Source organism: Podarcis tiliguerta (genome assembly GCF_965153285.1).
Source record: "Podarcis tiliguerta genome assembly, chromosome: 10".
NCBI classification, from domain to species: domain Eukaryota; kingdom Metazoa; phylum Chordata; class Lepidosauria; order Squamata; family Lacertidae; genus Podarcis; species Podarcis tiliguerta.
Window position 1 is genome coordinate 18,445,187 of NC_139543.1, and position 144,179 is coordinate 18,589,365.

A 144,179-nucleotide genomic window follows, 5' to 3' on the forward strand; every position below is an offset into this window, starting at 1 on the left:
TCTTTAAAACCCAAGTAATCAACTTGAATTGCTATGTGGATCACGGCCAAAACAAAAAGCAAAAGGGAAAAAACCACTCTGTTCCCTTTTGCCTCATTGTCCAGAGCACTTGCGTTCTACAGTGATCAGAGTAAATTGGGCACAACAAGCCATTGCCTGTTATGAAGTCAGAAGCTGAAACAAAAGACGTACTTGTTCAGAGAAGTTGACTTTTGGAGGAAGAGAAAGAAAATGGAGCAACAACTTACCAAGAGGTGCTTCCCTCTTGTCCTAGTTTGCCTCTACCACGCCTCTCCCTTGACACATAAACCAACCTCCTATTTAATCTCTCTTCCTAGGTGGTGGAGACTTCCCTCAAAGAAAGCCAAGGCAGAAGGACCTGCTCTTGGTTTACTACTCGGTGAAGCTCTTTTCATCACAGAACAAGCTCCCTTGGACATTTCATAAACCTTCCTCTTGGATCTAGCTCCAGATTGGGTTGACTCCTTTGCTGGTAAGTTTCTGAACTCTCTCCCCTGCCCTGTGTGGCTTCAGTAATCTGAATCCCAATGGCTTTCCTATCTACGGTCTTTTATGAGCTAGGAAAGGTAGTTTGCTTTGCATTTTATAGTCTCTTTATCTGAAATATCGATTTTCTGCAAAATAGTTATAAGCGGCCGAGTAAGAGCCAAGAAAGTTGTTCCAACTTCCAAGTGTTTCTGTTCAACATTGCAATCTTAACCCTGCTTACACAGAAGTCATGCGGCTTACTCCCAGGTAAGGGGAATTAGGATTGCAACTCCAGGCTAAGGGAGCTGGGCATGTTTAGCCTGGAGAAGAGGAGGTTAAGGGGTGATATGATAGCCATGTTCAAATATATAAAAGGATGTCATATAGAGGAGGGAGAAAGGTTGTTTTCTGCTGCTCCAGAGAAGCGGACATGGAGCAATGGATCCAAACTACAAGAAAGAAGATTCCACCTAAACATTAGGAAGAACTTCCTGACAGTAAGAGCTGTTCGACAGTGGAATTTGCTGCCAAGGAGTGTGGTGGAGTCTCCTTCTTTGGAGGTCTTTAAGCAGAGGCTTGACAACCATATGTCAGGAGTGCTCTGATGGTGTTTCCTGCTTGGCAGGGGGTTGGACTCGATGGCCCTTGTGGTCTCTTCCAACTCTATGGTTCTATGGTTCTATGATTCTATGATTCTATGATTCTATGGTTCTATGATTCTATGGTTCTATGATTCTAAAACTCAAGATCTCTAAGGGAAGCATCTTTTAAGATCAATGGTCATTCAGCTTGAGCGCAAAGAGGATGCATGTGCTTGGAAAAGAACAAAAGAACCCTGTTTTCCTTAACGAATGGTGCTTAACTCTGCAAGAGTTGCTTCTGAAACAGGCTGAAGGATTCATAAAGATTTGTTGTGAACAGGGTGAAGCCGAAGCACTGCCTCATATCTTAAAAGCTGCTCCAAACTGGAAATGGCTGCATTCCAGAATGCACACCCTGCAAGAGTCCCGGAAAAAGCGGGACATCCTGTTTCCCCCTGCAAGAGCATGGTGGCCATTTTGCGCTGAGAACTTGCCCCAGAAAAAGCACTATTTGGGGGGCCACGAACTTGTGTGGCACCCCAAAACAGGCATTTCAGGGGCCCTGAAAAAAGTGCATCTTTGGGGCTCCATCATTTTGTGTGTGTCATGTGACTTCTGCAGACAGGAAGATGCATGCCCCAGTTTTGGAACTCAACATGTTGGAGGGTATGAGATTGTCCATTTATAATTGAGAAAGAGTGAGCAGAAACTGTCGACAGAGGTTATAAATCTTTGCCCACTACCTCTAAAACAGGGGTAGAGCCCTTTTCAAACTCATAGATCAGAGTGGTGAGCATTTTGTGTGAGAGTTCCTTTCCTGACCCCACCCTGTTCCACCCCACACTGTGATGCGTTTAGTGACATTTTCAGGTTACCTCAGGGTTGGAGCCGTGTGCGATTGCAGGTCATTCAGACACACATTAACTGGTCATTGTCTATATTGCAATGGAGGAAGCCACACAGCAGCGGTGTCCGAACTAAAGGCCTGGACCCTCAGGCCATGCCCTCACCAGGCCATACTCCTTCCCTCAGGTCACAACATTCTTCACCCCTGATCTGTACCTTCCTTTAATGCTTTCTTCCTTGAATGTTAAAATGTGTCCTTGAAATATTGTAACACCTGTTCCTTTCCTGGATGAAAGTGGAGGGGTGTTTGTAGCTGTAGAAATCTCTGGTATGCAGCCTGTCATACAAAAGTAAGAGCCATATCCATTGCTGCACCCACTTTTGTCTGTGGTCAAACCCCTCATCCCACAATTGCCTCAGGCCCCGGCTACAATGGGCCTGCAATCCCCTGAGAGTTCAGTTTAGTCTGTGGCTGAAAAAAGTCTCCCACCCAGAGCAATCTAAAGATAATTCCAAAGATGTATGTCTTTTTATGCACATAGATCCATAATTGAACTAAGGGCTAAAGGAGAGCATGATAATTTATATTCAATGTTAGATAAAGGTAAAAGGAAAAGGACACATGGATGGTTAAGTTCAATCAAAGGCGACTATGGGGGTTGCGGTGCTCATCTGGCTTTCAGGCCGAGGGAGCCGGCGTTTGTCCACAGACAGCTTTCCGGGTCATGTGGCCAGCATGACTAAACCGCTTCTGGAGCAACAGAACACCATGGCGGAAACCAGAGCACATGAAAATGCTGTTAACCTTCCCGCTGCAGTGGTACCTATTTATCTACTTGCACTGATGTGCTTTCAAACTGTAGGTTGGCAGGAACTGGGACACAGCAACGGGAGCTCACCTCATCATGCAGATTCGAACCGCCAACCTTCCAGTCCCCAAGCCCAAGAGGTTCAGTGGTTTAGACCACAGTGCCACCCACGTGCCTATGTTAACACTACTCAGAAGAGATGGATGGATAGAAACTTAATTTGCACTAGCCAGTTGCCATAACACAAAGATAAAATATAGTGGGGATAGAGCTAAATAGTTAGCTACTCAGAGTAGACCCAGTGACATTAATTGACATGATTAACTTACGCCCATGAATTTCAACGGACCCACTCTGATTAATGAAGAAGTTCTCTCTGCCACCTTTGGAAAATGTCCACATAATTATTACTCTGGAATTAGCTTCCATGGAACGACTGGGCTGGCAAGCTGCAGGGTGGATTACATTTTCAAGTACCGCATCAGTGTAATCATTATGAGGCACACACACTTACATGGCAATTTCATTGCAATCTGCCAGAAACCCTCCAGCTCAAGGCAAGAACAACCTTTCCTTATCACCCATATTCCTTAACAACATGTTTGCTAAAAAAAACAAACCAGGAAACGGATGCTGAAAGGCAATTAAAATTTGGCTGAGCATATGCCTACATTGGATCTGACAGTTCAAAGCTGAGGATTCAGGAAGAAGTTCCGAAAGAGAAAACCACAAGGCCTGAAATCATTTTGATATAGATGTGTCTTTGGCAAACCCAGCGCTGTTTTTCTAGAAAAAGAGGTGCCAGAACTTGCCATGAACGCCTCCCTTGTTCTCTTATAATAGCAAAGGAGCCCACCTGAGAGGCGCTGGAACTAAATTCTGGTGAGTTCCAACGGAAAATAATACCTGGGGAAGCCCATGACTAAGATGAAGGGGAGATGGGACTAAATAAGCCTTAAGTCAGAGATTACTGTGAGAATGGTGAACGGTGGCTATTGAGGAACAAATGCACCTGATAACAGCTCTCTCTTTTTTTTTGTAAAATTAGTGGTTAGGTTAGGGAACCTTGGGCCTTCCAGGTATGTCGGGTTCCTGTTCCTATCATTTCATTAAAAAATAATAATAGATACATTTCTATACTGTTCCTTTTTATTTTAAGAAAAAAATTCCAAAGAGGTTTACAATCTACATCAAAACATCAAATCAAACAATCTGAAATTTTTTAAAAATACAGAAGAAAATCAGATACAGAGCATAAATTCAAAGCCACATAATTAACAGGAAACTAAAATGTTATCTTAAAGATTTCAAAATAAGACGTAACAAAGGAAGTCCAGCATAGAATACACATTTAACACAGCGAAGTTAACACAACTAACTTTTTAAATGTTTGATGTTTTACTATGTTTTTTTTAAACAATGGGAGAGTGCACATTTCGGGGTGAAGAAAAATTGTTGAAAAGTTGCAGCGCCATTTGTGGCTGTAGAGACCGGGGTCAAGTACAGAATATGCATTAAATGCAACATAGTTCACCCAAAAAACTTAACAAAGATTTCAAAATGAAACATTACGAAAGGAAGTCAGCTATAAAATACACATTTTAAACAGCATAATTAACAGAATAACAGATTATCTTAAACACAGAACATATCTGCTGCTGCTGCTGCCAGTGGTGGTTCGTGGTGGGCAGTGGCTGTGGAAGTTCGGGCTCAAGGACCTGGGTTTACACTAAGAGACCTGGTACTTGGCAGAGTAGCAGAGGGAATTCAGGGTGATGCTAAGACCTCCACGTGGCATGTCACTATTTGCTTGCTTGCTTGTTGTCTATCTGACTAGGTTGCCCCAGCCACCCTGGGTGGTTTTCAACAAATCAAAACACCCAACACAGTACAACATTGACCATTAAGGGCTTCCTTATACAGAGCTGCCTTCATATGTCTTCTAAAAGTTGTATGGTTCTTTGACATCTGATGGGAGGGTGTTCCACAGGGCAGGCACGACTACCAAGAAGTCTCTCTGCCTGGTTCCCCTTAACGTCACTTCTTGCAATGAGGGAACTGCCAGAAGGAGGAGGACCTTAGTGTCTGGGCTGAGCGCTGGGGGTGGAGATGCTCCTTTGGGCATACAGGGATACCTTTCACAGATACATCTCCTATTTCAACAACTCTGTACATTTCCCCTCCCTTCGCAACCATAGGACATACCACTAGCATGTCCATTGCTCCACGCACTTGTTCCCCTGGCCCCCCACCCATCCCTGCCACGCAGCCCCCAAACGGTTACACAGAAGGGCTGAAAAAGGTTCTCCCGCTCTGATACGACTATAACCACGCAGCGTATCCAAAAGCCGCCACTAGAAATACAGGAGCAAAATAATTCAACGGGGAAAAGCCAGCTCAATAAAAGATGAAAGGGTGGCTTTAGCAACAGTACTCATGTAACCCTCCGAGCTAAATAATAAGCAAGGCTACCGCTTTCCGACATCAATGACCCATCGTGTCACAAACCCTTCCTTTCTTTTAAATCTATTTTTCATTGAGGAGTAAGCGTTCTCTTCTCCAGCATTAGAGGTTTAGAGTGAACAGCTCCTAGTTCCCCTTTTACTGTAGTTACACAGTTAATAAGTTGGAGGGCAGCTTTAAAGCTTAGCATGCCTTGGCAGTTAAATGCTTTGGCCATGAAAGTGATATTGAATTTGTACGATTCTGGTAGGACTGAGACTTCTGAGTTCTTCAGTACAGAAGCTGACAAAGGGAAGGAGTGGAAACCAACTGGGGAGAGGGTCAAAGTGGTGTCCATTTTTTTGGAAATGCATCCTTTTCAAATAACTCATAGGAAAAGCTTTGAATTGAAGTACATTAGGGCTTCCCAAACTTGGCTCTCCAGCTGTTTTGGGACTACAGTTCCCATCATCACTGACCACTGGTTCTACTAGCTAGGGAAGATGGGAGTTGTAGTCTGACAACAGCTGGAGACCCAGGTTCGGGGAAACCCTGAAAGACAATGTTAGTTAAAATACAATGGACTGGATTTAATAGTATTGATAATGTAATGAATGGCTCTTTAGTTATAGATGAAATCCTTTAGCGGAAAACCCCCTTCGGGTTATGAAATACTGTAATCCCTCCTCTTACTGTGATGGCCTGGGATTCAGATTCAGATGCTGAACCTGAGGAATTCCAGCCTGCACAGGATTCCCCACCTCCAGAACCAGCTGAGCCGGGGCTGGGGCATGAGACTGAAGGGTCCTCACCTGTGCTGGGTCCTCAGGTGCAGACACCAGCTGAGTCTGCTCTGACTCCTGAGGTGACATGAAGAGGTAACATGGTTTAGTTAGCTGGGAGAGTTTGTGGCAGAGAGCAGTCTAGAATCAGAGGCAAAAGCTGAAGCAGGAGGTAGGTTGGAGGGAAGTAAAGAGGCAGAGTTGAGTCAGGCTGGTGAAGAGTCACGGATGTCTCCTCATCTTGCTGCAACAAGCTCCTTTCCCCCCTGACTCCCAGAATCAGGAGAGGCATGAAATGGGAGGCACAAAGACAAGCACATGGGTGTGTGTGTGTGTGTGTGTGTGTACATGTTGAAAATATTATTTAAATTAAAGCAAATATTAAAAATAGCATTTAGGAAAATCATGATTTACTGGGAGGAAGACAACAAAGAGACAGGACGATGCTTCTTGCCTAACTTGGGGTACCATTTGGTCTGGGGATGGTGCTGATTACTGGGCTACAGTTGCACATCTGTGCTAGTGATCTTGCTCATATCCCTGTTAGACCTTTGGTTCCAATAGCTCAGGAGTGTCCAAGCTGGTGCGTTCCAGATCGTTTGGACTACAGGCCCTATCAGCCCTGCTTGGCGAAACCTGCAATAGCTGGTGTAAATAAATAAAGAGTTTTGATAACCCCCCACAGCAACAGAATAAATTGGGGTCAAATACAATGCCACCTTTTGTATATCCACATTTTTGTGGCTACCTCCAACTCTTGGAACGAAAGCTGAGGTAATTCGAACCTTGTTGATGGAAGTGAGAGTGCTGCCAAGATACAAGTTCAATCTTCTATGCTACCTTATTAGATTACGGAAAGAAGTTGCAAATAATTACTATGCTTCCTAGAAGGGAAGAAAGGGAAGAAAGAGGAGAAAAATTATTGTGATACAGTGGTACCTCTGGTTAAGAACTTAATTCATTCCGGAGGTCCGTTCTTAACCTGAAACTGTTCTTAACCTGAGGTACCACTTTAGCTAATGGGGCCTCCTGCTGCCGCCACGCTTCCATAGCGTGATTTCTGTTCTCATCCTGAGGTAAAGTTCTTAACCCGAGGTATTACTTCTGGGTTAGCAGAGTCTGTAACCTGAAGCGTTTGTAACCCGAGGTATCACTGTACTTTAAATATCAAGAGGTTGCAAAAGCTCTTGCTTCTCTTTTCATGAAGTTCAGGCCATCTGTCAGTGTCCAAGTAAGCTATAAATGTGGTTTGATGAGATGTCTGGTGCAGTCCACAGATGATTCAGACAGATGAACGAGAAAAGCAATTTGGTTCTTAGCGATGTGAAGCTGAGGCTGCGTATAGACGGAAGAATTGGAAGATAACATTGAACTGGCATCGCGAGCAGCCAGAATCAGAAAGCAGGGAAGGAAATCACCCACCAGTGTAAATCTGTGATGGGAGAAATTGCACCAGTCCAAGTTACACCACCATTAAAGGTGAAGGTGCCTTGCTTTGAATTCAACAAATCTGTTTAAAGAATGTGCCAGAAAATCCAATGTATTAAAGGAAGCACAAAAAGAGTCAAAGGAGATTTTGAACAGTGTTCCGAGTTCTGGGAAAATGCAAAGTCATCTGAATACTGCACAGGGAAAGTCCCATTACTGGTTTGCCATTCTGGTGTGATCAAATGTACCAATGCGGCTCCATGGTAGAGCATATTCCTTGCACACAAAGATTCCTCAGTTTGACTCCTGGCATATCCAGGTATGGCTGAGGTAGACCCCCCCCCCTTGAAACCCTGGAGAACTGTTGCCAGTCTGGATGTAAATAATACTGAACCAACAGTTTGACTCCATGTCTCCAGGTCATGAGTTCAAGCCCGATGTTGGGCAAAAAAATTCCTGCACTGCAGGGGGTTGGACTAAATGACCCTCACAATCGATCCCAACCCCTCAATTTTAGAATTATAGGATTCTAAGGCTGCGTCCTTAGAGTTTCTGCATTTCACAATTCAAGAAGTCAGGAAACATTTTCATGTATGTGACAACAGCAGCATGGATGCTATTAGCCCAGAGATGGAAATAAGAGAAAGTCTCTACCAGAGAGGAATGGCAAATTAAGCTGTTAGACTACACCGAAATGGCAAAACTGACTGGAAAGCTCAGGGACCAAAAATACAAAAATTTCAAGAAAGAATGAGGAAAATTAAATTATTACTGTAAGCAGATGAAAACATTAGCAGGACATTAGACCCAGTGTAAGCAGATGAAAACATTAGCAGGATTTTAATCTCACTTGTAATGTTACAAATACTATGAACAATATGGATAGATACAAAATATAGGCATAATATGCAGTTGAAAACGTTGACATTAGAACCCATGGAGGGGATGGGGGAAGTCTCGAGAAATATATTTATATGGATATGTATTTGGTTTTGTTATAAATTTATATTTGTAAAATCAAATAAAAATGATTTTTTAAAAAGAAGACAGGAAATAGACAGTGCAGGATACCCAGGTCGTTGGAGAGATTGGGTGCCAAAGACAGCCTTGTTTCTTTTCCCTGTTGTGGAAAAGATGCCTTCTTCTGAAGATTGTTGTCGTTGTTTAAGTAAAGGTAAAGGTACCCCTGCCCGTACGGGCCAGTCTTGACAGACTCTAGGGTTGTGCGCTCATCTCACTCTAGAGGCCGGGAGCCAGCGCTGTCCGCAGACACTTCCGGGTCACGTGGCCAGCGTGACAAGCTGCATCTGGCGAGCCAGCGCAGCACACAGAACGCCGTTTACCTTCCCGCTAGTAAGCGGTCCCTATTTATCTACTTGCACCCAAGGGTGCTTTCGAACTGCTAGGTTGGCAGGCACTGGGACCGAGCGACGGAGTGCACCCTGCCACGGGGATTCAAACCGCTGACCTTTCGATCGGCAAGTCCTAGGCGCTGAGGCTTTAAACCACAGCGCCACCCGCGTCCCTATGTTGTTGTTTAGTTGTGTCCAACTCTTCGTGACCCCATGAAGGTTAGCTCAACCATAGATACATTCCTGAAGAGGTAGCACCATGTACTTCTAGATGGCTTAGAAACTGTTGGTCTGAAATCAAAGCATCAGGAACAGTATGGGAACATAATGAGACACAGTTACAACAATGGGTAGAAATAGCTTATTCACTGAGCTTTGTAGTACAAATTAATCCATCTAAGATAAGGTGGGAATGCACAAGAATTCAGATGCTTGCTCAAAGTGAAGGAGCCTTTGAGTGCTTTCCAGGTGAAAAGTAGTGAAGGCTTCAAAGGCATTCCAAAGGTGGGGACTTTGACCACAATCTGAGTTGCCTACCTCTGCCACCGCCTTCCGCTTTCAGTACCCAAACTTATCCTGAGGGATTGGGAGGAAGCACGAGAAGTAGCAGAAGAGGAGGCCAATCCGTGAATCTGGGATCATCTAAGGAAGCTGAATGGTGGGAGACTCAAGGCAGATGCAAAGGAAGAGCTTCTTCATAAAACACATAATTAAACTATAACATTTCTTACCTCAAGGTGTAGCGATGGCCACCATCTTGGAGAACTTTAAATGATTAGTCAAATTCATGGAGGATAAAGCTTTCAATGGCGGCATATTACCTCCAGCGTGTCTCTGAATATAACTTGCTTGGGTACGTGATCGGGAGAATGCTGTCAAGCTCCTGTCTTGCTTGTGGGTTTCGGATAGGCCTCCATTTGGCCACTGGGGGAACAGAACACTTTCCTAGATGGACTTTAGGTCTGATCTAGCAGGTTTCCTCTTATGAAATCACTTTCAGATGTTTTATAGGAAGCAATTCATAAATGGAGCCATAATAATAATAATAATAATAATAATAATAATAATAATAATAATAATCTCTTATCTTTTTCTCACTGGGCCTTTTTTTGCCTGGAAGAAGAGGTAAGGCATAGTCTCAGGCCTCAATGGAGCACCTTTGTCTACCAGAGGTTGAGATTAGGACTACTGCTTGCTCCACCCATCATTTATGCCAGGAAGAAAGCCCTGGAGGAAATGATGCACATAAATTTTCTACCAGGAATTTTATAACTGGTTGTCCTAGTCCAAATCTCTGGTTGAGCCCTGAGACTGTACACTACTTCATCTTCCCCTCTGTGCTCCTAAGTAAGGTTCTGTCAAGGACTGGTTGAATGACGAAGAGCGGTGGGAGACGCCAGCCCAAGACCCCCCCCCCCCCAGGGATGACACAGAGGAAGAAGACTTAGACCCAGGACAGTGGTGGTGGGACACTGAGGACCGGTCTGCGGAAGGGACAAGCTGGGAGGTGATAGAAGCAGGAAGTTTCAGAAGAAGAAAGCCATTCCAGGACAGGGTTGGGTGCTGAGGGTCACAGTATGAGCACAGACTCCGACAAGGAAGAGTCAAATGCTGCTTCAGTTGCTCAGCAGCTGCACAGCTCCTCTTCAGCTAACTCTCCTCCTTGACTGACACCCAGATCATAAAGAACCTTGCACATTGCTGAGCCAGACAGACCCTGAGTGGGATCCCTTCCCCTCACCAGAGTTTTTGGCTGCTTGTGAGGAGTCCCGAGGGAGAGGGATAGACAGGGAGGGAAGGAAGGAAGGAAGGAAGGAAGGAAGGACCAGATGCCAGTCCCAGAAACATCTTCAACTAGGGCAGATTTTGTGAATAAAAGCTGATTGCACTTCACGTCTTGAGTCCTCTTCCTGACCTGTGGATGAACGTGTTCAGAGGAGGGCAACCAAAATGGTCAAAGGCCTGGAAATGATGCCTTATGAGGAACGGCTAAGAGAGCTGGGCATGTTTAGCCTGGAGAAGAGGAGGTTAAGGGGTGATATGATAGCCATGTTCAAATATATAAAAGGATGTCACATAGAGGAGGGAGAAAGGTTGTTTTCTGCTGCTCCAGAGAAGCGGACACGGAGCAATGGATCCAAACTACAAGAAAGAAGATTCCACCTAAACATTAGGAAGAACTTCCTGACAGTAAGAGTTGTTCGACAGTGGAATTTGCTGCCAAGGAGTGTGGTGGAGTCTCCTTCTTTGGAGGTCTTTAAGCAGAGGCTTGACAACCATATGTCAGGAGTGCTCTGATGGTGTTTCCTACTTGGCAGGGGGTTGGACTCGATGGCCCTTGTGGTCTCTTCCAACTCTATGATTCTATGAACCTTCATTCCTGACAGCCCCTTGATAGGATGCAACAGCAGTTTGTGAGCAGGACGGCATTGTGCTTGCTCTTGCCCACAAGTATTTGAGCAGGGGCGACCAACATATGTGAGGATGCTCCCGCCTGAATATTCACAACCCCTGTAAGATAAGTATGCCTGTTCCCACACCACTGTAATGGTCCCTGCAGTACCACAACAATGTTTTGGGGCACCCCTGCCCCACAGCCCTCCATGATCCTTACTTCTAAGTAATGCATTTAGAATCAAACGTGTTTCATATCTCCTTTGGCTATGATGCCGCTGGTTCTTTGCCACACATGGCAAAACACTTGCTATTGACTTTAGCAAACACCTGCTCCTCTCCCTTATGCAAGATCAGGTGGCAGAACAGCAGTCCACTGGAAGCTGAAGCATAAACAGTTATGTTAATATTTCTGGCTCCTTCACCCTCCCTTTCCTCTTTTTGATGATCTAAGAGCTTAGAGTGGCCTAAGAGCTTAAGAGTCTGTCGCTCCAAAGTCACCAGGGGACACAGAGCAGGCGGGAGAGCTGCCTAAGTACCCTTTATACTCCCTTCACACAGGGATAAAGCTGCTTGGTTGCTTGGGAAATAAAGGTCAAAAAGTTTAAGTTGTGTTATTTCAGACATTTCCATGGCAACAGGCTCGAACAGACGGGGCCTGAATGCAAAACTGAGGCATTATTTTAAACACAATATTAATGGTCCACCCCCCCCCCATTTGCAGTGTAATGACGTCCTTCTTTCAAGAATGTGCTCATTGTTGCAGCATTTGGGTTCCAGAGCTGGGCTTCAGTCTTAAATCCTGCAGCCCATGGGTCCAGCGTCAGTCCCAGATTTACAGAAGCCATCCCGGTTTCAGATTTGATCCCGGAATGTCCAGCTTTTCCTTAGGACACCCCTATTTTCATTGAAGAAATGGTGGGGGTATGCAATACGACATTCCCAGGGCTTTATTCCAGCCAGAACTCACTGGAACTCAGTTCTGGCACCTCTCAGGTGGGCACCATTGCCATTATAAGAGAACAAGGGAAGATTTCATGGTGAGTTCCAGCCCCTCTTTTTCTAGAAAAATTGCACTGAACATCCCTATTTTCTGGAGAAATGTTGGAGGGTATGGAATAGGATGTCCCTATTTTCATCCGAGAAATGTTGGAGGGTTTGGCCAAAACCAACTTTTTTCCTGTAAGATAGCTTTCCCCAATCTGGGGTCCTCCAGACTACAAAACTCCTATCGTCCTTCGCCAGTGGCCATGCTAGGTGGAGCTGCTTTGGAGTTCTGTTCCTAAACATATGGAAGGCACCAGGTTGTGGAAGCTCATTGGATGGGACAATCACTATCGAGGAGAATGTAGCACTGTGTTGGTGAGGAGTTACTAGTTTATTGACATTTCTGTTGAAATAAGCTGTGCCCAGCCTAGACAGCAAGCTCAGAATCTGAGATCTTGACCAAACAATATGAAAGGCTAGCAGAACTTCTCCACCCTTCAAGCTCTGATTTGCACCCAATCCAGCCTTCTGAATGGTGAAGGTGTGGCATAATAGACCGTCCTAGGTTGGGTCAGCTTTAGCCCCGAACATGCTGCCTGCAACTTTTTGTAACTTACTCCTCCAGACCTGTTTTTCCTCCAACGTCTTTGCCTATCTTCCCCCGTATTTTTGTTTGTTTTCACTTTTAACATAAATCACTTATTGATCCTACTTCAGCCATTGTCACCTGGAAATAATCTAATCTCTACAATGGCAGAGAAGAAGCATGACAAAACTGAGATGGCCGTGGATGGGGAGTTACAACTTGTTAGCCAATCTCTTGACATAACACCTTGTGGAAACAACTTTTACACTATTTCTACTACTGCTGCAATTAAAAGACGCCTGCTTCTTGGGAGAAAGGCGATGACAAACCTAGACAGCATCTTAAAAAGCAGAGACATCACCTTGCCAACAAAGGTCCGTATAGTTAAAGCCATGGTTTCCCCAGTAGTGATGTATGGAAGTGAGAGCTGGACCATAAAGAAGGCTGATTGCCGAAGAATTGGTGCTTTTGAATTATGGTGCTGGAGGAGACTCTTGAGAGTCCCATGGACTGCAAGAAGATCAAACCTCTCCATTCTGAAGGAAATCAGCCCTGAGTGCTCACTGGAAGGACAGATCCTGAAGCTGAGGCTCCAATACTTTGGCCACCTTATGAGAAGAGAAGACTCCCTGGAAAAGACCCTGATGTTGGAAAAGATGGAGGGCACAAGGAGAAGGGGATGACAGAGGACGAGATGGTTGGATAGTGTTCTCAAAGATACAATAATGAGTCTGACCAAACTGCAGGAGGCAGTGGAAGACAGGAGTGCCTGGCGTGCTCTGGTCCATGGGGTCACAAAGAGTTGGACACAACTAAACGACTAAACAACAACAACAATGCTGCTGCTGTTCCTGTTTCCTTTCTTTCAGTTTTCTTCTCTCTCTTACATTAGTTAAATTTAGAAAAACTGCACTAACTGAATATATCTAAGTAAATGAGTAATGGCAATCGATTTTCATTTTCTCCTTGACATCCTTGGTGACTGAGATGGGCAGATAGCACAACAATGTTCTCAAAATGTGCAGACATGCCAAAAAGTGAGCAGTTAGGTCTTCTCCATTCTGATTCTCCTTCTTAGCCCCCCCCCCCAACTACTGTGTGAATTAGTCAATTTAAGCCGTAGCGATAACTTGAGTGGGAATAGATTATGGCAGCTTTCAGCAACCTGGGACTATCCAAATCTGTGGTTCCCACAGGGGGCAATTAGATTTTAATGGGGGCAATTCGAGAATGAGTTATTAACAGTTAATGGCCTTTTAGGCTTCCTCCATTTTGAATAATAAGAATTATATGTCACGGGGGGCGGGTGTCAGGATTTTAGAGATGCTTAGGTGGGGCATGGTCGAAAAAAGGTTGGGAACTACGGGTCCAAATGTTTCAGTCTGCAATTAGTCACCTCTTTCTGGGCTGTACTACTTCAGAATTTAGGTGGGGTCTGCATGATTAAGTATTTTTCTTAATAGTTTAAGAAAATTATTCCCTGAACTCAGAACCATAGCTATCAACCGTCCCTTATTTGGCGGGAAAGTCCCTTATCACAGTGGCTGTGTCCTGCTGCTGTCCCTTATTGATGATGTCCCTTAAATTTCCTGGGTTTCAAAGGAAGCAGCTCCTCTCCCTCCTTCCCTGCTGGCCAGGGAGGAGGGAGGCTCCAACTGTGTTGCTTGGCTGTGTTGCTCACCCAATAAGGAGTCTTAGAACGACTGGGGGTGGAGCTTGCATGCCTTATGTCGATCAAATCAGCTGCGTTGCCTGGGGACTCACCTTTGCTCAGTGCTTCCCAGCGGAGAGGTGACGGTGGTTTTCCTTGCTGCATCCCCTTTGCCGGGTTGCTGCGCTGTGGGAACCACCGCTTGAGGCTTCGTTTGGCTGCTGGCTGGGCTTTTTGCCTTTGGCTCGGAGGGGCTCAGAAGTTGAACATACCTGTGCTGGGAAAATCCCTTATTTTGGCTGCTGATCCCTTATTTTCGAGGCTGCTGGCCCCTTATTTTCAAATCTGTAAGTTGACAGCTATGCCCAGAACACTTGATAAAAGGGAAAGGGTTCCAATCTGTTTTTTAATATGCGGGGATTGTTTTTTTGCCCTTGGGTGAGCTTTCTATCATGAGAACCTTCAACTGCAGTCAAAGGTGGTGTGTTCCAGATAGAGCTTCACTATAACATCTGCTGTTTCTGAGCTCTAAATCCAATGGAAAGTTGGTCCTTCTCTAGCCCATACAGGAAAGTTCACATATTTTTGTTTTCTGTGTGGGCAACATACAGAGCATTTATCATGCTACTCACATCTTATGTAGGAATGAAATGGTACAACCATCTTGGGTTTTGTTTTTAGTAGAAAAATCATTGTTTTCTGTTGTTGTCGGGAGGTTCAAAAGGTCAGCCAAGGAAGACTTAAGGGGTGGTGTAAAAGCATGCCTATTATGGGGAACTTAGACTTAGAAAAACTCTTATTGCCCATGTGGTAGGCTGAGAGGTTGGTGTGTGTGTGTGTGTAAAAAAAGTGTATATAAGTGAAACTAGCAAGCAGAGACGGTTTCCTGGGAATTCAAGAAAGCATTTTAAAATCCCAAGAAGAAGCCAGGACAGAGAGCGTTAGAGAGGCACCAGACGCCAGGGATAAAAGAGGTTGAGGTGGAAGCTGCACTGCTATTAGACTAGGATGAGCTAAAATTGTGTTATTGGCTTAAGCAGGAAAGTGCCTAGATAGAAAAAAGGATTTTTCTATGCTACTTTCATATCCAAATTGCTCATTAGAGTTAACTGTATGGAAAGTACCTTCTAATCTTATGTTTCTTTCCTTCTGTTCCCTTTCTCTTGCTTTCTCTTTCTTCTCTTTCCTTTCCTTGTCTTTTCTTCCTTCTGGCTTTGTTCCATCTTAGAGGCAGAGGGCCTCCTCGGTAGTGGCGCCTGCCCTGTGGAACGCCCTCCCAGCAGATGTCAAGGCAATAAGCAACTATTTTACTTTTAAAAGACAAGTGAAGGCAGCCCTGTTTAAGGAGGTTTTTAATGTTTGGTACGGGATTGGTTTTAATATTCTGTTGGAAGCCATCCAGAGTGGCTGGGGAAACCCAGCCAGATGGGCGGGGTATAAATAATAAATTATTATTATTATTATTATTATTATTATTATTATTATTATTATTATTATTATTAAAGTAGCTATTTTTTCTCAGTATATTATAAAAAAGATCCTTTGTAATGGGAATGTGTTTTTGTACATCTTTGAATCAGTATCGATAAATACATTTTTTTTAAAAAAAGAAAAGAAAGTGCCTTCCAATCAAAGTAGAGGAATTGCAGATTTCTGTGAGAGGGAATTGATTGGCAAAGTCATTGTCCCGAGATATTGTGATCAGCAATTATCTTTAAAAAGAATGATTACCAAACTGCATGGATGATATGGTCTTTGCTGGCTTCTGGTTACAGCAGCCAGGAAGTGCAACCTCTATATGATACCTTTTTACCTGGCATCGGCAGTAGATATCTCCATCATAAAACCTGTATGTCAACTTCCCATTTTGACATTTTGCTGACCACTGTCAGTCGACGTAATTAAGCTGAGCTACCAGGAACATTGATCTAACCCAATATGGCAGCTGACATGTCCCCAGCTATAATCCAGCTCTGAAACAAAAAAAACGTTTTGGCTCAGACTCTCCCCAACAGCAGATCCAATTAAACTAAGGGCTGAAAAATGTTCCATCAAGTTTATACCTTTTCTGAATTTTGCTCTGATTAAGGGAACATTGTTCTGTTTCCTGTTTATTCATCCTTCTTTATTACCTTTTCCCTCATGAACTCCTGATTACTCAACACCTAAAGCCTCTAATATGCTTGTGTTGTTTATTCCCTTTAATTTGTTAAATGCTTCACTGCTTTTCAGGCAATGGATGTGAAAACTCAGTCAAAGCCACCCAAGGACTGCTGCGTGTTGCTTCTTTCCCAGCAGAGACTGGATGGCTGGCCAGATCACAGAATCTTAGAGTTGGAAGGGATCCCAATGATCATTTAGTCCAACCCCCTGCAATGCAGGAATACGCAGCTGCTCCGCACGGGGATCGAACCTGCAACCTGCATTATCAGAGCCACGTTCTAACCAACTGAGCTATCCAGGCTGACATGCATCAGCTAGCTTTCTATCAGGTTTCATATTGTCGCTCTTCCACATTTATGGAACTAGGTGCTATTAAAGCCATACCAAAGGCTGCCACTGAAAATGACACAAACAGCCTTCATGTGTTTTTCACATTTTGTGTCCTTTCCCCCCTCATTCAGCAGCAGTAGTACAGAAAAAACCATTTCAACTTTCCCTGTGATTTTATTATTTCCCAATTGCCCTCTGCGCATCAAGATGGGCCGTATCAAAACATCCCTCGTAGCTCATGTTTTGTTTCATTTTCCTAGCTTAAGGCATTCCTCATACGATACGGTTCAGTGTACTATATCAGATAATGAATGAAACAGGGAGTGAAAGAGCATTTTATCTGGAAAGATCGCAAACATTGTTCAAATGCGTGGAACATTTCTCTTGACCCATGAGAAAAAGGAGGCTGTGCAAATTGTCGTTGTCAGGGAACTGCCATCGGCAGGACAGGAGGTGCCAAGGCTCTCTGAGGTAGAGAGAGACTTGACACCTGAAGAGGGAACCAGTAGGGGGCGAACAGGAACGTCAAGGGAAGGGGAGTCGGAGGAATGGCTCAGAGATGCTTCCAGTGAAAACAGTGGGGAAGTCTCAGGGCCCCCTATAGGAACACCCGTTCCTCGGCGGAAACTGTCACGCAGAGAGTCCAGAAGACGTGTTTCCGTTAAGGAGCTTTTATGTTGGAAACGTTTCCGAAAGCAGCCACTTTCGGATACTGCTAGCGACTGACGCAGCCATGCTGGAGGGGCTCCGTCACAGGCAGAGGTTTGAGAAGCTGTTCAAACTCTGAGGGATTGCAATTTACACACAAGCAGCTCTTCATCCCATCACAGCAATCCGAAAGTCATCGACAGCTAGCTTGTGCCAGGGAGAGGCATCATGAGCGAACCAGCAGGAACCGGAGGGGCAGCTGGAGGTCCAAGCCTGGAGGAAAGGTATAGGACGTTGGAAATCCAGCTTGCCTTGCAGACGGCGAGGCTGGAAGAAAGGAGGGCTCAGGATGCAGAGAGGGGGAGGGAGAAAGCCACCCCACTCAACAGAAAGATGCCAGGATTGGTGCAGAAATTTGGGGGGGACCCCAGGAACTACCATGCCTTTAGGACAGAGATGCAATATGCTCTCAATCTGCAATTCGATGACTTCCCTGATGAGGAATCGCGAGTGGCTTTTGTAATTAGCCACCTCGAATCAGGGGCGAAGGACTGGGTTAGACCCTTGATGGCAGCAAATAATGAGATCCTAAAGGACGCGATGAAGTTTTTTCGTGCCATGGACCTGATGTTTTCCAGTGACATTGAGCAGGGAGGGGTGCGAAGGCAGTTAATGGCTTGCAAACAGGGAAACCGGACTGTCCGTGAGTACTGGACTGAGTTCACTATGTTGATTCATCGATTGGGGTGGGACTTGGCTTCTGAGCCCATTCAAATGCTTTTCGAAGAGGGTCTGTCTTCGTCCTTGAAAGATGAACTTTCCCGGAACCCCAGAGCAGAGTCTATGGACCAGCTGACTAAAGCCGCGCTAGCCATTGGAGCGCGCCAGGAAGCGAGGGCTTTGGAGAAGCGGGAGGGGAAAGGAGAACGTTGGAGGGAGCTCCGCATTCCAGACATTCCAGAGCAGCCTTTCCCGCCGGCAGAGCCGATGGAAGTGGGAACAGCGCGTGCGCGCACAGTTTCAAACATCGGTGAAGGGCGGAAGAAAGAGGGAAAGGGCGGGAAAAAATGCTATCTCTGCCAACAGCCAGGACACTTTGCCAGAGTCTGTCCACGGAGAAAGGAATGGCAAGGCATGGCAGGAGCTGTTGGGGGAGAGGAGGAGGAAAGCACAGAGCAAGTAAAAGCCAACGCCTGGCTGCCGTCGGGGCACAGCAGCCAGGCTCAAAAGCAGTGAGAGTGCCCGCACCAGAACCTCCCAGGCCTGCTCTAGTGATAGAGGTGTTGCTAGAGCTGCCAAATGGACACCCCCTACAGATCAAAGCCCTGCTGGATTCAGGCAGCTCCTGTAATTTCATGAGTAAGGAGTTCGCAGCTGAGCACCAGATACAAACCCTCCCCTTAAGTAAACCCCTGCAGGTAACCACGATTGACGGCAGAGAGCTGTTGGGAGGAGAAGTGAACCAACAGACTGTTCCCATGATAATGAGGGTGGCAAGACACACCGAGAGGATAGCGTTTAATGTGGCCACATTGGGAGGAGCTCCCATTATTTTGGGGATGAGCTGGCTGGCACTTCACGATCCTCTAGTGGGATGGCACCAGAGGGTGGTCTCCTTTGGGTCGGCGCATTGCCTGGAACACTGCAAGCAGGGGAAGGATCCAGGGGGAGCCAAGATCACCTTAGCTGGGATGGAGGTAATGAAGCAAGGGGAGGTGCCTCCGCAATATGCAGATCTGAGCAACGTATTCAGCGAAAGAGAAGCGGACAAACTGCCGCCGCATAGACCCTTTGACTGTCAAATCAACCTACTCCCGGGGGCTCAACTCCCAGTGGGCAAGCTGTACGCCATGTCAGACAGGGAGATGCAGGAGCTGAGGGAGTTCATTGACAAAAACCTGAAGAGGGGTTTCATCAGAGAGTCCCGAGCGGTGGGGGGCAGCCCAGTGTTTTTTGTGGACAAAAAAAACACAGATAAGCCGAGACTTGTAGTGGATTTCAGGGCCCTGAACGCCGTGTCGGAACCCCTGGCCTTTCCTATGCCCAGAATTGATGACATTCTGACCAGGGTGAGAAAGGGGAAGATTTTTACAAAACTGGACCTGCGGGGGGCGTATAATCTGATACGAATAAGGAAGGGGGATGAATGGAAGACCACCATGTTCACCCCTTTGGGAGCATTTGAATACCTCGTAATGCCCTTCGGTCTCCAAGCCGGCTCCGCATGTTTTCAAGCTTTCATCAACCACGTCCTGGGGCCGTTGCTCTACAAGAATTGTGTGGCCTTTTTGGATGACGTGTTGGTGTATTCGGAAAATGAAGAGCAGCATGTGAGGGACGTGAGAGAAGTGTTGGGCCGGCTGCAAGCCAATCAGCTGTGGGTGAAACTGGAGAAGTGCCAGTTTCATGCCAAGGAGGTGGAATTCCTGGGGTACCGCCTGTCAGACCAAGGATTGGCCATGGATCCAGGCAAGGTCCAGGCGGTGCTGGAATGGAAGACACCGAAAACCAAGAAGGATGTGCAAAGATTCCTGGGGTTTGGGAACTTTTATCGGAAGTTCATCAAGAATTTTGCACACTTGACGGCGCCCATCACCGACTGCCTCAGTAGCAAGAAGAAATTTGTTTGGACGGCGGAGGCGGAGAGAGCTTTTGAAGAACTGAAAAGGGCTTTCGCTTCGGAAGAACAACTTCTGCATGTGGACCTACAGAAGCCCATGAGGGTGGAGACAGACGCGTCAGACAGAGCGGTGGGGGCTGTGCTTCTTCAGCCGGGAAGAAATACGTCAGGGTGGAGACCGTGTGCCTTTTTCTCGAGGAAGCTGAATAAGTCCGAGCGGAACTACACGGTGTATGACAGGGAACTACTTGCCATTCACGAAGCGTTCCGGAGGTGGAGACATTTATTGATTGGGGCACAACACAAGGTGCAAGTGTGCACCGACCACAAGAATTTGGAGTATTGGAGAACAGCTCGAGTACTCAACCAACGGCAAGTGAGATGGGCACAGGAATTTTCCAAATTCCACTTTGAGATTTGTTATGTACCAGGCCCAGAGAACGTCAGGGCGGACGCTCTCTCACGCAAACCAGAGTACTTGGAAGGGGAGGGGGCAAGCGAAGAAAGACATGTCATTCCTGAGGACCGCTGGGTGTGTGGGGCGGCGCTGGTGGGGAGACGAGAGCTGGTAGAAGAAACGGAAACTGACGAATATGCCCAAAATAAGCTCAGAGGCCTCAGGGGAGAGGGTGAGAGCCCGGAGGGTTTTGAAGAAAGAAATGGGGCATTGTATTACAAAGGGGCACTGTATATACCAGAAGGTGAATTGAGAGGGAGGGTACTCAAGCAGTTGCATGATAGTCCCACGGCGGGACATTTTGGACAACACAAGACCATGTGGATGGTCACCAGGGAGTTTTGGTGGCCCAAGGTGAGGGAAGATGTAAAGGAGTATGTAAGAGGGTGTGACCAATGCCAGAGGGCCAAGGGGGAAAGAAGGGCACCGGCAGGGTTATTGGAACCACTACCCACGCCAGAACGGCCTTGGGAGGCGGTATCAATAGATTTTATGACGGATCTGCCCAAATCCAAAGGGAAGACGGCCATCATGGTAGTAGTGGACCTGTTAACTAAGATGTGCCACTTTGTAGCATGTTCACATGCAGTCACAGCGGAAGAAACAGCGAAGTTGTTTGTAGAACACGTCTTCCGGCTGCATGGCGCCCCCTTGAGGGTTGTCTCGGACCGCGGGAAACAATTTACTTCCAGGTTCTGGAGGAAGCTCATGAGCTTGCTGCACGTGGAAGTCAATTTTTCGACGGCCCGGCATCCTGAAACCAATGGGCAGGCGGAAAGAGCAAATGGCATCCTCCAACAATATCTGAGGTGCTATGTCAATGACAGAGGGAATGATTGGGTCGAAAAGCTGGCGCTGGCAGAATTTGCCTACAACAATGCGGAGCATGTGTCCACAGGGATGAGCCCCTTTTTGGCCAATTACGGGTGTCACCCCAGGGCATTCCCGGGGGAGGGGGGCGAGAGATGGAGCGTCCCAGCGGCCGAACAGTTTGTAGAAGAGATGGAAGCGATCCATCGTCAGCTTCAGCTCAACTTAGAAAGGGCCAAGGCTCAATATAAGAAGCAGGCAGACAAGAGCAGGAGGGAAGGTGAAACCATAAGGGTGGGGGATCAGGTGTGGTTGTCCACCCAAGGGTTGCCGTTCAAAGGGGGTTGTAAGAAATTAAGACCCAAGAGATTGGGACCCTTTGAGGTCATTCAGCAGGTCAACCCAGTGGCTTTCAAACTCCGGTTACCCAACCACATGAAATTGCATCCAGTGTTCCACAGGTCATTACTGTCACCGTACAAGGGGGGAGGTGAAGAGGAGCACACCAGGGGACCGGTCTTGGAAGAGAGGGAAAGCAGTAACCATGTAGCGGAAATCCTCGATTCCAGGTGGAAGGGCAATCAGGTGGAGTATTTAGTGGCGTGGGAAGGGGAACCGGAGTCAGAAAACACCTGGGTGACTGCAGAGGAGGTCAATGACGAGGTTTTAACAGAAACGTTCCACCAAAGATTCCCGCGGAAACCACAGCCGGTAGCAAGGTTTAGAAGGGAGTATTTCGGCACCACAGACGAGGAAGAGGAACTGGAAGGATTCGCGGAGTCGGAGTTGGAAGAAGGAACGGACTCAGATGACGAGGAGTACCGAGAGACTAGGAACCACAACGAGTGGAGAAAGGTGTTCGAAACTTCAGACGATGAGGAAGGTTCTTTCCGGGGTTTTACCTCCTCACAACCCGTAGGGGAGGAGACGGGAGGGGGTGAAGGGGGCCCTGGAGGGGAGGTGGATGTCAGGGAACTGCCATCGGCAGGACAGGAGGTGCCAAGGCTCTCTGAGGTAGAGAGAGACTTGACACCTGAAGAGGGAACCAGTAGGGGGCGAACAGGAACGTCAAGGGAAGGGGAGTCGGAGGAATGGCTCAGAGATGCTTCCAGTGAAAACAGTGGGGAAGTCTCAGGGCCCCCTATAGGAACACCCGTTCCTCGGCGGAAACTGTCACGCAGAGAGTCCAGAAGACGTGTTTCCGTTAAGGAGCTTTTATGTTGGAAACGTTTCCGAAAGCAGCCACTTTCGGATACTGCTAGCGACTGACGCAGCCATGCTGGAGGGGCTCCGTCACAGGCAGAGGTTTGAGAAGCTGTTCAAACTCTGAGGGATTGCAATTTACACACAAGCAGCTCTTCATCCCATCACAGTCGTTGATTTAGCTCTGGCAGCCGCAAATCTATCCCCCCCCCCTTTGGTCTGTTTAGTACTGAAATGGACTTGGATGGTGGCTGTTGAGTGAAATATGTAGACAATTTCCTTATATATCATCAGGCTAATTTTTCAAGAATTGTTTTTTAGCTGTACTTTTAGATTGGCCACCTGCATGGATTCATATATAATTTTTGTCGGGCCTCGGAGACAGGCCACACCAAAAACCTGATTCCAACACAGGTTGAAAGAGAACCAAGCCTGATCAGCAGCATCTCCTGAAGAGATTGAGGGGAGTAGCAAACTTAGATGGTTGGGTTTTATAGGGCAAGGTTTGCCAGTACCTCCAACAGTACCCACAAAAGAAAAGATCCCCTCAAAACTCCACAAGAGCCTGCTTTCTCTTCCTGCTCAGTTTCTGTTTGACCAGACTCAGCCTCTCCTACATTGAATTATGACCCTTAAAACATGGCAGATGATGCCCCCCTCTTTGATGGAGGAGGTGGGAGGAATGCCCACACTATTTTGTGGTCCTGTCTCTTTCCCTGCTGTGGCAGCCATTCCCCCAATGTGGCAGCCATTTTGTGTTATGCAACACACACTCCATGGCAGCCATTTTGTGACTGGCACCCACAGGGGTGCCAACTTGAATATAAATTGGGGGGGGCAGATAAATGTTGCCCTGCATAATGTGGCATGCACACACCTATTGAATGGCAATGGCCATCAACTGGGGGGAGGGGGAACTGTTATGTATTGAAGTGCTCACCCTGGACACCAGGGGTATTGTGTATATAGTTTTCACTCAGGTTCACGTCAGTTAATTTAGGCGGGAAACCCTGGGGTGTTGTTGTTACAATGTTGACAGCCGGCTGCCTATAAAAGCAGGCTGGCTGAGCTGTTCAGTTCAGTTCAGTTCCAGCTTACTTATAAAGAACTACTTGGAGAAATCTCTGTGTCGTCTGCTTTGTCAACCCACTACTTGATAGGAGCCCTCTCAAATATTTTATTGGGGTGGACGGACAAAGGGTCCTCGGCCCCTAGGAGTTGGCTCCTATGGGTGCCCATGGTGATTTTCTTCAAAATTCCAGCTGTGCCAACTGGTCCCAAATGGTTGGCGACCCCCGTAGGTAGATTCAGGTTGGTCTTGATTAGTCCATGGGCTGATCTGCCAGTATGCAGGCTGAGGTATTATTGGCTGTATTCTGCTTTGGCGTCACCTTTGCACTGCAGCACTTAAGCAGCATTTATGCTGTGAAACAGAGCAGCTATTTCACAACCCTCCCCTCACCCCCAGTAAGTCTATTGCATTTTCATTCCTGGGAAGATGTGGTTTGACTGTTGGAGCAGGCATTGTCAGGGGAGGCTGTCTGGTGTGTTGGGTGTTAAAAAGTAATTTGACCACTGCCAGAGGCGGCTCTTTGGCCGTAAAGCTTGTTTAAAGTTCATCTAAGTGTGGCAAACATTCCTCTCTGCACTTTCATGGGTTTTGGAGAAGAAGGGGACCTGCAGTAATAAAATAGAAAACAAGATGTAAAGTCTAGCTTCTGCAGCATAGCATTTTGTGAGCAAACAAGTCCTGGAATAAACAGGATGCGTTAACATCTCTCGCAGATTTTTTTTGTCCCTGTTGCCGAGCGTTTGTTTTCTTCAAAATTCAAATCACACTTTGGGCAGGGACACTTTTGCCATGTGGAAGCTTAAAACTTTTACATCTCCATTTGATGCACATCTGTTGCGAAAATTGCAGGCGAGGACTCGGGAATGAGAAATGCAGAACGATTTTGGCCGTTTGTAAAAGTCGAAAACCAACTGGATTTATTGTTTGGCCTCTGCATTGCTACACCTGGGAAACATCTAGTGTAGGAACGTGTGCCATTCTGGAAATGGGTGACAAGCTGATCAGTGCTATATCTCACTTTAAGACCTTGCAGAACAAAACAGCCTAATTGTGATGGCCATCTGAAAAACAAACAGTCAGCTCTTCTGCCTTTTTGCTACCCTCTGATAAGGTCCAGCTTGCCTACCAACCTCTCTCTGCTAAACGAATATTACAGGAAAGCAGATCAGGGCAGGTCTGTCTGGAGAATTCCTCAAGACCAGCACTCACTACATAAGTTGACAATCTGAAATTTTGCACACTCTAAGTGTCCTGATTTTCCAAGGACAGTCCCGGAATTACGCAAGCCATTCCAGCTTCTGATTGATCCCAGAATGTCCTTATTTCCCCTGCCAGTGCCACTCCTGCCACAATTAGAGAAGACAATGAGCCGGTGCTTATTCTGAACGGTGGCGGTGAGGGAGCATCCTGTTGCCTCTGCATGGTTGCTGCTGCTGCCTCCCCACAACCTTGGGCAGTTCATGGCAGCCTCTGGAGAGGCAAGAAGAGTTTGGATTTGATATCCAGCTTTATCACTACCCAAAGGAGTCGCAAAGCGGCTAACATTCTCCTTTCCCTTCCTGCCCCACAACAAACACTCTGTGAGGTGAGTGAGGCTGAGAGACTTTGAGAAGTGTGACTAGCCCAAGGTCACCCAGCAGCTGCATGTGGAGGAGCAGGGAAGCGAACCCGGTTCACCAGATTACGAGACTACCGCTCTTAACCACTACACCACACAGGCAAGGAGGAGACAAGGCTGCTGCCACAACCCCATGTGATGCACCAGCTCTGAGGGGCAGGCAGAGGGCAGGGTCACTCTGGCCGGGGACAAAGGGGGAGCAGAATGGAGCATGAGGAGTCTTGATAATTTATTTTAAAAATGTTTGGTGAGTCCATGTCTAATCTTGCCCCTTTCTAAAATATATTCATTGGTGTGCATTTTTCTTTTTATAATTTAACCAAACCTGTCCTTAAAGACCTACATTGGCTCCCAGTACGTTTCCGAGCACAATTCAAAGTGTTGGTGCCTACCTTTAGAACCCTAAGTGGCCTCAGCCCAGTATACCTGAAGGAGCGTCTCCACACCCATCGTTCAGCCCCAGACACCGGGGTCCAGATCCGAGGGCCTTCTGGTGGTTTCCTCACTGCGAGATGTGAGGTTACAGGGAACCAGGCAGAGGGCCTTCTCGGTAGTGGTGTCTGCCCTGTGGAACGCCCTTCTGTCAGATATCAAGGAAACAAACAACTATTTGCCTTTAGAAGACATATGAAGGCAGCTTTTAATGTTTGAAGTTTTATTCTGTGTTTAGTGCTCTTTTGGGAGCCGCCCAGATCGTAACTGTCAACCTTTCCCTTTTCTTGTGAGGAATCCTATTTGGAATAAAGGAATTTCCCTTAAAAAAAGGGAAACGTTGACAGCTGAAATATACTCAGAGTCGCAAAGTGATTTCATGCTCTTTATTCAGCTCATAGTGGTGAGGAGGAATGAATGAAAGTCCCCTCAAAGTATCTGCTTTATATACATTATTTACACAGTGGGCTGCACATGATTGGCTAATTCTACTGTAAGCCAATCAGGTTGTGGATTCACTTATATCTGGAGCATGATTGGGTGGTTCCTGCCAACTATATCATACTGCTGCATTGTTCTAGGACCAATCAGACTGCTGCATTCTGAATCCTATTGTTCTAGGACCAATCAGACTGCTGCAGTTTGGATCCTATTCAACTCAGTACATAACACAGCTATGCCCAGATGGGCAGGGTATACATAATAAAAAATATATTATTAAAATATAATCAGGATTATGAGGTTTTCTCAGAAGAGTGGAGGGTGCTGTGTCCCTGACAGGGAATGTTCTGCAGGAGGTGGGGGGGGGCAGTAAATGCAGGGTTGAGAAGGTCAGTTGGGGAGGGCAGAAATGTCCCTATTTTTAACTTTGGAATGTTGGAGGGTGTGAAATTTGTCGATGAAAGAGCATGCAAATATATTCACAAATAGTTCCAAAGGTTAGTCTTGCTAAGCAAAGCTCCCTCTCAGATGTGCACGTATCTTTTGACATTGATCTTTTCAGAGAGATGTTGGCAAGATACGCTTGCTCTCACTTCCTGGATCTGTGAAATCTTGCCATTCCTACTGCAGATGCAGTCCTTAATGTAAAACCCATTTCCGGGGGAAATATATATATTAAGGTTGCTGGCGATTCCCAGCAATGAATCATGCTGAGAGTTCCTTGAGGTGCAGTTATCTTTATTGTTATGGAATAGAGGAGGACACACGTGGATTATTTTGGCCACTAAGGCCCCTTTTAATGGCTATATATATCTGCCAGGGCCATTAGCACATCACACTGTAGTCTCTCTAGCTTTATTAGAATTAACGAAGTGATCCTATGGAGGGGTGAAGATTGCATGGTGGAGAAACTGCCAGTTCATAAGCCCTGCCAGCTCACACCAGCCAAAGTTTTTAAAGCATTGATTTAAGCCAAGCACATGAATGTGAAAAGATAGTTTCTCCCAGTTTCTCATTTTGTTCTAGCCTTACATTAAGGTCCTCACATTTCTGCATCAGTCTTGGGGAGGGGAAATTTACATTCTCATGGAAATCTGCCAGATTTTAGTGCACATTTTCCCCAATATACATGTTACTTGTTGTTTTTTAAATACATTTTTATTAAATTTTCACCTTAAACAACAAACAATAAATTTCCATATTCATCTACACAGCTCATTTTCCACAGGTCTGCTGAGCAATGACTTCCCTCCCTCCTGGCCACAGACTTTATATTTCAATCTACACCTCACAGTTTCCTCTCCTTTCCACAAATCCACGTCGTAAGATTTATTTCAGTCCTGCTAATGTCTTCAAACTCCTACAGTTATTACTTATGTAGTCAATAAATTTACTCCAATCTCTTTGGAATTTTGATTCTTCCTGGTTTCAGATCTTGCAGGTCAGTTTTGCCAGTTCCGCATAATCCATCATCTTTGTATGCCACTCCTCCAACGATGGTAACTCCTGTAATTTCCACTTTTGGGCTAATAAATTTCTTGTCGCAGTCGTTGCATACATAAATAGGCTTTGATCTGCCTTTTGCAATTTGCAGTGGGGGTGGGCCAATATACACGTTATTTAATGCAATTTTGCCTGGTGTACACATTTTTGCAAGTACAGTGGTACCTCGCAAGACGAATGCCTCGGAAGACGAAAAACTCGCAAGACGAAAGAGTTTTTCGTTTTCTGAGTTGCTTCGCAAGACGGATTTCCCTATGGGCTTGCTTCGCAAGACGAAACGTCTTGCGCCTTTTTTTTTAAACCGCCAATGCATTCCTATGGGAAACTGTCAATACACATTGGTGCTTCGCAAGACGAAAAAACTCGTAGAATGAAAAAATTCGCAGAACGAATTAATTTCGTCTTGCGAGGCACCACTGTAATTTCCCTAGCACAATGCATTTTAGGTGCTATTTTTCATGGCTATATGCATTTGATTGGGTTGGAGAACTGCAAACACCAAATTCAGAAGAGTGCAAATTTCAAAGAATAGCGGTGCTTCATCTTGCACATTACTTCTGAAAGTGAGAATAAGGTAGGTTCATGTTAAAATATGAATGGAACCATATATCTCCCCCATCCATATCATAGGTGCATCTAATGAAGTTGGAGGGCCATCTGCCATAGATGGGTTAGCTGAGATTCCTGCATTGCAGTGGGTTGGACTAGATGACTTTTGGGTCCCTTCCAACTCTACGATTCTATGATTCAATAATAATAATAATAATAATAATAATAATAACAATAATAATAATAATAATGAATTTTATTTGACTTTTATTTGTTGCCCACCCTCCCCGGCCAAAGCCAGGCTCAGGGTGGCTAACACCAAATATATAATACAGTGGTACCTCAGGTTAAGTACTTAATTCGTTCCAGAGGTCTGTTCTTAACCTGAAACTGTTCTTAACCTGAAGCACCACCTTAGCTAATGGGGCCTCCTGCTGCTGCCATGCCGCCGGAGCACGATTTCTGTTCTCATCCTGAAGCAAAGTTCTTAACCTGAGGTAATTTTTCTGGGTTAGCGGAGTCTGTAACCTGAAGCGTATGTAACCCGAGGTACCACTGTACATTAAAAACACAAAATCAAACAACAGGTTAAAATACAGTTCTAAATCACATTTAAAATCAGAATAAAATTAAGTGGGAGTCCACAAATCACAATCGTAGGGGTAAGGAAATGTTCACCAGGAAATGAATAACTTACCCTCAGAGTCCATGCTCAGCTCATTCTTTCTCATGGCCTGATTTGATTGGGAAACTAGGAAAGCAAGGCACAAACTGGCAACAAGTCCCTGCAGCAACTTTGTCCTCACATCTCCCCAAACGGAACCAGACTGGATAACTTCAGCCATACCATCAAGACTCACTCAGTTCCACATCTGTCAGTGTGATACTCCATCATCTGTCAGAAATACCCGTCTACTCTGTCTATGTTGATCAACAGGACAGGCTTTATGCAAGATCCTAATATGAATGCACACAGGCCAGACATTTTTTAAAAAAGATAATATTCAGAAAACTGTGACATGGCATTTTGCTGCTGGCCTTGACATCACCTTCATTCAACAACAGCATCTGAAAGGAGAGCTCCGGCATGAAGCCACAGAATTGGCATTCATTAGCACTTTAGATATGAGGGAACTGGGGTTCAGAAGAGACTATGGCCACATTCTCAACAAACACTTAAAGTGCTATGATACCACTTTAAACAGTTATGGTTCTCCACCCCAATAATTCTGTGAGTTCTGGTTTGCTTGTACATCTCACTAATTTTATACATTTCATTAATTTTACAATCATTTTGACATTTCAAAACTTGACTTCCTCCTCTTTCTGAGGTTCCTTAAATTTATATTTAATATCTTCTGCATATCCAAATTAAGCTAATTTGCTCATTTATTCATCTTCTTAAAATATATACTCTTATGAAACTGCAGGCTATTACAATAATCCTGCCAATGTTTTTATCTGTTTACAGTTTATCTGCAAATATTCAATAAACCATTTCCATTCTTTTATAAAAAGTTTGCTATCTTGATTTCTGATTCTTCTGGTAAGTTTTGCCATTTCTTCATATTCCATAAGTTTTTGTATCCATACTTCCTTTGCTGGGACTTCTGTTTCTTTCCATTTTGGGGCAAGTAACATTCTTGCTGCTGTAGTAGCATACATGAATAAGTTTCCATACAATTTAGGTAGCTCTGTCCCTATAATTCCCAAAAGAAATTGAGAATTACAGAGCTACAATTTCCAGTTTAACAATCAATACCTCTGCCTGAGGAACAAGGGGGGACTGTCACCCTGTGAGTGGACTAGTGGGGTCTCCGAACGACTCTCAGCACCTTTAACAAACTACAGCTCCCAGAATTCTTTGGGGGAAGCCATGATTGTTTAAAATGCTATCATAGTGTCTTAAATGTACGGTGTGAATGTGACCTAGGAGTTAGTCTCGCTTTGAGGGGTGGGAAGCATTGTCCCACTTTAAGCATTTCGGTATTGATTTTGCAAGGACTATTTTGTCAGAAATAGCTCAGAATGTGTCACACTGACTGCATTCTCCCTGCATGTATAAACTTAATATGTAAAGGTAAAGGTAAAGGTAAAGGACCCCTGACAGTTAAGTCCATTTGCAGACGACTCTGGGGTTGTGCGCTCATCTCGCTTTACAGGCCGAGGGAGCCGGCGTTTTGTCCGCAGACAGTTTTTCTGGGTCATGTGGCCAGTGTGACTAAGCTGCTTCTGGTGCAATGGAACCAGAGCAGCACACGGAAACACCATTTACCTTCCTGCCGCAGTGTACCTATTTATCTACTTGCACTGGTGTGCTTTCGAACTGCTAGGTTGCCAGGATCTGGGACAGAGCAACGGCAGCTCACTCCGTCATGGGGATTTGAACCGCTGACCTTCTGATCAGCAAGCCCAAGAGGCTCAGTCGTTTAGACCACAGCGCCACACGTGTCCAGCTAGGCTACAACCCTTTTCCTCTAGTCTTACATATGCAGGGTATTTGTTATCATCTAGAAGCATCCAGATGTGAGCACACATACCCAGTCCGAAGTGGTGCAGTTTATGCAGAGGTTAACTTTCCTCAGTGAAAATCAGAGCAGCATTTCTGAAAGGCTCAGACAGCAAACATGAGGATATTTCCATGTATTTTGCTCCATGCATCACTACAGTTTTCAAAGATATAAAAAGAGATGATATTTTTTTAAAAAAACCTGCAGCAATATTGAGAAGGCTTGGTAGAAAAGTTTTTTTGTGGTTTCAGATATCTGAGGCCACAGAATTACTGTTCACCTCACCAGATGGATGACCTGCTCAAATTATGTTGGGGTGAGGAACATAAAAGGCTTTCCAGTCTTATGACAGCTCATATCTGACCTCTTAAGGCTTTTGCCCCAGACTGCAGAGCTTCCATGTGGTAACTTATCTATGGCCAGCTGTTCTGGGAGAAAGAGGTGGCTGGGAGATTTCTATTATTATTATTTCCATAGCCCTAGATGATTTTCGGGGGATTTGAGAGGGATGCAACATATGCCAGGAATTATTGCCTCAGAATCCCCAAAAGCCAAGCCAAAGATTTAAGATTCCTTTCCAACATGTCCATCAGATCTGTTTGGGCCTCTTCCCCTCCATGTAAATATTTTTGCATGTGGGATGATTTACTGTTCAAACCAGCTGAGGCTAACTAGCTGCAGTTGCCATCTGGCCAACTTTAACCCAGCCTGAAATGGGCTGTGTGTGTTTGTTTTAAATCTTCTGGCTGCATCTTTTTAAAACATAGGCAGAAGAGACAACCTATCCGTAGCTCATAACCACCGCTTATGACGCATGTGAGCAGGGCCGGATTTAGGTTTGATGAGGCCCTAAGCTACTAAAGGTAATGGGGCCCTTTATATGTCCAGCTGTCCTTGTAAACAACAAATTGTCATTGTTTTTTGTGTTGAATATATGCTATATAGTAATTTATGGACCTAATAGGTATATAAAGCCATTCACACATAACAAAATATGTATTTTATCAAAGTGCATCCAGGGTTTTTTTCTTTACATTTTTGGGGGGCCCCCAAGAGAATGGGACCCTAAGCTATAGCTTGTTTAGCTTATATGTAAATCCAGTGCTGCATGTGAGTTGAAAAGGAAAATGAGCAGATCAGCTTCTTTCCAAACCTTCTGCACAATAAATCAGTGGGATGGATTCACATACCTCAGGTGTGGTTCTCCAGGTGGTGCCAAACTACAACTCCCATCATCCCTAGCAGTTGGCTGTGCCTGCTGAGGCTGTTGGGAATTGCTGTTCAGCGAAACCTTGAAAGCCAAAGGTTTCCTGCAACTGATATACCTGTTTACGGGCAAGTTCAGTCTTGTCGTTGGCATCTGTCTGGTATGCGCCTCCAGGTATGAAGTCAAACCACTGTGCTAGCAGCACCAAAGTGACCTCTCCAGAGCACAAGCCTGGGCAATTCGTATGGAGGTCTTGGGCTTTCCAGAGAACATGACCCCACCCCCAACCTTGCTGATGTGGTCCAAAGGAAGCAGACCAATATGTTTGGCACCAGACTGGCTGCAGGAGCTGATGGAAGGAGACATACAAGGTGCCATCCAATCATCTTAGGGACTCCTCTATGGATTTTTGCAGGGTTTCAGCCAATGCCCCCAAACAGTCAAAGATGAAATCAATTGAACAGACTTTAAAACATGAGATAGACAAGGGTCCTTGATGCCACCAAGGGACTGGTCTTGTGAAGGTCTCGTGGGGTTCATGGATGCCACGATAGGGGTCCCATGTATATAAAATGAACTAGTCCACATACCCTGTCCATGTTTGATGTGCACTGTCTGTACAGCTATAAACCAATGCAGGCTAAAGCACTTTGCTCCCCTCCACATGTGATTTAGAGTCATCCTGCCAGCTTAGAAGTACAGACCAGTCACAGAATATGAGGAAACCTTTATAAGAGGTGAGGTTCACAGGGAGACCTGCACTTAGAGAGGCTAATAAAATTCCAGTTTGCTCAGACAAGTTTTCCATTCTACGGAATGTGGTTCTTTGCACCTTCTAAGAGCAAAAGATAGAAGGCAAAAATATAATTGTGCATCTGGGCTTCAGTTTGGCTCAGCACTATTATTACCATAGGGTTCCTCACCGTTTCAGTGGAATTATCTGTGCAAGGAACCTGTATAAATAATTCCTCTGAAAGCATGGGGAAGCTGAGCCTAATAATGACTCGCTCAAGAAGATGAGCAGGAAGTCACCCAGAAAACCTGTATTCCCTGTCTGTTCTGTGATGCCACCCAGGTACCTATAGCTATCTCTGTGTATATCTCTACTGAGGGAGAAACTGCATTGTGCAAGGCTATTATTGAGCAAACGTGAGTTTCATTAATGCTAGATTGTGCAGAGATATAGGGAATGCTATTCCAGGAATGTCTCAGGAATGACTCCCAAGCATTTGCCTGAAAGTCTCAGCAGAGCTACATGCATGCAAGTTCCTGTGTATAGTTCAGGAACTATAGAAAAATCAGCATCTCTCATTGCTTGTACAGTTTTATTTGAAAAGACTCAGTTTCATATCTTGGAAATAGGAACAGGGCTTGCAGTCCAAATCCATCTCCCCTGAATTCTCTGAAGGTCTATCTGCTCACCCAGGAACAATTTCACTGCACTTCCAGGCCACTAAAAGTTTGTGCATTTCGGTGCAGATGCCTGAAATCTTCATGCACAAGCTTTTTGTACACCCCCTGCTTTAGATTCTTTGTTTTCATTCCCCATGATTGCAAATTACTATCTAATAAAAGAGTCCTCTCTAGGTTTCCAAGAACTGAACCATAGCAAAAGGAACCCATTCATTTTCTATTCTGTTTTGACACTCCAAAATTAATGCTGCTATATCAAAATTATACAGAGAAACCTGTTACACAATACATTGCTGAGTTCATTCATTGTGACAGCAAGTAAAACAGCTCTGGAGAGAGAAAAGAGCAGTGTGATCTAGGTTACAGTCTCTGCTTTGCATAAGCATGATTTTTCCCCTCTTTGGTGCCAACTTGTTTGCACAATAGCTCAGATTGGTACAGACAGCCCATTAGATTTTTCATATCACCAGGCAAATAGGAATCTAACTTTAGAAACCATCTTATAATCTGGGGGATGGGGAGTGCATAGTTTAGTGTAGACATTTTCATTACCTGTTGACAATTTATACTAGCCACAGAATTGTGATCCTCTAAAAAAATATTTTGAAGGCAAAAATCTCTTTATTTTCCTACCTTCTGCTCTAGTTGGCTGCTTGGGTTGGCCTATCCTAGGAATGAAAATGTTCTATGAATGATATGCTGTGATTTTCATTCCCACATCCCGAAGCACATTACAGGTTTAGCACTCATAGTGACTAATGCAACAACAAACCATGTAGCAACAAATTGTTACAAGGAAAATAATACTATTACAAGAACAATCACTTCCTCCTTCCCTTCTGCCTTTCTTTGAACATAAGGCGAGGAGTTTAGAAGCTTTTGAGTCTTGTTTCTGGTAAACCATAGACTGCTATTTTGTTCAAAGTGACAAACTATGGTTTCCACTAACTTTTCCATAGTTTGCCTTCAAAACCAGATTCCAAACCATGGTTTGATCCTGATTTGACTCCTAGCTTGAGGGTGACCAAAGGTTAGCACAAACCACAGTTCCCGGCATTCTGATGAAATGGCAAATTAGGAGGCGAACTAATCACTCAAACATGAAGGAAGGGCAAGAGGAAGAAGGAATTATTTGAGCTCAAGCCTTGCTGCTAATCATTCTTGGAATAGTAAAACATGGCTTGTCTTTATGTCTGAATTAAGTGTGATTTCCCAAAGTAACTCAGTTAAGCAAAGCCATTCTTTTAGTGTATTTCTATATACATGAGTATATAATTTTTCAACCAGCACACTAGAAATATTTCCTTTGGAGGGATGCAGATAATCACTTAACACATGCATCTATTACCATGACTAAGAAAACATAGGTCAGAAATTCTCATTGCAAAATGCTTTCTCTTCCACCTTCTTCAGTTATTCTGATGGTAGTCAAAGCTATGAGTTACAGCTATGAGTGATAATATAGGAAGAGCTAAAATGTTGCATAGAGATCCCATATCACCATGGCAGAAGCCTTGGGCAAAAGACATGTTTGCTGCCGATGGCACAACCACCATCCACATTAATTAGAAGATACCAGTAAGACATGCAACAAAGTGTTGCAGTGTACCTCTGAACAAGGAAGGATTCAAAGAGTTTCCTCTGAGCCAGGAAGAGAGCAGGAATATCTGCTTGACCTGGTGCCCAGGTTCAGATAACCTCACAAGGCAGGGAATGGGCTCCCCATGTTGTAAGGGAGTTGGAGGTTGGGTGGCAGTGAGGAAGATTTCCCCATAATTCTCTGGGCTGCGGAATCTGCTCTGGTTTCAGGTAGCCAAAGTTCTACAAGAGCAGTCACTTTCTATCTTCTGCGTGTGTTTGTCCACTTATGGTGGCTTGAATTTTATCTACTTCTTCATAACTGAGGGTTCTCCCTGGTATGTAGTGCCTTGTATGACACTGGCTTTCATCTCATAGTGACTGGCACAGGCCACTCAAGTTAAGTGCTGGAGTAATGTTGACATACCCTCCCATGTTTCTCCAATGAAAATAGAGACCGTCCCTCCGACATTTCTTCAATGAAAACAGGGATGCCCTATTCAATACCCTCCAACATTTCTCTGACAAAAATAGGGGCACTTGCGGGTGGCACTGTGGGTTAAACCACATAGCCTAGGACTTGCTGATCAGAAGGTCGGCGGTTCGAATCCCTGCGACGGGGTGAGCTCCCATTGCTCAGTCCCTGCTCCTGCCAACCTAGCAGTTCGAAAGCACGTCAAAGTGCAAGTAGATAAATCGGTACCGCTCTGGCGGGAAGGTAAATGGCATTTCCGTGTGCTGCTCTGGTTCGCCAGAAGCGGCTTAGTCATGCTGGCCCCATGACCCAGAAGCTGTATGCCGGCTACCTCGGCCAATAAAGCGAGATGAGCGCCGCAACCCCAGAGTCGGCCACGACTGGACCTAATGGTCAGGGGTCCCTTTACCTTTACCTTAAGGACCAGCTGGATATTCCAGGATCAAATCAGAAACTGGGATGGCTTCTGTAAATCCAGGATTGTCCCTTGGAGGAGCTGCGTTGAATATTTCTCACATAGAATAACTAACTTTATTTTGATAGGAATCTTAAACACTTTTGCCTTTATCCATAGAGATGAAAGATCTGGGAATCAAGTGACCAATTCAGGCAATTATAACTAGTAGTGATGACTATTAACCCGGATGACTTTAAAAAGGATTAGACAAATTCATGGGAGGACAGGCAGGCAGTGGCAACTAACCCTGCTGGCTATGTTCTTATGGCTCAGTGCTAGCTGCACCAGCAGAAAAAGGGTAGATGATAAATTGACAAAACTGCTGCGCAAGTGTTGGCAGCGGATCGATTGACAGCAAACGTGCAAAACTTGGAGTGCCAGCTTCACCCGCTACAATATGATCAGGGGATGTTAAATATTGTCAAGTATCAAAGTCAAACAACAAACTGAAATATCATCAGATGTGCTATTGCTATGAAATATTCAGTGAATAGCCCGCAAATGTTTGAAGATGCAGAGAACATCTGGCGAATGTTTGACATCCTGGTTTGCAGAGAGAGAATTTGGGGAAGCAAATTCATTACAGCTGTGGGTTGGGAGAGTGTAACATGAAAAGTGACTGTAGGTGTTTTTCGGTTCACACCAAAACTGAGGGAATGGCGTTTAAATACTGCCAGCAATGGCTGGATCTACGCTGACCTGTTTAACGTTATTACCCATTACTAGAATATTATTAGATATGTTGTTCTAAAACATCACAGGGCATAAAGGTAAAGGTAAAGGTACCCCTGCCCGTACGGGCCAGTCTTGACAGACTCTAGGGTTGTGCACCCATCTCACTCAAGAGGCCGGGGGCCAGCGCTGTCCGGAGACACTTCCGGGTCACGTGGCCAGCGTGACGAAGCTGCTCTGGTGAGCCATAGTCGCACACGGAAACGCCGTTTACCTTCCCGCTAGTAAGCGGTCCCTATTTATCTACTTGCACCCGAGAGTGCTTTCGAACTGCTAGGTTGGCAGGCGCTGGGACCAAACAACGGGAGCGCACCCCGCCGTGGGGATTCGAACCGCCGACCTTTTGATCGGCAAGCCCTAGGCGCTGAGGCTTTTACCCACAGCGCCACCCGCGTCCCCATCACAGGGCATACTTGTTAATTAAAATGTTTTTTTACCTTTTCCCTCCTGTCAAATGTACCCAGGTAAGATCCTCCCCCTATAGTGTGGGCAGGGTGGTCCCTCCCCCTACCTGGCCTGATCACCTTGGCAACGTCTCCCCAGGCGGGATTGGGCAACTGGCTGAAGTAGGCGGAGAGCTCCAGGTATCCTACCTGGGGAAGGCGAAGCCAAGCCTGTGCTAATGGTGCCGCATAGGGTCCAGGGGGCTGCGCGCGACCATGCAAAGGGCGCCCCCCGTTTAATGTGGGGTGTGGTCATTCCCATTATTAGACTAATATTAGATATGTTGTTCTAACACATCACAGGGCATACTGGTTAATTAAAACGTTTTTTACCTTTTGCCTCCCATCAAATGTAAGTCATACCTGGCCACCCCATGTCCCAAACACTGTTTCTTTCCCTGCTGCTGGTTGCTGGTTGCTCCGCTCCAACCTCTGGTGTTACATTTTAATCCTCCCTCCCTTCCTGCTCAAATACCATAGGAGGGGGGTCAGAGTTTGAATGCAGTAAAGAAAGGTAAAACACTACATAGGGACATATGAGCAGTGTTTCACCGATACAGTCATACCTCGGGTTAAATATGCTTCAGGTTGAGTGTTTTCAAGGAACACATTACTTCCAGGTTTCGCTGCTCGCGCATGCGCAGACGCTCAAAATGACATCATGTGCATGCGCAGATGGGGCGACCTGCACATGCGCACAAGCGGGTTGCCTTCACTTCAGGATGCGAATGGGACAGATCCTGTTCGCAACCAGAGGTACCACTGTATAGCTGCATAAAACAATTAACAACAACAATTGACGGTGGTACCTCGGGTTAAGTACTTAATTCGTTCCGGAGGTCCGTTCTTAACCGGAAACTGTTCTTAACCTGAAGCACCACTTTAGCTAATGGGGCCTCCAGGTGCCGCCGCGCCGCCAGAGCAGGATTTCTGTTCTTATCCTGAAGCAAAGTTCTTAACCTGAAGCACTATTTCTGGGTTAGCGGAGTGTGTAACCTGAAGTGTATGTAACCCGAGGTACTGCTGTATTACTTTCCCCAGCCACTCTGGGCGGCTTCCAACAGGAGATTAAAAATACATTAAAATATCAGTCATTAAGCATTAAAATTATTAAGCATTGAACGATAAAAAGGCAAGGTAATAACGCATTATGCACGTAAAATGTAAGGTGTCATGTGTCCATGTACATCAGCAAAAGCATTCCTTAACCCCTCCTTAATGTTAAAAACCATGAGTGTAGACCCACCTTATATACAGTGAAAACATTGTGGCCTGCATGCAAGCTGAAGGAACTGCATGACTGTGTAAAACAGTGAGTGTAGATTCGCCCAGAATGGTACAACATGAGGAAGGGACTTTGGGTTGATGCTTATGGCATCGTTCAGAGCCCTTAATACACTGCAGGATAAAAGAACCTGTCCACCCCCAATATTGTTAGACTAAAACTTGCAACATCCTTGGCCCATGACCTTTCTGGCTGGGGATCACGGGAGTTGGCAGTATGTGTCTGAATATCAGTTGTTGGGAGAGTTCTCTTGTGCTCAGGTCCTGCATGTGGGTTTCATATAGTCACTGTGAGAGCAGGATACTGGACTAGAAGGACCATTGGCCTGATCCAGCAGGTGATAACAACAACAACAACAACAATAATAATTTATTATTTACACCCTGCCCATCTGGCTGGGTCTCCAGCCACTCTGGGCGGCTTCCAACGGAATATTAAAATACAATAACCTATTAAACATTAAAAGCTTCCCTAAACAGGGCTGCCTTCAGATGTCTTCTAAAAATCTGGTAGTTGTTTTTTTCTTTGACATCTGGTGGGAGGGCGTTCCATAGGGTGGGTGCCAATACCGAGAAGGCCCTCTGCCTGGTTCCCTGTAACTTGGCTTCTCGTAGTGAGGGAACCGCCAGAAGGCCCTTGGCACTGGACCTCAGTGTCCGGGCATTTATGTTCTTACGTTGAAATCCGAAATCATCCGAAAGACCACTCGTACGATCTGTCCTGAGCAGGACTGGTCAGGTTAAGATGCTAATCCTATTAGCCTCGCACTTGTCTGGGTCACTGCAAACTACTGCAGCACAAGGAAATGGCTACCCTGGCTGAAATGGGCACTTAATCAGATTAATTAACTTTTTCACTTCCCACTGCTTTTTGTACACACTGCAGTACATTTCCTTCAGAGGAGCACGAGAAGTTCAGCAGTACAAAAGAAAATTACATCAGCGGCTATGGTTGGCAAATAGTCGTGGGTCAGTGAGGTTGCATGTTTGCAGGGTAATTAAAATCTGGATCAGCTGGCAGGCTGATCCAAAGTTTGATGACTGAAGCACAACTGATTCTGAGGGTGGGGAGAGTGGACTAGCAAGATGAGGAAACTGAAATCAGCTGACTGGCATCTCCTTTAGTTTGGGGTACTTGCCAGGGATGCTTTGTACAGTTTCTTTTTCTTTTTGTAGTTGTCGAACAAGATACATATGCCACAAATCTACGTGACTCCCACATTTAAAAACTGCAAAGCGTGAAGCAGCCTTTAGTCTGTCAAGGATTGAAACCCGATATAATAATTAATTGTACGGAGGGCATGCTTCGTGGGACTGATGAGAGTTATAGTTCAGCAGCATCTGCAGGACCAAATGTTCCCCACTCCTTATTAAGGAGTCCATAAACTTGGTCAGACTCTTCTTCAGGCTGGATCAAACATAAATACGAAGTGGGCTGTGGCCTTCTGGGTCAAGTGCAATGGAGTGCATGTGTGTGTTTCTTGGGGCATGGTAGGAAAAAAACCCCTCAGAGCATGCCATGGCGTTGTTTCAGAAATGTCGAAAATGTCATTTCAGAATTAGAACAGAAAGTTCCCTTTCATGACTCCAGAGAATTTCTGCATTGGGATGGGACTGTGATACAGTAGTACCTCAGGTTAAGTACTTAATTTGTTCCGGAGGTCAGAACTTAACCTGAAACTGTTCTTAACCTGAAGCACCACTTTAGCTAATGGGGCCTCCTGCTGCCGCCACGCCACCAGAGCACGATTTCTGTTCTCACCCTGAAGCAAAGTTCTTAACCTGAAGCACTATTTCTGGGTTAGCGGAGTCTGTAACCTGAAGCGTATGTAACCTGAAGCATATGTAACCCGAGGTACCACTGTATATGTGTGGAAGGGGCCCATGCCACAAGTTTGTGTTGTCTGAGTCCCTAAACTATGACTCTCATCATCTCTGACCATTGGCCATACTGGCTGAGTACAACAACATCTGGAGGACCACAGATTAGCCCAGGGTTTCCCAAACTTGGGTCTCCAGTTGTTTGTGGACTACAGCTCCCATCACTCCTGACCATGGGTCCTGGAAGCTAGGGATGATGGGAGTTGTAGTCCAAAAACAGCTGGAGACCCAAGTTTGGGAAACCCTGGGTTAGCGGGTCCAGTTTCATAGGCTGGCTCCAGGTCTGAGGGGGTCTTGAGCAATGTGTCCCTCTCTTCCTCTTCTGTCATTTGGCTGTGGTGAGCAGGAACATTCCTGGCTGCAGTGACAGTATTCCAAGCAGTGTTGGGTACCTGGGTTTAGCCACCATTTGATTTCCTGGCAACTCCTAAGAGGTTGAGCGTGTTGTGGGAAATGGTGACTCAATTCAGCTGCAGGAAGAGGGCAGAATAATGGGACTGCACCTCCAGGAGGCCCTGGGTGCTGATGCCAGTCCTATACTTTCATCATAGCAAGACGATTCCTGCACATCATGGGAATATTTTGATTGACTCAGCATTTCTGCCATCATAGCATGCTTCATACATTACTCAGACAGCTGAACTCTGCACTCCCCAGGCTACAGTTAAAAATGGGAACTGTCAACAGGCAGCAGGGTGAGAAAACACATATAGACATGGGAAGCAGCTAAAGACTGCCACATTATTATTTTTCATAGATAAAAAAAGTGCAGAATCGCACACGCCGGCCAGTTTCTGTTTTGACTTGAAATGTTCATTTTGCGCTTCTCAGAAGTACATAAAGGCAAGAAGCAGGCAGGAGGAGCTCTGACCTGTAATGGTGCCCACCTGAGAGGTCCTGTGACTGCACTCCGGCACAGGTCACAACACTGTTGTGGTTCAGAGGCATCCAAGAACACTGTGCTTAAATTATCCCTTTCTCACTGCTCACAAGTAAGGAGGAACACCGGTATGGTGCTATCAGAGTACGAAGCAAGAGTTCTGAACTCAGTTCACTTTCCACTGTACTTCTGAATTTAACCAAAGTAGCTTTGAAACTTGAACAAGCCCCTCACGAAGTCTCAGGACTCAGAGAACACACGCCCCACCCAGCTTGTCTTCAGGCTTCATGAAAGGGCAGGGTGAAGAAGAAGGCTTCACAACAAGGCCTGGGTGGGTTCCTAGATCTCCTCCTGGTATAACGGAAGAATAAAAAAGAGTGCAGTCAAGATAGAAAGTATTTCATATCTTCACTGGGAAAGGCACCTCTTATCTAATGGTAAGACACTAAAACAATCAAGAGCTATATTTATTTTTAACTTGGCTTGACTGAAGGCTCTGTTGCAAAGGCTAAAGGTGATAGTTTGGAGAAATATTAATCAGACACTTCTACTTAAGGTTCGATCTCTCTTTTCCCTTTTGGTTTATGGTTTCCACAGAAAAGAAGAGCCTGCAGCCCGCCGCAATGAAGGTCATCAAAACACTCTTGGTCTACCGACGTTTTCTCCTCATCTTCTTCACTCCCCTCCTACTTCTCCCATTGCCTCTCGTCATCAGAACCAAAGTAAGTGAATAATAACTGCTGCCTGCCCTACATCTTTATGTTTCCAAAGCCTCACTGAAATGTTTCATCTTCCTCTCAGTTATTTTTTTCCCCTCAGATTGGTCTCTTCACAAAACTCTGCTGCGCGATACAGATTGAAAGTGATTAAAAAAATCACAGAGAATCTTCCGCAAAGTCTTCCCGGTGTGTTCTTAGCAGATAAAATGGATAGGCTGTCACCCAGACAGTTTTAAATATTTTAAACATTTCACTTCCGTACCAAACCCTGGGCACTGTCAGGAGTATAGCTTTAGTGTGCTTTGTCATTATAGATATGTACAAGGTGTCAAGAAGATCTATCTTTTAATTGCCTTTTTAATTTGAGAGGGAGAATCTGTGGCTAGCTTTATGGGAGATATAATTTCAGTAATGACAGTTACTTGCTGCAGTATTTGGAGAACTGGAACAAGAGAGGGAATGTCAACATTCCCAGCTGAATGGAATGAAATAATTGATAGGCTGATGATCAGTTACGTTCTTGCTATCATTTGCTCCATTGCTCTGCATTATACATTTAAACCGGTGTCATACCAGTTTTAAAAATTGTGAGGGGCACATGACAGTTGCGCTGCTGACAGATTAAGATCAATGTGTGTGGCAGCTTCCACACAGCAAGTAGTCATGAATCTTTTGTGTGTTTTAATAAAGGATCCCGTACTTGCACGTAAATTCAGTATTTTACATTAAAGGCCTTCGTGTTGACTAATCACAGAAGGCCAAAGTGAGCAGAAATTCATTATTTCTTTGTCACCGGAGAAACATGGCCTTTTATCTTGCTGCCTCATCAAGACATATGTCAGAAGTTAATGGTATTAATGGGTGAAGTATTGACTCCACAAAAGGCAAAGGCAAAACTCTCGTTGATTTCAATGGATGTGGCGCCTTTCATCTTCTTCAGAAATGGTGCCAATTTTTATGTCCGTGTACTTTCACAGAGCTACTCTACCTACAAATACACAGAATTGTATCCCCCCCCCCTGCTCCCCGCCCCTCATTTAGGGAGGAAACAAAACTCTTGTTACTATTGTGTGGTTTCTTGTCCTCATTCAAGGACATGTTCAAAGGAAGTATTTCTTTTCAGAACAGAGAATAGTAGAATCTATGCAGATTCAAAGGGGAACCTATGACATCCAATTGATTCCATCCTCTGTTGTAGCTCACACCACTTATAGATAGATACATGTCCTCCAGCATCAGTATGTGATATGTATTGTCTGGCACTAATACACACACCACTGGAAAGCAATATCACTGATTATTTATTTTTAAAGGCATGTGATAGTTGTCCAGCAACACGCATACTGATCTATACACAGACCAGCATACCTCGAAAATCAACACACATCCTGCTTTGACATGATAGGTAAAGGTAAAGGTACCCCTGCCCGTACGGGCCAGTCGTGTCCGACTCTAGGGTTGCGCGCTCATCTCGCTCAAGAGGCTGGGAGCCATCGCCGTCTGAAGACACTTCCGGGTCACGTGGCCAGCGTGACAAAGCAGCAGCTGGCGAGCCAGCACCAGCGCCGCACACGGAAACACCGTTTACCTTCCCGCTATAAAGCGGTACCTATTTATCTACTTGCACTTAGGGGTGCTTTTGAACTGCTAGGTGGGCAGGAGCTGGGACCGAACGACGGGAGCTCATCCCGCCGCGGGGATTTGAACCGCCGACCTTACGATCAGCAGGTCCTAGGCACTGAGGTTTTACCCACAGCGCCACCCGCGTCCCTTTGACATGATAATGTACATCTAAATCTGTGTGAAGCAGAGAATCCATTTCTATATTTGGGGAAAACTGGTGTTGTTTCGTTGTTTGTGTCTCCAGCCACTTATTGAAATCATCTGAAGTCGAAAGAAAATATGACTTAGGTGCTGTTAACAGGCTCCAAATAGTTGCTTCTAAATGGCAGCCACACCAAGGCTGGAGTTAAAACGTTTGGGTCTTTTTAGGCTACCCAAAAGATGGAAATTGGCAGGCATTTACGTATAATATGGCGAATGAAAATCCGGGTTCTTAAATGCACAGGGGAACCTACAACAAGTAGCGCAAGCTCCCTGCTACAGATGGTCACCTCCCAAGTCATGGAGGACAACCAGGAATGCGACAGGAGAAATGGGATGGATATTCTAATCCTTGCACCATGTGATGGAGGAACAGAGAGAGCCAGAGAGCGAGTTTCTATTAAAGGGGCCTACCATGAGCAGAACGCTGGCCATTCTAGTCCATTGGAAAGTTCTCCTCACTCTATTTCTCATTGTGGCAGAGCGCAGGGGAAATGAATGATGAGATTTGTAAAATGGATGACGTTCAAGCAAATTCAGCATTACTTGTCAGCACAGCAAAGTTATGGTTCATAGAATCCCAGTGTCGTTGCCTTACAACTCAACACACGAAAGTGTGTAGCAGATTTCAGGGCTGGTCACTGTTTGGCCACTCTTTGAAATTATGTGTGAATGATTACAAAGGGCATCTCACAGCATGGCTTTAGCTGACTTTGACTTCACATCTAGGACAAGATTTGAGATAAGTTCACAGATGGCCTTTCTGTGTTCTCCTTTTTCTTCTTTGGCTATGTAACTGTGTGAGAATGTGGTTGCATATGAAAAGATTTGATGAAATAAATCACAAGCAATAAAAGTTAGAGGTGAATAAATTTCTCTTGTTTACAGCCTTGTTGAAATGTAGCCCTGCCTAAGAGATGGATAATATAGTTTCAGGCACAGAGAACTAACTCTGCTCAATCAGTTATTTTAATGACTAATCCTGGTGCTAAACTTCCCACCACCATAGCATATGTGCAATATGATCCTTTGAGGCATCCTTCAAATGGTGAAGAAAGACTGGCTACAGAACCTTTAATATGTATATAATGTGTCTTGGCTTTGCCTTGCTTGCAGTTGGCTTCTGACTTTAATGATAGCTCGAGCTGGGTAATAACGTCTTCTTTTGTGGTTATTACTCCATGGCAAAATCTATTCCGGATGACTTAGAACATTAAAAAGTAGGCAGAGCTGTCCGTCCCAAGCTATTGCTCCATCACACTCATGCCACACAGCTGTGGAGAAATCAGTTTCCCAGGATGTTAAACAGCTCTTGGAAGCCAGGTGATGATCGGATTGGAAAGATACATCATTAGAAAGGCGATGATCAGATAGAAAATGTTGCAAACCATAAGGCTGCAGACCACAACCAATTATGATCCCAATAATGATCTGTGGGTATAAATCATGGTTTCCCGAACGTGGGTCTCCAGCTGTTTTGGACTACAACTCTCATCACTCCTAGCTAGCAGGACTAGTGGTTAGGGATGATGGAAATTTTAGTCCAAAAACAGCTGGAGACCAAAATTTGGGAAAGCCTGGTGTAGGAAGAAGGCCTACATATAAACTGGGTTTAAATCAATGAACTTTTGAGGTTTCCAAAGTCTGAAGTTGGAAACACACAGTAATCTCTTAAACTGCAGAGCAGGACTAGCCACTGTGATGCCCTCCACATGTTTTGACAGCAACTTCCACCATCTCTGACCATTAGCCATGAGGCTGATGGGAGCTGGAGTTTACAATATCAGCGGGTTACCATGAGTGGGTGTAGTCCAGACACATCTGGAGGGCCACAGGTTCCCCATCCTTGTTCTATGACTTCTCCCAAGTAGACCCTTCTTCTTCAGGAGATCTTTGGTGATAACATTTCTTGGCAACATGAATGGTTCTTCACTGACTGCACTACCCACTGTTGGCTTTTCGCAGTGTAGTAACGCTGCAGAGAGCTTGCTGGGGAGACCATGCATTAGAAAAAGAAGGGACTCAAAAATAACTTAAACAAGGTTTTAATAAGAAAAACAAAAACTCCTTATACACCAAATACATCTACAAACAAACACGACCCAACCACCAACCCATCCCCAGGGTGAATGGCAGAGCTAGGTGCTGCTCCTTATATACTGCAGCCAATTCCCAACACAGCTTAATCAATGCAACTCAGCAGCACCTGCTATGCTTCACAGCTGTAAAGCTGGATCTCGTTAGTTCACTCTGGCCCTTGCTCTGGCCCCTTAAAGGTATACACATCGGGTGAAACAATGATGACCCTTTAGATTTAAAGAAACAGTTCAACACCCACCAGGCCTGTTGCTGCTTTTGCTCTTGAGGTCCAGCTGGTGAACAACAAGAACTAGTGGGGTCAAGGTAGAGTGCAAATGGTGATCAGAGAGGTTGTTGGGGGCCAGGTGAGAGGTTTATGAGACCAGCTTCTTTGAGTTGTCATAGGACAAGAGCAGGTTCTTTCAGGTTGCCAGTTGGGGGTTTTCTGTGCGATTCCATGCCTCTTCCTCTGAGGAAGTCTCCCCAAGGTCCTAGTCAGACAGGACCCTGACTTTTGAGATATTTGTGCAAGGATGGCCAATGTGGTACCTTTCAGGTGTTGTTCGAATGCTACTCTTTGTTATCCCTAACCACTGAAAATGCTGGCTAGGGCTGCTGGAGTTGTGATGAAGCTGGCTACCCTTGTGTTTGTCACAATCAAGATTCAAGGCCAATGAATTGGCCCAAACTGTCGTATCTCATCAACAAACGTACCTGTGATATGGAGTGTGCATACACCTAGCAATTTTTTTACACTATATAGCAATGCATCTCCTTTGCTTCTGCCCTGCACATAGACTCAAGCTGCACCAGAAGTTCGAAAGGATCTTGAGAATTTTCCTCCATTGTTTCTGCTGTCGTTCTGCGGACCACCGGAAGGTTCATTATGAATCACCAATGGTCCACAGAATTACTTTTTTATGACGATCAGAGAGTTGATGCCGGTTGCAAATGTGAGGAAGTGATAGACATTCCATGCACTCTGATATCGGATGGATCTGTTGGGCCTCTTTCCACCTGCCGCATCAGTAAAATAACAACTCAGAATGTTTCACAGTCTGAAATATGCAGAGAAGAGCAAGATTAAAGATATGGCAAGTTTTCTACACGTCAAAGCTTCTTCAAAATAATTTCCACTAGATTGGAATGAACTGAAAAGGGCACTTTTCAACCATACAAAGAGGCATTTTTATTAACCTTTACTTAAGAGAGAGAGAGCTATAGCAGATATATCTTAATATCAAACGTTCATCATTTAAAGATGTTTACCATCTGCATTTTTGTTGTTTTTGTTTCTTTCTTACTCCTCCCTTCTGCACCACTGCTTTGCATAACATCAAGCCTGTTGAAAGGTACTGGGAAACACAAAAGCTTGATCAATATTAAATGACAATTATGGTTGGTCCTAATAATGTTTCAATTACTGAGGTATGTGGAGAAATTGATGTGATCTATCTATCTATCTATCTTCTTTGCCCTACAATGCAAATGAGGGATTTCTCCAATGAAACGGATGCAATAGATGGGGGAGAGAAGGAGTAATTTGGAATACACACAGACAGTTTGCCCCTCAAAATATTTCCTGTGGCAAGTCATGGAGGCTATACATTCTCGATAAGAGCACAGCATGTCTGGGGGAGGTAATCGCATCCCTAAGGAGTTCTTAAGATTGTGATGAATCCATCACAGTAGGGTTTAAGCATCCCCACTGCTTGAGTAAAAATAAAGCCAACCTGAAATTGTCCCTGCCATATATGTGCAGGCTGGATGTTTTGTCTGAAACTTCTGTTGAACAATCAAATGGGGAAACAGTGTGCAATGATTATGTGTCAGCAGCACAGCAAGTTGGCTGAAATAGCATGGCTTTTTATTCCTCCTCTTGAAACCTGCTCTGCCATGGTGCACCTCAGACCCTTCTTACATGACCTTGAGAGAGCCAGTCACGTAGTGGTTAAGAGCGGTAGTCTCGTAATCTGGTGAACCGGGTTCGCGTCTCCGCTCCTCCACATGAAGCTGCTGGGTGACCTTGGGCCAGTCACACTTCTCCGAAGTCTCTCAGCCTCACTCACCTCACAGACTGTTTGTTGTGGGGGAGGAAGGGAAAGGAGAATGTTAGCCGCTTTGAGATCCTTACGGTAGTGATAAAGCGGGATATCAAATCCAAACTACTACTCTTCTTCTTCTTCTTCTTCTTCTTCTTCTTCTTCTTCTTCTTCTTCTTCTTCTTCTTCTTCTTCTTCTTCGTAGCCTGAGGGCTCCTTCTCAAGCTTCTTCCTGCTGAATTGCTTGGGTAGCAATAGTCTCAGACCACACAGCCACACAATAAAATGCTGCTGTTTAGGGGTGGGAAATGATGTTCATTCCCTTCTGGGTAACCTTCCCAGGGCCACATCCCTGTGGTGGGCAGAGTCAGAAGTCCAGGATATGTCCATATTTTCACCAGAGAAATGTTGGAGGGTATGGAACAAGGAATGTCAATTTTGCCTTACAATCGGCTAGTTTCTACACAAACTTACACACCATTTCCTCCAACTAGGCAAGCAAGAGCCATGACCCAAGTCCAAGGGCCCATTCCAGGCTGACAAATAACGCTTTGCGTTATTTGTGAAGAATGTGGCCTGGAAAGAGTGCTGAGGGCTAGGTAGAGAGGCCCTTGGACCACGGCAACTAAAGGCTTATCTCTTTACTCTCCTGCCACAAATGGAATGAAAATCTGCCCGCCATGTGTGAACTGATACCTGAGGGAAAAGTTCCCATTGACACCAAAGGGTGTCACCAAACTCCCCACGCATGAGGAACTCAGGTGGGCTTCTATGTACAGTGGCGGGCTTTCATATTTCAACAGCCCCCTGTACGACGCCAAAATTTGGTGTCTTCCCCACCTCTTGCCTTCCATTCTAAGTCATTGTTGTGGGGAATTTCCTTTCTGGGTGAAGAGTGAAGAAATAAGTGTTTACAGTGGAATCACCTTTCCCCATGCCTGTTATTTAATCAACCAAAACTTAACTAAACACTGCACGTTAAGCACAGCGTGATGCGTAGTTTGGCCAAGACTCAATTTCAGTCAATAAATATCTTGACTTCCTTTCTTTTTCTTTTCTTTTTTTGAAAGCCTTGGCCTGTAACAATCCACATTCCCAGATTCTACCCCCGCCCCCCGCCCGCCCCGGCAGATGATCAAAATCAATTTTGCATTTAACTCTGTGTTGGCTTCTGCATTTCATTTAAATATCTTGAGGCAAAATGTGGGGAAATGTCCCGCTAATTCAGACATGGCTATGACAGTCTGTATGGTTGTCCTCCACACCCCACCTTAAATAAACGAGTACAGATGGTTCAGGATCAGTAACTTTCATATTGATGTGCTGATTTGGTATTAATGAAATATATATGTTAATGGAAAACTCATACCTGGCACAGATTTTTCTAGGTTTGTGTGTTTGGCATGGATGTGGCTTTCACCAGATGAAATTCTGAGCATGGGAACATCGAGTTCCAATGTCCCTGAATCTCAGTAGAAAATTCGTATTCTAAAGGGCTGTCATCAGAGGGAAAGGAGGAAATAATTATTTTTCCAGCCGTATCAGCTGTACCAGCAACTGGACTGGAAACATACCCTCCAACATTTTTCTGATGAAAAGAGGGACATCCCAAAATTTCTCTGATAAATAGAGATGCCCTAACATCTTTTCATATCATTTTAAAGTTAAATGTAGATGTTTCATTTTGGGTGAAAATATTGCTAATTCAGAATAAGACTATGCATGAGTGTATTCACAAAATATTGTGACATTCACCCACCAGCGGAATCGCCAGTCTCCTCACAGAGAAACGATCCCCGTTTCTCGCTATTATTGTTCTGAGGTATTCAGGTCGGTGGCAGGTGTTGTGTTTCCCACCATGTTCCTCCAGAGGAATCTGAAGTAACATTTTTTTGGCCATAAAAGTTGGGTGGAAGGAGAGTGGAAATGGATATATAGCTTTTGACAAAGCGCCAAGACTCTTTGGACAAAGCACAGTCTTCCACCTCACGTGAGGCCAACAAAGGAATCAATTTTATTCCATTGCTCTATCTTAGTTCAGTATTGTCTACTCTGATTTCAAGCAGAGGTCTTTCGCTACCTGGTCCTTTTAACTGGCGGTGTCCGCCATCGAAACTGGAACCTTATTCATTCAAAGCACCCTGCTCTTTCATTGAGATGAAGCCCCTTTGCAACGCAGTGCCTCCTCTCAAATGTCTGTTCCATTGAAAGTTTGTGGAAAACAACGAATAAATAAATAAAACCATAATATTTAGAATTTGAAAGCAAATGGCCATGGCAGATAGCTATTATTTCGTTCTTCAGGTGATCCTTCTTGGAACATGACTCAAAGAACAGAAGTTTCTGCTATATCAGCAACATTGTGAATGTGACTTGGGAAATCGCTGGATTCTAGTTGAAGAGGAGAGACTCCCCATTATATCTTATCGTCCTTTCCAGTCAGGGGTTATAATGTTTTCTGTCTGATTGCTCATGTTGTACTACAGAAATCTGAATCTGATTTTCTTTCATTCTATTTTCTCTTTTCAATTCTAGGAAGCAGAATGTGCCTACACGTTATTTGTGGTGGCCATCTTTTGGCTCACAGAAGCATTACCCCTGGCCGTTTCGGCGTTACTTCCTGCTTTAATGTTCCCATTGTTCGGAATTATGGCTTCCAAACAGGTAAATTTCCTGTTGTTGTTGTTGTTGTTGTTGTTGTTGTTGTTGTTGTTGTTGTTCCTTTCCTTTCCCTACCACTACTCCAACTGCCCATATATTTGGTAGCCCAGACATCAAACCATTTGATTGCTTTATTTGCTTTCTTTAATGGTGAATTTATACAAATCCTAATGCCTCGAGGCCTTGGACACACTCGAAGCATCCCTACTGAGCCCATTCTGGTGGGCTGGGGAGACTGGTGCTGTCTAGAAGTACAACAAGGGAATCACAACCACTATGCCTCTTGCTACCACTTTGAAACACAGGAGACAGCAGTGATGAAACCTGAAACTTGATTTCACATCCCATTTGCCCCTGAAACCCGATACAATCTGGGACAAAAGTTCAGCTTTTCCAACTTTCTTCCAAGCACTGACTACCACTCTCTTTATGGAAACGGCCTGCTCCTTTGCAGAACCCTTTCTGCACTGGAGAAATTGGTTCCATTCCCCTCTCATTCTTCTGAGTTTCTTATGGCCCATCACCAGGCTGGCTCCCAACTCCCATGCCTTCCACCAACTCCCATTAGACCCATCCAAGTCCAACTGTTGCACCAGATTTATAGACATCTTGACTGGGCAAAGCTAGAGAATACAGAGAGGCGGGTGAACTCCATATTTTGGGTTTGCTGCTGGGACAGAGAGATGGTGCTAGAATTTAGGTGTTCCTCAGCATGGTGCTGTCAATGCCCGCCTCCCTTGAAACACACCCCATGTTTAATTTTAGTTTAATTTTATTCCTCTAGCAACAGCAACTCCTGGTTTCAAGAACAAGTCCCTATTGTTTCTCTTTATACATCTAGGTGGCTTCATTCGTTTCGATTTTCCTCCACAAATTGTACAGCTCATTATTTTCCTGAGATGGAATCATGGTAGCTAAATAGCGCACATTTAGCTAAACAAAATGAATTTTGCTTTTAGGTGGCATCGGCTTATTTCAAAGATTTTCATCTGCTGTTAACGGGAGTGATTTGTTTGGCAACGTCAATAGAGAAATGGAATTTGCACAAGAGAATTGCCTTGAAAATGGTGATGCTGGTGGGTGTTAACCCTGCATGGTATGTAGCATACTGACAAAAGAAACTGATATACTGAAAACCCCTTTGGCTCTGTTGTGCAAGTAGACTTGCCAGCTCTTTTCTTCACCTGTCCTTTATAAAACTGCACAATAAGAAGAAATTCCACAGATGCTACTCTCCCCAGCACTGTAGCTCCATGGCAATAATAGAAGCTTCACCTGTTGGAATTTTCAATATTATGTAATTGTGATTGGAGCACAACAATTCAAGTAGCAACTTTTGGGCAGGTTGGGCGGGTTTGTGTGCAAAGTATCACAAAGTATATGGTGTGTGTGTGGGAGGAGTAGAGGGGCTGTTTCCCCAGGTGCAAAATTTTGGGTGTGTGTGCAAAATTTCAAAAGAAAAATAAACTGCTTTGAGGGTGTGTTTTTTAAACCAATCAAGCAGTGTAAAAATTCCATGAACTAAACAATAACAATAAAATAAATGGCCACCACTGGTCTCCCATCCCCAGCTTTTCTCTCACTGCTGGGAAGACCCTTCCCCACCTCCATCGCTGCAGCCCGGCCCTGACAGGAACCACAGGAACCCTAACCCTTGCCCCAGGCACTGGCAACCCATGCTACACCACTGCCATTTACAAGCCATAATTACAGTTCTATTTGGCTGCTAAAGAGATTTGCTAAGGCCAGCCTTTTGCCAAAATTGAATTATACATATCGTTGGGATGAGAAGACGAGTTTTACACGAAACACTTCTGTTATTGGCAATAGTGGCGCACGGCTCAGAACAAAATAGCAGATGAATTTGTGAACAGCTCTGACTCATACTTCTTAATGACTGGTATTAAGCAACTGAGAGATCTTTCATACATTATCTCATCGTTAGTATTCCATCCAAAGCTGAGGTAGTGCTAAGCAGTTTTATTGCAGACAGATAGGAAGACTCTGCCCACCCCCTCCACCCCCCCAAAATATTGCTGACAGCTGTTACAAACGAGAAGACAGGAGAAATGAAATATCATGTTGTGCTCCTTTTTATTGTTCATAAGGGGTCAGGTAGCCCCTGTCAATCCAATCAGCAAGACCAAAAGCAGTTTGCCAGCATTGCAGGCTTTCTGGTTCTTGAATTGTCAGATGCTGCTGTGATAGGGAAGCAAGGAGTTGTCAGTTTCTCACTTGATGATGGTAAATTAGCACAGTTAGGGAAAGCAGAATGGGTGAAATGGGAAACCTCAGTGAACCTTGAAGACCCTGAGGACCATGCTTGTGTGTACATCCCTGCCTGCGAGACTGATCACAGTTTTGGTTTGGAGTATCATTATTTCTTCACCTGGTAAGATCTCATCATGATCGTAAGGTGCCAAAGAGCTAAACCTGGCCATTAGGAGTAACTAGAAAGCTAAGATAGGAGATAGAATCATAGAATCATAGAGTTGGAAGAGACCACAAGGGCCATCGAGTCCAACCCCCTGCCAAGCAGGAAACACCATCAGAGCACTCCTTACATATGGTTGTCAAGCCTCTGCTTAAAGACCTCCAAAGAAGGAGACTTCACCACACTCCTTGGCAGCAAATTCCACTGTCGAACAGCTCTTACTGTCAGGAAGTTCTTCCTAATGTTTAGGTGGAATCTTCTTTCTTGTAGTTTGGATCCATTGCTCCATGTCCGCTTCTCTGGAGCAGCAGAAAACAACCTTTTCCCCTCCTGTATGTGACATCCTTTTATATATTTGAACATGGCTGATGAGAAAGAGATGATGAAGCCATCCATTTCGTAAATATGGAATCCACAAATATATCTTACCTAATCTCTTCATCGATAGTCTGGCTGGTTTCACAAAATGCAGGGAGGTCAGAGGAAAACCAGAGAAAAGCCCAACACATGAACAGATCAAGGCTGATTTCACAGTGTGTGTGTTTTTTCTAAGCCCACAGCAAGATGTCAACAGTGCTGTGAGGAGGGTGTAGACTGTTGCTCCAGATTTTGTCTCTGCAATTGAACGTGCCCATCCAATGATGAGTGGATTACCTTGGTTCCAGACTGCTCTCTCATGGATTTGCTCATCCTTTCCTCTGATTTAACATGGGCATTTTCTAAAATTAATTCTGGAATGGGCATAGTTTGCCGAAGCTTTATTTTCCTTTCATTTGTCCGCCTCGCTTTTCTGTCTTTCTTACTGATCTGTGCAAGCAATCCAATGGATGAGTACCCCTTTTCACTGTTTTAGCAATATGCACAAGCAGTGGGTGGGGTAAGAATTAAGAAGATTAAAGAACCAACAGAAAGAAATTAAAACTGTGGCAGGCTAAGCATTTGCAGTGGTCTCTATGGAACCTGAAAATAAAAAACAGAAGATGGCAGCTTCCTTAGGTATTGGTGTGGCTTGCGAACTAGACCAGATGATTCAGAAACCAGAAAGAAATTTGGATGGGGAGAATTTTGTAAGCATGCCTGCCTGCCACCCAGTGGTCACCTGGCCTCCTGTAATAATATATTGTACTTTAATAAGCAAACACTGTTTTTGTTTTTTAAAAACAAGAACAGCAAAATAATTATCCTTATTACTACTTCATCAGGCAGGCCACTGTTGTCACTTGGTTTAAAAGGGAAAATGAAGACTGATAATGTTTGTTATCTTCACCACTTGCAAAGCCACCTGTGTGGCAGATAGAAGTTTAGCAGGTGAAGCTTTTCCTGAAATGGTGGTGCAGTTAGTTTCACTTGGTGACATTCTCCTATGACACAATTTTAAGAATAGGTAAAGGTAAAGGGACCCCTGACTGTTAGGTTTAGTTGCGGACGACTCTGGGGTTGTGGCGCTCATCTCGCTTTACTGACAGTGCATGGAAATGCCGTTTACTTTTCCGCCGGAGCAGTACCTATTTATCTACTTGCACTTCATGCTTTTGAACTGCTAGGTTGGCAGGATCAGGGACCGAGCAATGGGAGCTCACCCCATCGTGGGGGTTTGAACCACTGACCTTCTGATCGGCAAGCCCTCGGCTCTGTGGTTTAACCCACAGCGCCACCCGCGTCCCTTAATGTTAAGAGTACTGGAACCCTAAAATAAGCAACGGTACTCAAGAGTTGCCTCAGACTTGAACCAAGAAGCAAGTCAAACAGCAATTCCATTAATTTAACATCTGCATGATGTTTAATGGCATGCAAAATATGCAATGCTGAAGTTAAATAGGCTGGTGGCTCCATGTAAATTCCTCCTACAGATAATTTTTGACCCTCCAAAAGTACCCTTTGAGCTGGGTGTTATCCCAGTTGCACTGAAACAGCAATATTATCTTGACAGATAATATGTCAAGTTAAGATAAGAAAGTGTTTTCTATCACTTTCTGAGATGATTGTTTTTCGCTCTTTATAGCTGCTGTCCCAAACCAGGTGCTCTTCCTGTTATGGGGCTCCAACTCTCATAATTCTAAACCATTGTTTATGCTGGCTGGTGCACATCGGTTTTTATTGCCCAGCAATATCGCAGGCAGAGGAATGCTGCTGTGTCTGTTCAGTCGGGTTATGTCATTTCATGTCATAGTGTCATTAAAGCAGCAAGTAACCTGAGATGTGCACCCAAAAAGTCCCTGCAGAGGCACATCATAATGGCATGTGATCCAAGAGGGCAGCCTCCTTCTCATTTGTGAAATAGCAAGAGATTTTGAGGAGAATGTCTCAGATCATGTAGGTGTCTTATCCATTTCCGCTCAGAATTTACATCCAGCTTACCGGGGCCAACAATACTGAAACCTTTCCTAGTGATAAATGAAGCCATCTGCATGGATTTCAAATGGTCGTAGGCAGAGTAGATGAGGGGAAACTGAGGTGGAATCGTCTTTTGAAATCCACTTTAGAACAAGGATCATCAGTCAGTTTTCAAACCGCAAATCTATTGGGAATAATTTTACACTCTGGGTACATAATGATCATTTGAATGCTGGTTTATAAATTGTTTGCTATCAAAAAGAGATTGCAATAAAGCAGTTCCTTTATTTCCCCTTTTCTTTTCTGAAGAATTCTTTTTCTTCTCTGCAGGCAGTTTCTGTCCCTCCCCCTCCCCACCTTTTAAAAAATATATATCAGTTTACAGTGGTACCTCTGGTTACGTACTTAATTCATTCCGGAGGTTCGTTCTTAACCTGAAACTGTTCTTAACCTGAAGCACCACTTTAGCTAATGGGACCTCCCGCTGTCACCGCACCGCCGCCACACGATTTCTGTTCTCATCCTGAAGCAAAGTTCTTAACCTGAAGTACTGTTTGTGGGTTAGCGGAGTCTGTAACCTGAAGCGTATGTAACCTGAGGTACCACTGTATTAGAATCTCCCATTCCACTACAGGACTGGCTAGCCAACAAGCACATTCATATATTCAGTGAGGTTCCCGGTTCCTGTTCAAGGCCCTGGCCCCTAAAGGTCACTGGGGTCACTCTCCCACAGAGGCCAGACTGCTTCTAACCTCCCCACAAATGCCCTTCTACCATCATCTATTGAATTGCAGAGACAAGCAGGACTCTGCTTTCAAAAAGCCCAAACCAGCATATGCAATGAGAAATGGCTTCCTAGGATCCTCCATCTTATGTGTGTAGGGGAAAGAACACAGAACAAGGCATTGTTGCATGTAAAATAATAAATAATGCTTCTATTTAACACCTTTGCCCAGGGATGCAGAGCATGCAGGTGTAGCTGAACTACAGCTCCCATCATCCCTGATCTTTGGCCATTCTGGATGGGGCTGATGGGAGTTGGAGTCCAGCAACACCTGGCGGGCCACGGGTTCCCCATCCCTGCCAAAACACACTGACTTCCCTCTTCAGCAGTTATCCTAACCCACCAGTTTTTCTCCTCTCTCCTTCCTATCCACTCACTCCTCTCTTTATGCAAAGTCTGGGGAGCCAGTGTGGTGTAGTGGTTAAGAGCAGTAGGCTCGTAATCTGGGGAGCCGGGTTCGTGTCTCCGCTCCTCCACATGCAGCTGCTGGGTGACCTTGGGCCAGTCACACTTCTCTGAATTCTCTCAGCCCCACTCACCTCACAGAGTGTTTGTTGTGGGGGAGGAAGGGAAAGGAGATTGTTAGACGCTTTGAGGCTCCTTAGGGTAGTGATAAAGCGGGATATCAAATCCAAACTCCTCCTCTTTGACTGTCATTCTCAGATGACTTTCTCCACCTCTTACTCACCCTGACTCCACTCAGCATCTCAGCATCACATTCCACTGCTGTAAATCATCCCTGCCTTCATTCTTTTGTTACATACACACAGCAATAGTGTATTCCCCCCCCCTCAAAAGAGAGGGGGAGGAGAAATATGGAATTTGCCTTCTTACAAGATGTTTACATCCCCTATCCTTGCTTATGAAATCCAGTTATATCCAGATACCTTCTAGAATTTGCAAAGTTGCCTTTGCCTAGTTCTAGAAATTACAAATCCCAGTAGGGACTGGATTTCATAACCTTATTCCAAAAGTGGAAGAAGCATGGACAGGTGATCTGGCAATTTCAGCTCCTTTGTGTTTCTCACTTTTCAAATCTTAAGTTCAGTTTACACGATGAGTTTGTATTATATTTAAAGTATGGCTTTTTGTACGGCCCCCCATACATACTTTTTTGTATGCAATTTGGCCTAATTTCTGCATTTTTGCCATGTCCCCTGATAATATAACTTTTTACTTATTAATAATATACCCCGCTTTTCACGTCATTTAGGTTTCTAAGTGGCTTTTAAAATTTATTTTTGCTAAAAAACAAAGAAGTATGAATTTTTTGGTTGGATAAATACATCATTTGGAGAAGTGAACAGGTTGGATTTCTCCCCCGTTCCTGGAAGAAGCAAGGATGTTGCCTCTAAGCAAGATTTTGCTAAACTGGCAAAAGGCTGTGAGCTCTGTTCCAGACCTCAAGTTTTTGTATGAGGATTGAAACTGCCTCAAATTTATTTGCAGGACATTTTGACCATCACATTCAGAACTTCAGAATTACCATTAATAGTCTATGTTTAGTCTGACCTTAAAATAAATAAACTGGTTCAATTGGGCTCATCTAGAGCCTTTTGCAATAATGACTATCATCCATTTAATAAGAGGTAGGCATAATAGGCAGAAATTATCCAGAACCGAAATGTAACCTGATCACAATTTGGTGCCCCTATAATGTAGGAGCAAGCAGAGGAGACGAGATTTCATCAGCCAGGATGTGGGTCGTGCCACCCAAATAACTTCTAAAGGCATTTTGCATTTTTCAAGGAGCCTGACCTTACCTGAAGTAATCATTAACATTTATGCAATGCTTTCCATCCACACCGATTCCAAAGGTCTCTGCAATCTTTGTAAAAATTATCCATTCTAGGACCACTTGTTACGAAGTAAAAATGGTGTAGGTGATGTATGTACCTCGTAGTCATTTCTTACGTAGACAAGGTTGTGCTTTCACGAGTTAAAGTTTGACCAAATCGTTTTTCGCCATCTCCAGCACTGTGCTGTGGGAGCAACTTCAACGAAGTATGCAAGGTTACCAAGTTGGCAGCGTCAAAGAAATGAGTATCATATTTGGAATGGTTTGGGCCACATGGCAGCAAAACAGAATTGGCAGTGAAATCTTGGTGAGGAAATAGGAACGGATACTAATCTATCCAGAAGACCTAATAGCATTGCTGAAGATAGCTGATCCCTTTAATATCCACTTGAGTCTCTCCTGGTATGTTCACCCCCTAGATAATAAGGTGGAGAGCCTCCTCTTTGGTGGCCCCATGGTGATGAAATTCTCTTCTACTGGACCAGTGTGAAATTTCTACATTGCAGATTTTTGGGCTGGCCCTGAAGACCATCCCCACACCCCTTCCAAGATTGATGTTTATTAAATGGGTACCAGTCTGAGTTTTGCTGTTTCCAGGGTGTGGGTGTGGGTGGAGTGATTGTTTAAAGTTTTAAAATGATGCTCATTTTCTTTTGTTGTTTTGGAAGTTTGCCCAGAGAAGCAGCCTAAAAATAAAATAGAAATGGCTGGAGAATCTTTCCAGAAAAGGCTTGCTTGAATGGGGGTGCAAGGAGGAGAGAAGCTGAAGCAGCAGAGAACAGGCAGGAGGAAAACAAAATAGAAAGAGAAACTTATACTGGGCTAAAAAGGTAAAGGGACCCTTGACCATTAGGTCCGGTCATGACTGACTCTGGGGTTACGGCGCTCATCTCGCTTTATTGGCCGAGGGAGCCGGCGTACAGCTTCTGAGTCATGTGGCCGGCATGACTAAGCTGCTTCTGGCCAACCAGAGCAGCGCACGAAAACACCGTTTACCTTCCCACAGGAGTGGTACCTATTTATCTACTTGCACTTTGACATGCTTTCGAACTGCTAGGTTGGCAGGAGCTGGGACTGAGCGACAGGAGCTCACCCCGTCGTGGGATTCGAACCGCCGACCTTCTGATCGGCAAGTCCTAGGCTCTGTGGTTTAACCCACAGCACCACTGGGCTACAACAACCATAAATCCTAGTCATTGGCCATGCTGGTTAGCGATCCTGGAACTCCAGCATCTTATGAAGGCTACAGATTCCCTACCCTGTTACACAGCAAGAACATGGAGTCAGTGAAAGTATAGTTCCAAGTTGCACATGTGGAGTGACTATTGCAAAGGAATGAATCAGGGCACTGGTTTGGGGAGTAAAGTAGATTCCCATTTAGCAGTGTACTGCTGTCACACATACAATTGGAAACTGAGAGTGCAGGTTCCGTGCAACTGTTTTTCAGTGCCTACCTGTGTGGAGATAAACTGTCTGTTGGTTAGGTAAGAAAACATCAGCTTACCTGAAAGGACTTTGAGCCAGCAAGCTAATTGGGAATCTGATGAACTGAACTAATTTAGGATGTTCTAATGAGACTTGTCCAAGTAGCCATGCATTTTACACATCATAAATCATGAAGACACAGCCCTGGTCCCAGAGTGTCGAAATATACGAGAGTCCATTGTACAACCTGCCATCCTTAGAAAAGGCTTTATCACAGCAATAAACAAACCATCAATTGGTGAAACTACAATTTTTGTAAATTTTCATAATTCGTTTTAATTATTGCCTTTACCAGAATCTACTCCATAACTATGCAGTTAGTTGGGGTGTGATCTAGGGCATTTTTACCAGAGAAAGTTTACAAGGCCGTTTTTGTTATTGTCTGAATAGATTGAACCATCTCTCCTAAAGATGAGCTCCATGGCCTGGTCCTTTGAGGTCTTGTCATCCATTTTCTTTGTAACAGTGCCTCCCTGCAGATGTTACTAAGCTAAAACTCCCAACAGCCAATGGCTAAGGAAGATAAGAGTTGAAGTTTCAGTAACATCTGAAGGGCCAAACCTGCCCTGCACCTTATTTTGTTGTTCCTCCCATTGTTGATTTTAATTGGATGGGTGCATAATCTCTGGTTCCTGAGTACAGAAGGGCAAAGAAGGTTATTCTGGAGCTTGACCATGTGAGCATAGGGAAGGGTTGCAGCTCAGTGAGAAGCACATGATGCGGAAGCTCCCTGGTTCAGGAAAATACTCTGTCTGAAACCCTAGAGAGCCAATACTAGCTACTATAAACACAAGACTGACTTAGATGAACCAGTGGTCTGACTTGAGATAAAACAGTTGTTCTAACATTCCCTTACAAGACTCCTATGACGCTGGAGTGACTGAAAATTCTGTGTTAACACATGTATGTTGCAAGGAACTTGATAACCCTGCCTCATTCATCTGCCTTTTGTGTGTGTGTGTGTGTGTGTGTGTGTCACAGCAACTGGTGGGCCTGGAGTATATTATTTACCCTTGAATCAACTTTCAGCTCAGTATAGCCTGTTGACTAAAGTAAGTAGCACAGGTGTGCTGTGTCTGGATTTATTTTCCGGGATTTATTTATTTGTGTGTGTATTTTTACACTGCCTTGCATATAACATCCCAAGGGAATGCACATAAGAAGAGAGTTGATTATATTTTAAAAGAGTTAAAACATTTAAACAGTGATAACTTCTTCAAAAAATAATAATAATAATACAGCAGCAATCTGGGGGCAAACTAACATTAATCACGGACTAAGTGGGGCGCGGGTGGCGCTGTGGGTAAAACCTCAGTGCCTAGGACTTGCTGATCGTATGGTCGGCGGTTCGAATCCCCGTGGCGGAGTGAGCTCCCGTCGTTCGGTCCCAGCTCCTGCCCACCTAGCAGTTTGAAAGCACCCTTAAGTGCAAGTAGATAAATAGATACCGCTTTATAGCGGGAAGGTAAACGGCATTTCCGTGTGCTGCGCTGGTGCTGGCTCACCAGCTGCAGCTTTGTCATGCTGGCCACGTGACCCGGAAGTGTCTTCGGACGGCGCCGACTCACTGCCTCTTGAGCGAGATGGGCGCGCAACCCTAGAGTCGGACACGACTGGCCCGTATGGGCAGGGGTACCTTTACCTTTACCTTTAAGCATCAGTGGAAGCCTGAGAACACAGGTAAATCTTTGAAAGGCACCAAAACACCAGCTGTGGTTGGCACATGTCTGAGCTCAAGTGGTTCCACATTATGGAAAGCTTCATTTAGTAGCAAATCAGAAAGCATGGTAACTCTTTCATGAAGATGATGATGACAACTCGGTCTCATTCTGATGGCAAAGAACCATTCCTTTGTTTTAAGCTGAGGGCTGATTGTAGAGTAATACATGGGGGTGCTTCTCATTTCAGGCTCACCCTTGGCTTCATGATCAGCTGTGCCTTCCTGTCTATGTGGCTTAGCAACACCTCCGCTGCTGCTATGGTGATGCCCATCGTAGAGGCAGTGGCTCAGCAAATCATCAGTGCTGAAGCTGAAGTGGATGGCCTGGAAATGACTCACGCAAATGGAGCCACCAATCACGCGTTGGAACTCGATGGTACGCAGGGATGTTGGGCGTTTTCCACCTTTACCTTCCCTGGGGAAAGACCAGCTAAACTGAAGCCCTCAAATTCAACTTTTCACCTCTCTCCCTCTCCCTCACTCTTTTAAAATAGAAGATATTGATGAATGCAAAGCAGTTGACTGGAAAGAGAAAACAAAGCAAATTAATGGGTAAAATTTATTTTTGATCACGTATATTATATCAGTTTGCTCAAGCACAGCAGATCACTTATAAACACTGCATGTTTCTTTTTTCCAGATACAGCAACGGGTCTGCTCATGCGGTTCACACTGTGTGCAAGATTGAGAAGGGAAAGGTATTTCATCAGCAATCGTGGCATTTTAATTTTGAAATTATGGTTTGATATCAACCTAGTAGGTCGGGGTCACTAATTTCTCTAGGTCCATTGACACATTTGGATTTTGAAGAGAGTGCTGTGGGCACAACCCTCTCTGGTCACTTCTTTCAGGTCCAACAGAATTAATTTGAGCCTTGAAAAGCACATAAAGCTGAAAGAGGAAACGAGAAAGAGTGCTACTCTTCCTTCCAATTTTTGGGTTGCAGCAACTGGTTCAGGTCATTCTCTTTAGAAGGATGAGCTGAAGAAAAGTCCCTGTAGAGATCCATTTCAGGCTGAGCAGCCAAAATATGATATTGTTGTTTGCCCTTTTGGCCCATTCAGATGCATAACTTGTTTTAATTACTCCGGCTGAGATTCTCATTCTTTTGTTTTTATTTTATTTTTTTGCGTCCCGTGTCCGTGTCGGGCTGCCAGATGATTTTAAACAATGATCTCTTGCAAGAGGGAATCAGAGTCTCATAGAAGATTGTGGAAACTTTTCAAAACATAGCGTAATGGGTGCCCCTTATTACAGTCTCCACTGCTGCAAAATGTTCCTTAGTTGCATGTCGAGGTCCCCAAGGCCACCCCAATAACTCACACATCACACAGAATTTTTGTTTAAGGTTTTTGGCATAATTTTGGCCACAACTTTATTAAAATACAAAAATGTGATTGGTTGCTTAGGCATTGGTTGTGACTATCTGCCCCCCCCCCCCCATGGGGGACAGACTGACATTACCCACGATGCGAAAGTCAGAAAGGGGGAATACACTTGGGGGTAGCAACGGAGCAGGGAAGCTGCCCTCAGCCCTCCCCAAATGCAACCAGGAGCTCATTGCTATGGCCCGAGCCCCCTTGTCAGAGTGGACAAGCAATAGTTAGCCCCCTATTCCTTTAACGGAATCCCTTGCAGCAGCAGAATTAGAGGGGCAGGCACAGCCAATCCATGCCCCTCAACCAACCAAACCATAAACCAATGACGAGCCGCAACCTTACAAGTTGTGACGATTTGCTACGCAGTAGGTAAAAACCAAATGGCCCCAGCCAATCAGCCAGATGGACAAAATTCCTACTGGGCCCCTGCCCCAAGAGCAGATGACCCCATGACAGGCATAGCAAGGTCAAAGTGAACAACCCTAATTCTAGGGAGGGAGGGACGGGCAATCTGATGCACGGGCGAAAAGAGGAAGCCCTAGCCTCGTGTAAGGAGTTTAAGCATTTCTGGCTGTCAGTCAACAAATGGTAACATTAACTTCTTCCCAACAACAAGGGAAGCCCCAATTGCATCAGTGGCCAACGATCAATTAGCCCGTCCCCAACTTTGGAGTGTCCTAGCAGCTTCTACCGCAACTCATGCTCTCCATGATGCAGAACATGCTTTATAAAATCCTGATTAGACATCTCCCTTTTTATTTAGTTGAATTCCAACTATGAGAAATGTTTTGTTGGCTTTCCAAATAACTAAAAAATAATAATAATGTAGGTGGTCTTGTTGGTCCACTGGACAAAAAAACCCCAAGGTCTACACATTTATTATTTCTTTATTAAAATTATTAGTATCCTGCCTTTCGGGTAATCTGCAATATGGTATAATACAAAATTGTGAGTGAGCTTTTGAAGTCTCCAAATTAAAGAAAAGGATGCAGCTAGCCATGTTGATGAAATCCAAAATCTACATGGTGGTAATTAGGGACAAACAAAAAAGTCCCTAAAGTCAGGGACCAAATGTTAGGACTTGCTCATGACTTTGTGACCTTTCAGTTGGTCCTAAGAAAGGCGTTGTCATACTATAGGTTTTGTTGGGTTTGACAGGTTTCTTGAGCCCTGCCTGTTGCCCTTGTATCTCCAGCTGTTAATCCATCCCACTAATGGTTCCTGCTGCAATATTCTCCACTGGTTTCTGCATCCATGTTCTTCCTCGTCTTATGGGAATATTGCCTTAAACTGAGCCAGAACCTAAGTCCATCTAGCTCAGTATTGTCCACACTGACTGAAAGCAGCTCTTCCGCCCTTCCTGGAGTTTCTGGGGGTAGAATCTGCAATTTTCTGCACGCCAAACCAATTCCCTCCCACTGAGATCCTTCCCCTAGATCTTCCTCTTTGGACTCAGTTCACCCCTGGCCCTAGTCTGACTGTGAAGTCACTGGCAAGTCTTGGAACAAGAATTGTGGTGCAATTTGTAACTCTGCTTTGTAATGATTACTCGTGAATTCTTATCTCGAGACTCGGATCAGCTTCATTAACCCCTGGCTCCAAGCCATCCCCCTGTAACTGGAGTCTTTAAAGTGCATCATGGATGAAAAAGTCATTCCCTGACACGTTTCAGTAAACGGACATGACAGGGAAGGAGAAATGCACTAAACCCAACTAATTATATGAATTCATTCTCAGAAATCCATGTTTGGTTGAAGTTCTTAGCCTGGGGGCTCCTCCCACTTTTCACTGGGCCCATATTTTGATTGTATTGTGCCCTGATTAATTCCCCCTGGCCTGAGAACTTTTCTCGTTGTTGTGCTTTGCAAAAATCTTACCTGCCGAATTGAAGCTCAGCGAAGGAAAAGCCTTCCCTGAATTCTCTGCACATCTGATAAGTTCTGGTTCGGTGGGATTTTCACAAGGCACAGCTGTGGAACGACGAGAAAACCTCTCGGACCCAGATGAATTAATCGGCACACGATGTGATCAAAATGCGGATCAAACAAAAGTGTGCATGAGCCCTGGGACATTAGTGGTTGAAGTCTGGGGGTGGTGGTCTTAAAATTGTGTGTTCATACATTTTCCTCCCTCTCTTTTTCTCCCTGCACTCCAGGCTGCTGGGACCAAAAGTACAGCATCCACGAGTGCCTACCTAAGAGATCAATGCATTTTTTCTTTTAAACGTACACGTCTGTCGCCATTTTGCTACAACCAAACCTGTCTCACCACCTGCAAACATGACTCTCTTCTCTTTCTATTTACCAGTATTCTGGTGTGAAAACCTGTGCATCAGACAGACTTTTTAACAGACCTTAACAAATATCTGATCCCTTTGAGATGCTCCGTAATTCAGTCCCCATGTGAGATCATTCAAATCAAACAAGAATGGGGTAGAATGGGTTGAATATCAATATCAGACCCCAAAGCTCGGAGCCAAGAGAGATGTTGAGCTACAGTGAGCTAAATTTGCCTCAAGAACTTCCAATTACCATGCATGTATTTGAGCTGTCTTATTTTGAGTGATGTAGTTATTATTTTTGAATGCATCACCGAGCATTTGAGATGCGGCAGAGGCATGTCAATGCTTCACTGATAAAAAGTATGCTTCAAGGCTTTTTTTAAAAAAGGATATCCCCTCCTCCTGCCTACAGGTCAACCAAGTTGGAGCTGTTCTCATGAGGTCTTTGGGGTGGTGGGGAAGCCATTTCATTGTGACTTTCAGGTACATGGGTTCATAATAAGGCCATCTTGAGGAGTTACAGGCATGCGTAGGATTCAGCCCTGGCATGCCACCACTACACCCAAGCCAAATCCTGCACATAATGGCAGATGCTCATGGTGACAGCCTCACACTACTCAGAGAGGGAAGAATAAGCCTTCTATGGTGAATACTTTCTCCATGCTGAATGTAGATTTTCATCTCCTGTGAGCGTTTTCCCACTACCTGTGCTGGAGCCCAACCCAGTGAGACTGTTCTTACGGATGAAGAAGAATTTTATAAAACGGCACGGTTTAGAAACTCTCACTCTCTCTTAGTTCAATAATCCCCAAGGCATTCTGAGCCAAGCCCCCTTCCATCTTGCCTCTGCTCATTATGGCTCAGTGTCAGCATCTTCCATCTGCCTCTTCCCCTTCTTCTGTCCTCTCTCATATTTTCACAAACTTACCAAGTCGCGAATATGGAGGAGGGGAAAGAGCAGCTGAGGCTGCTTCTGTTTCTGCAGGCCAAGCTGTTCTTGCCAACTTGAACTCTAGGATGTATTATTTGCTATTCTTCCTGATTCATCAACCAGGAACAATAATAACAAGTTTTTAAAACCTACACGCGTCAGAAATACACCATGGGTTATTTCAAAGAGTCTTCACTCTACAATGTGTTTTATCTAAAACCTCCAAAACGATTTGCAAAAATCTCAGCCCATTCAATTTCTGAACAAAGATGGGCAGGTTTCACATGTCGCTAGGTGAAAATGAAAACCTAGACTGTTCTTTTCATTTCTTATTTAAGGAGACTCCAGAACCAAGTGATACCGGAAGAAAATACCGAAACAAAAGGGACCACATGATCTGTAAAGTCATGTGCCTGTGCATTGCCTATTCGTCAACTATTGGCGGACTGACGACCATCACTGGAACTTCAACCAACTTGATCTTTGCTGAGCACTTCAACACGTAAGAAAAGAGACAAAACAGGTTTCTCTAAATCTGAAACCTGTTTTTCCTTCCTTCCTTTTATAAAAGCACTTCAGACAACAACTGGGAATAATTAAAAAAACAGTTTAAAAGATCGACACATACATAAAATCAGTTCAGATCCAAGACAGATACCAATTGGGTTGCGTGTCAAGACCCTCAAGCCAACCCCCATTAGAATAAAGTAATACACACAGACACGGAATTTTTGTTTAAGGTTATTGGGCACAATTTTTTTGGCCACAACTTTACTGATTACAGGAAATGTGAGCGGTATTGGCTTAGGCACTGGCAAAAGACTATATCAGATTCCTGGCCCCTTTGCAGGAAGTCTGTAAGGATAAACCACCCAAAGGGGAGCTGCTTCGGGGGAACCCGCCTGCATCTCCCCCGGTGTTCCCAGAGGCCTGGCATGGCCCTAGCCCCTCAAGCGGACTTCGGACAGGATCCAGGCCCCAGATTCCTTGAACGGAATACCCTTGGACAATGGAGGGTCAGGCAATGGCCGACCTCACCTCCCCCACTCAACTATAAGCCAATGCCTAACCGCCAAACCTTACAAAGTTGTGATGGTTGCTAACAGGTAGGCAAAAACCAAGTGGCCAGTGCCAATTTGCCAAATGGAAAAAATTCCTACCCGGTCCCCATCCCAAGACAGGCCACCAACCAAAGTCCAAAGCAAGGTCAGAGGACACCTAAATTAAAGGGAAGATGGGCGGGTGTTCGGCAGCGCGAAGCAGGTGCTTGGCACACATCACGCTGCCGCTTTTATACTTTCCCCATGATCACCCTGTTTAAATTGATTGGGCAATAGCCCTGGGTAATCGTGGTGCCACCTTGGTGTGAGGGCAATAGCTCCACCCATGCCAAGGTGGGGGAACTGGGTTGAGGGCCTGCCCACCACCAGGACCATCTGTTAAGATGATCCCACATAAAGTTTTTATATCCCAATCCAGCTCTGTCCCCCAAATATACTTAAGAGCCTACCCATGTGATGGCATTGTAGGTTAGTTGACCTTATTACGGCTGGGTCACATAAACCTCTCATAGATTAGCTAAACATTCAAGTGAGTCACATGATGATGCTCTTGCAGTTTAGCTGCCAACAACACTCCACTACAACTTCCACTTTACAAATCAATGATATTTTAACTGTGCAGTAAACAAAGAAGCAGAAGGCCAGATAATTTCTGAACCACAATCACTATCTATCCATCTATGCTCTATAAAGAATTCCAAGCTTTGCAATTCCATTGTCTTTGTCCTTGATGTCCCAATGGTCAATATCTAGCCAGAAATTTTAAGGCTCATCGTTATTTCAATGGGAGACATAAACACACGCTTAAATTCCTCCTGCTGTAATCAATGGAACTTAAAGTATTCAACTTTTGCTGGACTATGCACTGTTATTTCCATTGTAGAAATAGTAAACTGAAGCTGAGGGGAAGGGAATTTAGACTCAAAGATCCTTGTCCAACCGCCATGAACTCACAGGACAATACGGCATTCAAATAGACACAATATTACATCTGGAACACTTCACACAGGCCAGAAATGCAGAATGAAAAAAAAAGGAAAATAATGTCTAAAAACATTATTTTGCAGGTTTGTTCTCCCTCCTTTTAACAAACTCATTGAAATCACCGAGGCCGTCTTAGAAATGTTTTATAATTATAAATGATGGCGCCACAGTTTTGCCCCAAGAAACTTTTCTCACAGCTGAAGATATATGATGTTTAACTTCATGCTATTTCTGAGGCAACTGCAATTTTTACACTTGATACTAATTGACAACAACCGCAGTATCAAGGATCATTCTGTCAGTTTCACTCTGCGTCCCAAATATGTCTAATCTGTTAAAGCGATTTCTAGTTGCCTAGAATATTGTCTATCTGCCACCTGTAATTTGCTAAAAATTGCATCATCCTAAACTGCATTTTACACAGGAGAATATATCATAGTTACTTTAAAGCAAATAAAATAAAAGCATACATATAATCAAATAAGCAAAGACACATTAAAGCCTTCAAACTTCATTACATGCAAGGCAAGGGAATAATAACCATACCAGAGGAAAAGACATTTCCAACTAATTACCTATGTGATTCCACCCTGAACAACTAACAGTGCAGGCTTTCTTCTGAGGAAGCATGCCTGGAATTGAGCTACAAAACTCTTTTTTTGTTTATAGATGGGCATTTTGTTACGATCCCTGGTTTGATTACAGCTCCAGGATCATTTTTGCACTGATATGCAACACCATTGTTTTTGTTGGAGATCATAACAGCTGCTTTGCTGGATCAGACCAAAGCCTTTTTGTTGTTTAGTCGTTTAGTCGTGCCCGACTCTTCGTGACCCCATGGACCAGAGCATGCCAGCCACTTCTGTCTTCCACTGCCTCCTGCAGTTTGGTCAAACTCATGCTGGTAGCTTTGAGAACACTGTCCATCCCTCTCGTCCTCTGTCGTCCCCTTCTCCTTGTGCCCTCCATCTTTCCCAACATCAGGGTCTTTTCCAGGGATTCTTCTCTTCTAATGAGGTGCCCAAAGTATTGGAGCCTCAGCTTCACGATCTGTCCTTCCAGTGAGCACTCAGGGCTGATTTCCTTCAGAATGGACATGTTTGATCTTCTTGCAGTCCACGGGACTCTCAAGAGTCTCCTCCAGCACCATAATTCAAAAGCATCAATTCTTTGGCGATCAGCCTTCTTTATGATCCAGCTTTCACTGGAGGTCTCCCCCTACCTCAGCTAGTTGCCCAATCTCGCCTGGGGAGGCGTTGCCAAGGTGATCAGGCCAGGTAGGGGGAGGGACCACCCTGCCCACATAAGCAGCAATCTTTTGCCCAATGTGGGGCTCCAACCCATGATCCTCAGATTTCCCATCCCCAAGGGTTGGAGAAGAGATGGGGTCATCTCAGGGTCCAAAATTACCTAACTGCACCACTACTCACCTCTCACTTTCAGGTGGTTGTGCATTCTCTGGGTTGTAATTAGAGATGAGTGGATCAGCCTATTTCCAACTCCTGTCAGTTTCACAGAGTTTCATTCATGCCCTCCCACTTCAGCATCAACGTCAGTTTCACATGTTTTCATTCATAAGTTTATGCCCTCCCGCTTCTGCTTCCATCTCTAATTCTTCTTAAAAAAAGAACCCTCCCCACAAAAATATGCCTATTTGTATGCATTTTATTCCCTCTCCCTCCACAAAATACGCCTTTCCCAAAACATGCATTGTAATCTAAAATGTATATTTTTATATACACTATGGTAACATATTTTTTTGGGTTTGAGACCATCTCACAAAATTCAGAATTGCATGAAAGCTGAAGGATAACTCCATTCTGAGCTGCATAATAGTCTAGGAGGTGTGAGTCAGGTCAGTTCACTTAGAAAATGTGGACTGAACTAAATCCCCAAGTCTTCCTAGTTGCAGCCGGCTGCCCATGGTATCTTTCAGAATCTAATAAACCACTTGAGTGAAGTGAAATGAAATGTGCAAGGAAGGAGAAAAGGAATCATAGAAAGCAGCTGAATTGGAGACAGATGACGCAGCAACATGTGAAAAGGGCTATGGAATGCATACTCTCCAATATTCCTCTGATGAAAATAGGGGTGTCCTATTCAATAACAACAACAACCACAACCTGCCCATCTGACTGGGTTGCCCCAGCCACTCTGGGCGGCTTCCAACATATATAAAAACACAACAAAACATTAAACATTAAAAAAACTTCCCTACAAAGGACTGCCTGCAGATGTATTATAAAGATTGTATAGTTACTTATCCCCTTGGCTCGAGGTTCCACAACTCCATACCCTCCAACACTTCTCTGATGAAAATAGGGATGTCCAGTGCTTTTTTATTTTTAAAAAAATGTTCAGGGGTACTCTCATTTTCCTATTCATATTGAAATTCTGGCCCTCAATGAGGCCAAACTTAGATTCACAAAATGTTTAGGGGTATGCGTACCCCTGCTTCCCCCCCAGGAGGAAAAAAAGCACTGGGGGTGTCCTAAGGAAAAAGGGACATTCTGGGATGAAATCAGAAACTGGGACAGCTTCTGTAAATCCAGGACTGCCCCTGGGAAAAAAGGGGGACACTTGGTGGGCATGTGAATGCCCTCCCCTCACAGATTCATCTAGAACTGACCTTGCAGGGCTTTGGGTGCCAAAGCACACATTGATCCAAGCCTTTGACCAAACTGGATGTGGATTTGGGTAGGCTTCCCGCTCTGGCTTGTACTGTTGTTCATTGTGATGATGAGTGTACTGCTTTATTGGTTTTATGTACCAGGATTTTATTGTGCATTATATGTTCCTGTTTTATCCTGCGCCCTGCTCTGAGATTATTTTTTAATGAAGAGTGAGCTAAAAATCCCCTAAATAAATAAAGGGAGGGACATAAAACATAAACACAAGCCAATCAACAGAGGGAACATGACAGTGCCCAGAGTAAAGAACTATCAAAAGGCAAAAGGCATTAATATCGTCAGCTTTTCATGTTACAGCTGCTCCTCTAGGCTCCATTTGGTTATGATTCAGAGTCACTCTCCATGGTGGTTTTGTGTGTTAATCTAACATAATATACAAAACCTTAAGAATGATCTTAAGATAATGAAAGCCCTGTTGCAGAGCAACAATCTTATCCCCAGGTCTGTCCTGATAAGCTTGGTCAAGGTCAGTACTGCAGGTATAAATCACTTAAATTCAAACATTTATTAATGCAGATTGCATGGCAACAGCCATGAGGAAGAAGGTGGAGATAGAAGGGAGCTGTTAAAACAGGTTATGCAGTCTTGTTTTTGTAGGATCCTATCAGTGTGATAAGAGACGCGGGTGGCGCTGTGGTCTAAACCACAGAGCCTAGGGCTTGCTGATCAGAAGGTCGGCGGTTCGAATCCCCGCAATGGGGTGAGCTCCCGTTGGTTGGTCCCTGCTCCTGCCAAACGAGCAGTTCGAAAGCACATCAAAGTGTAAGTAGATAAATAGGTACCACTCTGGCGGGAAGGTAAACGGTGTTTCCATGCGTTGCTCTGGTTCGCCAGAAGCGGCTTAGTCATGCTGGCCACATGACCCGGAAGCTGTCTGTGGACAAACGCCGGCTCCCTCGGCCTATAGAGCGAGATGAGCACCGCAACCCCAGAATCGTCCGTGACTGGACCTAACGGTCAGGGGGTACCTTTACCTTTACTATCAGTGTGATAGTCCAAACCTCTAAGGTCAAACAGATCATCTTCAAAGTGTGTTTTTCTTGGGCAAAGAGGCTGCCTGAACAATCCTAGTTTGGGTATTATAGTTACATAAGCTTACGCTGCAAACCATATTCATCACTGGGTAGCACAGCCTCTGTATTTTCAAGTACACAGGGCCAGTGAACCTCCTGATTTTGGGCTGGTGCATTCATTCCCACAACATGTTCTGCCTTCGTTTTTCACACAGTGATGAATATTTTCTCCAAATGCTGACACCTTTACTGTGCCCTAAAGGACTTTAGTTTTTGCTAGATCGGGAGGACACAGTAAATCTCTGATCCCACACTGCGAAAGCACATTTCAGAGGAAATGTCAAGCAGTAGGAGTGTTGGCTTGAAGTCACATCGGAGTAGCTTTACCATTTCAAACATGAAACGGTGAGCAATGAGGAAGGAAAGCAAATTATTTCCCCATCCCCATACCCAAGGAGATGTCACTTGCTTTGGCCACCTATGCGTTCACACAGTAAGGTTGGGCATGATCAATGGGCCCTTGTCACCAGGCCAACTAACGACAATGAAATGAGTTTTTGTGTCATTGAAGGTGGAAATAGTATTAGCACAGACCAGACTTTTCCTGTTGCAGCCAATTCTCACAGCCCATTGCATAGAAGCTGCAGCCTGACGGTGGATGCTTTCAAGTTCACCTTGGTATGCTGGGTGATTTTGGCATTCCGGATGACATTACTTTTGCTATCTGCCCTGGGAGAATCACACACAGATTCTCCAAAGGAGCAGGGTCCCATCAAAGAAATTGCCTTGCCTATTTTGCAGCTCTTAAGTCAAGTCTGACACCTTTGTCCCAGAGAGAGCTTAATAAAATCAAACAAAGCTCTTGTCTTAATGAAACCTTTCCTCATTATAGAAACTCTTTATGTTTGTTAAGCTGCGCATCTGTATCTGACTTTGACATGGGGCGAGTTCAGGCTATTGCTATGCAGAGAGGGTTCTGTCACTCAAGGGAACTTGCAATGTGTAACTTGTGTCAAGGTCCTTGTTTATACATCCCTGCCTCAGGAGGTTACACTGCAGATGTTGAGAGAACTGTAGAAGACAGTCAGCAACATATTTTCTACTTTGAGCCCCATCCACACTATAAATTTAAAGCACTTTTATACCACATGGTTGGCCCCCAATCATCCTGGGGACAGTAGTTAAGGGAGCTGAGAGTTGTTAGAAGACCCCTATTCCCCCTCACAGAGCTATCTAATAATAATATTAATAATAACTTTATTATTTGTACCCTGCCCATATGACTGGGTTGCCCCAATCACTCTGGGCGGCTTCCAACATATATAAAAACATAACAAAATATTGCACATTTAAAAGCTTCCCTATACAGGGCTGCCTTTAGAGTTCTTCTAAAGGTTATATAGTTACTCATCTCCTTGACATCTGATGGGAGGGCGTTCCACAAAGTGGGTGCTGCTACCGAGAAGGCCCTCTGAACTTCAAACTGTGGTTTATGGATTACTTAATTAACAATTACTTAATTATTAAGTGGCTTGTTCTGTTACATGGATAAGGTGGAGGAGGCCTTTTGTAAAATGCTGTAACATTAAATCCCGTCAGTTGAACATTATACTGCTCAATTAACTGAGCTCAATCAATTATGTACATGGAGCTGGAATGAAGCCCATTGAAGTACTTCATGGTCCTATCTATCATGGTACATCCAGCATTCATTGGGTAGTTTCTGATGACTAAAGCTAATTCCCTTAGCCAGGGTGGATCAGGAATTCGTTTCATCGTCTGGACTGACTGATGTCTAAAAGAGCTATGTGAGTGCTTTGTGACAGAGTCTTACCCAATTATGTTTGGATATAGTGGTTGTGATATGATGGATCGCTTCATGCTCCCTAGTTGATTTGATTCCCACCACTTGGTGGCTGCAGAAGTCAGTGCAAGGAGATGCAGTCCTAGTTGGCTGGTAGCAAACAAGAGCTCTAGACCAGCAGTATGGTTACACAAAGAGAGTATACATCTCTTCAGTCTCTCAGTTCAGCCTCCATAAAGCTGAAGTTCCTCACATAATAAAAGGCTAAGACCATATTACAAAGAGTGCGGGACTCAATAAATAAATACTAAATAAATTAGCAGAGTATTGTAATACTGAATATCTTGTTTAGTTTCAATTAAACAACACAGTAAATCGGCAATTTTCTCCTTAGCTTCAGAGTTCATTACTGTTAAAGAACAATACTCTTCAGAACCTAGTAGAAACTTCAGTGTGACCCCAATACAATACAATACAATACAATCAACTACCAGTATATTTGCATTATAATATTTGATAATTGTAATCCTATTTTCTGATCTGGTTGTAAATAAAAATATTTTTAATAGCCACAGTAAAGGAGGTAAAACTCAGAGAGGGTATGATGCATAAGCTGGTTAAGTCAAAGACGTGATCTTATCAGTGGATATGGAACTGGCAATTCATGTGCTGACTGCCGCACAAATAGCCAAATGCTATGGCTGAAGAAAAGATGGTGACCCAACATCAGTGTCTGGGTTACGAAGCATATAGTGGAGCTTTGGAATGTTCTGGTGTAGTAAGACTCAAGAAGATATCCAACCTTGAAACAATGTCTGGTTTTCCAATGTTTATATTTTCCTTTATATATCTATGTGTATATGTACATCTTCCTTGTGTGTATTTATCATGTAACTTTGCTCATATGATGGAACAAAAGAAAATTGTTGTCGTTATAAGCCCTATTTGAGCATTCACTTCCTTTATGTGATCATAATCAAATAGCAAAGAGTAGAGGAAAACTGGCAAGTCCAGCCCTTCACTGGTGCCTCACATTCCCCAACTGTACAAGCCATTTACAAGTTGAAGGGTAGACTTATGGAGTAGGGGGCCTCCTGTACTCATGCAAATCTCCCTCATGATTGAGAACCTCATCTGAATCCCTGTCATGTAGGACAGCCTTTGTCCATCTGGCTGGGGCAGATGGGAGTTGTGGTACAAAACTTCTGGAGACCACCAGATTGATGAAGGCTGAGGCAGCATATTATGAATAGCTCTCGGGGAACATTTTAACTTGGAAAGCGTCGCGGTTCCGGCGGCGTCCGGTGAGCTCTCGCTGGCCCTTGAAAATCCGGGGGAGAGGGTGTAAATCTCGCGCCGGGCCGTACCCATATCCGCAGCAGGTCTCCAAGGTGAACAGCCTCTGGCATGTTAGAACAAGTAAGAGCTGTTCGACAGTGGAATTTGCTGCCAAGGAGTGTGGTGGAGTCTCCTTCTTTGGAGGTCTTTAAGCAGAGGCTTGACAACCATATGTCAGGAGTGCTCTGATAGTGTTTCCTGCTTGGCAGGGGGTTGGACTCGATGGCCCTTGTGGTCTCTTCCAACTCTATGATTCTATGATTTCAAAACCTTCCAAAAGATGGGGGAGACCACCAGCTCCACCCAGACTCACACTAGATACCTGTGGCACTAATATGTCTCCCTCTCTTAAAAAGATAAGTGAGCCCAAAAAATAAAAAAAGGAAGCCATAGGAAGTCAAGCAGTGAGGTCAGGAACTCAGTGACACAGGGCCAGTGAGTTCACACTATTGTTGTTAAATGTGCAATAATGCTGTTGTCATTCAAATCTACATTTGAGGTGTATCATATTCCATCTTCATTTCCTGATGGAGCTGGTTTTCATATCTAAAACTGGACAGGGTGTGTGTAAGTGTATCAATACTTCAGCCCATCCCAGGGACCCTGTCTTAACTGGTATCTTGCTTTTCATATGCAATAGTGATGTCTTAATCTCAGTTTCTTTCTCATTTTTTATTCAGGCGGTACCCAGATTGCCAGTGCATCAATTTTGGAACCTGGTTTATTCTTTGCATCCCCATCACTCTTATTATACTGGTCCTTTCCTGGGTTTGGCTCCTGTGGCTTTTCTTGGGTTTCAAGTAAGTATAAATGCCCAGTGCAATCCATGTGATGACAGTTGAGGCAGGGAGAATAGTATACTGTAGAAAATCATTTCATATTTTAGAATGAGAATGGGTGGTTTCATTCATGAAAATTCACCAGCAATTACTAGAGGCACACTTTCACTCAGGAAGGCCAAAGGTAGCCTATGTGGTTGTGAACTTCAGATGTCGTGAACTACGACTCCCATCTTTCTGATCATTGACCATGCTAGCTGGGGCTGATGGAAGTTGGTGTCCGCAACATCTGGACGGCATTACATTGGCTACATTTAGCTGTGACCCTCCAATATGGCCAATTATGGGAACTGGAGTCCAACAGCTTTTGGAGGACACAGGTTCCTCATCCCTGTGGTATAGAAATAGGCATGCATTTTGGAAACTCAAAACCAACCCAGTCCAAAATAATATTTGCATGTGGACTGATGGTGGCCATCATTCACGACTTCTGCATATGCAACCCACACTCATAGGGTGAAACCAATATTTGTTCCGACACACCTTCGGGTGGAAAAGTCCTATTTTATAGCTGCTACAGTGAATAATCTTCTCAATGCTCTGGGTTGATAAGGTTTATCCCTCAAGTAAAGGGATAAAGATAGAGGTAGCTTGGACCCCAAAGAGGAATTATAATTCCAGATACCATTCCCCAAAAAGATGTGGTAATGGAATCACGGTTTGCTCACAATTCAGCCTTATGCAGAAGTGGGCCAAACATTTATATACCGCTTGATTGTAATTAAGCATCAATAAGTCACAACAAATGATTTATAATATGTGACATTCATCCTAACAGCTGGAAGTTGCATGACTGCTTTTTTAAAATAAATAGCAGATAGGGAAAGAATTGGTATCTGAATGAGGAACATATTAGAATATAGGTTTAAATCCCCTGCCCATCACACCACAGCCCTGATTTGACCACCTCACCCCCCCAACCCACAGCTACTATTTACTAAACAAACAAACAAAACCATGTAACTGAGAGTTGCACAGTTAATATCACATCAGATTTGACCTTCAGCATAACATTGTTTTCCCTTTTCACATACAAATGTCAGTAGGTTGTATAAATGATTTCCCCAAGAATAGAGAGTATATTTTCCAAGATTTTCAGCAGGGATTTTGCTTTGGAGGTATTCAACATGGTGTCCTGCACCACTATCATTCCTATCATCCCTGTTCATTGGCCATTTTGGCTGAGGGTAATGGGAGCTAGGGACGCGGGTGGCGCTGTGGGTTAAAGCCTCAGTGCCTAGGGCTTGCCGATCGAAAGGTCAGCGGTTCGAATCCCCGTGGCGGGGTGCGGTCCCAGCGCCTGCCAACCTAGCAGTTCGAAAGCACCCCTGGGTGCAAGTAGATAAATAGGGACCGCTTACTAGCGGGAAGGTAAACGGCGTTTCCGTGTGCAGCTCTGGCTCGCTAGAGCAGCGATGTCACGCTGGCCACGTGACCCAGAAGTGTCTTCGGACAGCGCTGGCCCTTGGCCTCTTTGAGTGAGATGGGCGCACAACCCTAGAGTCTGTCAAGACTGGCCCGTATGGGCAGGGGTACGTTTACCTTTACCTTAATGGGAGCTAGCTACTCTCATTTATACAAAGGAAGCCCGCCTGACTTCATGCCATTTGCTGTCTCTGCTATAAAGTATGTGCACCAGAACACCAAATTTGCCAATACATTACAGTACACATACCATACATGATACTATAGTATATAGTAATACTATAAAGCATTATGTTTCTGAATTACAAGGCATTGGATATTTCTGTTCCAAGGACTGTGGCTTGGATCCAGAGAGATGTGTAACCAGTTCCTCCTGCCAAAAGGAGCTTTGAACTGCATTTTCAAAACAGATCCCCACGTAGCAAGCCTCTTTTGAAACAAAACAGAATCTCCAAAGCAATTTGTGATACAAAATGGAGGGGAGTCGCCTCCTGGTCAAAGGAAGGAAGCCAAAAAAATCCTACTGAGCTCAGGCCTTTGGATCCAAGCCACAGGAAGAGAAACCCATACTTTAAATGTAAAAACCCCTTTACTGGTTATTCTTACTTCCATTTTAGTTTCAAAGAAATGTTCAAGTGCGGCAAGGAAAAGTCGCCCAGGGAACAAGCCTCCGCACAGGTGATTAAAGAGGAATACAATAAACTTGGACCGATGAGGTAAGACAGACGGCTGAACCACAGGCACAATGTTACAATGATGTCAAAGCAAACATACTGAAAGGGCAATGTTGACACTCGCTGTTCTTCTGTTGCAGCTACCCAGAAATCATCACCCTTGTCCTCTTCATTCTAATGGCCCTCTTATGGTTCACTAGAGACCCTGGATTCATCTCCGGCTGGGCTTCATTATTTTCAGCGTAAGTTTATAAGCATCATTGTCCAGTTTCGAGGTGCTGGCATTATCTCTTGCTTGCAAACGAATCCGTGTTGAGGGTATTGAAGATTTGTTTAGCTATCGCATTGGATGTGCTGACAATATGTGACTCCTGAGCCAAGATGTAACTATCCAACCTTTAGAAGACATCTGAAGGCAGCCTTGTATAGGGAAGGGTTAATAATAATAATAATAATAATAATAATAATAATAATAATAATATATTTATACCCCACCTATCTGGAAGGCTTCCAACAGAATATTAAAAACACTCTAAAACATCAAACATTAAAAACTTCCCTAAATAGAGCAGCCTTCAGGTGTCTTCTAAAAGTCAGATAGTTGTTTATTTCCTTGACATCTGATGGGAGGGCAGATGCCACCACCGAAAAGGCCCTCTGCCTGGTTCCCAGTAACCTCACTTCTCACAGTGAGGGAACCGCCAGCCTGCTTATATAGAGCTCCACTAGAACGCAACAGTAACCATTTTCTGTAGCTATCCAATCACTGAACGTCACTTTCAATCGCTTATTTGCATATGTGGACCTGAGTGAAAACTATCTACAGTATCCCCCTGCTGGCCCAGCATGAGAACTTCAGTACATAACAAATAGTGCCTACCATTTTTACCTAAGTCAGCCACAGCCACAGGTGGTTATATCTGATATTTGTTTCAGTCTATGCCATCCCCACTCAGCCTCACAACTAGTGCATGCTTTTCATGGGGACAGATTTTTATTTATCCATAATGAACGCGAAGCACCATTATATTTCATTTTTGAAAACCCAAGAAGCCATACCTCAAATAATGAGCAGCGATGTGTGCCTAAGGCGCCACTCTGTAAGTGGAAATCAGTTCTACTTCAAGTTAAACCTATTCGGGGTTGGAGAATAAATCACACCTTCAAATATCCCCAGTTCTTGTCTCCTTGTAATGTTTGCTTGGGTAGCACACATAACTTCTTCAGTTGTTTCAAATACCTGCTGTTTAGATATTACAGTTATTGGGCAGGACGGTTTTTGAGTGCTTCTGTGAGAAAGTTGCAGTACCAAATTTATCATTACTATATATGTAATTTGACTGTACAGTGGTACGTCGGGTTAAGAACTTAATTCATTCTTGAGGTCTGTTCTTAACCTGAAACTGTTCTTAACTTGAGGTACCACTTTAGTCTAATGGGGGCCTCCCGCTGCCGCTGTGCCGCCGCTGCACGATTTCTGTTCTCATCCTGAAGCAAAGTTCTTAACCCAAGGTAATATTTCTGGGTTAGTGGAGTCTTTAACCTGAAGCGTCTGTAACCTGAAGCATATGTAACCTGAGGTACCACTGTATTTCTTGCACTTACTGAGGACTCAGCTACGTTAGTCAAAAAACAGTGTTTTGAATGAGTTGCAAACATGCAACACCAGATGGCGCTGCGCAGCACAAAACTTTTCTGTGCGATTTTACATAGCATTTTTTACCTTTTGTTATAACGATTTAATTTATGACTTACAGTATTTATAGCTGGTCCCCCCCCCCCATGGGTAGATTCACCCTGAGTTGGCAGACACTACAGTGCTCAAACATATTTGCTGTTCTGCAACTATGGCCTGAAAAAGTTTTAACCTTTGAATAAGAGGGGAAGGCTTCAACACTTTCCCCTTTTCTGCTCCTTCATGGCTGAAACTTTTCTCAGCTGAGTCAAATGACTGGATGGAGAAATTGGCTGAGGCTGGATATAGCACTTTGCCTAAGAGGTGACAGAGAAATACCTCCAATTGTTCTTCTCCAGCTGGGCATTTTGATATTTGCTATATTGTTGGTCAGGGCAGACACCAATGAATAGCTCCATTACCTCAAGAACTTCTGTCTGCACAATAGAACTTCCCCTCGTTCTTCTTTCCCCATATACCTCCCCCATGCCCCCTAAATATGTTCTGGGTTCCCCCCCAACCTTCTGCAGCAGTTCTGGGCAGGGGGCACAAGGAGAGAGGAGAGGGACGGGCAAACAGAAATTAATGTATTTTATGGCTTGTTTCTTGGAAGCATAGAAGATTGTCTCTGTTTGTTGCCGTTTATTGCTACGCATTCTCTCACTGGGCAAACCCATTTTCTCTTCAGTTTACAATTGCTGATTCTCAGGCCTAACAGAATGGATTTCAGCACCTGTTGCCATCTTATTTCTAAGTATCAGTGAATTATTTAGGGACCATAAAAAAAAACCCACACAGACTGGTGCATTGCAATTATTTCATCTTCTATCTTTATTTCTGCTAAGTAAGAGCAAAGCAGTATGGGAGGTTTACGATCCTCATCTCTTATAAAGCAGAGCCTTTAGAGAGAAGTCCTAGTGATTGATTCTGAGATCGAAGAAGTCACTGACTTGGTCATCTCACATAACATTTGTAGCCTACTATGGATGCGAAAAGCTCTCATGGTAAATGGGCTTTAACAAAACAGATGCTGCTAATATGAAAAAGCAGATATTTATTATTGCAATCTGTCCATTTTTACCGTTTTTTATATATATATATATATATATATATGCTTTCGTAGATTTTCACGGGTACAGGAATGCAGGTTTTGGTGTCCTCGGGTGTCTTCCCGTGTAAAAGTTGGGGTGTCTAGGCGACGTTTCGACGAGGTCTCACTCGTCATCTTCAGGCTGGTGCTTTCGGCTTCTTGTTACTGGAACAGAGCAGGATCTCAGTGTTTGAGTTCCTATAAATACTGTTGAGGAGGTGTGGTGTATAGCCTCCAATGTTCTGGGCAGAGAGGAGGTTCCCAGGCTAGTGTGCCTTTTCTTCTTTTGTTCCTTAATTACTTGAGGGATATCTTGAGTGATTTCTTGAGTGATTTCCTGAATCCCACTTAGGTGGGTCATTAGGTGTGGATTAGTTGCTAAAGCCTTCGTGTCTTGAACTCTTGAACTTTGTGAAGAGTTTTTCTGAGAAGATGGCTGTACTGCACTTGGTTGTGCTCTGGCTTGGCTTCGTGTATAGGGGCGAGCTGTGGTTTTGTGGCCTGTGCCAGCCAGATCTGTGTAGGGATTGCAGGGGGGTGCAGCATCCGGAGGTGCCACCCTGGTTTGGCTACTGGATGGTGTCTGTAATTTATCTGTGGAGAGGGTCTGGGTTTGGGTCTGGTGTGGTTGATTGGTGATGGCGTTCTGTGTGCCTCTGGATCTGGTGTCAGATTTTGTGGGGAGGGCTAATTTCCAGATGTCTGGCAAGCGGGATGTGTCGTCACGCTTGTTCATGTTGTGAGGGTGTTTCTCTATCTCGATGGCTTCCATGATTATTCTCTTGTGGTGATGTTCCATGTTAAAGAGCAATTTGGAATCTGCAAAATTAATTTCGTGTCCTGTTTCTTTCATGTGTTGGAAAAGAGAGGAAGTTTTTTCTTCTTTTTTGACGGCATTCTTGTGTTCTGCGATCCGTGCATTTATTCGTCTGTTTGTTTGTCCAATGTACGTGGCTGGGCAGACTTTGCAGGGTATTTCATAGACCCCTTGGTTTTCCAACTGAATTTTATCCTTGGGGTTTCTGAGGATATTGGCTATTTTTTGGTTGGTGCAAAAGGTTGTTTTGATATTGTGTTTATGGAGGATTTTGCTAATTTTATCTGTAGTGCCCTTGATATAAGGAAGGAGGGCTATGCCATTGTTTTCTTCTGTGTCTTGGTTTTTGGGGGGTGTTTCTTTTTGGATTAGCTTCGTAACCCTGTTTTGCTGGTATCCATTGGCAATTAACACATTTGAGAGATTCTGTAACTCAGTTGTCAAGTGGTCTTCGTCAGCCAGGCGTTTGGTTCTGGAGATGAGAGTCTTGGCTACGGAGTTTATTTGTGCAGGGTGGTGGTGTGATTGTGCATGTAAGTAGCGGTTGGTGTGTGTTTTTTTCCGGTAGATAGTGTGTCCTAGGGAGCCATCAGGTTTTTTGTAGATTAGGACGTCAAGGAAGGGAAGTTGGTTGTTGGCTTCTATTTCCATAGTGAATTGTATTTTGGGGTGTAGGCTGTTGAGATGTGTGAGGAAGCTATCCAGTTTTTCCTTCCCGTGTGGCCAAATTACAAAGGTGTCGTCAACATATCTGAGCCAAAGTTTGGGTTTGTGTTCTGACTTGTCTAAAGCATTGGTTTCAAAGTGTTCCATGTACAGGTTAGCGATGACCGGTGAGAGGGGTGATCCCATAGGTGCTCCTTCTATCTGTTTGTATCTTTGTCCATTGTGGATGAAGTACGTGTTGGTTAGGCAGTGGTTGGTCAGGTCCAAGATGTATTCGGGGGGATTGTATTTGTTTTGAATGGCTGTCAAGGCTTCATTAATGGGCACTTGTGTGAAGAGAGATACAACATCGAAGCTCACAAGTAGGTCATTGGGTTGTAGGTTTTGCTTCTTTATTGTTTCTATGAACTGGAAGGAGTTTGGAACGTGTGAAGAGATGGATTCTGCATAGGGCTGAAGTTGCTTGGCGAGAAATTTAGCGAGATTTTGTAGAGGTGAGCCTATGGAGCTGACTATTGGTCTGAGTGGTGTTCCTTCTTTGTGTATCTTGGGGAGGCCGTAGAGTTTGGGGCATCTGGATGATTTTTCTCTGGGGATGATTCTTAGCTGGATTTCTTCACTGATAGGAGAGGCTTTTATTTTGGATTTGGTGGTTTTTTCCAGATAGGTGGTGGGATCTGTTTTTATAGGTTGGTAGGTAGGGTCTTGGAGTAGATTTGATAGTTTTGCTTGGTAGTCCGATGTGTTCATCACAACAGTGGCATTACCTTTGTCTGCTGGGAGAATGATTATGTTGTTGTCTTTCCTCAGGTTGGTGAGTGCTTTCTGTTCTTCTTTGTGTAAATTGCTTCTGGGTGGTTTGCTGGAGCAGAGGATGTTGGTGACTTCAAGTCTGATTTTATTGGCTTCATCTGGATTGATTTTGGTTAGGCTAGCTTCGACTCCGCATATGATGTTTTCCGTGGGGATGCGTCTCGGGGCGACTGCAAAGTTGAAACCTTTGGAGAGTACTTTGGTTTCAGTTGAGGTGAGGATCCTGTCTGATATGTTATGTACTGTTTGTTTCATGGGTTGTTGTGGAGGGTGGCTGGGCTTCTGGCGTTTCTCTAGTTTGTGGAGTTTGTTGGTGTGTGTGTCTGTCTTGTGTGAGGTCTCCGTTTCAGCTCTCCAGACGGCTAGTTGTTTGCATTTGTCCCAGAGTGCAGGGTGGATTTTGTTACAGAGTTTGAGGTGAAGAGTGAGTAGATCTTTGTTGGTTTGGTTTAGTAGGTATCTTTTCTTGTGTAGTTCGTTTCTGATTCTTGTGTAGTTCGTTTCTCTTTTCCAACACATGAAAGAAACAGGACACGAAATTAATTTTGCAGATTCCAAATTGCTCTTTAACATGGAACATCACCACAAGAGAATAATCATGGAAGCCATCGAGATAGAGAAACACCCTCACAACATGAACAAGCGTGACGACACATCCCGCTTGCCAGACATCTGGAAATTAGCCCTCCCCACAAAATCTGACACCAGATCCAGAGGCACACAGAACGCCATCACCAATCAACCACACCAGACCCAAACCCAGACCCTCTCCACAGATAAATTACAGACACCATCCAGTAGCCAAACCAGGGTGGCACCTCCGGATGCTGCACCCCCCTGCAATCCCTACACAGATCTGGCTGGCACAGGCCACAAAACCACAGCTCGCCCCTATACACGAAGCCAAGCCAGAGCACAACCAAGTGCAGTACAGCCATCTTCTCAGAAAAACTCTTCACAAAGTTCAAGAGTTCAAGACACGAAGGCTTTAGCAACTAATCCACACCTAATGACCCACCTAAGTGGGATTCAGGAAATCACTCAAGAAATCACTCAAGATATCCCTCAAGTAATTAAGGAACAAAAGAAGAAAAGGCACACTAGCCTGGGAACCTCCTCTCTGCCCAGAACATTGGAGGCTATACACCACACCTCCTCAACAGTATTTATAGGAACTCAAACACTGAGATCCTGCTCTGTTCCAGTAACAAGAAGCCGAAAGCACCAGCCTGAAGATGACGAGTGAGACCTCGTCGAAACGTCGCCTAGACACCCCAACTTTTACACGGGAAGACACCCGAGGACACCAAAACCTGCATATATATATATATATATATATATATATATATATACACACACACACACACACACATACATACATACATATGATCCTTTTGACTCTCCGCCAATGTTTTCCCCAAGTCCATTTTCATTTGGGACTAATTGTAAGCATGTATCATTCTACTTGTGCAGGGACGCGGGTGGCGCTGTGGGTAAAACCTCAGCTCCTAGGACTTGCCGATCACATGGTCGGCGGTTCGAATCCCCGCGGCGGAGTGCGCTCCCGTCGTTCGGTCCCAGCGCCTGCCAACCTAGCAGTTCGAAAGCACCTCCGGGTGCAAGTAGATAAATAGGGACCGCTTACCAGTGGGAAGGTAAACGGCAATCCGTGTGCTGCACTGGCTCGCCAGATGCAGCTTGTCATGCTGGCCACGTGACCCGGAAGTGTCTGCGGACAGCGCTGGCTCTCGGCCTATAGAGTGAGATGAGCGCACAACCCTAGAGTCTGGCAAGACTGGCCCGTATGGGCAGGGGTACCTTTACCTTTACCTTTTATCATTCTACTTTAAAATAAACCATTTTTATAGCATAATATATCCAGCCTAACCTGATAAAATCAGAAGCACTTAATTATAATGCTAGGGCATAGCCTGACGTCTGGTCCTGGGCAGTGTTTGAGTTGGTATTCACCCAGAAAGCACATGTTTGCAGCCTTGAGATCCATTATAGATGGGGAATAAATGCAAAAATAAATGATGTCAAGATATAACAAATGGACATTTCCTTTCTTTTTCTTTTTTGCTGTCTAGATTTTGTTTGCATCCATATGCCCGTGGTTACACTTAACATTTTTAATTTTCCTCAAAATATCTAAATGAGCTTTTCGTTTTTGAAGGTTTTATTAGCCTCACTGTGTAGATACCCTTTATATTTTGTCTGCAAGCTAAAGTTTCACGCGGAAATGGAAAGTTCATTCAAGTGTTTGGCACGTTTCCCTATATTATTAAATCTGATTAAGAACATCACACACAAACATATCGTTTGCTGATTTCATTTTTAAACATTATTTACATTTACTCCTGTAAAGTGTAGAGTTACCATAGCAACACTTGAGATGGTAAGAACCTGAACAGAATAGTTCACGTGAGGCTTGACACGACTCCTGTTTCTTGTGGGCATTTCAGATTAACTCATTAACCACAAATGCTTCGGATAACTTTATGTCACTGCAATAGACGCAAGATAATATCGCCAAGGCAACTATCTGTAAACAAACAATAAACACCCATAAGATGGCAAAAGTTAATTTGTTTCCAAAATAGGTTTTATCTTAAATAATTGCAAATGCAGTAAATAAAGAGCCCGCTGTAATATATCAGTGGTTCGGTGTTCGTTTTTCTCTCTTTACAAAATAGATTTTACCTTAAATAATTGCAAACGCAGTAATAAAGAGTCCACTTGTGATGTATCAGTTGATCAGTGTTCGGACGTCGCTCCAGTAATCAGACATTTCGTCCCCAAAAGTCTTAGTCATCAAGCTTTGTAGATAATTATATACAGTGGTACCTCAGGTTAAGAACTTAATTTGTTCTGGAGATCCGTTCTTAACCTGAAACTGTTCTTAACCTGAGGTACCACTTTAGCTAATGGGGCCTCCCGCTACCTGTGCGCAGCCACCGGGCGATTTCTGTTTTTATCCTGAAGCAAAGTTCTTAACCCGAGGTACTATTTCTGGGTTAGCAGAGTCTGTAACCTGAAGCATCTGCAACCGGAGGTACCACTGTACAACAGAAGACATTATATAAAGCAGGGGTGTATCTCTCCCCATCAGCATGTTTCCATCGGGAGCAACATAGAAAGAGCATGATGTCCTTCAGTTTGTTAACCCTCTTGAAGGTTGCATTTCATCACTTCTGTCTCCTGTTGAGCCTCAGAAATGGAAAGGAGGAGATTTTTGACCTCAAGCCAGTGTCAACTACAGCTATATTATGGGATGCGGGTGGCACTGTGGTCTAAATCACTGAGCCTCTTGGGCTTGCCAATCAGGGTGAACTCCCGTTGCTCTGTCCCAGCTCCTGCCAACCTAGCAGTTTGAAAGCATGCCTGTGCAAGTAGATAAATAGGTACCGCTGTGGCAGGAAGGTAAACGGCATTTCCCTGCACTCAGGTTTCCATCACGATGTCCTGTTGCACCAGAAGTGGTTTAGTCATGCTGGCCGCATGACCCGGAAAGCTGCCTGTGGACAAACGCTGGCTCCCTCAGCCTGAAAGCGAGATGAGCGCCACAACTCCATAGTCGCCTTTGACTGGACTTAACTGTCCAGGGGTTCTTTACCTTTTACCTTTACAGCTATATTACCTGCACAGGTGTTGAGTTCTTCTGGAGAGGTTATTCTCTCTGGCCCACCCAATCTGATCTCAAGGAACACCCTTCTCAGTAACGCTGCTCAGATAGGAATTCCCTACCAAGGAAGGCTCATGGTGACCTTTCACCCATAGGCGACCCCTCATTTATTTATTTATTTAAATAAACCTCTGGCCACTGAGGTGACTTGCTTTTCTCAACTGCTCTGTGCTTTGGTCTCATTTCTTTTGCTTTTATTGTGTATTAATCGCCTGCCTTTTTTTTCCAGAATAAAACCTGCTATTATTTATTTTTATATGGTTTTATTGTGCTATTGCTGGGTTATTTATTGTTAGTCAAGTTGAGCATTATTTGTAAATGTGGAAAACAAAAAATAAATAGATTAAGCATACTTCGGTTGAATTTAAACTACGGTCATGGTTAATTCATGCTCTGTTCATCATTGCTGTTTTAAAATATAATTGCAAATTGGCATATCATTTGAAATTAATGTCTGTATAGTTATTTTTAAAGGGAAGCTTTAATCTGCCCTTCTGCTGGATCAGTGCCACCCTACTAGACCATGGCTTAGAGAGTCACAGTGCAGTTCATCACTTCACACTGCCAATGGCAAGGAATTATGGGGAAACATGCCCCACAATATCTGCAGGGCCAGATGTTTCCCACCCCTGCCAAATAGAAATTTAATGTGTTTACCGTCACCTCAAAATATCTTTACAAACACTGGTAATGTCTGATATTATTGCTAAAGAATCAGAATTTTCTAGTGTGATATTTGTGGACCAAATGAAACACTGGCTCTTTCCCCAGATACCCAGGATTTGCTACCGATTCAACAGCTGCCTTAATGATTGGCCTCCTCTTCTTCATCATTCCAGCAAAAACATTGTCTAGAACTTCAAATGGAGAAAACAGTTGAGTATACATCCATGACTTTTTCCTCCTTAGCACAGGTATAAAGGCTCGTCCACGCTCCTTCTCATCCTGTGCCTAGAAAGCATGGGTACCAGCAATTCCCCTCTGGCCTCTCTCCCTTTCCCAGGGAAAAACCTGCTCTTTAGCCATCAATTGGGACAAACTGAAAACCCGAATTGCCATTTGCTCCAATTGAACACCAAAGAGCAGTTTTCCCTGGGGGGAGGTAGCGAGACAAGAGGAAGTGTGGATATAAACCCTAAGTTAATATTGTAACTGAGAGCAGATTATAACATGGCGATATTTTGAGCTTCTCTTCAAAGTCATCCAGACTTCTGCTGTTGGGTGGATGGACTTGAATCATAGAACTGTAGAGTTGGAGGGACCTCTTCTTAAAAACCTCCAAGGAAGGAGAGTCCACCACCTCTTATGGGAGTCAGTTCCACTCTTGAACAGCTCTTACTGTCAGAAAGTTCTTCCCAATGTTTAGTTCTTGTAAGTTGAAGCCATTGGTTCAAGTCCTACTTTCCAGAGCAGGAGAAAAGAATTAGCTTCCAGAAAACAATTACAGGCAGAATCCCGATGCATCCCAAGCTCTGCGTACATCGCAGAGCAGATGTGGAGCTCTCATAATCACGTAAAAGGTAAAGGGACCCCTGACCGTTAGGTCTAGTCGCGGACGACTCTGGGGTTGTGGCACTCATCTCGCTTTACTGGCCAAGGGAGCTGGCGTACAGCTTCCGGGTCATGTGGCCAGCATGACCAAGCCGCTTCTGGTGAACCAGAGCAGCGCACGGAAACGCCGTTTACCTTCCCACTGGAGTGGTACCTATTTATCTACTTGCACTTGATGTGCTTTCGAACTGCTAGGTTGGCAGGAGCCAGGACCGAGCAACGGGAGCTCACCCTACCATGGGGATTCGAACCGTTGACCTTCTGATCGGCACACCCAAGAGGCTCAATGGTTTAGACCACAGCGCCACGTGCATCCCATAATATAGCTGTAGTTGACACTGGCTTGAGGTCAAAAACCTCCTCTTTTCCATATCTGTGGTTTAGACCACAGCACCACCCGCGTCCCATTTTCTAATAAGAGAGTTCCATTTTCTAACAGGAGAGTTCTTCATTCATTTTCCATGATGGTTACCAATTCCAACACAGGAAGAGCCTGCAGGATCAGGCCAATGGCCCAGCTGCTCCATCATCCTGTTCTCACAGTGGCTGACCAGATGCCTATGGGAAGCCCAAATACAGCACTCTTCCCATATGAACCAGCTCCTGCAATGCAAAGGCATGAGAAAGTCAGATGACTCAGAATAGCTCTGTGTGAAACAGTAGTAGAAATATAATGCAATGGGCTTTCCCTCCTCAGATCTTTACAGACATTCTTTTTTTATTATTATTCCCCTCCTCTAGTTGTTTTTGATTACACTCCACTGATAACTTGGAAAGAATTTCAAGCCTGCATGCCCTGGGAAATTGCCATCCTCGTTGGTGGAGGGTTTGCGCTGGCAGATGGCTGCGAGGTAATACAGATTTTTGCAACATATTCAATCAATAATAATAACAACAATATTCTTAAGCTGTAGCTGGTTTGCAAGAAAATTGCAGAGGACGAGCTGAAAAGTTGTGCGGTGTTATTCCACTAGTAATATTTATCTTATAATGGAACAACAGTTAAGCGGGAAATGGAAGGGAATTGTTGTTCAAGAAGTTAGGGGGAATTTGGAGGGTGAGTTCCTTTGCTTGGTCAAATGTTGCCTCTGAAAACGGTTTCGTTTTGACTGCTATTATCACCGTTGTCATTAAATAGATTTCTAGTCCACCTTCTGGAGTGTGTTGCTGCTTGCTACAAATCCATAAAATAAAGTATTAGCACGTCAAGATTTAAAACAGCTGTAAAAACAATTGGCAGCATTAAAATAAAACTGTTCTTAAATATGACCATAAAATTACCCAGGTGCGGACCAGGATTTAATAAAAGAAAAATTATGCACAGAAGTGTGGTGTGCTAAGCCTTATTCAATGAAGTAAAGAATAGTCTCAACTGCTTTGGGCAAACAGCTTTGGCTGTTTGTTGCTTAGAGGACCATCTACTATACCGAGGGTGGCTAAGTTTCAACTTCTGGATGTTGTTGGATTCCAGCTCCCAACCATCCCCAACTAGCCTGACTAATGCTCATGGAACTTGTAGTTCAGCAAGCATCTGGAGGGTTTGTACCTTGGTCCTACAACATGTCATCTTCTGCTTAAGATGAGTGCATGTAGCGTGGACTTTGTTGTGGCCTCTTGCTTGGATCATGAGCACAGCACAAAGTTAGCTTCTTAAGCCAAGATGATGACAAGCTTCTTGCACAAACGTGTAGCCCCTCTGCTCCCAGTTCACTTCTCCCTTTTTGCAACCAACCAAATAGGCCATGAAGCCATAGTCAACCATAGTCAACCATAGTCAACTATGGCTAATATGATTTGTGCTTATGATGTTTTCAGGGTGGTCACACACTTGCAATACCATCTGTTCCTGCAAAATTCTTTGGGGCAGTGACTTCTGCTTTTTTTTGCAGTAGTGCATGTCCCGTAGTTTCCTTTTAAAATCCATTAACTTTTCTTCTTCTTTGGCAATCACTCGTAGCTGAGTAAGATTGTCTTCCATGAATGTGGTCTTTACAGTTTGTCCATAAGTAACTTTGGAGGCCAATTCTGGATCCGCACATCCTTCCACAGTGGGGACATAGGTTTCCGGGCGGGACTTGATCACAGTGAGGATTTCTCCTCCATTCCTTCCTCTTAGCTCATTTCTCCCTTTTGTCCTGAATTCATGTTTCTTCAAAGTCCATGACACCTTTGGTGAAGACAGTTCTCCAGTTGGAGTGCTCACAGGCCCGTGTTTCCCAGTTGTCTGTGTTTATACTACATTTTTTGAGATTAGCCTTGATAGTGTATTTAAACCTCTGTTGTTGTCCACCAGCATTGTTTACCTGTAATAATAATAATAATAATAATAATAATAATAATAATAATAATAATTTTATTATTTATACCCCGCCTATCTGACTGGGTTGCCTCAGCCACCCTTGGCAGCTTCAAACACATGTAAAAACATAATCAAACATTAAAAACTTCCTGATAGTTCTGTAGTGCAAGAGTGCCCATCCAGACGGAAAGAATGTGGTAACATTGGGAAAGCATTGCAGAACTAATAAAACAGACTCCACCATTAATGCACTATTATTCTGTCAAAGGCATGTTACAGAATACATCTGCAAAAAAACACACAAAACAACAACAACACACACACAAAAATACCAGTTTGGAGGGCCCTCTTTTGAACACCCGCCTCAACTCTTTTGTCAATGGTTTGTGAATTCAGACACAGCAGGAAACCAAAGTTGGCACAAACTCACCAGCTTCAGCCGGTAGTTTGATATCCTGTTTGGCAGCCCCTCACAAACCAACAATAAGTTCAGACATAAGACTAAAGCATGGTTGACCATGAATGCAGCTTACTAATACCCATGGTTGTGCTACACAGAAGCCAACCTCAATTAGATCAATGGGATTTACTCCATAGTAAATGTGTATAGGCTTTCACCCATAGCCATTTATATCAAGGGTAGTCAGATGTTGTTGGGCTATAACTCCCATCTTCCATGCCCATTGGCCATGTTGGCTGGGGCTGATGGGAATCCAACAACAGCTGGATAGCACTATGTCGGCTAGCCCCAACTTACATGGTGAAAATGTGTTATCTGCCAGAAGTTGAGCATCTTGGCATGCATTTAATATGGAGGAAAACACATTGAGGGGCCCTGGAATCCTATTAGAGTTCAGTTACTTACAGGTATCGATCCTTTGTATTGATAGGCTAACAGATTCTGCAAATGCCGTACTTGTGAAAAAATATGTATGCATTAAATTACATTGGCGGATAACTGTGCTAACGTTCCTTTTCACAGGTCTCAAAACTCTCAGAGTGGATAGGAAGCAAATTAACTCCTTTGGGATCACTGCCCATATGGCTGACTATCCTCATTTCATCACTGATTGTCACCACAATAACTGAAGTAGCCAGCAACCCTGCCACTATCACAATATTTTTGCCTATCCTAGCCCCATTGGTGAGTAACCCTTCCAAGAAACTGGTTTGGTTTGCCCATTCACAATTAAAGTGGTTAAAGATGAGTAAAAAGATGGAGTTTCCACCCGTTCAAAGCGTGCTCTAATTGGGTGTCTGTGTGTTTGACTTAGTGAGCTGGGAATATCGAACCAGTGAGTGGTAGTTTAGTTAATTCTAGATTAAAGAGTATGATGTTGTGTCTAGGCATTCTATGGAAGCAAGGAAATAATAATAAAAGATCCATATTTCCTATGGATCTTAAGGGATAGCAATGCATCAAATATAAAGCACCAGTAATTATGTCCCACTGCGCTCAAGGAAGCATGTGTCCCAGCGCACAAACAGTGATACTGCATGGATCTTTATGTGTTCGGGGTTGTGGGTTTCTTTTCTGCGTGCCTGTATTCACTCTCTATAAATCCAAATTTATTTTTAAAGACTTTAAATCCCACAGATCATAGGGTCATCGTGGCTGTTTTAGCTATGGGCTCTTGTAAGGTGCTCTGCTCCTCAGCCTAGTAAAGTGGAGGAATGTATGTATTCAGGGTCCTTTAAATACTTCAGTTAGCATTATGTGTTCATGCAGGGAACCTGTGGACCTGCAGATCCAGCTCCTGACAGCCCCAGAAGCCACGGCCAATGGCCAGGGGTGATGGTGGATGTTGTAGTCTAGCACCACCTGGTTCCCCATGTCTGCTTTTGTGATCACAGCCTTTGGCTCTAGCTTGCATTTTAATTCTGTCTCAGATATGTGCTTCTTTCCGTGAATGTGAACCATGACTTTGTTTCCTCCTCTAACAGGCTGAAGCCATCCATGTGAACCCCCTGTATATCTTGATCCCCTCCACCCTCTGCACTTCGTTCGCGTTCCTTCTACCTGTAGCAAATCCGCCCAATGCCATTGTATTTGCATATGGTCACCTGAAAGTTATCGACATGGTAAGTCGAGGGCAAATAACACACACCATGCTGACTTTTTTTTGTAATAATAATAGCATCCTTTTCCGGCGTGCTCAGAACCCTTATTATACATCATCTCACTTATTCTTAAGGAAGTAAGAAGAGCCCAGTAATCTTATCTTGTTCAGTGTCTTGCTTTCCGCAGACACCAACCAGGTGGCTCTAGAAAGCCCATGAGGAAGACCTGAAGACAATAGTCCTTTCGTATTGTTGTTGTCTGGAAACTAGTATTCAGGTTCCACACAGCCATCATGACTTACAGCCACTCATACACCCATTTATTGTGAATTTGTCTAATGCTCTTTCAAAACCATCTAGGATGTTTATTTACTTAACACATACCACCTTTCCTCCAACCAACTCTAGGCAGAATACATGGTTCTCCCCAGTGGCTTGTGGTCAGTGGACTAGGCTAGTCCCCTAAAAGTTCCCGGTAAATCAGAGTAGAGAAGGAGGTCCGATGCTCCAAGGGGATCCAAAAGCTTTGGGAAGGAGGTGCGATGCTCACACGCAACATCTCCTCACCACCACCACAATTGCACTTGCAAGCTGGCACCTCTGACCCTAACTGTTCCCCTACGAAAAATTTCACTGCATGCCACTGTTTCTTTCATCCTCTTGTCACAACAGCCCTGTGAGGGAGCTTAGGCTGCGGTTTAGGCAGCCCAAGGTCACTCAGTAAAGCTGCATGGTTGGGTACAATTTAAACTCGTGTCTCTGTAATACTAGTCCACCACTCTGATCCAGGGGTGAGGGACCTTTTTGGCTCTGTGGGACATCCTCTGTATCACATCCTTGCCTCATGAGAGACCTAGTGGCTTGTCTAAAGCCGCCTGATGGGTTCGTGACCACTCTGAGATTTGAACGTGGAATTTTCTAGTTTCCAGATCGTAACTGTGGTGCAAATTGTGATTTTGCCAAATTTCTTGATCAAATTGGGGCTTTCTGTTTCAATTGGTAAAAAGATTCTCTCCTCCCCCTCCCCCTTTTCTTTTAGGTAAAAGCCGGTTTGGGTATCAATATCATCGGAGTTGCTGTTGTCATGCTTGCTGTCATGACATGGGGGGTGCCCATGTTTGAACTCAATACATATCCTAGTTGGGCACCTGCTATTGCTAACAGAACCGGACTTTAAGAATGGAGTAGTAGCTTCTTTTTCTCAATACGCCTTCCCATGCTGTGCTTCTTGTTTACTCTTCCCAAGGATCGACACATCTGCACTGAAGACGGTAAACCAAGACTCTTGCAGTCTCGATACAAGTGTCCGATCAGTTTGGATTTCACTTATCAGGGTTGGGAAGTTTGCAACGGTGGTTATGCACGTTCATTATGAATGCTGATTTGCCCCCGTTTTTAGGGTCACCAAATAATGTAGGTTTATGACTATAGGGGTGCTGGGATAAGAGCGTGGTGGGTGGGTGGACAGATAGCTGGATCAATAGATTTTAAAATGCTGGAAGGCCATTATTTCAAGCTTATGGCCAATGTGTCTTCCAGTCCCAACATGTGCACTGAAGCATTCTATGCGTGCCTTATAAGTCAGAGCTACATGATCACTTCACGTGGAGCATGTTGTGCCATACACTTGTTCCACGTAAGCCTACTTGCCCGGGGATGATTGCTGCTGGAATCTGATAGGAAGATCTTTTCCAAGATGATCGATGAATGACTGAAATTTCAGATGATCATGCTGTGGGAGGAAGTACCCATCGGCCAGAGAAGAGGCAGCTTGCATCTCTGCCTCCATTCCACTCACGGATGCTGGCTTATGTGGGTTTGGGAATCGCGTGTGTGCTCATTGCAATCTATTTTAAACTTTTTAAACTCTTTTAAGCGACAAAGACCTGGGTGTGGTAACTAGCATGTTCTGCACTGGAAGCTAGACACAGCACCCAGTGGTGGGCATGAGATGATGAGAGAAACCATCATGATCCAATGGGAAGTTTATATATTATTATTTTAAAACCAGAAGAGCTGACCACATTGTATTGATTCTGTCTGGATTAGTTCTGCCAGAATCAATCATAGTAATAAATGTGCCAAAGTGTGAGACAATAGGATCCTTATTGCTGTATTTCTTGAGCTAAATATTAAGCACCTTTTCTATTATTCCAGGGGTGTGGGACCTCTTTTAGCACATTCTGCTGTGGGTAACATGTCGGTGAAGGGGGGGAGGGGGCCCAAACTGGGCACAGCAATTCATGCAACACTTACCCTTGTACTGTAGACGCACAAAAGCCAAGTAGGGTAGGGCACACATACTGTATCTATCCATCACCTGCCCAGGTATCATTTTTTAGACTGGTTCCCCTCTATTGCCTCCATAATGATGGGAAAGGGCTGTTGCTCAGAGGCAAAGGCATACATTACTCACAAAAAGTCCAAGGTCATCCCTCTTTAGCTAGGGTTGGAAAAGACACCTGTTTAAAACCCTGGAGTATAGAAAATATCGACTTGGTCCAACTTAGTGTAAGGCACCCTAGCAGCGATGGCTGTTCTGCATAGCATTCATATAGTAGTGTGGGGGACGTGGGAAATGGGATTGGTGGACCAGATTGATCCACTGTAAATGGGGCAGGCAGCAAAGAGAAGTGTAGCTTTCAATACACGAGGATGTTGGCATTGCAGCAGATGTGAAGCTTCTCTGGTTTGAGGCTCTGCTCACCGGGATCAGAGTCAGACTCAGGACCAGCTTTTGTGTCCCCATAGGACTCTATCTGTGCAAGGCAGTCAAGGCAGGACTTCATATTGCAACTAATGTCAAGATCGCACTGGTGTTTTCTGCAACAAAGATGTGGTGTGTGGAATAATGCATGCATGTGAATATTTTTATTTTTATTATTGTTATTGCTAATATTATTATTATTACATCTGTGTACACCCTGACCTCACTGTTTGAGAAGAAGTAGTTTGAATACTATGGACTCAAACTGTTTTTAATCTTGCAACTCTCCAGGCTAATTTGCACCAGGTAAAAGAGTTCACAAACAACAGGAGCCCTTTATCATTGTCACCTTAGGTCATATCAGAAAGTCCTGTTGCATCACTTGGGCTTTTATAATGGACCAAACTTGCAACTTGCGATGGGGAGGATTTTCACAGACTGTTTTGTTTGGGTATGATAGTGTTTTATGTGCCATTTTACCTTTAGGAACAGAGCAAATTATAATTGACAATAAAAGTGGAAATTCAAGTGAGATGTGTTGTTACATGTCATTAGGGTGTTGTGTATTATTATTATTACTATTATTGTGTATTCTCCTTCTTTATTAAATTTGTATTCTGCCCTTCATCCGAAATCACAGGGCAATTCACAACATACATAATGGGACACAAAATGCATAATAAAAACAAGAACCAAAGCAAAAACAAACCAATGAGTGTAACCCCATCAGGAGCAGGATACCTCCCATCCATTTGGTCTAGGGAACCACCCACTAACAGTCTTGTTTGGAATGAGCTTCAGTTTTTGGGCTTTTGCCCAGTCTATTACTGAGGCAAAAAAATGGTCCAGCACAGCCACTGCCACACCTGTAGGTGTAGAAGAGAAGAGTTGTGTGTCATCAGCATATTGCTGACAACGTACTCCAAAACTCCAAATAACCCCACTCAGCAGTTTCATGTAGATGTAAACAGCATAGGGGATGAAATTGAACCCTGAGGAACACCACACCGAAGGCTCTATGGAGCTGGAGAGCACTCCTCAATCATCACCCTCCTGAAATGGCCATCCAAGTAAGACTAGAACCACAGTAACTTGGACAGCCGCTCCAGAAAGATATTGTGGTCGATGGTATCAAAAGCCACTGAGAGGTCAAGGAGAATGAACAAGGACACATTTCCCCTGTCTCTTTCCCAAGAGAGCTCCTCATACAGGGCAACCAAAGCAGTTTCCATGCCTAAACCCCAATTGAAATGGATCTAGAAAATCAGTTTCCTGCAAGGGTGGCTGGATCTGGTCTATGACCACACCACCATCTTGCCCAAGAAGGGGAGACTGGCAATCCATAATCAGATCATGGATGAGAGAGGTCATACTCTGAGGTGACCTAGCACTCAGCAACAACAACCGCAGACCTGAGAGCTGGCTGATAGAACAACCGCAATTCCCCAGATTAGAAGAGGGGCTGTCACACAGCACAGTCACTGCCTTACCCAGCCTGCCCCACCCCTACCAGCACCATACCTCCCCTTGCCCAGAAGTACTGCGGTCAAGGTTACCTCTGATCTCCTCTCTTCCCAGGAACATCCTACATCCCTTAATGTAAAAACAACTAAAACCCCAAATTTGAAAACACACAAGTTAAAAGCAGTTGAAAAACAATTTGAAGAAGAAGAAGAAGAAGAAGAAGAGGAGGAGGAGTTTGGATTTGATATCCCGCTTTATCACTACCCTAAGGAGTCTCAAAGCGGTTAACAATCTCCTTTCCCTTCCTCCCTCACAACAAACACTCTCTGAGGTGAGTGGGGCTGAGAGACTTCAGAGAAGTGTGATGAGCCCAAGGTCACCCAGCAGCTGCATGTGGAGGAGCGGGGAATCAAACCCGGTTCACCAGATTACGAGTCCACTGCTCCTAACCACTACACTACATTGGCTCTCATTTTAAATTAAAACAGGGCAATTAAAACAGCAACCCCCGAACAACAATGGCCTGTGAACCCCAACCCAAGAGCCTGTTCAGCCACCTAAACTTTTTGCAACTGGAGTCAATCATGGCAGGGGTGCCATCTTGAATAAAATATTGTAGGGGGCTAGGTAATTGATCACAAGACACAGTGCACACACCATTTGAAGGGGAATGCCCATCAACTTTGTGGCCCCCTCAAATGTTTTATTGTGGGAACTGATGCCCCCATGGCCCCTAGGAGTTGGCTCCACCTTCCCAGGCCAGGTGGAAAGGGCCTGCAAAGCAGACAGCAGATCCTCAAAGTCCCACAGTGGGATGGTATAATGTCAACTGTTATTTTTTCCCCTCCTGCAAATTATTCAGCTGTATGTTTATTATTGTTGTTGTTTGTCTAGATAGTTCCTGGCAGTGAAAAATATAAGCACATCTCTCATCTCTTGAGTCATCACCCAAATGAAATCGTTATCTCAACAGGCAATCCCAGTGAGCAGAATTTTAAACAAATAACTGCTGATTTTTTTGATTTTTTTAAAAAATGAGATTTGTCTGGCAGGGGAATAAAGTGTCCCCAGCTGACATACTGTCTTGCAAGATATACAATATATTTTCAGTGTTCCATCACATGAAGATATTTCCACATACATGGGCAGCCAGGTATTTTACTTCTCAGAAACAAATGCAGTAAAAAGTGGAACATGTCCGTCAGCACACACCCTTAATGAGAATTTCAACACATATTGCTTTTAAGCAGCTTGTGAAAGATGGAGTCGTTTGTATGGTGGATTTCTCATTTAGGTTTACTATCTGACTAATTTGGAGGCTTCTTTCAATCCAACTGATGAACTATTAACATACCCCAGAAGATCAGAGACATACTTAAATATGTCCATAAATGATACATTTGTTAATGTTTCCCTTGGTCTCTGACATTAGATTGTGTGGCCTCAGCAGAAAGCAGGGCTTTAAAGTAGGTCTGTAGGCTCCTTTATAACCACTCTGATTGCTTACCCATATGGGAGAAATAATTGAGGCTCTGATGCTATCTCATTGGGAAAGGACAAATTAAACCACCATGATCAGCCACTCAGTTCCATAACTTCACAACTCAGTCCCTAAGCCGGTAAACTTTACTGAGCAAAGACTAGATTTTAGATCGATAGGGAGTTTGGTACTCAGGAAAAGGTCAGCAAAGCTTGAACTGAAATTGCAATAATCAGGGCTGCTTCCACACTGGGCATCAACTGTGCAATAGCCACCTTTTCTTTTTTCTTTTCTTTTCTTTTCTTTCTATGTCATTTCTCTTTCCAGCTACCCTTCACTTTAATCACCTTTCAAATGTCTTTAAACACTGAAGTGTTTTAGATCGAGAATGTTCATGCTTTATTTTATATTTTTGTAAACCCCTTATAATCAAGCGGTATATAAAGTTTGTTGAAATGAATAAATAAATACTCCCATGACTTCCCTGTTCAGCCTTGGCTGCCCCCTCCATGTGACCCCCTGAACAATAATGTTAACAGATAAGGTAAAAAGGTAAAGGTAAAGGACCCCTGGACGATTGGTCAAAGGCTACTATGGGATTGCGACACTCATCTCGCTTTTCAGGCCAATGGAGCCGGCGTTTGTCCACAGACGGCTTTCTGAGTCATGTGGCCAGCAGGACTAAACGGCTTCTGGCACAACGAGACACCGTGATGGAAGCCAGAGTGCACGGAAATGTCATTTACCTCCCTGCCACAGCAGTACCTATTTATCTACTTGCACTGGCATGCTTTTGAACTTCTAGGTTGGCAGAAGCTGGGACAGAACAATGGGAGCTCACCCCATCGTGGGGATTTGAACTGCTGACCTTCTGATTGGCAAGCCTAAAAGACTCGGTGGTTTAGACCACAGCACCACCCATTGCATAGCTAAGTGCCTAATCAGGAGCCCTCATAGTTGTGCTTGGAATCACTCTGAGGAGGTGTTTTGAATCTGAACTTTTAGATTTAGTTAGTGGATCAGTAATTTCCATTTCAAGTCTGGAAATGTTGTAGAGGTTTGTTTTTTAATACATGATTTTTCTTTAATATGGATACCTCTTGGCACTGCTTTAATAGCATCCCAATGGTTGGTAAAATTGGTGTTGTCATTGTCATTTCTCTTCAAATAGAATTGTAGGGTTTCTACTATCCTTTCTGTAAATAGTTGGTTGGTCACTAAAAAGTGATCCTTTCTCACATCTTATAGAGAGACTCCTCGTACATTAAGGTGGAAGTTGTCCCCTAGTATGGATTTTTCCTCAACAAATTTAGGTGGAATCTAGACACATATAAGAAACATTGTGAAAATGCTTTTCAAAAAAACTTTTTGAAAAACATATTAAATTTGCCATAGCTCACCATCCCCATCTAGTGTCACATTTGTATAATGTACTTAAAACATTTTATTTGCAGCTGTATAACTGAGTCCTTACTGAATCTACATAATACGTTTTGAATAAAGTCAAGTTGCTCCGAGTTTGTGGCATATACATGTCCAACAGTTAATTTTTTTATTACCATTCCTTCTCCCTTTAGTAAAAATATATCCACCATTCCTGTCTTTCAGTATCAAGTGTAATTTGAAGTTTATTCCTTTGGCAAAAAGGAATCCCTGTCCTTTACTTGAACCTGGTGCTGTCACTCGGTGTTGAAACCAATTGTCACTGAAGATTTTATTTCCCCTGGGGTGGTGGTGTATCTCTTGTAAAAAATGCAATTTGTGGCTCCATTGCAAATAAATATGTGCTGCTTTTTTTAAAAGGACCACTAATTTCCCTCACATCTGCCACTTAATGAACAGTAAAACCAATTTATATTATGTCACGATATTCTGTCCATTTTTAATGTGCTACAGAAATCTTTGTCATTTTCCTGTGATTCAACAGTCATGGAAATATTAAAACAATACTCCATGTGTGTTTGTAGAGATAGCGATAGATAGATTGACATATATCAATATATATACATACCTATTAAAGCCCTAAATGGCCTTGTCCAGTATACATGAAGGAGCGTCTCCACCTCCATCATTCTGCCCGGACCCTGAGGTCCAGTGCTGAGGGCCTTCTGGCGGTTCCCTCGCTGCGAGAAACCAAGTTACACGGAACCAGGCAGAGGGCCTTCTCGGTAGTGGCGCCTGCCCTGTGGAACGCCCTCCCACCAGATGTCAAAGAGAAAAATAACTACCAAACTTTTAGAAGACATCTGAAGGCATCCCTGTTTAGGGAAGCTTTTAATGTTTAATAGGTTAGTGTATTTTAGTGTTTTGCTGGAAGCCACCCAGAGTGACTGGGGAAACTGGGGAAATAATAAATTATTATTATTATTATATTATGTAAGAGTCCTGTTGGATTAGATCAAAAATATTTCTCATCTAGCACACAGTGACGAATGCTATGCCTCTGAGAAGCCTGCTAGCAAGAGTGCAAAAGCCCACTCCCACTGTTGTTCCCCAGGGAGTATTATAAATACTTCTGATGTAATCTTGTCCATCCTTCAAATTGCTCTGTAAGATAGCCCAGTTTCATTTTCATCACCATACTAAAGATTCAGGGGACAGTGTAGAATGAAGCTGAGAGATTGAGTCTTGCCTAAGAGCCGAGCCTAATGACCGGAACAAGGCAATTCTCAGCTTCTGGTCCGACCACTATACCAGCTGTGACCCTTCATCAGGGTTGTCTTAAGCATATGCGGTGCTGGGGTGCAAAGATCTGCCTGACGCCCCCCCCCCCCCGATTGCCCAGTCCCAGTCATGCAGGAGGACAGAGCTGGCCGGCCACCTCAGCATCTTGCTGGCTCGGTTGCCCCCGAACTTGTGGCATAGAGTTGCCCGCAGCAGAAGAGCCCGCCACGGCGCTACGACCGACGGGTGGGCTCTTCCCCGGACTCAACTCTCAGGCCCTGGGCTCTCAACCTGGTGCCCCTGAGTGCCCAGCACCCGGGTGGCCTGCACCCCTAGCGTCTATGGGTAAGACAGCCCTGCCCTTGATCAAAAGCTGTGTTTGCCAATCCAGTAAATGTACTACCTAGCAGGGATAGTGAATTTGTGACTTTTCAGATGTTGTCAGCCTCCCACCAGCCTCAGCTAGCATGGGCAATGGTATGGGACCAACAGAGTTGGAGTCCAAGAACATCTGGAGGGCCAGAGGTTCCCTGACCCTGCTGTATAATACCCAACGTTTTAAACACAGATTGGTGGTGTTCATGCATTGTGTTTCCATATATTCTATGGCATAAGGCAGGCATAGGCAAACTTGACCCTCCAGATGTTTTGGGACTACAACTCCCATCATCCCTAGCTAACAGGACCAGTGGTCAGGGATGATGGGAGTTGTAGTCCCAAAACATCTGGAGGGCCAAGTTTGCCTATGCCTGGCATAAGGGAACAAAACATTTTATGGGTGCACCTAAAAGATCTCATGTGTGAAATGGCTTTGGGCAATCCATGATATCATATGAGAAGAAATATACCCTGGACCAGTGGTCTTTTTCTAGAAAAAGAGGTGCCAGAACTCAGCATGAACATCTCCCTTGCTCTCTTATAATGGCAATGGGCACCCACCTGAGAGGGGACAGAATCAAATTCCCGCTGAGAAAAGCCCTTCCCTGGACAATGCTGATAATCTTTGTAATTCTGTCCCTTCCTTCATTTCTTCTGTTTCTATCCTCCCCTCTTCCTTCACTTGCTGCTATTATTTCCCTCCCATTGCTTTCACAAAGAAAACGGACATTCAAACATAGAACTGAAGTCACGGAAAACCCATCACACTTGCAGCCAAACACCAGCTCACGTTTAGGCTGATGAATATGAGGAACATAGAATTGTCAGAAATGATGGCTGACATATAGTGCCCAGTTCGAATGAGTCAATTTGTACTGCAGCTTAAAAAGAAAAGAAAAAAGGCAAGCTGTTAAATTTTTGGAAAGGTAAGAGAAAGAAATTTAGTAGCGGGGGCAGCCTAATCCAAGGAATTTTAAGTTGCAAGTTGCACTCTGCACATAATTGTGTTGGAGACACAACTGAATCTCTTCTTCGGGCTGTCATGCAATGTTCACCTCCACCTTCACAATTCAGACTTACAGCAGCATAATGAGAAACTATGCCAGGGTACAAAAAAGGCACATGCCTTGTTTTTATACATGTTTGACGGTGAAGCAGCATTTAAAGGTGGAGAGGGCAGGACTGTGCAAAGCTGGTAATAGGCCCAGGCCAGATGGGAAATGTAAACCACATTTCAGTAATATTTACCAAAGGGTCCCCCTTTGTCTCTACCAGGCGGACTTGGAATAGGCCCCTTCAAAACTGTAGGCCCATGCCAGTTGGCCCACCGCTCGCCCTCCATTCTGGCCTAGGGGAGAGCAGAACTTCCCAAGGGACGCATGGCTGCTTCAACTTGACTAGTCAAATGAGCAATCCATTAGTGGATCAAAATGATGTTATGACAGATCTGTGATGGACGAACGGGTAGAAGAGGCTCACCAGGGAGCTATATGTTGACAGGAAATCATAGAATCATAGAGTTGGAAGAGACCACAAGGGCCATCGAGTCCAACCCCTGCCAAGCAGGAAACACCATCAGAGCACTCCTGACATATGGTTGTCAAGCCTCTGCTTAAAGACCTCCAAAGAAGGAGACTCCACCACACTCCTTGGCAGCAAATTCCACTGTCGAACAGCTCTTACTGTCAGGAAGTTCTTCCTAATGTTTAGGTGGAATCTTCTTTCTTGTAGTTTGGATCCATTGCTCCATGTCCACTTCTCTGGAGCAGCAGAAAACAACCTTTCTCCCTCCTCTATGTGACATCCTTTTATATATTTGAACATGGCTATCATATCATCCCTTAACCTCCTCTTCTCCAGGCTAAACATGCCCAGCTCCCTTAGCCGTTCCTCATAAGGCATCGTTTCCAGGCCTTTGACCATATTGGTTGCCCTCCTCTGGACACGTTCCAGTTTGTCAGTGTCCTTCTTGAACTGTGGTGCCCAGAACTGGACACAGTACTCCAGGTGAGGTCTGACCAGAGCAGAATACAGTGGCATGCTCTCCAACATTTCTCCGACGGAAATAGGGACGTCCTATTCCATAACAATGATAACAACAACAATAAATAATTATACTATTTATACCCCACCCATCTGACTGGACTGCCCCAGCAACTCTGGGCGGCTTCCAACATATATAAAAAGATAATAAAACAATAAACATTAAAACCCTTCCCTATACAGGACTGCCTTAGGATGTCTTCTAAAGGTTGCATAGTTACTTATCTCCTTGGCTCAGGGGTCTCATAACTCCATGCCCTCCAACATTTCTCCATTGAAAATAGGGGTCTCCTACTGGTCCCATCACCTCCTGGCAAATAGAAGGGGAAGAAATGGAGGCAGTGAGAGATTTTACTTTCTTGGGCTCCATGATCACTACAGATGGCGACAGCAGTCATGAAATTAAAAGACGCCTGCTTCTTGGGAGAAAAGTGATAGCAAACCTTGACAGCATCTTAAAAAGCAGAGACATCACCTTGCCGACAAAGGTCCTTATAGTTAAAGCTATGGTTTTCCCAGTAGTGATGTATGGAAGTGAGAGCTGGACCATAAAGAAGCCTGATCGCCAAAGAATGGATGCTTTTGAATTATGGTGCTGGAGGAGACTCTTGAGAGTCCCATGGACTGCAAGAAGATCAAACCTATCCATTCTGAAGGAAATCAGCCCTGAGTGCTCACTGGAAGGACAGATCGTGAAGCTGAGGCTCCAATACTTTGGCCACCTCATGAGAAGAGAAGACTCCCTGGAAAAGACCCTGATGTTGGGAAAGATTGGGAGCACAAGGAGAAGGGGACGACAGAGGACGAGACGGTTGGACAGTGTTCTCAAAGCTACCAACATGAGTTTGACCAAACTGCGGGAAGCAGTGGAAGACAGGAGTTCCTGGCATGCTCTGGTCCATGGGGCCATGAAGAGTCAGACACGACTAAACAACTAAACAACAACAACAAAGAAAACCAGGACATTCTGGAATCAAATCAAAAACCAGGATGGCTTCTGTAAATCTGGGACTGTTCCTGGAAAATAGGGACACTTGGAGGGTCTGCTTCCAAATCATCACACTCTGAATCAGGCTGCATGCCACGTTGCCTTCTTGCAAGAGCGAGAAAATGCTGTTAGAACCAAGTCTCTCAGCACATTAAATTCCCAGTCAGTGAAATAAAGTGACATCTCTTTTTTCTGTCCATTAATTTGTTGTTCCATCTGTGTCATGATGAAAAGTGCAGGGGGTTTTTAAGTTTTTTTTTTTTTTTTTACTTAACTGCTTCAATTCCGCATTTACAAGCACCAAGCCCTACTTTGACAACCGCTAGGACATTTAAGGAGTGTTTTCGTGGTGTTAGTGTCGGCAGAACATTAGAAAGCAAGAGGGCAAAATGGATCAAATACCCATAAAGCATTGAAACATCACGATGGCTAATAATGCAGAAAGAAGAAAAGCTTTCATGTGATCGAGTCTTTTGCCTGCTGTAGAAAAAGGAGTCGACTTGTAGCCCAGAGAAATCTAAAAGACTGGATGCAGCAATGACGGGAAATATATCAAAGTTTTCGGCTGTGCAGAATTCAAATGAGGAAAAATATCTTGCTGTACATGGCAAATTCCCAAGCGGGACAGGTTCAACAGCATCTCAATAATTCAAAGCCCTGGAATATTTCAGGTTAGATCAATGTGGAATGAACAAGGCTCTGTTAATTGCCCACCTTGTTAAAATTGTCCATAGGAAATGTAGACCTTTAAAGTGGATTTGCTTTTAAGGCTGGCATAAATCAAATGGTGGCTTTTTCTTATAAAGGAAAGGCCTATATAACGTGGGATCTGGGGACCCAAAGACCTATTGCTGCCACATGAATAAAGCTGTTTTTTTGCAATCATCCCAGCTATCTCGTGTCAGCGGCAGCGGGGGATTTAAAGCAAGTGTACATTTTTAAAACAAACAATAATAATATCCAGAGAAGCCCTCCAGCCATTCCCACTTGTGAGCATTGGTAAGTAACAACCAGGGACTGGCATTTCCACATGGAGTGGCCCTGCTTTGAAACTCCCCACACTCCATGAGGCTGCTTGCAGTCCCTCCAAGTGCCCCTATTTTCCAGGGACAGTCCCGGATTTACAGAAGCTGTCCCGGTTTCTGATTTGATCCTGGAATGTCCCGCTTTTCCTTAAAGGTAAAGGTAAAGGGAGCCCTGAACATTAGGTCCAGTCATGGCCGACTCTGGGGTTGCGACGCTCATCTCACTTTATTGACTGAGGGAGCCGGCGTACAGCTTCCGGGTCATGTGGCCAGCATGACTAAGCCGCTTCTGGTGAACCAAAGCAGCGCACGGAAATGGCGTTTACCTTCCTGCCGGAACGGTACCTGTTTATCTACTCACACTTTAATGTGCTTTCAAACTGCTAGGTTGGCAGGAGCAGGGACCGAGCAACGGGAGCTCACCCTGTCGCGGGGATTTGAACCACCAACCTTCTGATCGGCAAGCCCTAGGCTCTGTGGTTTAGACCACAGCACCACCCGCATTGGCTTGTGTTAAATCTAGAGGAAGTCATAAGACTGAAATGATGCCAGTTGGATGTTGCCATCCCTGTGCTCAGTCAGTGGTAGCTAGTGCCCTAGGCTCAGTGGTTTAGACCACTGCGCCACCCTACCACTTTTCCTTAGGATGCCTCTATTTTCACTGGAGAAATGTTGGAGGGTATGGAATTATGCTGCCACTGAGCCAAGTAGCATAAACACAACCTTAAGAAGGCATCTGAAGGCAGCTCTCTATAGGGAAGTTTTTTTAAAAAAATGTTTATTGTTTTCTTACGTTTTTATATACCGTATTTTTCGCTCTATAAGACACACCAGACCACAAGACGCACCTAGTTTTTGGAGGAGGAAAACAAGAAAAAAAATATTCTGAATCTCAGAAGCCAGAACAGCAAGAGGGATCGCTGTGCAGTGAAAGCAGGAATCTCTCTTGCTGTTCTGGCTTCTGGGATAGCTGCGCAGCCTGCATTCGCTCCATAAGACGCGCACACATTTCTCCTTGCTTTTTTGGAGGGAAAAAGTGAGTCTTATAGAGAAAAAAATACGGTATGTTGGAAGCCACCCAGAGTGGCTGGAACAACCCAATCAGATGGGTGGGATATAATTAATAAAGTTGTTGTTTTTGCTGCTGCTGCTGAATAGGACTTTCCTATTTTCATTGGAGAAATGTTGGTGGGTATGAAATAAGACCAGGACTCCCGCACCTTTAATGGCTGTGTAGAGATTTCGTCAGGTGCAGCTTGTTATGCTGAAATTCTACACAGCTGTTAAAGGCAGAGCAGCCCTGCATTCTTTTGCATCTGGCTGCATTATAGATGGCAGAAATTGTTCTGCAACAGCAGCTGACTTGACCTGCTTTCCTTTCCCTGCCTGCTGTAGAAGAAGGAGTCTACTTGTACCCCATAGAAGAAGGGTGAGTGAATGGTGCCATTTTGAAACTTTTAAAACTATAGGCTCCATCTACAGTTAGAGACTGGGCATTCTCAGCTTGGAGCAAATAAAAAATGCATGAATGCACCATAGGAGCACATTATTTGCTTTTTCTGGACGTTTTTTCTTTTCTGTCTTTCTTTCTTTTTTCTATCTTTCTTGTTAGCTGTACCAAGTGCTCGCTGTCCCTAAGCATGAGACAATAACATTACATTATTTAAGAGAGCATCTCTAGCGTTATCAGGATACAAACCCATCTCTGGGAATAAAGGTCAGTAAATATATTTGGGTCTTTGTCTGCTATCTTGCTGACATTTTACTATTCCCCATCCTCCCCCCACCCCCACTTTCCTTGAGCAATACACAAAAACACAAACATTAATTTAATGGCCGCATTTGCCTTGGGTAATACTACTGATGTCATGTAGAGAGAATTCAAAACAACCGGTTCTTATTAGAAGATGTAATAGAATACAGTGGAGCGGCAGAAAGTGATAGATCCTTAAATTTTTTATTAGCGGTCATTTCACTCCATGAGATTTGTTCTCATTTATCGCTTTTTAATCTCCCCTCTCCCTTTCACCAATTTCACACCACCGCTGTTCCTTTTGCAAAAGTAAGACTTGGGTAACCTGACCTATAACCGCTTACCTAGAAGACAGCTCAATTCCACAGCGAAACATATTTCTGAGTAAACATACCTAGAATTGCATGATTTATTGTGTTTTTACTATTCTGTTGGGAGCTGCCCAAAGTGGCTAGGGAAATTCGGTCAGATAGGTGGCATATAAAACTTGTTGATGATGTTGTTGGTAGTGTGTAAGCTCCTTGAGGCAGAGATCCTGGGCCTTTTCCCAAGCCCCCTTTTGCATCTGTTACTCTATGTAAATAGACATTTGCATCCCCTTTAGCATTTCACGGCTGCTAACAGGGACACACCACTCTTCTTGTTGCCTCAGGAGCAGGGCTTTTTTTTCAGCTGGAACTCTCCGGAACTCAGTTCCAGCATCTCTCAGGTTGGCACCATTGCCATTACAGTGGTATCTCGAGTTAAGTACTTAATTCGTTCCTGAGGTCCGTTCTTAAACTGAAACTATTTTTAACCTGAAGCACCACTTTAGCTAATGGGGCCTCCTGCTGCCGCCACGCCATCGGAGCACGATTTCTGTTCTCATCCTGAAGCAAAGTTCTTAACCTGAAGCACTATTCCTGGGTTAGCGGAGTCTGTAACCTGAAGCGTATGTAACCTGATGCGTATGTAACCTGAGGTACCACTGTATAAGATAACAATTCATGGTGAGTTCCGGCCCCTCTTTTTCTAGAAAAATAGCACTCTGGCTATCATTATGTGGCCAAAGCAGCACCATGCAAGCAGGAGGAGGAGACCTTGGCAGGTTCCACGTTTTGTGGAAAGTACACACAAACCAAGGAAGAAAACGCTAAGGTGGGGATATCTATGTACAGTGGTACCTCAGGTTACATACGCTTCAGGTTACAGACTCTGCTAACCCAGAAATAGTGCTTCAGGTTAAGAACTTTGCTTCAGGATGAGAACAGAAATCGGGCTCCGGTGGCACGGCAGGAGGCCCCATTGCTTCAGGTGAAGAACAGTTTCAGGTTAAGAACGGACCTCCGGAACGAATGAATTTCTTAACTTGAGGTACCACTGTATAGAAATCTATGTATCTAGAAATTCTATCTATCTATGTATAGAAATATAGTTACACTCTATCACTGTCTGGTTAGAGACAACAGGGAATCTTTCTTTCAGGACGATGCCATTCCATTGAAATCTGTTTGACAAATAGCACAGTTCCCTGATGCCACCGTTTGCCCACAGTCCCCCATATTTTGATCTGGCAGCTACAACCGGAATACATCCGAACTCTGACATGCTTCTAAGAGCAAGAGCATGGTGCAAATGGCCTGCCTTGAGTCTTTAAAATGCCACTGTTATTAATCAAAGCTGCTAAGTAGTAGACCAGAGACGGATAATTAATGTGCTTGTCAGGACAGCCGCGTGTACCTATCAGAGTCTTTTTATAGGCTAATATTTTAAATAGGGAAGGTTTTGCATTGAAACTCTTGTGTGGCTTATTTAATCACCCTGAAGAGGCATGTACAGATGGTAAAGTAGCAATACACCACTTTCTGATACTTGAGGACGGGGATGGGGGCTGCCTCTGAAGACGGTTTGGAAACTTAAGCTGGTGAAGAATTCAGCAGCCAGGTTGCTTACTGAGGCAAGATGGTTTGAGCATGAATTTGGAATAAGAGAGATATTATTTGCTCAGTTTGGAGCACGAATTTGGAAGATATTATTTGCTCAGTTTGGATTCTCAAATATGGAATGACTTCTTTCCTTCAGATTTATAAACCTGCTACAATGTGGTTTCAATATGGTATTTTTTATTTTTATTTTTTAAAAAATCATCTTGGTTGTGTTACAGAACCATTTCAGAAGAGAAATGCCAAGAATTGGTATTTTTCCCAAGTGGTCCCATGACTGCAGGCTGTTCTTCACAAAGATCTACTCTTCTGGTTTTTTTTGTCTGAAGTTTTGAGGCAGCTACAGTGCAGTTTATTCTTCCCTGGTTTTGATAGGTTTTATGCTGTTTCTGGTGATACTGTATTCCCCATACGCCTTTCATTGCTATGTTCAAGTTGGCCCCTGATCTGATTGGATGTGCACCCCATAATCTCAATTTGGGACCTTAGCTCTGCTCGGTAATTATCCATGGAACTAATTTTCATAGTCCTGGATAATTACAGCATGCCAGCTCTTCAGTGTGACATTTGTAATCCTATCATACAGCCTGCAGTACATTAGAATCATTTGCTTTATATTTATTGCTTAATATGCTGTTGCTCACTCCTTTCACGGGTACCTAGACATTTCCTAATAAATAATACTACTAATAATTTATTATTTACATGCTGCCAATCTGACTGGGTTGCCCCAGCCACTCTGGGCAGCTTCCAATAAATTAAAGCACAGTAAGACATCAAACATTAAAAACTTCCCTACACATGGTTCCCTTCAGAGGTCTTCGAAAAGTCAGATAGTTGTTTATTTCCTTGACTTCTAATGGAAGGGTGTTCCTCAGGGCGGGTGCGACTACTGAGAAGGCCCTCTGCCTGGTTCCCTGTAACCTCACTTCTCGCAGTGAGGGAACCACCAGAAGGCTCTCAGAGCTGGACCTCATTGTCCAGGCTGAATGATGGGAGTGGAGACACTCCTCCAGGTCAGTGGGTCCAAAGTGTTTAGGGTTTTAAAGGTCAGCACCAACACTTTGAATTGTGCTTGGAAACATACTGGAAGCCTATGTAGATCCTTTCGGACTGGGGTTATAGGGTCCCAGCAGCCGCTCCCAACCAGCAGTCCAGCAGCCACATTCTATATTATTTGTAGTTTCCAAGTCACCTTCAAAGGTAGCCCTACATACTGTGCATTGCAGTAATCCAAGCAGGAGATAACCAGAGCATCTACCCCTCTAGTGAGACAGTCCACAAGAAGGTAGGGTCTCAGCCGGCATGGTAGCTGATAAACAGCTGCCCTGGATACCGAATTGACCTGTGCCTCCATGGACAGCTGTGAGTCCAAAATAACTCCCAGGATCCTTTAGGGGCATAGTTACCTCCTTCAGAAGCAGGGAATTCTCCACACCTGCCTGCCCCCTGTCCCCCAGAAACAGTACTTCTGTCTTGTCAGGATTCAACCTCAATCTGTTTGCCGCCATCCATCCTCCAACCACCTCCAGACACTCACAAAGGACATTCACTGCCTCCACTGGTTCCGATTTAAAACAGAGGAAGAACTGGGTCTCATCCGCATATTGGTGCACACCAAGCCCAACCCCACTGATGATTTCTACCAACGATTTCATGTAGATGTTGAAAAGCATCTAGATGATTTGCTGAGCTTTCTGATCTGTTGCTGGGGAAATTAAGCCCACCCTTTCACCCACTGGAGTGAGTGGGAATTTCAAATGCAAGACTGGATCATGTCCTCAAAGAATTTTGTGTTGCATTGTTGAAAGTCGGAAACTAAAACTTCTCAGTGTATGAAGCAAAAGTATATATTTTCAGCTCACTTTTTCTGTATTGTAATAGAGCCCACAGCATTGACAGTGTTACAGTGCAGAGGCGCAACAGGAAATCAGACTGGATCTCTGGAGACAGAATCCATAAATCCATTGATATAATGGAGGAAAGACATCTATGTTTTCCCAGAATTGTGAGCTATAATTTTAAAAGTAGGCATGACTCATTGCATTGCCCATTTCTCCATGTTAAGAGAAAGCGCTGATTTTACCATCACTTTTCTGTCCACTGCAAAGATTAAACTCCATTCTAGCTAAAGAGACTTCTAATTGTGTTCCTCATGCCCAGGTTTTACAATGTGAAAATCATATGATAGAGGAAAAATGATATTTTAAAGAGCGAAGGAGCAGAATTGAGAGCACATTTTAATAACCATCTGCCCCTAGCTTCAGAATTGTCCAGTCACGAAGACATAAAAAAGATATATAGATATAAAAATTAAATCTGCCAGCTCCCATTGTTGATAACCTTGCCATGAGCTCTTTTTCTGAAACTAGCCGACATCAGTTCAAGGGAGGGAAAAGGAATGACATAGTAGTTAGGCTCACTGAGCTCTCTCCTCCATCAATCTGTCCTCAAAAAGAATAGTTAGAGCTGGAAAAGGTGAAGAAAAGGCTCAGTGAACATGCATACCCTGGCCCAGTATACCTGAAGGAGTGTCTCCACCCCCATCATTCAGCCCAGACACTGAGTTCCAGGAGTGCCATCTTGCCCTCAGGATTGTGGCGGCTCACCACCGCAACACGGATGTATGACGTCTCACACACACATGCCTGCACACACACATGCATGCTGCCAGCTCCTTTTCCTCCTCTATGCAGCCAGTGAGGCACCCTGAAATATACTCGGAGTCGAGAGTGGATTTCATGCTCTTTATTCAGCTCATAGTGGTGAGGAGGAGGAATGGAAATTCCCCCAGAATGTCTGCTTTATGTACATTATTTGCACAATGGGCCCCACGTGATTGGCTAATTCTGGGATTCACCTGTAGGCCAATCAGGTTGGGGATTCACTTCCACCTGGAGCTGGATTGGTTGGCTCCTGTGGACCAGTCAGACTGCTGCATTCTGGACACTATTGTTCTAGGATCAATCAGACTGCTGCATTCTGAATCCTATTGTTCTGGGACCAATCAGACTGCTGCCTTTTGGATCCTATTCAACTCAGTACATAACACACCATTTTCTGCAGTGAGGGGCTTGGATGTGGAGGCAGACACCCACATCCACACCCACCCACCCACTGGAAAAAGGTGCCTCACTGGCTGGTTGCTGAGGGCAGAGCTGAACTGCTTCCCTCTGAGGCAGCGCCACTACTGCCTGCCGGCTTTTCTCATTGACTTCGTGGGTGCCCAGTCCCCACAATTATATTATTGTGAGTGCCCCGGAACCCACAGCCCCCTCGAGTTGGCTCCCATGCTGAGGTCTACCTCCAAGGGCCTTCTGGCGGTTCCCTCACAGCGAGAAGTGAAGTGCATAGAGTCATAGAATCATAGAATCACAGAGTTGGAAGAGACCACAAGGGCCATCGAGTCCAACCCCCTGCCAAGCAGGAAACACCATCAGAGCACTCCTGACATATGGTTGTCAAGCCTCTGCTTAAAGACCTCCAAAGAAGGAGACTCCACCACACTCCTTGGCAGCAAATTCCACTGTCAAACAGCTCTTACTGTCAGGAAGTTCTTCCTAATGTTTAGGTGGAAGCTTCTTTCTTGTAGTTTGGATCCATTGCTCCGTGTCCGCTTCTCTGGAGCAGCAGAAAACAACCTTTCTCCCTCCTCTATGTGACATCCTTTTATATATTTGAACATGGCTATCATAGTTACAGGGAACCAGGCAGAGGGCCTTCTCGGTAGTGGCACCCACCTGTATTGTGAAGCTTTTAATGTTTCACATTTTATTATGCTTTTATATGTGCTGGAAGCCGCCCAGAGTGGCTGGGGAAACCCAGCCAGATGAGTGGTGTGTGTGTGTGTGATGTGGTGTTGTCGAATAGGACATCCCTATTTTCATTGGAGAAACGTTGGCGGGTATGAGGACGGTATATAAACCGTGTAAATAAACAAATATGATGCAGCCTTGTATCTTTCCCCCCTTAGTCTGTGTCCCGTACTTGGATCCGTGAATATGCTCTTTTTCATCCCAGATTGAATCCCTTACTCTGCATTTTTCTAGACATTTTCAGATCTTATTTCCGAGAAAGCAGTTGACATTTTCTTTCTTTTTTTTTGGGGGGGGGGGGAAGAAACATGAAAGAAAAGAAATTCCCTGAACTGCCAGAATGCAACAGTAGGAGGTAAGGCTTCAGCTGTCGGTTTGCTTCCTGGCATGCAATTTTAATTAAGGAGTCAGCATGCATGCCACACAAGCCCACAGGAGCTAGGAGCTAAAAATGAACGTGATCAACGGCTAGGAAACATTAGGGACAGGGACAACAATGAAGTGTTATGTCTCAGGTGCCTAATATAATGTATACAAGTCCAAATAAACAATAGCTATCATGGCTGGTCTGGGGAGCAAGATAAATGGCCTGACAAATGTACTTTATTTCACAAGCTACAGCTATAAGGATATTAATTATTGGCCAGAAGGCAGCATCTGAGAGGCAGCATCATGTAATGAGTCAGCCTGGGCCAGGGAAAACTAGGTTCAAATCTTGCTTCAGACAAGAAACTCCTTGGGTATCCTTGAACAAACCACTCTGCCTTAGCTTAACTTGCTTTACAGGGGTGATGTGAGCACAATATGGGAAACCCCTATGTATTCCCTGAATTCCATGGGGGAAGAGTGGAATGCAAATGTAAGTTTTTAATGTAACATTATACATTCATTATGGGACACGGGTGGCGCTGTGGGTTAAACCACAGAGACTAGGACTTGCCGATCAGAAGGTCGGCGGTTTGAATCCCCGCGACGGGGTGAGCTCCCGTTGCTCGGTCCCTGCCCCTGCCAACCTAGCAGTTTGAAAGCACATCAAGTGCAAGTAGATAAATAGGTACCGCTCCGGCGGGAAGGTTAAACGACATTTCCGTGCCCTGCTCTGGTTCGCCAGAAGTGGCTTAGTCATACTGGCCAGCTCCCTCGGCCAGTAAAGCGAGATGAGCACTGCAACTCCAGAGTCAGCCATGACTGGACCTAATGGTCAGGGGTCCCTCTACCTTTTTATACATTCATTAAAGCATGGTATTAATGGTCACACGCTTCTCCAAGCATGGGCTCAGTCTCTTCTAACTTCCAAACAGCTGTGTTTTCCCCTCTTTCCAGAGCTCAGCACTTTCAGCCTTCTGTATCTCAATTAAGCCATGCCTTGCAGTGCCTATGATTTCCACTTTTACCTTCTCCTGCCGTTTTGCTCTTTCTTTAAAGAAGAGAAGAAACACTCCAACACTCTGTTCAACACTGCAGTGTTTACAGTGGATTCTAAAACACAGTCATCTTGCTTCACGTAAAATGCACTCTTTCTTTCACTAGATACCTCCCATGTGACCATCATACCTCTCATGTGACAATCACATGAGAACTACTAGGGAATTATCTAGAATTCAGTTAAAAGGTAAAGGTAAAGGACCCCTGACAGTTCAGTCACAAATGACTCTGGGGTTGCGGCGCTCATCTTGCTTTACAGGCCGAGGGAGCCGGCGTTTTGTCCGCAGACAGTTTTTCCGGGTCATGTGGCCAGTGTGACTAAGCCGCTTCTGGCAAAACCAGAGCAGTGCATGAAAACACCATTTACTTTCCTGCTGCAGTGGTACCTATTTATCTACTTACACTGGTGTGCTTTCGAACTGCTAGGTTGGCAGGAGCTGGGACAGAGCAGCAGGAAGTCACCATCGCGGGGATTAGAACTGCCGACCTTCTGATCGACAAGCCCAAGAGGCTCAGTGGTTTAGACCACAGCACCGCCCACATCCCCAAAGCTAAAAGAATTCACCAAGCAATGGCTCATGATAATTTACTATTCTGTCTTAAAGCTCCCTTAATCAGCATTAAATCCAGACAATTCTTTTGAGTGAAGTTATCCAATAAAGCAACCCTAAGATGGCGTTAGGAATGCGGGTGGCGCTGTGGGTTAAACCACAGAGCCTAGGACTTGCCGATCAGAAGGTCGGCGGTTTGAATCCCCGTGACGGGGTGAGCTCCCGTTGCTCGGTCCCTGCTCCTGCCAACCTAGCAGTTCAAAGGCACATCAAAGTGCAAGTAAATTGGTACCGCTCTGGCGGGAAAGTAAACGGCGTTTCCGTGCTCTGCTCTGGTTGGCCAGAAGCGGCTTAGTCATGCTGGCCACATGAGCCAGAAGCTCTACGATGGCTCCCTCAGCCAATAAAGCGAGATGAGCGCCGCAACCCCAGAGACAGTCATGACTGGACCTAATGGTCAGGGATCGCTTTACCTTTTTAAGATGGCGTTAATCATCTCTAGTAATTTCTCTCTCTCTCTCTCTCTCTCTCTCTCACACACACACACACACACACACACACACGCTGCATCTCCCCCCCCCCGCCACTGGTGTAATGAATCTCTCCTCTTTTCACAGAGCCAAGAGAGAGGGGGAAAGGGGGAGAGGGCTGGTTCAATATCCTGAACTTTCCATGACCATTATTAATCATACAAACAGCCTTTCCCAAGGGTATTGTTGGGGGGGGGGACCTTTTTCAAAAATGGGATGATTGGCTGTTGTTTTCACCATTGGTGGAGTGATCAGGCATAGCATTGGGATGGGAGCAAAGGAACGTCTACACCTGCCTCCTTTTATATCTGCTCACATCAGTCTTGATGGCCTTGTACTAAAAATACCTTGTGAATGAGAAACAAATTAATCGGATGCGACTTAAAACGGAGAGCTCCAAAGTTCGGGGGCAGAAGCAGCAGAGCAACTCCTACGTCATTGCATTCCCTATCTCCTATAAAGGGCAATTAGGAGCAAGATTGGGTTTAAAATGTGTAGGTTAAACAAATAGAAAACGAGACAGTGGGATGAAGAAGAAGTATACAGAGCTTTTGCATTAATTTTGAATCCAGTGCTGTAGCTTGTGGTTGTCCATTTTGAGTTCTCTGTTTCTCATTTTTCCTGTCTTCAGTTCTCCACATTTCCAGTTCGCTATCTATCTATACCGTATTTTTTGCTCTATAAGACTCACCTTTTCACTCCTAAAAAGTAAGGGGAAATGTGTGTGCATCTTATGGAGCGAATGCAGGCTGCGCAGCTATCCCAGAAACCAGAACAGCAAGAGGGATTGCTGCTTTCACTGCGCAGCAATCCCTCTTGCTGTTCTGGCTTCTGAGATTCAGAATAATTTTTTTCTTGTTTTCCTCCTCCAAAAACTAAGTGTGTCTTGTGGTCTGGTGCGTCTTATAGAGTGAAAAATACAGTATATTTAGCTCCTTGTGAAAATTCACCAGCATTTCAGTGTGAATTTCTACAAACATGTGAATGCTTGCCTGCAGTTTTGCCCAATGCCCACATTTTTGCAGAGCAATTTCCCATAATGTACTGAATTTGTTTTGTCTGTTGTTTTCACTTAAAATGGGCATTTTTATGAACACCCTGCCCCAGTATGCACATTTTTTCTAGGTATTTCTTGGCTGGAGAACTACATTTCAAAATGCAGCAAATTTTGAAGGATTTCGGTTATCATATTGTTTCACAACCTGTGATTTAGGCAGGTGCTCCTTGAAATGCGAATTGAACTGAATTTCTCCCCATCTCTTATCCATTGCTAGACTGCCTGCTTTGCAGGTTTTATCACCTGGCACTTTCAGGTAGGCTCATTGAAATATATTCAGAGTCGAGAGTGGATTTCATGCTCTTTATTCAGCTCATAGTGGTGAGGAGGAATGAAAGTTTCCCCAACGTATCTGCTTTATATACATTATTTACACAATGGGCTGCATGTGATTGGCTAATTCTGGAATTCTCCTGTAGGCTAATCAGGTTGTGGATTCACTTACACCTGGAGCTGGATTGGGTGGCTCCTGCAGACCAATCATACTGCTGCATTGTTCTAGGACCAATCAGACTGCTGCATTCTGAATCCTATTGTTCTGGGACCAATCAGACTGCTGCATTTTGGATCTTTTTGTTCTAAGACCAATCAGACTGCTGCATTTTGGATCCTATTCAACTCAGTACATAACACCCCTCCCCTCTTAGTTCCAGTCCTGCCTGTGAGGTTGCATTCATAGTCCTCAAGGTACGTCGGCGGCCTACATGTGCGTTGATCCTATTCAACTCGGTACATAACAGTCATGATACACAACTCTGAATTAGATAGATCAATGGTTAGATTCATCACGAGAAGAGAAGTAAATGTGTTGTGTTTCTCCCATGTTGCTATTCTGACAGTAAACAGAACTGGTCATCTGCTTGATAGCAAATATGGATGAGAAGTTTCTCTTTGTCATCCAAATGTTGCGAGCCATTCCCTTCACAGTCCAGGATTCAAGTTTTGGTTAGAATGTGCTCCACACATCATCTTCTCAAGAAGTCAGGCCAAGTGAGGTGACGTCTTTATTTCCAATTCATGCAGTGTTGTCCTGGCATTTGGATTTAGTGCTGGTCTTCCTCAGTCCTCAGAATTGCCTGAGATAATGAAAGACAAGGAACAGAGAGGGATGTTACGAGAAAGAGAAATGACGAAGGTGACGTGTTCTAAATATAGTTGCTTCTCTGCAATGTGCAGCCAAACTTGGGGTTTTGTTTTTGCCTTATCTCGTCAGACTTCTACTTCAGTTACTACTTCCTTCCCTCAGACACTCTTGGGTGTTGAAATCAGCAGAGGGAGCCTTCTTGGTCATTTCAACCCCTCAGAAGTTCAGCGCATGGCAGCTTAGGAGTGGGAATTTTCTCTGCCAGCCCTAATGTATGGAATTCCCTCTCCACAAAGGTGTGTCAGGCACCTTCAATGTTTAGTTTCCATCCTGTGATGAAGATGTGCCTCTTTACCCTGGCCCAGGCACAAGCAAACTCGGCCCTCCCTATGTTTTAGGACTACAACTCCCATCATCCCTGTTAGCTAGGGATGATGGGAGTTGTAGTCCCAAAACATCTGGAGGGCCGAGTTTGTCTATGCCTGCCCTGGCCTAAGACACCAGAGATATGTAAATAGAGGAGCCGCCCAATTCTTGGCGGTAATTTGTTTTAAACTGTTTTCGATATTGTAATCTTAAATTCCTGTAACCCATCCAGGTACGTCAAGCTGGAGGGTGCATAAGAAATCAAATCATCATTATTGCCATTATTAAATATTATTTTGAAAATCATGTTCCATACCAAAGAGTGTATCAGTAGGGTTTATTCTTCAGGAGAAATCCACCAGTTATTCATTCACTGAATTTGTTCATTGCTGCCAGCAAAGGAAAGACTCCAGGCATTTTAAAACAATAAAAAAAATACCACAATTGCCACAAATCTGCCGTTTAAAAATATTACTGCAAACTAAAAGTGTTCATCCACAAAAAAAAAACAATTTAGAAATAAAATACTCTTTGCCATTCTTAGCAGCAAGATGATCCCTAAGATACAGCCAAAATGGCCACAGAAACCACAATGCTAAAGCTGCTGCCCATATTCCTGAGAGAATAAAAATATCTTTGTCTGCTGCCAAAATAATGCATTGGCTCCAGGGAAGCATCCCCAGGGAGAGTATTCCAGAATGATAGCCGGTGGGATCTAATTCTGATGCTTCTGTTGCCTCAGATGATTCTGCTGTGCTGAATTCTGAAAAAGAACATAGCAAAAACATGAATATACTCAGCGATACTGAAAGCTGAGCTTATGCACTTCGCAGTTGAAGATTTATTCCCCAAATATGTGTCAATTCTGAATGTGTGTGCTCAGCATTCATCATGCTAGGGGGTGGCATTTAACCATGTTTTACTCAGAATTAGACCTATTGAAATGAATGGGCCTCATTTAGCCATGGTCATTGTTATGTACTGAAGTTCTCACCCTAGGCCAGCTGGGGGATACTGTAGATAGTTTTCACTCAGGTCCACATATGCAAATAAGGGATTGAAAGTGACGTTCAGTGATTGGTTAGTTACAGAAAATGGTTACTGTTGCGTTCTAGTGGAGCTCTATATAAGCAGGCTGGCTGAACCCTTCAGTTCAGTTCTGTTCTGGCCTGTGAATAAACAAGAGCTGTTTGAAGATTCGCTGTGTCGTCTGATATGTTCACCCACAACTTAACAGTCATTAACTTCAATGGGGTGAATACTACCCTAGGTTTCCAAAGCTGGTAGCCCAAGACAAAAGTTGATTACTTCAACTCCTTACTCTTGACTGAAATGGTCAGTGATTGCTGGAACTGGCCTGGAATTTTAAAATGGAAATGCATTTACAGAACCAATACTTTAACTCTGAGACAATCAATTGGCTTGATTGCCAACTGATTGCTTGGGAATGCCACATGCTGTTTTGGGGTTGTGTGTGGATCTGTAACAGCTCTTGTTCCAGCTTGAGCCCTGCTACCAAGAGACTTTGTTGGAGATTCCAGAAAGGTTCATGTTTCATGGCTGCCTACTTTCCCTGGAGGCAATGTGATCAGTCAGGGTCCTGAAATCCTCCTGGGCCATACCTGATTAATTGAACTGGCTTCTCTTACTCCCAGGGATTTTTTTCAGCCGGAATTTGCCAGAACTCAGTTCCAGCACCTCTTTTTCTAGAAAGATAGTACTGCTTACTCCCATGCACTGAAATTCTCATTACGAGAACAAAACACTGAGAACTCTCAGAAGAAAAGCTGGATATTTTTCAAGCATTTTGACAATGGTGTTCACAATGTGCAACTAATTACCACCCGAATTGAGGTTATTTTGCAGATCTCTAGACAGGACAAGAAAGCTTTCTGCCCTCCTTCCCTTTCTATTATATGAAACTATTTTTTCACCTTTTATCTGCAGCATCTGGAAGCTTCCACACCTATAGGCGGAGCAGCAGTGCTGCATGAACCCTCCAAGATTTTGTTTTTATTTTTTTTTAAATGTTCCGTGTTGTTTCCCTTCCAGCATCTATAGCCCCTTTCTGCCTCTACATCATCTAGGGAGTTTACCTGAGCAAAGCAGATTCCCCTGAAGCAGACATTCAGCATACGTACACTAGGGGCTGTAGGCAGAAAGTCAGGGCAAACAAGTCGTCCCCCTTGTGCCATGAAAAACACAGGGGTGGGAAGAATAAATGAGTAGAACAACAGTTTTAAAGAGATCTCTTAGAACCGGACTATTGATTTTAACTTGGAGGGGTCTTAGGTAGCAGCAGGAAGCAACTACAGTGGACGCTTGGGTTGTGAACGTGACCTGTGCAGGATGCACGTTCGCAACCCGCAGTGTTCACAACCCACGTCTGTGCACCCGTGGCTTGCGATCCAGTGCTTCTGCGCATGCACAAATTTAACACTTATGTGCATGCGCCACTGCCGAAACCCAGAAGTAACCCGTTCCAGTACTTCCGGGTTTTGGCAGTCCATAACATGACGCGGGTCCGTAACGGGACGCGGGTGGCGCTGTGGGTTAAACCACAGAGCCTTGGACTTGCTGATCAGAAGGTTGGCGGTTTGAATCCCCATGACGGGGTGAGCTCCCATTGCTCGGTCCCAGCTCCTGCCAACCTAGCAGTTCGAAAGCACGTCAAAGTGCAAGTAGATAAATAGGTACCGCTCTGGCGGGAAGGTAAACGGCGTTTCTGTGCGCTGCTCTGGTTTGCTAGAAGTGGCTTAGTCATGCTGGCCACATGACCCGGAAGCTGTACGCTGGCTCCCTCAGCCAATAAAGTGAGATGAGAGCTGCAACCCCAGAGTCGGTCACGACTGGACCTAATGGTCCGGGGTCCCTTTACCTTTCTAACCTGAAAAAATGCAACCCGAAGCGTCTGTCCTAAAAAACCCCAAAACAGTAAATGGTATGGGCGTCTTGTGTTACTGCAAATGCTGGTGTAAATCATTTGCAGTATCCCATCAACATCCAGAAAGAGAGGGTGCAATGGAATGCCCCCAACTGGAATGTTTCGATGTTAATTCACTGAGTTCCCCATAAAGGACAGGAATCTGACAAGGAATATTGATGTACTGGAGGTACATGGGTGAAGTGAGCTCCAGGATTTTTTTCAGTGCAGGAATAATCCTATTATCCACAGGAGTACCCGTAACCAGACAAATGAATGTGGTAATATGGAAGCTTTCGAGTTTATTTTATATACCACCCTTCATCCAAAGATCTCAGGGCAGCTCAGAGGATAAAAATACAGAACAAAAGCAGGAATCAATAGAATAAAAACGTAACTATGTCCACAAACACATTTAAAAGGGCATAGAATATTAATCAGCCCAAGGTCTGGTTGAAGAGGAACGCTTTTGCCTGGTGCCTAAAAAATGTATAATGAAGACACCAGACAAACCTCCCTCAGAAGACCATTCCAATATCCTTCAACATTTCTCTGAGGAAAATAAGGACATCCTATTCCACTCCCTCCAACATTTCTCTGATGGAAATACAGTGGTACCTTGGGTTAAGAACTTAATTCATTCCGGAGGTCCGTTCTTAACCTGAAACTGTTCTTAACCTGAGGTACCACTTTAGCTAATGGGGCCTCCCGCTGCCGCCGCACTGCCGGAGCACAATTTCCGTTCTCATCCTGAAGCAAAGTTCTTAACCCAAGGTACTCTTTCTGGGTTAGCGGAGTCTGTAACCTGAGGTGTATGCAACCCGAGGTACCACTGTAGGGGCATCATTCCATAAGCAGGGAGCCACTTGTTTTGCCACCCCACTGATCTCTCACGAAGAAGGCACATGAAGCAGGGCCTGAGATTATTATTGCAGCGTCTGGGTTTATTGATATGGGAAGAGGTGGTCCTTGAGGTCTTGCAGTCCTGGGCTATTTTACTACTGTTTGTGCCATATTAGGACAGAGGACTTCAGAGAATGAGATTGTTTCACCATTGACTGATCCTAATAAACTGTGTGTTCTGCCATGAACTGATGCTCTGCGTGTGTCCATAAGAGACTATTGCATCTGGCTACATTTGGGGGCTCTGTTTGGGTTGCATGGCTCTGGACTCTCCTTTGCAGCATATTGGGGTTGTCCTGCTGAGTCTCTGCACTTTAAAAATTGTCACTGCACCACCAATTAGGAAGGGATGGCCACTCAGAGCATTACATGAGCTACTACATCAATCAGCTTGTACCAAGTGTTTGTCTTGTGTCCAAAACGGTTCTGAGACAAGGCAACAATTATCAGTCTGTTAGCAATTACGAAACAAGTGGAGGCAAGTCTGACTTTATTTCAGTGGTGTCCGAAACCTTTGACTTGGTGGGATGAAAATTGCAATCACCGGTTCTGTAATGAGACTTCATAATGCTTGGTCAGGTGCGCAGCCTGGGAGTCATTTTGGATTCACAGCTGTCCATGGAGGTGCAGGTTAATTCTGTGTTCAGGGAGGCTGTCTACCAGCTCCACCTGGTACACAGGCTGAGACCCTACCTGCCTGCGGACTGTCTTTCCAAAGTGGTGCATGCTCTCGTTATTTCCCGCTTGGACTACTGCAGTGCGCTCTACATGGGGCTACCTTTGAAGGTGACCTGGAAACTGCAATTAATCCAGAATGCGGCAGCTAGACTGGTGACTGGGAGTGGCTGCCAGGACCACATAACACCAGTCCTGAGAGATCTGCATTGGCTCCCAATACGTTTCTGAGCACAATTCAAAGTGTTGGTGCTGATGTTTAAAGCCCTAAACATAGTATGGTCAGTATGGTCTACTCTCCGGCAGAATTATTTCCTGTCACCCTGCTTCCTGAATTTTTTAGCAGAGATTGAACCTAAGACCTTATGCATTCAAAGCATGTGCTCTACCACTGAGTTTCAGTCCCATCCCTTCTGTTCTTTGCAGTCCCTACCTCTTCAAAGCACCTTGGAGGACAAGAAATAAACAGATTTTCAAAGCCCCTTAACTCCTAATCTAATATTCATCTAATATTAAGTAGAGGAAGAATGCTTTCAGTTGCACCTGCTTCTACAAACAGAAGTAGAGGAGCTGCCTGCACAACAAAATAACAACAATCTCAAGCACACATCAAGAATCTTTGCTCTCCCATTCATTTGAATGGGCTTTGGCACCCAAATAAAAATATACAATGAACTTTAAACACCACCAAGCTGATAAAACTTAAATCAGGTTGTGTGCATTGTTTTACAATGTGTTTTTTACATGTGGCATAATTAGAAATGTGGCCTACGTGGTACATGATGATAAAAAATGCAATTAAAAATGAAGGTACACAAAACTTTTTACAAACAAACAACAATTAATCTAGTATTGTGGGATGGGGGGCTGTCGTCATGTCTGTCTTCAGCAACCGGAGTTGTCAGTGTTTAATCTTAGATGCTGTTTTGTGCCTTAAGAAATGAGATGTAGAATTCAGCAGGCAGGATTCTCACCAGGGCAAGATGGCATATAGCACCAATCCTGGCCTAAGTGCACTGGCTGCCAATTAGTTTCTGGGAGCAATTCCAAGTGCTGGTTTTGAGCTATAAAGCCTTAAGTGGCTCAGGACTGCAATACTTAGTTCAAAGTTTGAATTAGTTCTAAGTTCTAACTCAAACGTAGAGCTATGAAGCAATTTGAACTTTGAACTAATTCAAAATTGGAGCTTAGAGCTAATTCAAAACTACATCTTAGAACTAATTCAAAAATAGAGCTTTGAACTAATTCAAAATTAGCACTTTGAACCACAATATGTACAAGCCTTTTCCTCTTGTATGCAGCCCCTTCACTCCTCCCTTTGCAGTGAGCTTCAATTTAAAAATAAATAAATCAGGAAGCCTTCAATTAACCACAGTTTCCCACTTTGTCTGCACAAAACTATAGTCGCTAGCTTTGGAACAAGCTATGATCTTAAGCCAACTGCAAACTATGGCTTAATATCCTTTTCGCTCTCTGCAAACCTTTTAAAAAAACTTGTCCAGAACTGCATATGGCTGACCAATCACTGTTTAGCCACCTCCCCTTCTATAATTATTATGCAATGGGCATAGCTGCTTCATTAGAATCACTCTTGCTTTTTCTGCACTGCACAAAGGAAAAGATACCATGCAATCAGTGCTCCTAGTGATGTAACTAACAATAACCCTTTTCTAAGTTAACATACGAATAACACTGATAACACTTTTATCTGCTACCTTTTGTGGCATCTATTGTTGTTTCAACTTTCCATCCCTTACTGCAAAGATGATAAACCTGATAGTTGAAATTAAACCATGGGGGAAAGGAGAATGAAATAGGCTGATCCCACTTGCATAGTTTTTTTTGGGTTTTTTTAATGATCTAAATAGCTTAAAATTAGATTTCCACAAGCTTTAGGTTTCCCCATTTATAACTATCGGTATTTTTATATTGCTGCTTCTGCTGTGGTTTTATCAGCTGTGCTGATGTTTTATAGATATTTTTAATGCTTGTTTCAGGTTATTGATGGGTAGGCAGGCAGGCTGTGGATGAAGGGATGGATAGTTAGGGAGAAACTATTATTATTATTATATATATATATATATATATATATATATATATATATATATATACATACATACCCCGCCCATCTGGCTGGGCTTCCCCAGCCACTCTGGGCAGCTTCCAAAAAAATATTACAATGCTGTAATACATCAAACATTAAAAGCTTCCCTAAACAGGGCTGCCTTCAGATGTCTTCTAAAAGTTTGGTAGTTATTTTCCTCTTTGACATCTGGTGGGAGGGCGTTCCACAGGGAGGGCGCCACTACCGAGAAGGCCCTCTGCCTGGTTCCCTGTAACTTGGCTTCTCGCAGTGAGGGAACTGCCAGAAGGTCCTCAGTGCTGGACCTCAGTGTCCGGGTAAAATGATGGGGGTGGAGACGCTCCTTCAGATATACTGGACCAAGGCCATTTAGGGTTTTAAAGGTCAGCACCAACACTCGGAAACATACTGGGAGCCAATGTAGGTCTTTCAAGACCAGTGTTATGTGGTCTCGGCGGCCGCTCCCAGTCACCAGTCTGGCTGCCGCATTCTGGAATAGTTGTAGTTTCGGGCCACCTTCAAAGGTAGCCCCATGTAGAGCGCATTGCAGTAGTCCAAGCGGGAGATAACCAGAGCATGCACCACTCTGGCGAGGCAGTCCGCAGGCAGATAGGGTCTTAGCCTGCATACCAGATGGAGCTGGTAAACAGCTGCCCTATGCAACGGAAGTGGCACATCCACCCACTTCCCTGGGAGAGGTATCTTGGCTCCCCTCAGCCTGACTGAGCCTTTGCAACGTCCCCCCATTTCTGTCGTCATCCGTGTCTCCTGAAAGCTCCCCCCCCCCAGACTCTGATGAAGTGCAGCTCCTCAACAGAGGAGGAGGCTGTCTGTACGTTCCTGTCTCTCCTCCCTCCCCTGAAAGCAGACCCCTGACCGCTTGGATTCAAAGATTGCAATTTTTGGATTCAAAATCCATTGCAATGGATTTTTTTTTCTTCCTTCTGAAAACTCTTGTGCCTGCGAAAAAAGCATCTCTTGAGGGTCACAAGTCGGAACCTGCAAACATGCACCCTCCTTGCCAAGCCTCTTCCATTCCTGTCCTTTTTGTCCATTTGCTCCAGTTCAGCAAATGGAGCCAAGCTACCCTTTCTCTTGGGGGGACACGGGTGGCGCTGTGGGTTGAACCACAGAGCCTAGGACTTGCCAATCAGAAGGTCGGCGGTTCGAATCCCTGCAACGGGGTGAGCTCCCGTTGCTTGGTCCCAGCTCCTGCCAACCTAGCAGTTCGAAAGCACGTCAAAAGTGCAAGTAGATAAATAGGCACCGCTCCGGTGGAAAGGTAAACGGTGTTTCCGTGCACTGCTCTGGTTCGCCAAAAGTGGCTTAGTCATGCTGGCCACATGACCCGGAAACTGTACGCCAGCTCCCTCGGCCAATAAAGCGAGATGAGCACCGCAACCCCAGAGTCGTTTGCGACTGGACCTAATGGTCTGGGGTCCCTTTACCTTTGCCCTTTCTCTTTTTTAATATTTGAGTTTTTATTTAGACTTTCAAGTTTATACATTTCGCTAATTTTATACATTTCACCAATTTGACAATCATTTTGACATTTCAAAACTTGACTTCCTTCCCCCCTCTTTCCTTAAATTTGTTTTTAATATCTTCTGCGTATCCAGATTAACTTAATTTGCTCAGTTATTCATCTTCTTTAAATACATATACTCTTATGAAACTGCAGGTTGTTACAATAATCCTGCCAATGTTTTTAATAACCCTGCCAATGATATCTCTTAGGCAGTTCAAGCAAAACTCAGGGATGGAGAAGACAAGCGATTTTCAGCAAGATAATGGTCTGTCTGTCACTTTGCTTTGCCTTCCCTTCCCTTTTAACATTGGGTGCAGGGAGATGTGGGCCACTGAAAGGATACAGACTTTTTGAAATAAATGGATAGACTGCACTTCCTTTCTTTACTTCCAATGGGACATTTGGTAATTAGTCTGAAATTGACAGAACTATGTAATTAAAAATACTGTAGAACCTGATGCGCCTGATAATACCCTGAGAGATCTATTCCTCCTTCTGTTGGGCCCATTAATATAACCATCTATTGCTGGGTTCTGTCTAACTAGTCTATAATTTAACTTACGGAAAAAGCATTAAATTGAGCTTCACAAAGTGTCTCTCCCCCCCCCCCCTTTTATGCCTACGTTAGAAGAACTTCACCTAAGATTTAGAGTGCTAGGACTGCATAGGCCCTTAGAAAACTTCCATAGAGTTTTCAGTAATGTGAATAAATACATAAATTTCAGTTCCTGGTGCCTTCATGGAGATTCATGTTTCCTGCATAAATGCATCCTTTGATTTCCCAAATGCTTCTCCAGAATAAATGTGTTTCTACATTTCTATGTGTCAGATTTGAAAAGGGACTCATCACTAACTGCAGGGAGGAATACTTTATTTTTGGTACCCTCAAATGCCTCAAAGATGTATTTCTGCATTGACACAATTTTACAACGTGGGTCTATCTCACCTGTTACTGGGTAGCCAATTATTCAGCAATCTAATCCAATTGCATTCACTTAAAATAAAAAGCCACATCATTTGTTCTGTGGTTTCTCATATTTTTCCCTTCATCTGCCACTTTTCCCGTACATTTATATGTCACTCGATACCACTTTGCCAAAACAGCAGCCTTCATTTAGAGCGTCAAAATAAGACCTACTGCTGTTAGAATAAGTTCCACATTCACGTCGCAATCAGTATGGCCATCCATGAAGTTTCTCTTGCCAGACCTGAATGTTCCAGCTGCCATTTTATAATAGGATCTTGGTAGCACTTTTGCAAGTCATCCAGCCATATTACTGGTCCAGAAAGGCAACATTATTGGCAGCAATACTGCTCAGGAGGATACTGCTCAGATTCGATAACCGAAATATTTTCATCATTCCCTTGACATAAAGCAGGCAGATCAAATTTGGCTGATATCTCTGCTATACCGGCAAGTCTTCAATAGCCCATTTATGTCAATTTTCACACTGAATACCAGAAAATTCAAAACAAGACTTGATATTTAGAATGCTTATAGGTTCATAGGAAGCTGACTTACATGTACCCATGGCTTGACACAGCCTAACTCTGTACTGTCTACACAAGGGTTTCCCAAACTTGGTCTTCCAGATGTTTTAGGACTACAGCTCCCATCATCCCTAGCTAGCAGGACCAATAGTCAGGGATGATGGGAATTGTAGTCCAAAACCAGCTGGAGACCCAAGTTTGGGAAACACTGGTCTATACTATAGTGACTGGTTTCATGTCCTAGGGTTTCATAATAATAATAATAAGTTATTATTTATACCCCGCCCATCTAGCTGGGTTTCCCCAGCCACTCTGGGTGGCTTCCAACAAAACACTAAAATACAATAACCTATTAAACATTAAAAGCTTTGTTGCCTTCAGGGCTGCCTTCAGATGTCTTCTAAAAGTTTGGTAGTTATTTTTGTCATCTGGTGGGAGGGCGTTCCACAGGGCGGGTGCCACTACCGAGAAGGCCCTCTGCCTGGTTCCCTGTAACCTCACTTCTTGTGGTGAGGCAACCGCCAGAAGGCTGAAAAAGGTTGCTGACCCCTGGGCTATAGGCATTGGAGTAAGCAACTTCATATTTCAGTCCAGCCCATCTGCTGATAGTGTCACTAAGGGTAAAGCCAGCCAGAAGGGATGCCCTATGACCTATGTCAAATCGGCGTTCCGCAAGTGGTCCTCATTGGAGGAGTGGTATGGCCCTAGTCCGCTCTGGGCATCAGACAGGACCCACTCCTCCCAAATCCATTTAACAGGAAACCCTTACACATGGGGCAGCTGGTGGAGGCTACAACCTTCCCTCCAACCAAGACCTAGGCTTACCCAATGCCTATCTGCCAATCGAGCCCTTTCTATTGTTATATGTTTCCGAGCACAATTAAAAGTGTTGGTTCTGACCTTTAAAGCCCTAAACGGCCTCGGTCCAGCATACCTGAAGGAGCATCTTCACCTCCATCCTTCTGCCCGGACACTGAGGTCCAGCGCCGAGGGCCTTCTGGCAGTTCCCTCGCTACGAGAAGCCAAGTTGCAGGGAACCAGGCAGAGGGCCTTCTCGGTAGTGGCACTCGCCTTGTGGAACGCCCTCCCACCAGATGTCAAAGAGAAAAATAACTACCAAATTTTTAGAAGACATCTGAAGACAGCCCTATTTAGGAAAACTTTTAATGTTTAATTGTTGTTGTTTAGTCGTCTTAGTAGTGTTGGACTCTCCGTGACCCCATGAACCAGAGCATGCCTTGGAAACTTTCACTTTCTTCTCAAAGCTTCTCCTTTTTTATGTCCATGGAGTTTTCTTGGCAAAATACTGGAGTGGTTTGCCCATTCCTTCTCCAGGTGGATCACATTTAGTCTAAACTCTCGGCTATGACCTTTCAGTCTTGGGTGGCCATGCATGGCATAGCTCATAGCTTCTCTGAGTTATTCAAGCCCCTTCACCACGACAAGGCAGTGATCCATGAAGGGGTTAATGTTTAATAGGTTATTGTATTTTAGTGTTCTGTTGGAAGCCGCCCAGAGTGGCTGGGGAAACCCAGCCAGATGGGCGGGGTATAAATAATAAATTATTATTATTATTATTATTATTATTATTATTATTATTATTATTATTATTAAATTTCTGCAAAGTTCTAGTCTCCTTATTTAACTTGTTTTAAGGATCAAACCCAATGTAATTTGTAGGAGGTCAATTCTAGAAAAATAAGGTGGGATGTTAAGTCCTTCCAAAAGCAGTGGTACTCCCATTTTGGATGCCATGAAATCCTTATACATGGTAGTATCGCAATTTATGGCAACGGCTTCATCGCTGCTCTTTTCTGAGGCAATGCTGCCCATTATATAGATGCCACAGATGTTCCTGACCCATCTGTGCTGTTTTTCCCCAGACCTACTAGCAGTGAACACATTCACAGTAGAGCTCCTCTGTATATCTAATTTATAATTTCTCCTCCTCAGACATCTGGAGAATTTTATCAGTGTCTGTGGTGTCAGTGCAAATTACCACCTAATAGCTCAAAGCTGCCCGCTAGGCTGATCTACCATGACTTGCCTGCAGTTTGCTTAACGGGGATTTTGTGATAAGGCAGAGTCTAATCTGCTCTCTTGCTCTTAAAAGGTGTTATCTGTGCCATGGGAAGGCTGATATTGTTGCTTTATGATGCCTTTAGCTCTCTTCCAATTTGGGCTGTGGGAGGGAAAGGAGTGAATTGTTTCCTGAATTCCAGTCAATTGGGCTGCCTGCTGAGCCACCATTTTGAGGTTTCAGTCTCAATTTTCCCATTTAATGTAGCCTCAGATGTCTGTGCGATCTCGTTGCTGGAAGGCCCAAATAATCTTTCCTTTCAAAACTTTCCTTTTGAAAAGTTGTATATCTGTGTTACCAATTTGCAGCCTGAGCGCCAGGGCCTTCTGGGAGTTGGTCATGGGTGACCCATGTGAACATAGCACCTCAAGAGATAAGACTTGGTTATTGAAAGGAGACTCAGGGACCCAGAGTGTGGACTCCAAGAGGGAGAACAGGTTGTAGAAAACTAAAGCTGTCTTCAGATGCTGCTTTCTCTATGTGAGTAACATGGGGAGCACGGAAACCCAATGATCATATTAACATTTGCATCACAACAAATAGCAATGCCAACTTTTGTGCTTTGTTCCTCAAGAGCCAAAGAGAAATTCTAACAAGTCATAGACAGTTGCAAGAACTCTTCTCCCATTGGCGGCTAGCCCATCTGCAGAGGAGACACAGCTCACAATTCCACCACCAAATATAGCTCGTAGGGTGGTACTTCTTTGAGGGATGCTGGTGGCACTGTGGTCTAAACCACTGAACCTCTTGGGTTTGCTGATCAGAAGGTAGGCAGTTCTAATCCCCGTGACAGAGTGAGCTCCCATTGCTCTGTCCCAGCTCCTGCCAACCTAGCACACCAGTGCAAGTAGATTAATAGGTACCACTGTGGCGGGAAGGTAAACAGTGTTTCCATGAGCTCTGGCTTCCATCACGCTGTTCCATTGTTCCATAGGAAAGGGTGATTTTGCACACAGGTGTAGGGCTATGTTTGTCATTACCTGCAGGGAGAAGGCCCACCCACATCTGAAGTCAGCCCTGCTTAAGGAAGTTTTTAATGTTTGATGTCTTACTGTGCTTTAATTTATTGGAAGCCAGCCAGGGTGGTTGGGGCAACCCAGTCAGATGGGCAGCACATAAATAATAAATTATTGTAATATCATTATTGGCTAAAGTCAATATAGGTCTGTTTCTTAATGTGCTGGTTTTCACCAGCTGGGTACCAGGCCTCTGCACATTTATTCCTAATATTAAAGTTTTCCGTTCTGGTTATGATCAGCAATCATTTTCCATCTTACCAACGAAGCAAAGCCCATTATATGAAAGCCCAGCTTCCATAATTATCACATTTACCATGCGCAAGAAGCTTGTCAGCAGTTCTGAAATTTTTCATAAGTACAGAGGAAGAAGATGTAGCAGATTAGCTGGATGTCAATTACTGAAAACTCCAATTAAGATTTCTGGGAGATGAAAACCCCTTGGGGTAGAGCAGTCCCACATTGAAGTAAGGCTGATCATCAGATAGCTCAAGTTTCTTCTGAAGAAATGAATCCTCTGAGACAATGAAAATGCATAATGAAATGGAAAGTTACTCATTCCACTGCAGTCTGGGATGTTGAAACTACATGTGTAAAATATCAACTCTTTGATGGTTGAGTTTTGTCCCAGTGTGGTGTAGTGGTTAAGAGCGGTAGTCACATAATCTGGGAAACCGGGTTCGCGTCTCCGCTCCTCCACATGCAGCTGCTGGGTGACCTTGGGCCAAGTCACACTTCTTTGAAGTCTCTCAGCCCCACTCACCTCACAGAGTGTTTGTTGTGGGGGAGGAAGGGAAATGAGATTGTTAGCCGCTTTGAGACTCCTGAAGGGGAGTGAAAGGCGGGATATCAAATCCAAACTCTTCTTCTTCTTCTTCTTCTTCTTCTTCTTCTTCTTCTTCTTCTTCTTCTTCCCAGAGAGGGATGGGGAAGAAATTTGATTTGGTCACTGTGGATTTTGGGATGTTTCTTAGGGGTTTAACACATCTACTTTTATTTTTGTAGGTAAGATTAGGTGCTAGCAGCCTGTCTGTCATCTTACACAGGTGGCGCTGTTGTCTAAACCACTGAGCCTTTTGGGCTTGCCAATCAGAAGGTCAGCAGTTCAAATCCCTGTGACAGAGTGAGCTCCTGTTGCTCTGCCCCAGCTCCTGCCAACCTAGCAGTTTGAAAGCACACCAGTGCAAGTAGATAAATAGGTGCCACTGTAGCAGGAAGGTAAATGGCGTTTCAGTGCGCTCTGGTTTCCATCACGGTGTCCTGTTGTGCCAGAAGCGGTTTAGTCATGCTGGCCACATGACCCAGAAAGCTGTCTGTGGACAAATGCCAGCTCTCTCGGTTTGAAAGCTAGATGAGCACCACTATCCCATACTGTCCAGGAGTCCTTTACCTTTTTTAAACTATCATCTTAAGTTGTATGAAAAGTGCTGCTAGACTATTGACCCTTTGGACTGGAAGGCCTGTTGAAAGTAGAGAAGTGCAGATGTTTGACCTTGTTCTTGGGTAAGGGAGAAAAATTGTAGTCTTCCCACCTAGAAATTGAACCTGAATATTTTTTTCCCCTCATTTTTCCAGTCATAAATTTAGTATTCTACATTTCTGCATCAGTTTGTGATTTTTATGAAGAAAAAAAAATAAATCCTCATGGAAACTTTCCAGCATATTTTAGTGTATGTTTCTCTTAACATACAAATTACTTTTATGAAATGTAGCCCAATATACACATTTTCACAAGTACCGTATTTTTCGCTCTATAAGACGCACCAGACCACAAGACGCAGCTAGTTTTTGGAGGAGGAACACAAGGGGGAAAATATTCTGAATCTCAGAAGCTAGAACAGCAAGAGGGATCACTGCTTTCACTGTGTGAAACCCTCTTGCTGTTCTGGCTCCTGGTATAGCTGCACAGTCTGCTTTCGCTCCATAAGACGCACACACATTTCCCCTTACTTTTAGGAGGGAAAAAGTGAGTCTTATATAGCAAAAAATACAGTAATTTCTCCCAGTATAACGGAATTCAACTTTGCACTATTACGAAAGTTCCGTCAGCCGAAGCATTTCAGAGACAAGGAATAATCTCTCCTCTCCTTCTGCACTCTGTTTTGGTGCTTCTCCTGTTCTCCCCGCCGCCGCCCCCCATAAGCCAACTTTGAGAGGTGTTGGGGGGCACGTGTGGGAAAAGAGGGAGGGAAGCCCCATTGCATTAGCAGGACTCATTGCATTGTACACATTATTTGCTTTGAAAACTGCTTTACAAAATTCAGAGGGCGTTGAATTTTGAAATATAGCTGTGTTTTGGTTCGTATATGGTTTCTGAAAGTGTGAACTATCTAGGTTGACATTAAAATTCTAACTGAACCAAAGTTATTTCCCACCCCTTGCCCCCCCCCCCGAAAACTGTTGGGGATTTTTTTTCTGCATCTGAGGAAAATCAGTGAAATGGTTCCCCCCCAACCCCCCCAAAAGGGTAGATAATTTTGGGTGCTTTTTGAAAAGACCTCTAACTGGAGGTGCTAGGATACTATAATACCACTTTTAGCAGTGATGGCTTCCCCAAAGGAATTCTGGGAGCTGTGGTTTGTTAAGAGTTGTAGAAGACCCTTTTCCGCCTCAAGGAGCAACAATGAAAGTGATTGGTTGTTAAATTGCTCTAGGAATTGTAGCTCTGGGATCTCTTTGGGGTTGCCTAACAACTCTCAGCACCCTTAACAAACCACTTCCCATAATCCTTTGAGGGAAGCCATGACTGTATAATAATAACAATAAAATAATAAGTTATTTATACCCTGCCCATCTGGCTGGGTTTTCCCAGCACTCTGGGTGGCTCCCAACAGAATATTAAAAACACAATAAAACATCAAACATTTAAAGCTTCCCTAAACAGGGCTGCCTTCAGATGTCTTCTAAAAGTCAGATAGTTGTTTATTTCCTTGACATCTGATGGGAGGGCATTCCACAGGGCACGCGACACTACCGAGAAGGCCCTCTGCCTGGTTCCCTGTAACTTGGCTTCTCGCAGTGAGGGAACTGCCAGAAGGCCCTTGGAGCTGGACCTCGATGTCCGGGCAGAACGATGGGGGTGGAGACGCTCCTTCAGATATATCAGGCCAAGGCCATTTAGGGCTTTAAAGTTCAGCATCAACACTTTGAATTGTGCTCAGAAACACACTGGGAGCCAATGTAGGTCTTTCAGGACTAGTGTTATATGGTCTCGGCAGCCACTCCCAGTCACTAGACTAGCTGCTGCATTCTGGATTAGTTGTCATTTCCAAAGGTAGCCCCTTAATCGTATCATAGTGCTTTAAATGTTTGATACGAATGTGGCCTAGATGTTGCATACTGCTAGAACTGGATTATGTCCTCTTTGTATAATAATGGTATAGATGGGGCAGATCAGTAGATCCTGGTTTAGTTGGTGGGCAGAATGCATTTTAAAATATGGCAATAACTTGTTCGGAAACTGTGTACGTGCAGCTACTCACACAGAGTCAATTAAGGTTTAGCAGACAGCCAGAAGGCAATCTGAAGGAGTAAGTCTGCCTGGAGATAACAGAGACATGGAGACCGCTCCCTGATTGGTCAAGCTCTCTTAAGGGAGTGATAATTAATGGCCTACTAACTGGAATGCGTTCGTGGTACGTGAGTTCAGAGTTCTGTGTCAGTGTAGGAGTTGTGAGTTGTGTCAGAGAGAGCTAGCAAACGATCCGTGTTCTGTTCCTGTAAATAGTCCACTGTATATAATAAACACCTAACTACAAGTTCCTGGTTCCTGCTTCGTCTAAAGTCGCCAATTGCTTCTGCGTGTTCTCTGCTAGGTCTGACTAAGGTCCTGCAACTAGTCAGGAAGTTGCGAAACACCAAATAGGTTTTACCAATATAACTTTCCAACCCCTGGGTAGAACAAGACCTGGAAAGAGCCTTAGAACTCCTGCCCCCAGTGGTATTTTAGGCGAGGAAATGTGGGTTTTTTTATCCACTGGGGTTACCAGCTACTTGAAATGCAGTCATATTCCACCACTATTAAAATGTTTAAATGTATTTTACTTCCAGAGAGAAAGAAATTGCCCATGTTGTTTGAAATGTTTTATGGGTCTATATAGACTATTAATAGCTCTGCCAAACTCCCAGTGCAACTTTTCCATTATATGTATTTTTTTCTTTTTAATAAAACTTATGAAAGAGGTCCATAATGGAAGAGAACATTTCAGCTAGCCCTTTTGCTGGTGATATATTACAATAATAGCCTGTAGGAGTGACATGCAGCCTTTTTTTTAAACAACAACAAAAAGTCTTGCAATGAAATAGAATAGCGATGGCTGCCTGGTGAAAGATAACCTCCTTTTTTTTTAGGCTTCACTTTTTAATATATAAAAATTAAAAGTAAAAAGTAAACTTCAAGGTTGAAGGTAATAAAGAGGGAGCTGAATTTCCTAATACGTGGATATTATCATCTTAAACCATAAATTTAATACTTCACACCTCTGAAGCTGAAAGCAGTGCCTAAATCACTTTTAGATTAATGGAACTTTAATTACCAGTGGATGTGCTGTTTCCTTTATTTTTGAAAGAAAAAACCCTTCCAGTCAACATATTTTCCCCATCCCCACGGTTTCTGTGATTGCATATGTGAAAATAAGTTATGAGAATTGTGTCAACAAAGAAACCATAAGCTAATGGTCCGAGGAAGAAAAACCCTTATGTTTACAACTGAAGGTACAGTGGTGCCCCGCAAGACAAATGCCTCGCAAGACAGAAAACCCACTAGACGAAAGGGTTTTCCGTTTTTCAATGCGCTTCGCAGGACGAATTTCCCTATGGGCTTGCTTCGCAAGACGAAAATGTCTTGCGAGTCTTGAGATTTTTTTTTGCTCCCCACCCCCTTTTTCTAAGCCGCTAAACCGCTAATAGCCTTTTAGCAGCTAATCCGCTAATCCCTTAAGCCTTTAATAGCCGCTAATAGCCGCTAAACCGCTAATAGTGCTAATCCGCTAAGCCGCTAATAGGGTTGCTTCGCAAGATAAAAAACAGCTAGATGAAGAGACTCGCGGAACGAATTAATTTCGTCTTGTGAGGCACCACTGTATATGGAAGGTGGTTATATTTAGGTGGCGTTCGGTTACTTGGAAAAATTGTGGCACAACTTTTTTTCTAAGGTCATATATTGATTTGTAGTCCCGTGGACTATTCAGAAACCACCATTCCGCTTCTCAGTTTTTCTAATATCACAAAAGAAAGTAATACCATCTCTTTTTGAAGAGAAGTCGGAAAGGGGTCTATCTCTTAATCACGGTCTCTCTTACTGGTCAGTTATTACAACAGAAAATGCTATCTGAACCAAAAAGATTGGGAACAAAAGATAAGTGCTGAAACTATAGGCTTGATAGCTTTACCCTGTGTGGCTTCAACCTGTAGGTTAATTCTTGACATCATTCACCTACAGAAAATGCCACGCTTCTCCGTATACCATCCTCAGTGTTGTGTAACTGCTGCCTTGACTACAGCATCTACTGAAGAAAGTAGAAGCTGAAATGTTTTGCTTTAAGAATTTCCCATCTCCAGTACTTTTTAAAGGGGTACAACAGGGTACGCAATACCAGCACCTCTTCCTTTGTCATTTAAAAGTATGGCACTTACTGTAACAACTTCATGGTGAGTACATACATTCTCCTAGTATGTCCCATGGAGGACCTTACAGTTTTCAAATAAAAACATCTTGGAGATCCTGGGCCTCAGGGAGGTTAGGCTGGCCTCAACCAGGGCCAGGGCTTTTTCGGTCGTGGCCCCGATCTGGTAGAACGCTCTGTCACAAGAGACTAGGCCCCCGTGGGACTTGACATCTTTCCGCAGGGCCAGCAAGACGGAGCTGTTCCACCAGGCCTTTAGCCAAGGCACAGTCTGACCTCCTCTCTCCTTCTGTAATCCTCATAGAACTCTAGCCCAATGGTTGCCATTAATTTGACTCTGAATTGATTTTAGAATGTATTTAAATTAATTGATTGTGATTTTATGTAAACTGTGTTATTTTTACTGTTGTTAGCTGCTCTGAGCCTGGCTTCAGCTGGGGAGGGCGGGATATAAATAAAAAATTATTATTATAATTATTTATTTATTAATTACAGGCACCTGTTTTTCTAGAGGGGAAGCCCTGCCTGTCTCTATTATATTGCCACCATAGTTTGCTAAGCCATTTCCAAATCAAAACGGAGGTGAAGGAGAATCACATTTCACTACATTTCTCTCTCCAATGTGGAGTCATTAGAAGTGGGGAATCAGCAGGGTAAACCTGCAGCAAAAGTCAGTTCTGAATGCTGCCATCTGGCTAGAACCCATGTCATTTCCAAAACACACACCATTCCTGAAGATGTTTTGCAGCCTTTCTGAATATATATGTATATAGCCAGGTTGTTGGGGGCTTTCTAATAAAGGGGAGAGTGATAAATGGGCTCATATATGATGCTTAAAAATAAAAGGGCAGGCAGCCCACCTAAACCTTGACACAATTGCATGAAACAGCATTGGACTTGATAGAACTTGCATGTGCCATGCAAATTGCGTGTCAAGGCCCCGGGCCTCACAGTTCCCTTATATAATACGCACATTGACATGAATATTTTAAGTTAATGGGGTAAAACAGGCCACAGCTTTATTGGTTATAGATGTGAGCGGTTTGGCTTAGGCATTGGGTGAAACTATATCCCGACTCCTGCCAATCCTCAGGGAGTCTCACTAAGGGTAAACCACCAGTAGGGGGAACCCTATGACATACATCAAATCGGGGCACCCCCAGGGTCCCCGATGGGGTCGTGGCATGGCCGTAGCTCACGTCCAGGCTTTAGACAGGATCCATACCTCCAGATCCCTTTAACAGGATACCCTTATCAAGGAGGGGCAGGCGGAGGCTACAACCTCCCCTCCCATAAACAAAGGCTAACCCAATGCCTGACCTCACAATTGCTAAAAGGTAGGTGAAAACCAAACGGCTGGTGCCAATTTGCCAAGTGGGAAAATTCCTACCCGGCCCCATCAATATGGTGGCCAATGTATGTCCATAGCAAGATCGCTCTCATGGCAACCGGGTGGGCTGGGAGATCCGGTGAGGAGGAGAAGAAGAAGAAGAAGAGTTTGGATTTGATATCCTGCCTTTCACTCCCTTTAAGGAATCTCAAAGCGGCTAACATTCTCCTTTCCCTTCCTCCCCCACAACAAACACTCTGTGAGGTGAGTGGGGCTGAGAGACTTCAAAGAAGTGTGACTAGCCCAAGGTCACCCAGCAGCTGCATGTGGAGGAGCGGAGACGCGAACCCGGTTCCCCAGATTACTAGTCTACCGCTCTTAACCACTACATGAAAGGAGGATGTCTTTGGCCACACCACAGTTTAAACAGACTAGGGCCATGCCCCGGCTGTGTCGATTGGACAGCCGGGGGCATGACATGGCTGGGAGTCCCCATGATATGGGCGGCATCCCTCCACACTCCAGATGGGTCACTGGAAGGTCCCGGATGCCCAGCCACAACATCATCCACCAGGGAAGGTGAGCAGACAGGTTCACACCAGTGGTGAAAACACTCGCCAAGAATATTACATATGTTTTCAGGGTGGAAAGAAGGAAGCCTGAATAACAATTCTAAGTAGTTTCCATGCATATAGTGCACAAGCTTCAAATACAAGAGGTAAACCAATAGGGTGACCTCAAAACAAAATGCAATTTTGCCTTTTAAAAGTATGCTTTGCTGGCTGCTTTATACTATGAGCTAAGTGGAACTTATTTCATTTGGCTAAGATGAGTTCATGAGATGACATTTTAAATTGTACGATTTTGCTTTAGAAAATGTTCCCGATAACAGACAAATGGCAGATTATGTAAATAACCATTTAAGGCTCCGCTCCCTCTCCCCTCCCACTTTCACAGCCAGAGCACCCGAACCCAAATTGCTTTATGAACATTTTCATTTAAAAGTGTTTATCTTTCTACAACAAATATGTTGAAACTGTTAGCTCTAGAGCTTTAAAGTAAAGAGCTACAACAAATAAACCGCTTGGCTGTGCACCAAGCATTCCTCCAGAAAGGCGGATGCAAGATTACAAAAGGAACCATCTGCTAAGCATGACAGAAGCATCAAAAAGTGCAGCGGAGGGATGCTAATGTCTGAAGTGAACTTACTGTCCAGCACCGCTACTGAGATACATCAAAAAACGTTGAGTGTCAGGTCATTGGGGCAATGGTACCTTTATGGATGCTCTGCTTGGAGCTTCATAAAATTCTGAGCTTGAGCTCTCCATCATGCTGCCTGGCAAGAAATCATTTTGTGTGGAGAGTTCAGCCGGTGCTGATATAGAGCTGAGCATTCTCCTTTAGTTGAAAATCCACTGAAATAAGCTGTGGCACACAACTGCTGTCGGTTATGAGCGTGGCTCCAAGTTAGGCTTTGAAGGGAATCTTAGGAAGGGTCAGTGAACCTCCCAGTCCTAAATGCCAGAGATGTTGTGGTAAATTCTGAAGTGGGGGAGCTTATTGTGATGCCCCCGCAGTGATACCCCCCAAAGAGAATCCATAGTCACATAGTCACAAGCCTTTTGCTTGCCTGACTGAAAGGTACAGAGATGTTGGGTGGGATGGGTAAGAGCTGTACCACTGAGCCACAGTCTTGCAAGAGCTTTTTCAAGAGTAAAAAGAGTGTGTTTGGTAAGCTGAGATTGTTTTCTTCTTCTTCCTTTGTTGCAGAATGATGATAATTTGGAAGGAAGAACTAGATTGCTTTGTAGAGCAGCCTCTTTGGCAAGGCAAAACAAAACAACATCTCCCTGTGCTCTAGTGGCTTTAAACTTTGCCAAGCCACTGGCACTCAACCTCAGTCCCCATGGATAATATGGAGATTACCGAGGTAAAGTGAAACAAATTGAGCATTTTCTGCCATATAATTGCAAATAATATTGTTATGGTGGTTTGTTTTCCCCAGCCTTTATATGACAGACTGAGGCTCCAGCCCTAGGCATGCTTACCAGGGAGTAAACCCCACTGGATTCATCGGGGCTTAGTTCTGAATTAGATTGCATGGTAAATGTCTTTAAAAGGATTCTGGTGAAGTTAATCCAGGAACAATACGGCATTATGCTGCAAAACGAAAACGACAAAGTAGGTGAAAATTTGGAATTCAGCTGACTTGGTAATATTGAGGAATCAAGCTAAATTGTCATATTCTGTAAGGAAGTTTCCGAGGTGGAGTCAGGAGGCGAGATGCATTGATTTCCTCCTCCTTTTGGTAGTCACCAAGTTTGTCTGCAAATATCACGAGAAATTAAACCAGAAGCACTGGTATGGGCAAAACAATTTCACCGTCAGAGCCAAACTTTATGCCATGTACACAAAGGTGAATGGAAGCTCCAACAGCTTTGCCTTTTAAAGAAGAGCATCTTCAGGAGGTGTGGATTTGAGGGGAGAAGCAGCCTTTAGGAAAGAGGTGCTACTTAATCCTTTGCCTCCCCACCACTTTCTCACGCAAAATTGTCACCTTGGGCTGCTTTCCCCTTTATAGAAGCCAACATGGTGTCTTTCAGACATTGAATGACAATTATCATCTTCCCTGGTTGGCTTCCATGCTTTTTAAAAAAAATATTTTTTATTAGTTTTACATAAAAGTTATACACCAGAAACATAACATTTTCACACATTAAAAAAGGGTTCTTTCAAACTTTGAGACCTCCTTCCTTCCCTCCATGGGTTCCAATTCTAAATTTTATTCATGCATCTTTCTATCCGTTATATAATCATAGTAGAGCCAGTGTGGTGTAGTGGTTAAGAGCGGTAGACTTGTAATCTGGGGAACTGGGTTCGATTCCCTGCTCCTCCACATGCAGCTGCTGGGTGACATTGGGCCAGTCACACTTCTCTGAAGTCTCTCAGCCCCACTCACCTCACAGAGTGTTTGTTGTGGGGGAGGAAGGGAAAGGAGAATGTTAGCCGCTTTGAGACTCCTTCGGGTAGTGATAAAGCGGGATATCAAATCCAAACTCTTCTTCTTCTTCTATCCAAAATCCATGTTACGTTACAAGTGTCCTTGTATTCCTGCCAATGATTTCAACTGTTTACAGTGATCTCTCAAATATGTTAGAAGGTTATTCCAGTCTTTTAAAAATACTTGGTCTTCCTGATTTCTGATCTCTCCCGTCAGCCTTGCCATTTCTGCATATTCCATCAGCTTGGTCTGCCGCTCTTCTCTGGTCGGTCCTTCTTCTTTCCATCTCTGGGCAAGAAGCATCCTTGGTTGGCTTCCTGCTGGCTGGGGCTGATGGGAGTTGTAGTTTGCAACATCTGAAGGGCACCAGATTGGCTACCCCCCCTGCAGTGTTTCAAGAGTGTGTGTGATGGTAAATGTGCATTTAGAACCCTGCAAGCCCAAACACAGCTCTGCCTATTTTGAACAGAATGCCTGGTGGGGAAAGGATTAAGCACCCCCTCTTGCTGTGACACTCCTCTGCTCAAAATCACTCCCTCCCAGAGCTGCTTTTCATTTACCCCCACTTATTCCCAAGTATTTTATTTTAAACTGTAATTTGCCTTTTGTTGTTGATTAGTCTTTAATCGTGTCTGACTCTTCGTGACCCCATGGGCCAGAGCATGCCAGGCACTCCTGTCTTTCACGGCCTCCCACAGTTTGGTCAAACTCATGTTAGTGGCTTCAAGAACACTGTCCAACCATCTCGTCCTCTGTCGTCCCCTTCTCCTTCTGCCCCCCATCTTTCCCAACATCAGGGTCATTTCCAGGGAGTCTTCTCTTCTCAAAGTATTGGAGCCTCAGCTTCAGGATCTTCACTTCTAGTGAGCACTCAGGGCTGATTTCCTTAAGAATGGAGAGGTTTGATCTTCTTGCAGTCCATGGGACTCTCAAGAGTCTCCTCCAGCACCATAATTCAAAAGCAACAATTCTTTGGCGATCAGCCTTCTTTATGGTCCATCTCTCGCTTCTATACATCATTACTGGGAAAACCATAGCTTTAACTATACGGACTTTTGTATTTGCCTTTTAGGTTTACATAATATGCAGTCTCCCATGTCACCATGCATCTTCTAATAGCAAGATATAGGAAAATGAAATCGGAAACATGTTTAGTGCTCTTAATGCTGTTCAGAAATATAGTCGTTTGTATGTGCAACATAGGAAATGGGATTGAATAAACTTCCTTTGAATCGCTGAGGACAAACGCAAAAGTGCAAGGTAGCTGAAATCGAGCATAACAGTTCAAAGGACAATAGCTTCGCCAATATATGCATGGGGCAATTATGGTGTCACACTGCTCTGTGCTCTGTAAATGAATTTGATTTAGACTGCGAGCTATAAGCCATGAATATTAATTTAGGGTGGAAATGATGGGATTGATTAAAGGAGAAAGTGTACTTGTGGAAGGGACGTATCAGAGAGGGCTAGATCTGAATAGCATTGCATTCTGTTTGAGATCCATTAAGACAGAGCTGTGGAAGGAGCATTATCCTAGCTGCCACGGAAAGGAGTTTTCTAAAAAGGGAACAAAGAGCCTTCTTGCCAGAAAAGTTGGATCGTGTTAATTAGGATGTCTCCTGTTTTGAAAGATTGCAAGGAATTGCATGTGTGGTTCGTGTTGGCTATTACAGTTTCCTCAGAGGCAGCTTCTGAGTTGCTGAATCCAAGCGGCTCATGCTTTAAATTCTAGAAGTCTAGTGAGAACGGGGAAGTAAACCATGCGAAGGATCCCTTTTCCCTGACCTTTGTACAACAGAAAGTGCATGTAAACTTTACACCGACGTTTTCCTAACACTGTGAATTTTTGTCCTGAAGAGAGCATGGACTCTGAAACAGCAAACAACTAAGAAAAATAATGTGTTTTGCAATAAGGACTTGGTTTAGAGCAGAGGTAGGCAACCTAAGGCCCGGGGGCCGGATGCGGCCCAATCGCCTTCTCAATCTGGCTCGTGGATGGTCCGGGAATCAGCTTGTTTTTACATGAGTAGAATGTGTCCTTTTATTTAAAATGTATCTCTTGGTTATTCGTGGGGCCTGCCTGGTGTTTTTACATGAGTAGAATGTGTGCTTTTATTTAAAATGCATCTCTGGGGTATTTGTGAGGCCTGCCTGGTGTTTTTACATGAGTAGAATGTGTCCTTTTATTTAAAATGTATCTCTGGGTTATTCGTGGGGCCTGGCTGGTGTTTTTACATGAGTAGAATGTGTGCTTTTATTTAAAATGCATCTCTGGGGTATTTGTGAGGCCTGCCTGGTGTTTTTACATGAGTAGAATGTGTCCTTTTATTTAAAATGTATCTCTGGGTTATTTGTGGGGCGTAGGAATTCATTCATTTTTTTCTTCAAAAGATAGTCTGGCCCATCACATGGTCTGAGGGACGGTGGACCAGCCCATGGCTGAAAAAGGTTGCTGACCCCTGGTTTAGAGGCTTAGCATTTGTTGGGAAAGTTCTGATCCTCTCCTCTTCCTCCCTTTTCTTTTCTTTTCTTTTCTTTTCTTTTCTTTTCTTTTCTTTTCTTTTCTTTTCTTTTCTTTTTGTCTTTTTCTTTTTTCTTTTCTTTTCCTGAACTATTTGAGAATTTCTGTCCTACCCAGAAGAATATTCAGCAAAACTGTCTACCCAGTTTCACCCGCTGGGAACATAGGCAGTTTCCTGTGTTCGTATACACATACTCCTTATACTGAATCAGACCATTAGTTTGCTTAGCTCATTGTTGCCTCTGCTGACTGACAGCTGCTCTCCAGGGTTTCAGGAAGCCCTACCTGGAGCTGCCAAGAATTGAACCTGGGGTTCTTTGCATGCAAAGCAAAGAACCAGTGAGCCACATCCCTTGCCCAAATGCCACATGCTTCTTGTTTCTAAAATAAAATTATTAAGGTTTATAGAGAAAAATACAAAATGTAATACCTTTCCCCTTTTTTAAAAACCAAACTAAGACTTTTATATAGATTCAATAAAAACACAAAAGGGGGGCGGAATAGAGAAGGCGGAAAAGAGAGAAAAGAATAGAGGTTGAAAGAGAAAGATAGAAAAATAAGGTTTAGAAAAGAAAGGACTTCTGATTCATCATCTGTCTGCTATATAAAAACACAAAGCCACTTTCTGTAAACAAACATTATCTTCAAGCCACTAAAACTTCAATCCCCTGCAATAATTGACCCGTGGATATGTTATGGCACATCAGTAGCACAAGGTAAAGATAGTATCCAGGAATTTTGTCACCTGCTATTGTTTATATTCTAGGGCTATGTTTACCACTTTACCAAGGTCTCAAACTAATCCCTTCATCACGTGAAAGGCTGTTGACGCTCAGCCTGTCCTCTGGAAATGTGTTTACTCCACAAGAACTGAAACTGGTCTGGCTAAGTCAATTTCTTATCTACATGAGCTCATTTAAAATGTATAAATGCTCACAATGATTTCCTTCCCCCTTGGCTTACTATGAAGGAAAACACATAACACAGTATGTGTTGCCCAATGCAATAGACTCGCCTTTGCTTGCCTTCTCTATTAATCTGGTCTTTTCAGCAGCTGCTAAATAGCAAGAAGCAGGAAAGAAGATGAACCTGAGCCCTCACAGGAAAGCTTGACACAATGAGAAATGGGAAGTTAGCAAAACAAAGTCATTACAGAAATCCCTTTGGTCAATTTACAGGCGATGAAAAGAGTTGAAATCAGTTGCATCCATTAACTAGAGTGTCCAGTTTAGATGATCAAAGTCCGAACTTCTGTTTGCCAGTGCAAATATTAAATTTACTGGGTTGATTGTAAAAAATAATGCTTGTTTTTGCTTTAATTTGATTGTTTTCCCTGGAGAAACAATGTGTTTGTTCTTAAACATTTAACATAAATGCACTGAATTAGGTGTGGCAGCAACAGATTTGATCTAGCAATTTTGCTTGCTGATATATTTTAATTGCACAATCAGGTGGCTCTTGGCTCTTTTAAAACATGTGAATAGATTTAATACACTCAACAGATGTTGCATCCTGATGTCTGCAGATGGCAATGCTGCCAGACAAAATATCATAATGTCAAGCAAGTATAATTTTCCAACAGGCTGAAACTATTCCTTGCAGGCTACGGTCCAATAAAGAGTTGATAGCACTTAAGCCCATTGCTCTCAACTCTGTTTTATATAAAGTTCCCAATATATTGATACCAATGTTCACATAAAGGCTCACATCATTCTTTATTTTTGGTTTTAAATTAAAGAAACA

The 144,179-nt window shown here is 44.1% G+C and overlaps 1 protein-coding gene and 1 long non-coding RNA gene across 2 annotated transcripts; one reads left to right on the forward strand and one right to left on the reverse strand.

The window, feature by feature from the left end:
* Positions 1–207: 207 nt before the first annotated feature.
* SLC13A1 (solute carrier family 13 member 1) lies at positions 208–95,248 on the forward strand. The gene is made up of 16 exons (XM_083399765.1): positions 208–493; positions 41,651–41,775; positions 50,253–50,381; positions 51,338–51,474; positions 61,122–61,309; positions 61,428–61,485; positions 61,574–61,631; positions 65,863–66,026; positions 75,095–75,214; positions 77,296–77,394; positions 77,493–77,594; positions 86,870–86,973; positions 88,391–88,500; positions 90,931–91,092; positions 91,893–92,030; positions 93,049–95,248. The coding sequence occupies exons 2-16, from the start codon at positions 41,677–41,679 to the stop codon at positions 93,184–93,186; spliced, it is 1,806 nt and encodes a 601-aa protein (XP_083255891.1). The 5' UTR covers positions 208–493; positions 41,651–41,676; the 3' UTR covers positions 93,187–95,248.
* A 21,367-nt stretch (positions 95,249–116,615) lies between these two features.
* LOC310658268 lies at positions 116,616–118,019 on the reverse strand. Its single transcript, XR_014502154.1, has 2 exons — positions 117,578–118,019; positions 116,616–116,887 (listed from the first exon to the last, which is right to left on the reverse strand). It is a non-coding gene; the product is annotated as an uncharacterized lncRNA (long non-coding RNA).
* Positions 118,020–144,179: the final 26,160 nt, after the last annotated feature.

Excerpts from the sequence above, each read along its gene's own strand:
- SLC13A1 (XM_083399765.1), top strand. The coding sequence starts at position 41,677 with ATGAAGGTCATCAAAACACTCTTGGTCTACCGACGTTTTCTCCTCATC. Across the intron at positions 66,027-75,094 it reads TTTGCTGAGCACTTCAACAC|GCGGTACCCAGATTGCCAGT; the intron begins GTAAGAAAAGAG and ends TTTTTTATTCAG. Across the intron at positions 91,093-91,892 it reads TGCCTATCCTAGCCCCATTG|GCTGAAGCCATCCATGTGAA; the intron begins GTGAGTAACCCT and ends CTCCTCTAACAG.